The sequence below is a fragment of the Haemaphysalis longicornis genome, unplaced genomic scaffold (genome assembly GCF_048455015.1).
Source record: "Haemaphysalis longicornis isolate Haplotype H1 unplaced genomic scaffold, Haemaphysalis longicornis Haplotype H1 scaffold_3, whole genome shotgun sequence".
In the NCBI taxonomy this organism is placed as follows: Eukaryota; Metazoa; Arthropoda; class Arachnida; order Ixodida; family Ixodidae; genus Haemaphysalis; species Haemaphysalis longicornis.
This window is the reverse complement of record NW_027526335.1, coordinates 178,526,672-178,668,128: the sequence shown is the minus strand read 5'-3', so window position 1 is coordinate 178,668,128 and position 141,457 is coordinate 178,526,672. Positions and strand designations below refer to the sequence as shown.

The 141,457-nt window shown below is 46.5% G+C and overlaps 5 protein-coding genes across 11 annotated transcripts; 4 read left to right on the top strand and 1 right to left on the bottom strand.

The window, feature by feature from the left end:
• The first annotated feature begins 8,425 nt into the window (after positions 1 to 8,425).
• On the top strand, positions 8,426 to 20,104 carry LOC144175833 (hydroxymethylglutaryl-CoA lyase, mitochondrial-like). The gene is made up of 9 exons (XM_077704846.1): positions 8,426 to 8,696; positions 10,107 to 10,178; positions 10,915 to 11,022; positions 11,480 to 11,575; positions 12,935 to 12,993; positions 13,675 to 13,764; positions 14,514 to 14,688; positions 17,464 to 17,667; positions 19,119 to 20,104. The coding sequence occupies exons 1-9, from the start codon at positions 8,658 to 8,660 to the stop codon at positions 19,218 to 19,220; spliced, it is 945 nt and encodes a 314-aa protein (XP_077560972.1). The 5' UTR covers positions 8,426 to 8,657; the 3' UTR covers positions 19,221 to 20,104.
• Positions 20,105 to 23,934: 3,830 nt separating this feature from the next.
• LOC144175831 (GPN-loop GTPase 3-like) lies at positions 23,935 to 25,590 on the top strand. The gene has a single exon (XM_077704845.1). It carries the CDS (start codon positions 24,080 to 24,082, stop codon positions 24,911 to 24,913), a length of 834 nt encoding a protein of 277 aa, XP_077560971.1. The 5' UTR covers positions 23,935 to 24,079; the 3' UTR covers positions 24,914 to 25,590.
• A 10,838-nt stretch (positions 25,591 to 36,428) lies between these two features.
• On the top strand, positions 36,429 to 88,298 carry LOC144175830 (choline/ethanolaminephosphotransferase 1-like). 6 transcript variants are annotated; one of them, XM_077704844.1, is made up of 10 exons: positions 36,430 to 36,936; positions 51,743 to 51,890; positions 56,158 to 56,299; positions 57,396 to 57,480; positions 60,999 to 61,130; positions 65,112 to 65,270; positions 67,441 to 67,566; positions 69,716 to 69,890; positions 77,893 to 77,910; positions 83,915 to 88,298. In XM_077704844.1, exons 1-9 carry the CDS (start codon positions 36,700 to 36,702, stop codon positions 77,898 to 77,900), a joined length of 1,212 nt encoding a protein of 403 aa, XP_077560970.1. In that variant the 5' UTR covers positions 36,430 to 36,699; the 3' UTR covers positions 77,901 to 77,910; positions 83,915 to 88,298. The 6 variants fall into 6 exon arrangements, with proteins under 6 accessions (XP_077560966.1, XP_077560965.1, XP_077560970.1 ...); XM_077704843.1 differs by lacking the exon at positions 83,915 to 88,298 and adding an exon at positions 81,482 to 82,742; XM_077704840.1 differs by lacking the exons at positions 60,999 to 61,130; positions 77,893 to 77,910 and adding an exon at positions 62,083 to 62,214 and having other exon boundaries at positions 36,429 to 36,936.
• Positions 88,299 to 92,105: 3,807 nt separating this feature from the next.
• On the bottom strand, positions 92,106 to 112,959 carry LOC144175828 (uncharacterized). Its single transcript, XM_077704836.1, has 5 exons — positions 112,647 to 112,959; positions 111,516 to 111,762; positions 97,956 to 98,125; positions 95,226 to 95,314; positions 92,106 to 92,610 (listed from the first exon to the last, which is right to left on the bottom strand). Exons 1-5 carry the CDS (start codon positions 112,827 to 112,829, stop codon positions 92,340 to 92,342), a joined length of 960 nt encoding a protein of 319 aa, XP_077560962.1. The 5' UTR covers positions 112,830 to 112,959; the 3' UTR covers positions 92,106 to 92,339.
• Positions 112,960 to 113,112: 153 nt separating this feature from the next.
• On the top strand, positions 113,113 to 130,228 carry LOC144175829 (large ribosomal subunit protein uL15-like). Of its 2 annotated transcripts, none has more exons than XM_077704837.1 (5): positions 113,113 to 113,198; positions 113,468 to 113,531; positions 113,644 to 113,719; positions 124,574 to 124,748; positions 130,063 to 130,228. In XM_077704837.1, exons 1-5 carry the CDS (start codon positions 113,196 to 113,198, stop codon positions 130,189 to 130,191), a joined length of 447 nt encoding a protein of 148 aa, XP_077560963.1. In that variant the 5' UTR covers positions 113,113 to 113,195; the 3' UTR covers positions 130,192 to 130,228. The 2 variants fall into 2 exon arrangements, with proteins under 2 accessions (XP_077560963.1, XP_077560964.1); XM_077704838.1 differs by lacking the exon at positions 113,113 to 113,198 and adding an exon at positions 113,356 to 113,380.
• The last annotated feature ends 11,229 nt before the right edge of the window (positions 130,229 to 141,457 follow it).

Genomic DNA, 141,457 nt, shown 5'->3' with positions numbered 1-141,457 from the left:
CTTCTGCGAGTGTGGGCTACGGGAAGGAAGGGGAGAGGATAGTGGCGGTGGAGGACGCGAGTTTTAGCATAACGGCTACCCGCCACGGTGGCTCAGTGGCTAAGGCGTTGTGCTGCTAAGCACGAGGACGCGGGTTCGATTCCCGGCCGCGGCGGCCGCTTTTCTGGTGGAGGCGAAAAGCAAAAACGCCCGTGTGTAAGAGATTTCGGCGCATGTTAAAGATCCACAGGTGGTCAAAATTAATCCGGAGCCCTCCACTACGGCGCGCCCCATCGCCTGCGTTGCGTCGGCGCGTTAAACCCTACAATAGGGACCGGGCAGCTGGACGGGTGGCGCCACCACTCGGCGCTCCCCTCGTCAGTGGAATGAGCCGGTGCATTGGACTATACAGCCTCCCGTTGTTTTTGTCGTGTTTGCTTCGGTGCTTTGCATGTTTTGGTGGCGTTGTGAGCAGACATGTTAGATGAAACGAAGTCTAGACATATGTGTTGGGTTCTTAGATGCAGTAATGACTACGTAAACTTGTCGGACGCGTCTAAAGTTGGGTATCGGCTGCAATGGCATGAGCGCTTTTTGCAGCGATCTGCGCTTGGCTCCACCCGTTCTGAGTACGAATAAAACTACTATTAGTAGTATTATTTTCTTCTTAAATGCACTAACGGCTACGCAAACTTATTGGATGCTTGCAAGGTTGGGGAAGGGCTACATTGACACGAGCGCTTTTTGCAGCGCTCTGCGCTTGGCTCCGCGCTGACTGAGTAGGAATAAAACTATTAGCAATATTAGAATTCATTTCTACCACTTTAAATTATCTTCACTGGTTTCAATTACTACGGTTTTCATGCCATCCTTAGCGCTGGGATACCTCGATACGTGTGCTTTAAATAGAAAGGCACCCGCATACGAGATGGATTACCGTGTGGCCGTAGAAATGTTGCGGTAGTTTACACTTTCTCTAACCGTGAGCTTTGTACCTTCGGTTTTGGTGAGCGACACTGTGACAGCATGGGAGCCTGAAAGCCGAAGTGGAAATCCCACGTTTGTGGTGGTCATTTCATCAAGAGCCAAAGTTATTCACCAACTCAACAGCCCAAGCTACAAACCACCCCTCCTTCGCTTCCCGTTTTACCACCTGCGTAGAATAAAGGCTGGCACCGATAGTTCAAAATTGTGGCAGTGTTAACATCAGCCGGTGTTTTTTAATGCTTAAGTATTCTTTACAGAGTACCTAAAAAAATCGTGTAATGCCTGGTGAAGACACCAAAAACGCGCGATTAGTTGCCTCAAATATGGGTGCATGAGCCCGAGTCCTCCAGCACAGACACATTTCCGACACGCTGGAAAAAGTTTAGATTTGGAGAGGGGGCATGGAAGTTCAAAATTAAACAGCCAAATCATCTAGCCCTCCGTCTAATGATTATGATGGTTGAACACAAAGCTTTCTTCGTGCGAAATCGAATCGGAAATGGTCAAAGTCAAAGACGCTGCGATCAAAAGACTGCGTGCTGGTCAAATTCGACGCTTAACTAGTCAAAGTTTAAATCCAGAAGGCAACCAAGGAAACCCATACGAAAGAGCTTTGCGATAAACCATCATCGTCGTTAGACGGAGGTGTGCATGATTTTTCAAGCGTAGGTGGCAGCTTGTAAACCGACCGCAGCATTCAGTTGTGAAGCTGAGTAGAGGTTTCGGGCACCCTCCTGTCTTGCGTCCTTCAGCCACGCAGTAATTAGTTTTTGAAAAACCATTTACCAACTAGCCAGCAACCATTGCAATTCTTGTAAAGCAATGCTTCTCCACGACCAGCAAAAACGTTCTACTATCATGCGGTATTTATTGTATCGACGATTCCCGATGACTGTAGCAAGAGCATTTCTGTGAAATTAAACACGTTTCAGCCGTAGGTAACGAAGTTACGGAAGCGTCGTCCGTCACAATATCTGTTTTGAGATAAATCTTAGAAGACACCCCCCAACTTTGTATTTCCCTTGTGCGCGACGTCGACGCCGTTTCGTCATCAACTGCCAAAGGCCAGCGCCGCAGCATTCCTAGATCGGTTGCACACACCGGCTTTGTGGGAGCATTTAGCGGCAATATACTCCTCGATTCGCGAAATCGCATGCAGGCATGAAAAAACTGCATGAAGCAACGAACTTTCACTTCCAGCTTGACTTCCAGCTTGGCGCATTGAGCGTCGTCTGCTATTTGTAAATACTGAGTATGGGCGTAAATAACACACATGGCATGCCTCGTAAACGTCAAATCCACGCTCAAGATTTACCGATCTGAAAAATGCACGTGGGGTTACGTACGCTTTGCAAGCCGCACCGCAGAAAAACGGCAGAAAACCATGCACAACCAACGTTGTGCACAACTACGCTGCGCTGATCGCCACCGGCATTCCACTGACGAGCGGTTCGCCACGGGCGGCGCTGTTCGCTGAAACGACGGTGGTGCCATACAACGGCCGCCCGGTCCCTATACGCTAAAGCTACGGCGCGGGAGCCAGGTCCCGACGGGGCAAGTGCGCATTCGTTCTGCGGGGCCTGGCGTCCATGCCTCGCCGAGCCCGCGCATTCGTTCCGTTGAGGGGCGACCTGGCGCGCATGCGCAGCCTGGTCCCGGAAAACCGCCACCGTATCCTACGCTAGCCGCTATGCTAAAACTCGTTATGATCTAATGTTGCGTGATTTCCCGGTACAACGCCCCGGGAGTTAGGGAGGCCGTGGTTAGGGTCAGACCAAGAGCCATCTCGGATAGTCGCAGCTCGAGCTTCTCGGTTAGCCGCCTCGTTGGCATTCCGAGATGAACATTGTATTCACCCTGCGTTTTTTTAAAGACGATAGTCTTTATGCGGTCGGTCGTTCTGCGATCCGTCGAGCATTCCCAGAACCCTCCTCCGGCGCTTCTATTTTCTGCGCGATTCTGTGCACCTCGCAACGCTTAAAATAGACGGAACACCGCGCTGACCGCTTATTTGGTGCCCTGCGTGCTTCTTGTAGGCTGAGGCGTAGCGAAGTGAATCCCGCACCAACTAGCTCGGACTGGCTAATTCTGCCGAGCAAACGCGGTGGAAACTGCTATGGGGCGGAAAAACCACATCCGCGACGCGTGCACCTTCCCACGTGGCAGTCTGCGCACGTATGGAATGGCAACTCGTCGCTTTTTGTGTGGTTCCAACGTATACAAGACGACTTTTTTCTTGCAATATTCTTCCCGTACTTTCCCTCCTTCTCGAACTATTTAGTAGGCACATTCAGCGAGGGTGGAAACGTCGCGCAAACCTGCAGAAATCGACAAGAAGAAAGCTGTCATTCCACACCATGTTTAGAAGAAAGTCACGTGGGCAAAAGGCGTGGCAAGTGCACACCGCGTGCATGCGGGTTTTTCTGCCTTCGTGCATTTTAGCGGCAGCGAAAATAAAAAAACCGCTGCTGCTAAATTGAAAACACGAGTCGAAGTTTGCCGCTCGCTGCAAGGGAGGGTCCCGCATGCCCTTTATATCCATGTTGTACGCACATTATTGGACAGTCGACTAGATGTTTGAAAATTAGACTTTGCCTCTTTGACTCTTTTGATGATGGGGGCTCAATGAACACGTGTTGGTAGGGAGGTCAGAAAACTCGGCTACACGGCAAAATACGGCGCGCTATTTTCGTGGGAACTGACGTCGTCAACTAACTGAACCGAGAGATAAGTCAGTCACATTGCACATTTAAAAGGACACCTGCAACAACCGTCAGTCCGTGCATCTGTCATAACAGCGAGTCAAGTTTTTGGAACTTCGCCAGGTAGACACCACGCTGTTGTGGTTGAAATAACTCGTATTGTTGTTTCTTTTGCTCTGATATGCCTGACTGGGCCCCTCTATTTCTTTGGTATTCATTGCGCATTTTCTAATGAATGAACGAATAAATTTACTTCACAAGGACGGCGGTATACAGCCGAAGAGGGAAAGAAATGAAGCAAAAGTAGTCCTTTTTTTTTAGTTCGCTCTCACGAGGTGTGCACCTTTGGCGAAGGCCCACATCGTGTGCATCGTGTCGTTCACTTGGTCCTTTGTGTAGAGCCGTTCGTTGAGGCGAACGCTTGTGCTTGTCTCGGATATCTGCCAGTTACGGGCAAGACCCCAGTAGATGGCTAATGGTCCGCGGTCACTCTGTGACATCGATGGCAAACGAGCTTTTTTGTCAGGCGCGATTTGCGCGTTTTTGTGTTGCCTGTAGTACGTCCAACGCGCCACTACTATATTGAAATCTCGTTAATACGTTTTTCACTGGAACCGGAAAATAAACGTATTATGCGAAAATCATATTATCCAAAGAGGTTAAAAACAGGAGGAAAGCATGCATACTGCGTCAGCAACTTATTGAGTAACGTTGAAGTTGCTGGTCCATTTGTGCGGCACTTCCTTCTTTTCAACGTCCAGGACTACATCCTTCTGCAACGTAAAAAAGGAGATAGCGGTATTCTTCGCTTCTCCAGGCGCTGTTTCGTACGACAATTCGTTTCGGGCCTTAAAGGAGCCATGAAGAGAATATACAACTTCTTTTAATTTGAAATAACTAGGATTCAGTATCTCACTCAGATCCATTACAGCCACAAAAAAAAGTTTTTTAACGAAAAAAAAGCACGAAGTATTTAAAAACTTTCAAATTTTGCGCCACAGTGACGTGTTATGAGCAAGTATGACGTCATACGGGCCAAAAATAAAACGTAATTTTCAGTGCGTTAACTGCACCTTAGCATTCAAGTGACGCGGTCAAATGGAACTAGAGGCCCCATTACAGACGTCCAGTCATGTGTCGTCGCGACAGGAAAGTTAGGCGGCCGCCAATCGCACAAACAAGGTTCCGTGACGTCATAGAATAGTTGCGGGAAATTGGCTAGGGGGTCGCGACTGCTTCACACGTTTTCTTTCATATCTCCGTTATTTGTTCGAAGATTGCGATGATATTGGTATCATTGTTATCGGGACTAAACAGTCTTTCTAATAAACCCAACTTGTATTTTGTCTTCATGGCTCCTTTAATGAATCCAGCCTCCGGACGCTTGGAAGTCTTCAGTGTGCAAGAAGAGCGCGGATATGTCAACTTTTTCGCGTAGAACTGACCCTTCGACGTTGACTCCTCCCGCTCTAACGTCCTCGAAGCATCTAAGCAACACGTCATCCGGTGCGATTATGATATGTTTCGCAAGATGGCGCAAAGTATCGCCTGCCGTATCATCATCATTGGACGGAGCGGCCCCGCCTGGCAGCGATGTTTTCGCAGCAAAACCGGCACCGCCGCGGCATCAGAGGCTCCGCAACGTACAGATCGTGCCTTGTTGGAAAGCGGTTTGAGCTAGTATAGCGAAAAGTAAACGTAAGATTTCTAGAAATGTCGGCAAAAATCCACTTACACGACCGTATTATCCAATTTCCGCCAAAGTGTGATCGTATTAAACGCACAAAGATGCATTATTTCTAAGGGACGTTGGTCGGGAATCCAAAAGAAAAACGTATTAAGCCGGAAAACGTATTATGCCGAATCGTAGCAACGAGATTCCACTGTATCTCGTCGGCGATGGCTTAGCCAGTGCGTGCTTTGGTAAAGAACACTTGGGCCGCGCTTGCATTGCTGCGCCGTACTGATCCAACCAATTTGGGAATGGCAGCTTAAATTTGAGCTCCTCCTTGCCGATTTGTTTCACTGTTACTCGTTTTTCTTCCGGCTGTGGATAATAAAAATCTTCCTTGAATACCAAAGCTTGTGCTGTGTAGTACTCCACCATGGTACCCCGTTTCTTGCACTTTATAAGCGTCAATAGCCCTTCATACCCGCACCTGCCGCCGTAGAAGAATGACCTCCTTTCTGACTGCATTAAACGAGGACCCATGCGAGAGCATTGTAACTACCTTACGCGCGACTTACTCAGGCAACATTATGCGTAGTCAGCGCACCGTAGCTGAGTACAGACATCACGTCGATGCGACGCGCACAGAGCGATGCGCCGATAGCGAATCCTTTCGTGAAAGCGGAAGCCGCAGCTATCTGAAGGGTACGAGTTGAGCCAGCTGAGGGTCGGTGTTGCGGGCCACGGCCGCTGGGTGAAAGCAGGTCACCCGCCGGTATCTAGCAAGGCTGCGTCGCCGGCGGCATAGAGTTTCTTAGTAAGTATACTGTAAGAAACTCTATGGCCGACGGCACTCAGCGAACAGCGCACACCACCGACACAAGGCCCAGCCGTATAACCCGGCTAAGCCTGAGTGCGCAGGCATTCCACGAATCATTTGAAAGCGCAGCTTACGACCCGAACAATACTTAATGAAACTAACGGTCTGTTATTTTCCGTCTGTTATTTTCCTAGGTCAGTGTCGAAATCCTCCTGGAAAGGTGTTGGGGGCTGTTGGGGGCGGGAGGGTATAAATCCCTGGTCCTGTGTTCGCGCAAAGCCAGGGCGAGGGCAACTTATATATAGTAAACCGGGAAGGCGGGGGCGGAGAATCTTTCCCTGTCGCCCAGGCTGTTGTTGGAAAACATTAAATATTTTCGAGACTGCTGAGGTGGAAGTTGTCCCTCACTCCAGGAGACCATGGAGGACGACCGTGCTGCTTCAGCCCTATAGCCGGACACCAGGAGTTGTAGGGCATCCAAGCCGGCGCTGGTCGTCCGGTTCTTCCACAGCCCAGGGAGGAGAAGGGAAGTGGACAGAGGTGGGAGGGCTGAGTTATACGCGCGCCCCACAATCATATGGATCACGGTAAATAGGTGAAACCAAAATGTACAGTGCGTTGGGTGAAGTACATGTGATGTAGACAAGTTGGGTCAGCAAAGGTGTTTGTTCGGAGTCTCTGGAGTTTTACTTCTCTTCCTTGCAAGCGAACTAATACTGTAAGTGTAAAAACCTGCAGTCGTAGCTGCACCGACTGTTCTGGCCCTGTTTTAACAGATCTTGTTCTACACCTCCCCGCTCTCCTCCAACCACTTCAGATCCGCCATTGCTGACCTCGACTTTTGGAGGGAAGGACCCGAGACGTCCCGTGTAAAATTTTATGTTGCATTTCTGCAGGTCGGCAGGCATTGTGTTCATCTCAGGATGAGGCGTCTGTCTTGCTCCAACGAAAAATACATGCACGCTTCGCGGGGTCCCATAATGCCTTATTCCACTTTTGCCTAGGGCACACGTAAGGTACGCGTACCGCCCGAGGTTAAAAAAAGCACCGCACACAATGGTCAAGGCGTTGAGCCGCTGCATAATTTCTTACGAATGTCGCCTGTGCGACTACTATGCACATTCTTGGGGAAGGGTGTTTCTTCACGTGTGCATGGCTTAAAAGGAAAACATTTCTTCGTGCGTATTCGCATCGTCATCACCGGGTCCACCTCTGAGAAATTGCGCGCGCTAGTGTGCGTTTATGTGTACGAAGACGTCTGCGCCCGCGTTCTTGTAGGCGTCTTCGGAAGAGTACGTACTTAACCCCTATCTTTGTTGATGCTTTTCTGTCATAATTATGGGTTGAAAGCATTCGATTAGGTTAGCGGAGATTTTTAATTTAAGTTTTGTGTTAGTGGCTCGTAGTTTTACACTCCGAAGCTGCGATTGGGTTATCAGGCCACGGATTATTAATTTAGACCAGTTGGGCGAATTTAACGGTTGTGGAGGTTTTGGCAATTCTTCCTTGAGGCTGTGCTTGCGGTACTGGCGTTACCTGTAGCCCCGGTATAACGCTGTCCGGCTTCGTTTCCACGTGAGAGAAACCTCCGTTTGGCGCGAAATCCTAGGAGTACGTATCTCAGGGTTTCATAATTGTTTGTTCAACACCCGCCGAAGCCGAAGTCATATGCGGCAGTAAGCCGATTCATCAGACGCCTGTGTTGCTCAACCGTACCGTTTTGCTAAGGGCGATGAAAAAGCGAAGGCGGGCCATAAATTACGGAGGAGTCCTCCTGCGTCAAGGGCGCGTTACATGCGGAATTTCCCTTAAGATATAAATGCCTCCTGGCCATAACCTTGATCTCCACACGCACACTATGCACAAGAGTTTCAAATAATCATAGCACACGAAGTTTATTGAGTCATATAGCGCTACATATTGCTTCCCCTGCAGGCAAGGCAGTTGTACCAAATCCAAGCCGTTCGTCCGCCCATGGCGATGAAATGCCTTCCAACCATCGCGTGGTCGACCACGCGCTGATTGCTTGCTCGACCGGCCCAGAAAAACAGCTGGAAAGTAAGGAGAGAAGAGTGGGAAAGTAGCGGCACAAAAACAAAACTCAGGAAGAAAAGTCGCACCCGAGACACCGCGGGTAAGAAGTCACGCGAGGGGACTGCGTCCTTGGGGCACGTGAACCAACAAACTCTCGCTGCCGCGTGATTGGCTGGCAGAACGGGCTTTACGCTGACGTCATTGGAGCGCCAGTCATACGTCAGTGCGGGGCCGCGGAGGAAAGTTGGAGGCTATTTGAACGCAGCGCCGATTCCGTGCGTCTTCAGTTTTGAAACGGTCTCCGCGATCGATTGTGCGCTGCGAGGGTTGTTACGAACCGAAAGCGAAACTGCTTACTTCCCTGTGCCACTGCGTTGGAGAGTGTGGTTGACAGCAGCTGCGACCGTCTGTGCACAAGCAGCACAAGTGTTTTTACCGCCGTCACAACCGAGGACTATTGCCAGGCATGGTTGTCGCCGAGTTCGATCCGTCCACTCATCACAAGGTTGGTGTTTCTATACAAACAACTTTCCTTTACAGTCTCACGGTGTGCGCTTTCCCAGATAAGTTACAGGTTTGAGTTCGATCGAAGTTCATCGAAAAATGAGCACGAATTAATGTGCTTTTAGATTCAGGTATATGACATTACGAAAATTGCATCCATAATTTACGCTATTGAGCTTGGGGTTCACACTGGCTTCCTTTTCCTTCCTTCCGAACTTCGAATAAGTATAGATCACAATGTTCAACACGTTCATTTTTTTTTTTTTTATGGTAATGCGGGCTTGCAAACAAGCGCGAAGGAAGATCGAATGAATTCGTCCACTAACCGAGCATTCGATGAAGTTTCCGCCGGGTACCTTCACAATGCGTGGAGTACGCAATTGCACGGCTGCGCGAACGGTCCTTGCATTGCTGGAAAGCTGCTTTCGTGCTTTCACGGGCTCAGTGACACTTATTCGTTCAGCGCTAGCAAACCGAGCTCGCTGATTCATCTGTGCGCACATGTATAGCTGTAAATTGTAACGCGCCATTCTTCGTTGTTTTTTTTATCTTCAAACTGCACCGCTATTAACGCGCGTAACTCACTCTCGGCTGGGCGCTATGGCCGTGCGCGCAAACTGGCGCCACAGCTGTAGCAGAGAGGACGGATGCCGGATGCGATTCCCCCCCCCCTTCCTCCACCTTTTTTACCTTGGTAAAGCGCACGTGGTTGGAATGTATCCTGCAGGAATGCTGATGTGGATCGAAATGCGTGGAAGTGCTTTAGTGGGTGAACTGGCTGTTTCCTGCTTGCATGATCGATGGAAACCGCTTACTCAACCCACATTTTTGGGGCCAATTCCTCTAGAAATGTAACTATAGGCTGCGAGCTCTAAGAGAGACCTATATATACCTACATTACAGTGGATTTTACCTCTGCATAAATTACATTTGTGTAAAGTACTTACGTTCCTGTCATACGTGCATAACTGATCCGTACGCTTGCTTCACTTTTTGTTGCTTCACCTTAATTGAAGCAACAAAATTCACCTAAGTTCACCTTAATCTGAACTACCCATCAGATTGCATATTGTTTCTGTTATTATTATCATGTAGATCTAAAACAGTAGTATGTTTTTGCTGAGAGCCTGCTAGAACCTTGAGCAAGGTATGTAACCTTGCTCGTACTCTGTACACAAATGTTGTTGCTGCTGCCTGAAATCGGCCGGCAGTCGCCTCATCAAGCCGCCTCAACCAGCAGCTTTTTGTGGCTGCCCCCTCTTTTGTTAAAACGAAAATAAAGACTTTTGATTTTGGTTTTGAAAAGAGTCTAAATAGTTTTTTTGCATTGGCATTTGCTGCTGTTATAAGTGAAAGTTACACTGCGTTTCACGTCCCCGTAAATGAATGTTCTTTTTGTTTGTCTTTGCAGAACGTGAGCAGCTTCCCAGATTACGTCAAGATTGTGGAAGTGGGTGCCCGGGATGGTCTTCAGAATGAAAAGGTTTGTCACGATCCCTTTTTGGTAATGTCTGTTTTTAGCCTCAATGTGTGGGGACCAAATCTTTTTGCCACTGGTTGTAGTTTTGAGGACGAAATGCGGTCACTGACCAAGTCAAGGTGAAAACACGGAGACGTTTCACGTTTAGTTTTGCGATAAATTCACCCAATCTGTGTGTGGCATGATGGCTCTGTTCTAAACCTCATCACTTACTTGCTTATGGATGAGAACAGTTTGACAACCTTAAGTGTGAGGACTTAAAATCGCGAATCGTTCAAGCTAACAATCAGGTACCATTTTTGCCGTTATGTACATTTATCAACAAAAAATTCCTGGTGTGTAAAATGGCCATAACTTTATTAAGTGCTACGCCTCTTTTATGACTTGTAATTCCTTGTGTACTCAAAAACCAGGTTCCTACTCAGTGTAGAACAGCTGTAGACCTACATGAAATTTTTAAATGGATCTGCTAGTGGAGGATTGTGTGTTACCTTTCCATGCACATCATTTCTGACCGTAGACCCAGTGCAAGAAACTCTACCGCAACTTTCTCAGCTGAACCTCTTTCCTCGTTGTACTATTTGACGCACTTTTAGAGCATGGCTCATGTTAGCTTGCCAGCACTGTGTGTTCCGTGGCATTTTTGGGAACGTGCAGCGGAGCAAATATCTCTATACTTGGCTGAGTGGTTTTTGCACTTGCGCCTTGTTCTTATTCTATCTTTGCACTGTGCTTGCAGGAGATAGTGCCCACAAAGACCAAGATCGAGCTCATCAACCGGCTAGCGAATGCGGGCCTTCCTGTTGTGGAGGCGACCAGCTTCGTCTCGCCCAAGTGGGTACCCCAGGTAAGCTACAAACTGGCCTTGGCTTGGCTACTGGCTTGTAACCGCATTTATGTGTGGAACCCCCCCCCCCCCCCCTTTGTTCCACGTGTTTAGTCAAAAATATTTTATGACGTCATCCATTTCCTGTAAGAAGTAACGTATATATGACGTCTGAGGATTGAAGGTGTACTAAAAACGACACACAGGTCGTTTGTCTGAACAGATTGTCGTGTCATTTACGATCTCAAGGTCGATAAGATGGGCGCTGCTGCCCATGGTAATGAGCTGTGACAAGCATCTGCGTGGTGGTGCATTGGCTGCCCACCTGTTCTTAAAGACCAACTGCGTGAATTAACTTCCATTGACTGCATTGAACTGTCCGCTGTAACGGTACTAACCTCCTTTTCTGGTCATTCAGAGAGAAAATGTGTGTTAAAAAATGGTCAAGTGAATAAGAAGACCTTGCTCACGTTCGCAGATGGCTGACCACACAGAGGTGCTGCAAGGAATCGAGCGGCAGAACGGTGTCCAGTACCCAGTGCTTGTCCCAAACATGAGGGGCTTCAACAAAGCGGTAAGTTCACGTATTTCCTTTTCTTTTCTAACTTTGTTACGAGGCAGCTGAGGAATTGGGCTGATTGGCTTTGCATTATTGTAGGCTGAGCTTTGGGTTACAAGGTACATACAGTTAGAGAGGACACACGAACAAACTGGACGGCACGAGGGGAAGTGGTTTTCACTTAAGTGCAGGCTTTAACTGCTCTAAAGTCTCCGAGGACCCACAGTTGTAGTCATGAGTGCAGCCCACAGAAATAAGTTTACAACTTGCGCGAACCTCACTTTTCATTGCGACAACTTCATTACGAGGGTAACTCACGAAACATTTGCGTAGGTGCAATAAATAACAGCAAAAAATTTTGAATGGAAAGCAAAGGTCGGTTGACTAAACTGGGGCAGAAAAATTTTGATGCCAAAAGGGCATCAATACCAGCCAAGCTGGAGTGAGTTTGGCTCATCCTGTTTGTCCCTGATGGACCAACCAGAACGCAAGCTGGAATGCTCGCAAAGCTTAGAAACTTTAGCCTTGAAAGCTCCTAGTAGACACTGTTGAAGTGCTATCGATCGCTAGTGTGGCATTAAGAGAAACAATAAGATGAGAGTTCAGGGGGCTAGTGAGTGCTCAGATTTCTAATGCAACAATACATGATGATGGTTCAAGGAGCTGGATAAAGTTGCTCGCAGTGAGCTCAGAGGTTACCTAATGAGCCAAAGCATTTGAAATTGCCAGTGAAAACTTGCGCGCCTGTGAAATCTTTGGGAGGGTACGAGAGCAGCACCTAAACGACAGCAGTGTCACCACAGGAAATCAACTGGCTCGTTAACAGGTGCGGTTTTAACATGCATAGCAAACTAATTGCTCTGTAACCCAAGGTTACTATGCATATAGCTGCTGCTTCAGCAGCTATACACATAAATGCTGACCCTGCTTCTAGCTGTGGCGGAAAGCGAAAACGCCCATGTGTTCCAAGATTTCAGCGCACGTTAAAAATTAACCTGGAGCCCTCCACTTAACCAATCGCCTGTGTGGCGCCAGCGCATCAGACCTCGTAATTAATCAAATCAAATTAACCAATTTGCTCCTAGCTGTGGCAGCCGTGCTTCCAAAATCTGTGTTGTGTGCTGAAGATTTTGTCGTGCGATAAAGAATCCCAGGTGTTATACACTGTCTCGTAACTCCTTGGTAGAGGACACATTGGAGTTTGAAAAGCTAGTTTTTATGTATAAAGTCTCCCCTTTTCTGTAGTGGCACTGACCTAGACCCTCTTTAAGTTTGTGCCATCCTTTCCTTCATTTCCCTTAATTCCCATGATATTCCCTTCAAGATGGGTGGACACTCTCAGTATTTACCACAGAATTCGTTTTGTTCGTGCAGCTTGCCGCTGGTGCCAAGGAAATTGCGGTGTTCGGAGCTGCATCTGAAACATTCTCACGGTAAGTCCACCTTTTGCACTTTTTGCTGCTGACAATTAAAAGAACAATCACCCTTACAATGTTTTTTTTTTTTTTTTTTTTCTGACCTTAGTTACTGCTTGAACTAGACTACTGCAAGGCCAGTTTAGTTTGTTTGTGTAACCCAGTCACTGCTTTTTTCCTATACAGTGTTCTTGTTATGTAATGTGTTTGTAGGACAGTAGATTTATATTTCATGAGTGGCCCATCATTGGCAAAATCGTGTGGAGGCCTCACACAGTGAACTCTCATTAATTGAGCTTGGTTACCTTTTACTTTGATGGTTTCACTCAGTTAAAACACATGTAATGGTCTCATTGGGGTGTGAAGCCCTGTACTAGTCCAACTCCACTGAGTTCAATTTTCTGCCTCATTTGTCAAAGTTAAGTAGCTTTTCCAGGTTCAAATTAGCAATAGCTGACAAAAATTGGGCCAAATATTTATTCGTTGTCTTTGTTCCCTAAACTTATCAAAATGCACGGCTGCAGCAAAAGGCTGATTAGATTTTATCGTACAATTTTGTGTTCCCCTCCGCCATATGCAAAAACAAAAGTATAGCTAAGTGTTGGAGTCCCTTGCAGCTTGAACAGCAAAAATGTACATTGCAATTTTTTTAGGTTTTTCTTGTCCTCAACTTTTTTCCCCCTTTCTCACTTCTTGCAGGAAGAACATCAACTGCAGCATAGAGGAGAGCCTCGAGAGGTTTCGCGACGTCATCGAGGCTGCCAAGGCCAACGACATCAAAGTCAGAGGGTGCGTGTTTGCTGCCCGTCTTTTGTTTTCCCTTTGAAGGTTAACAATGTTTTCACTTAAGTGCAAGTGTTATTTTCGAAAAATCTCTCAGAGCCTGCAGTCTTGGCCATGATTGGAACTCAAAGAAATGAAATTCAACTTGGGCAAACGCTTCACAGTTTCAAGTGTATTTACTGGCACTACTTAGCTTCAGGCGTGCTCTTTTTGTTGTCGAAACGTATACACACGGTGGTTCAACATATTAGCAGTGGAAAAGAGAGTTACACCTCGAGAACAAAATGCGAAAAAGAGGGACTAAACTGTGCGGAGATGCTTGAAACCTGCTTTTTTCCATGAAAGCAGTAGTCCTTTTATCGCAATCCCTCATAGCTGCTTAACTCTACCTGTGGAATAAATTCCTAACGTCCGCAACCTCTGAAACGGCATCAGTCTGCACGCTCGCATCGATGAGTGACAGGTCATCCCCCATTTGGTAAAGAGATCGATCGTGACAATGATGATGCATTGTGGGGACACGTTTTTCCTTAAACCTAGGCATTCATCGTATGCTGCGACACGATGTCATTAACATCTTCGCCAATCATGAATCCACCAGAAAATTTTGAGCTTATAGTGCTGTATAGTGCTGTAAGACATACTGCTCGCCTAAGCCGCATTGTATGTTTGTAGTGTTGGATGTGATAATGATGCTGATGACGATAGTGATCTCAACTGAAGCCACATGTCTTCCGATTATGTACACCCTGCAGGTATGTGTCGTGTGTGGCGGGCTGTCCCTACGAGGGTGCCGTCTCCCCCGAGCTGGTGGCCCGGGTGGCGGGCGCACTGTACCGGGCGGGCTGCTACGAGATCTCCCTGGGCGACACCATCGGGGTGGGCACGCCGGGAACCATGCGGCCCATGCTGCAGGCGGTCCTCAAGGAGGTACGCTGCTCTCGACCATTTTCATCTCCTGAAGGAGTTGCCTCGAGAGAAATGTGCGACTGTGGCGTTTATTTGCATGCTGGGGGTTGAACCCCGTTGCTTGAGCAAAATCACTTTTATGTTAAAAGACTGCCGTTTCCTCACCAAAAAAAAACTATGAGCGATTAAGCACAACAGTTCCCTTCTCAATAAATGCTTGATTTGGATTGTGTGTTGTTTGACGGAAATTTTTATGAAGGAGACGCAGGATTTCTCATTTATTCGGCAACTATTCAGCATTTATTCGGCATTTATTCGGTTTCATGTGAATAACCTGTACCAAGCTTATGTTGCACAGAGAAAAACTGTACACATTGAAGCACAGAATGGCACAACCAGGTACAGAATCCTTTCGTTTGAGACGTTTACACCTGAATCGGAACACTGGGTCATTAAGACCCAATGTGCTTCTATTTTGAAGGAAGTAGATTTCGGTAATTTACTCAACTCCATTCCAGTGGTGGAAGACAATTTTTTTAACCAAAAAAGAAATACATAGTGTGAAACATTCGAGTTTCACACAGCGTCGTGTCAGCAGTGTAGGGATTACTAAAGCCGAGTTATCAGTTTGTTAACTGCACGTTAGCATTCAAGTGTTAGGATCAAATGGAACTTGAGGATCCACTGAAATCACAGTCATGCTTCTTGGTAGTGCCTACCAATTGCACGGAGAAGTTCCTGTTATGTCTTAAGGTCTCGGTGAGAAAGGAAACATTGTTTTCCTTAGTACTACAGTTGAACCTCGATATAACGAACCTCGATTTAACGAAATTCGCGATATAACGAATTTTTTCAAGTTTTCTAACAAAATTTTGCTAAATGCATGTATTTTTGTCTCGATTTTACGAAGTAATTTTGTGCGGCGCTTTCGATTTAACGAAGTCACGGCAAGAAAGGAAGAATGAAATTCCGGTCGAGGCACGTTTTATTTTGCCTCTCAGGCCCTACATTGAAAAAATTCAGTACTCAAATTGACTCTTGAAGGCTAAAATGAAAGAAAAGCGGTGAAATCTACGGTTAACAACAATTAAAAGCGAAGAACGAAGCTGCACAAACCGCTAGCGGTCATAGACGGTTTAATAGTGCACCCACTATTTTGACGTCTCCATCGTTGCCTACGCCAGCGCTCTCTATGCTTAGGCTACCGAAGCCTACTTTAAGCTTTTTTTTTTCTACGCGTCACTGCTCACGGTGCTGCTGCGCTAGGTTGTGCTCGCTGATAACCAAATTAATATTTTGTTCGTGCATCGTTAGGTGAGTCTTGTAAGCAGCATGAGCACTCCAAGAGAAAGAAAAGTGTTCCGAACAAGAGCCTGAGGAAGCTCGGTGAAACTGACAGCCACCGAAGGACCGAAGTGTGATGGTTGCCATCGATGTTCTGCGGAGGCACGCAGGTGCACACGAATGTTTAAGACCTTGTTAGCGCTGTCAGCATACGACCGTCACGTAAAGCCCGCCCTGGTCAAGAAACGCCAAGCACTGCTTACGGACTTCTTCACTACGGCTTGAACATCGAGTGCTGGTGGCAATAAATTGCTCTCTTTGAACGTGGTCATCTTCGTTTCACCAGCGTTCATTAGACAGCTGCGGTGCGGAGAAATCAGTTTCGTAAGGGCTCAGTGGGCGTAAAAGTAATTGCTTAATCGAATTTGGCCGGAAGATTTTTAATGTAAGCTTTCCGCTTTCCGGATCACGTAAGCGCTGCTCCACACAGTGAAGCGGTCCGCGTGTACTCCGCTCAACTCGCAATCATGGTTTTATCTCGAGTGTTGTGGTTGAATCACGCGCCCATACTGCGGAGCCCTTGTACATGAAAAAAGTATTTCAAAAGTTTCATAGCAGCCTTCCGCTATTGGCCCGCCGCACCTAAGCCTACCACTGAATGGACGAAAAGAGGCGTAACTTCGAACGAGCACCTCGGCGGGGTGAAGTTCACGGGACATGGACGCGGGTTCAATTGACTAACAGCGGCATTTAGTAGTGACCGAAATGAAAAAAGAAAAAGTGGAAACCTAGTCTGCTATCATATTTAATGAGGCGTTGCGGAAAAAGCACCGGTTTTACGATGACACATGAACTACCGTCGGCTATCCGAATTCCATTGCCCAAGTGTTGAAACTCTTAATTCACACAATTTTCGCGGCCAGTTTTAGTACAAATTTCGCTTTAATTGGAGAGGTAACTACATAGCAGTTGTTGCCTGGCGAGGGCCAAAGTGTTAAAACCCCAATAACTGGTTAAATGAACTGTAAAATCGAAACCTCGATTTTACGAAATTCTCGATTTAACGAAATTTGCGGCCCCAAGTACGACTTCGTTATATCGAGGTTTAACTGTCTAAACGAAGTTTGCTATAAAGTTGGTATTATTGTTGCCGAGGCAGTGCAGTCTTTTGAATGAACCAAACTGGCATTTTGTCTTTATGGCCCCACTTGCAACAAACCCCGAATTCCACTTTTTGGAGCCACAAAAAAACCGTTGACCGTGTACTCCTTTGCGAAGGCGGCATTCTCGTTTGAGCCATTCCAGAGAAGAGGAGTTCCCTGTAGTCAAGTGTTCGACAAAACTTTGTCTGGTCATGGGGTCATACTTTGATGCGTGAAATCGCAGCCACTGACCAAGTCAAAAATTAACATTTTTCACGTTTCGAAAGCCAGAGTGCAGTCTTACACTTTCAAGCTTCTCTCTGCCTGCCCCCTTCTTGCCACTCATCCGCACGTACGTTCTAACCCGCAGGTCCCAGCGAGCGCTTTGGCCGTGCATTGCCACGACACGTACGGCCAGGCCCTGGCCAACATCCTGACAGCGCTGTCCATGGGCGTGTCCACGGTGGACAGCTCGGTGGCCGGGCTGGGCGGCTGCCCCTACGCGCCGGGCGCCACGGGCAATGTGGCCACCGAGGACGTGCTCTACATGCTGCACGGCATGGGCATCCCCACGGTAAGCGACCTCTCTCCGCTTCTTTTTAAAGCGAAAGCGTTCTTAGTGGGGCCGATGGTGTCCTATCAGAAAACTCGTGCACTCCTCCATAGACCAGTGGGTCAACTGAAAAGCTGAAAAGCTAACGCGCGCCCTGTGCGTTTTAGAGATCTTAAAACGCACAGTGTGTGCGTTAAACCGGGCTGTTATTGTGTCAGAACGGTTACTTGAAAATTTTGAAAAACGAACAGTTCTCCTCTAGATAAAGCAATGCAGTCCAGCCCACTCATAATCAACACATCGGGAAACGGATATCAGTTCGTTATATCCGTTTTTCGCTGTATCTGGACGTAAAATTTATGTATACGAATGGTAACGGGAAACGAAGATTTGTTTGTTACAGCCGAGATTTCATTAAAATCAGGTTTGCTATAAGTGGGCTATACTGTACATGCATCAATCGTGAAGAAGGAGTCCAATAGTATACCTTTATCTATAAACCACGTATCGGCGTACATTCAGGTGATTCGGAGATGCGTTTACTCAATTTGCGAAGCATTGTCGTGTGGGTTCGTTCTCTCCTGTTTGGAATTCGGGTCTGTGAGGGTCAAGATCGATTGGACGCACTTTCAGCAAGGCTTTTGACGCAGTTTTGATGTGGCAGTGCTTTGGTAAATGGTAAACAAAAGAACATGGCTAAGCTGAAGAAGAAATATTCAGCATATATTTCCATAGAGAGTTCTTCAACATGCTGTAAATACCGGGAGTGTATATTTGGTTGGTCCCTCCAGTCATTGAAAAAGAGGCCAGTATGACCGGTCTCTTACTGCAGGTATTGTCGACCAGTAGTATTTCTTGACTCTTCAATCACCCCAACGTACTGACAGGAAAATTCTTTCAGCTTATAACTTTTACCCAACTAGCGTTCCACTGCAGCCAACATTCACTATACGGTATTTATTCAAATATAAGGTGAGGTTCTTGTCCCAAAATCCATAGCCTCAAAGTCATACCCCGCCATATATTCGAAACTCAGTAAATATATATGGCGATTTTTTTAACTCTCCAAGTTGCGACCTCGCCTTCTAATCGTGACCGCCTTATAATCGAATATATACGGTAGTTAGAATTCACTCGTTTCGTCTAAGGCCTACACGTGTTAGGCTTTTTTACACAGCTTTGGCGCTGTGCAGACAAGCCAACCCATGAGAGGCATGCCATGCATGAAAAGCATGAAAGTTTGCACGCCGCGTGGCAAAGCCAACTTTTACTGCTCTATTTGTAAACTTTAAATACTTTGGACTGTAAAACTGCACTGCAAATTGAATACTTCACAAATCCCATTTGTGAAGTATTTGAAGTTATGAATATTCACACACTTAAAATTTTAACATCCGTAGCCAGAACTACTGTTTCAACTGCTCGGTTTTGCAAGCACAAAAGACTCAATGTTCTCGTGAATTTGTTCGCAGGGCATCGATCTGCAGAAGGTGATGGAAGCGGGTGACTTCATCTGCAAGGCGCTCAACAGGCCGAGCAACTCCAAGGTGTCGCATGCCGTCAGCAGGCTCTGAGTCGTCCGGCTGACGCCCCGTCACTTCCAATCCATCAAGAAGCCAAAGTCAAAGCCACTTTCATCTACTGCCGACCCTGACAGCACCTAGCTGGCTTGTGTTGAAGCAGACCTCTGAAGAAGACAGCCATTGCTTCTTCTCTCAAGCCAAGTGATATTTTTGCGTAGACTGTGACCAGCGGTAGACAAAAAAAATGTTTGCCAATGTCAGAGATACGAGACATGTATTTATTACCATGTTCGTGCAATACATTGTAATTTATATTGTGCGAGTGTGTGGCTTTTGCACGCACTTGTGGTGCCATTTGTCACCTTGCTTTATGTTCTGCACATAACTGCCATGTCATTACCGTAATCTCGTCAAACTCAATTTTAATAATTGGGGCCAAAATTACGGGCATTCATGTGGCCTGGCAGTCCGTTTTATGTTCCTTACCTTCCTGCCTCTTAGATGTCCCCCCCTCCCTAATAAAAAAAATGTGCAGTATTCTAAAATAATTTACAGTAGGATATATGGCACAGCAATTTCTAAGATTAATGGCCTGTTGTAAAAGAAACAGAACTTACACCCCCCCCCCCCCTTTTTTTTTTAGGGCGAGCTAGCCAAGTCAGACTTAGTGCTAAGAAAACTGATCGTAAAATGCAACTTCTGTGTGCATCATTTTGGCCAATTGTGGTTTTATTTTTACTTTTTTTTGTCCGTTGTAGAACATAGTCTAGGTCAGGTAGCGTAGGGATGGCAACCTCATTTTCGTACACTGTTGTGTTCTACTTACACCCGCATCTTTTGTAAATTATCATCGACATTCCAAAGCAAACCATTGTCATGCTTGTTTCTTCTTTGTTTATTTGCTGTGAAACACAGTATTTTATAAATAAACGGTTTCGGAAAAATGATCTTGTGCTTCTCATACTTGCCAATTGGCACGCCTATGAAAAAGTCAATTAGAGGCAGTTGCCCTTTTTTTATTCTCTCCGGTTCTTGCCAATCACAGCATGGTCTCGGAAAGGGCAACGCAAGGTTATCACAACTTTCTGGCCACCTTGCAATTCTATACGGTCACAGTACTGAGAGGCACACTATTAGGGGCGGTGCCAAGTTGCGAGTTTTGTCTTTCTTTTTGCTGCAAGTGTGAGCACCTGTGTCAGTTGTGACCCTATCAGCAGGCTAGATTAAAGGTCTCATTTGGGCTTTCAAGAGACTGCATGCATTTCGCCAGCCCCGTAGCATTTGTACGAGGACTATGCATTTTATCGATTCTAAGCAACCTCTGCCATTTCAAGAAGAAAAAAAAAGCCTAAAACGACAATTTAATGTGTATCTGTTTCGAATCCAAGCACCCCTGTTTACTTTAACCATCACAGGTTCAAAAAAAAAAAAAAAGAGGTGGTCAGAATCGAGAAAATATGGTACGGGTGGAAACGGTAACAACTTTCAACTTGTTGCACCTTGTTGCTGCTGCACCTTTTAATATTGTTACATGAAGAAGATGAGGTTGGAGAGAAGCACATGTCGCCAGCCTTCGAAAAAGACGATGTACACAGTGCCTCATATGTGGCCATGTTCGTGCTAAGATGGCGACCGCAGCTATTAAAGGGGCCATGCAGACAAAACACAAGTTTGATTCATTCGAAGGATCGCCTCATTAGAACCATACTGACACTACTGTTAACGTAAACTTAGCTCAAATAAGCTATATAATTAGGAAAAAAGGAAATGGACATGCGTCCCACTAGCTCATTTCCCACAGCAGAACCTGGCACCAGCTCGGCGATTGGCTGAGGCCAGCAAAAGCAAACGCAAGTTAGCCAGGGCTTATAAGCTTGCCAAACGAGCTATTTGCGCTTATATTTAGGGCGCATTCTTTTTATAGTAGTGAGAACGGTGGGGTAAACAGCGAAAATTACGAAGGTACACGTAAACATAGAAGTACCGATGCGTACTGCTATTGGTACTGCGCACACTATGCTTGCTTTAGCTGCACAGCACTGTGGCGCTTTGGGGTTATCTCAGACGGCACTGGCCAATTGGCGTAAGTGACGGTGTGTTACGTGACCATATTTGTTGAGCAAACACCATGTTTCACGAAACGATTTTTTTCTACCTTAACAAAAATAACCCAGGTACAAATACGGTCAAAAATGCAGCAAAGGATGAAAAAGGCCCGCTGTGGCATGGTGGCGCCATCTAGGTCGACTAATAATAAACAAGGCTCCACAATCGTCTGCAGAGCGGTTCTCCCGATGTCATTTCAGACATCACGAATACACACGACTTATAATAATAATAATAATAGTTCCTTTATTTTCCATCAAAAATTGATGGGGGAGATTGGAAAAAAAAGCTGGAAAAGACTTGGCAGGAGAATAAAAATTTTAACTTGAATTGATTCATAATTCTCAGTGAGCAAAGCATCGTTTGCTTCCGGACAGTCGTCAGGGGCACTGTAAAACACGAAATCTTTCGGACAAAGCGAAGTTGTATTTTGTCAGCATGGCCCCTTCAAAGCCCATCTCGTTCCCCTTCGGTTGGAGCGGTGAATGAGATTCACATCACGGTTCACATCATTTGTCCTGCCGCTGCGTGACGATAATGTAAAGTCCAGCATGGTGTTGGGGAGGCATGGAGTTCATTCATGGCTGTTGTGGAAGCTTCCACACAAGACAAACGTTCACAGGACTTGTAGGGTGGTGCTTATTGTTCCCCACAGAGGGCAGATTTATTCATTTCCATGCTCTTGAATCATTTTGCTCCTCTCTAAAGCCTATTCCAAGCAACGTGGGGTTTTTTTATGAAGTCAAGTTTCACTGTTCTGCCTGAAAGTCTGTTAGAAACATGAAATTGTTGACTACGCTGAAGATACCAGTGTTATGTAACCCCCAGTGATGGATACCCCAACCAGAGCATCATGGTGTGGTCTGGGCACACTTGCTACATAGGTGCGTTCATGAAAAAAAAAATTGTTTACATGTGTATACTTCTGCTGTCTCAGGTGGGCATCTGTGCACTTCTGAAAAATTAATAACTAAGTATGACACAGTACAGTGAGATAGGCAACATGATTTTGTCGTGGTTACGTAACTTTCAGTGGCATTAGATTGCCTTTGTGCGATAACAATATTACTACTACCATAGCCTCCTTTATACTTTTATAAAGGAGACTTTGCTACTACACATCACATCAGATTCACCAAAAACCGCTCAACTGAGAGTGCACTCTTTTTACAAAAAGGATCGAGTTGGATTAATTTCAACGTGAGGATTTCACACTGGGTGCATTAATAGAGTACTTTAAGGCATTCGATAGCATATAGAATTGACCACACTTCACTCATAAAAAAATCAATCACTACAAATTTCGCAGAAACTTTCTTCAAGTTCTTAAAAGCTATTTGCGTCACTCTAACAGGTTCACTGCAAGTATTTCTAAACAGCGGGTGGAGTACCACAAGGTAGTATTCTGGGTCCCTTACTGTTAAGGGGGGACAGTGGTCTTAAAACAACTTCTTTTAATTTTCAAGAAAGTTTGTGAAAGTTGTCAGTCTTGTTATTTTTTTCCCACTGATTTCAAATATGCCATTATTTTTCAGTTGGTAAATTAGCTCCCAAGGTAATTAGAGATAATATAGCCATTTTGAGTCAAAAATAGACAAAACAATGTTGGTCATAAAACTGTAATCTTTATATTTTCCAATACTTTGAACCCTGGTGACTGCAATAATCGAAGAAGTTTTTTATGCAGTTTTTTCATGCATCTCTTGGAACTTATTTTACAGCTCATTAAACCTTGGTGGCACTAGTGGCAAGGAACCATGTTGAGTGCCCATTTCAAACACCGATCGAAGTTTAATGAGCTGTAAAATTAGTTCCAAGCGGTGCATCAAAAAACTGCTTCGATTATTGCATTCACCAGGGTTCATAGCATTGGAGAATATAAAAAAAAGATTACAGTTTTATGACCAACACTGTTTGGTCTATTGTTTGGCCAAAAACGGCTAATTATCTTTAATTGTATTTGGAACTAACTAACCAATTGAAAAAAAAAACTTTGCCGTTGATGTTTAACGCATCACATAACACATTGCTACCATATATAGCGTTGTTACCTTGCATTGTTACTAGCGGTGCGCAAATGTTCGAAACTTACGAATATCGAAGTGAATAACAAAATATTTTATTCGGCTTCAAAACGAATATAGCAATACTCTAAAATCTCGAATATACATTCGAAGTAGTTCGATGTACGGTAACAAGCACTGGCATTGTCCGCTCGGGGCGATGGGCTTTCCCGCACTGCTCCGGTGACGTGCGGTCAAACCGCAAGAGGAAGGAGCTTTTGGGGAACGACCCTTATCTCCTTGGCCATCGTGTCATTGGGATTCAGCCTACTCCACCCTCGTGCTTTCCTCATATAAAAAAATTATGTCCCATATTGAAAAAAATAGGAGCACAACAAACTTTTAAAGAAGTCAGGACATATGGTCGGGGGCCGAAACCGAAACTGATGCGGACATCTTTCTGAAAAAAAAACCCACAAACCCCACATTCCTGAATATGTGCTTTTTGTGCGTATACCTAAAGTTTTTTTAAAAAATAACGCTGAAAAAACTGTTAGTGAGTATGATAAACTTTAAAAATTTGGACATCGTTCAATAACGGGAACCACCTCAGCCGTACGAAAACCACGAAAACTGGCAACGTTGTTTCAAGATGTCAGCGCCCAGCGTTGTCTTGTTCAGTCGTGTCGTCGCGCGAATCACCAATGTGTTTGTGAAAGGTGTGCTGTGGACGGGCGTCTTATTTGTGCGATTCCCAATGCATCTGAACTAAATAGGACAACTGCCGTGCTTGCTTTCAACATGAGGTACGCCCAGCTAGTGATGGGCCCCGCCGGCAGCGGTAAAAGCACGTACTGCAGCACCATCGCCAAGCACTGCGAAGCCATCGGCCGCGCCATCCACGTGGTGAACCTGGATCCCGCAGCCGAGTACTTCGACTACAACGTCTCGTTCGACATCCGAACTCTCATAAACGTGGACGACGTCATGGAGGACGACGAGCTGAAATTCGGTCCCAACGGAGCTCTCGTCTTCTGCTTCGAGTATCTCGCCCAAAACGTCGAATGGCTTCAGGAGCAGCTCGGTGAAGACAGCGACGACTATTTCCTGTTCGACTGCCCGGGACAGATCGAACTTTACACCCACCTCGACGTGATGAAAGGGCTCATTCAGACGTTGGAATCGTGGGAGTTCCGCGTCTGCGGAGTGTATTTGATCGACTCGCAGTTCTTGGTTGACACGCCCAAGTTCTTCTCGGGCGTCCTGTCCGCCTTGGCGGCTATGGTGAACTTTGAGATCCCTCACATAAACGTCATTACCAAGATGGACCTCTTGAACAAGGCAGGCCGCAGGAAGATAGGCCGCTTTCTCGAACCCGACGCAAGCTTGCTGCTCGAGGACGACAAGCTCGATGAAAAGCACGCCCGACTGTCCGAAGCCATCGCCAAGGTTGTCGAAGAGTTCAGCCTGGTTAAATTTCTGCCCTTGAACATTAAGGTGGAGGAAAGCATTGGTGACCTGCTTCTGCTCATTGACAACGCTATTCAGTACGGGGAAGACTTGGATGTGAAAACGCGAGACTTCGAGGCGGACCGCGAGGGGGATGGAGACTTGCCTTACGGTTTTGACGACTAGTTGCCGAGTGACTGTTTTCTCTCGAAGACTCTGTAGTGAGCGCGCAAGTGCGTGAAACCTTTTTTTTTTGTGGAAGACATTTTCACTCAGCGGGCATGAGTTTTGTAAAAGGTTCGCCCCATATTTGTGATGCATTGTACCCTAAAATGCGCATTGTAAATGGAACCACTTAGTTTAATTTCGTTAATTTTACAGAATGCTACGACGATGAATGAACGTCTTTTAAAAAAATTTCCTGAGCAAATCGTTTTTTTGTTTACTCTCAAACATCGCAGGCAGGTGGCATTTTCGCTAAATCGACGAGATGACACCTCATCATCACCAGGAAGCACCGTCTCACTGTTAGGTGCAGTTTACTGTTAAGCCTGTCCCAACATTATGTTGGAGTAGTATGGGCCCTTGTGAGTCCGAACATGCAGGAACTAATGCATACACGGCCACAGGAAAAACCAAAAATTTCTGAGTTCAAGCAAATGCTTCTAAAATTTTGAAACAGGTGCACTTAAACACAAGCAATGTACAATGAAAAATGTTCACGTCCTTTGGCGTTGCTCATAAAAAAAAAATTTGCCAATCTACCCTGTGAAGGTGGTTGAAAAGCAAAGCTGTAAACACAATGATTACCCATGCGATGTCACTTGAATTCACACACGTGGCTCTACAACGAGTGAAACCAGAGGCAAGTGAAATGCACCTAACCACACTCATTATTACTTCATAGAGATATTATTTGCTAAGGTTAAGTCAATGCAGGATTCATGAACGGTGGTTGGTTGAATTGTATTGGTGAGGCACATGAGTAGAAACTCTTTTTTTATAAAATTAAAGGAAGCTCAAACCCGGTGTTCGGCGGTCTCATTTCTCCTCCGTGCCTGCCGCTGCCGACAGAGGCGACGAGATCGGCGGCAGAGACGGAGGAGAAGTCTGATGCGTTGGAGTTATCTTCCTTTAATTTCACTAACTACTAGTGCATGCGCAAGGCGCACACACGGCTGCAGCTTGTGCCGTGGGCGGAGCACATAGTGTCACGAGAGGTCCCGTGACGCTATCACGTGGCATTCAGCGAGAACGCAGGAGGTAAACCTGCAGATGTGCTCGGTGAGTGCACTGTCTGTCTCCCCCATCTCCGCGTTGGCTCGTAGCTCAAGTGGTAGGACAACGGGCTCTCGCTCCGTTTCTCTATTCGTTCCAGGTTCGATTCTTGGCGGTGCCAGTTACTTCTATTATTGGTTCGCAGGAGTTTTTTGTTGGCACCAACGGTCGCAACAGAACCCTTGGGGGGTAGAGGGGAAAAGCTTCGGTTTAAAAAGAGAGGCGGAGGAATAATTTCTGGCTAACAAAAATAAAGGATGGAATAAATTTCAGAATAAGAAGGAATAAAGGGAGCAGGCATAAATTTTGGGACCACAAGAACACCTGCACCCTTGTCTTGGACATGTTAAAAGGAGAAAAAAAATTACTATTCCATCGTAAAGAAAGTTGAGAGAAGTGCGAAAGCTAAAAATGTGTCCATCCTTTGGTGAAAGTGCATCCACTCGACCGTCGAACCAAATTGTAAATGAGGAACGAACCCACGGGCCATTTTTTGCGCACTAGGTAAACGCATCTATGAACAATCTAAATGTATACCGATACGTGGTTTATAAGATCACGTTATACTATTGTACTCCCCCTTCATGATCAATGCATGTATTGTCTTACCTGAAACTTTTCTTTTTTCACGATTTTAAAAGTAACCGTTTTGATACAGTGGAAGCCGGTTTCACGCAAACGCTGGGTGTCCAGAGATCTTATCAGAGCTTTTCGGTCAACCAACTGGTCTATAAGGGAAATGCATCAGTTTTTTTAGCAGATTGCCATTGATCCCACTAAGAAAGCTTTTGCTTTGAAAGTCATTCAGGGTTACTTTTCTGTTCTGAAGGAAGCGGTATGGACAGAAAATGCGAGAAGCAGAAAACTCTATTGCTCAAAATTGCTCTTTTGCTCGGCTGTCTACCCGAATCCGTCATCACAAGAAGTGATGCTAGATCTTTCCTTTGTTATGTTACAAAAGGATGGCTGCATCACATGAGCACCATCTTGATCATGCCGATTATTTTTCACCTTCGTGACAGTGAAAAGTGAGCAGTCTCTTGGTTGGAATGGCAAATTTGATGACGTCTATGAGGATATGTCGTGTCATGCTTATACAGTCTAGTCCACTTATAACGATATCCAAGGGCCAAGAAAATCCCATCTTTATAACCGATAATCGTTATAAGCGGGTCGAGAAAAAAAAAGCCACAAGAGAGATCAAAACATTTTATTAGCATGCAAATGAGGTAGTGCAACTACTCGTTTGCAGAAAAGCCATAGTCAGTCAGCTTTGACTGCTTCACGCGAAGCTGACGCACATCTTTTTCGAGAGCATCTAATTGCTCCAGGCAATTAGATGCTCGCCGCAGCGCCGCAGGCAAATCGACCATGGCGTCCGAACGTTCAGTCCGACTCCGCAGTGAAGCTGGTGAAACGTTGAACGGAGGCAGATGCGGAGAAAAAAAAGCACTCAGTTCGGCGCGCGGAAATGGCGAGGGATACTTCCGAGCTGCGAGCAGTGCGAGCCGAACTGGCCGACCAGCCGAACCAATGGCCGGACGCGCGGACGAGGCCAAAGCAGCGGCTCCGGGAGGGGAGTCGGGAAGAAAAGCTGCTCCTCCTCTCGCTTGGCGCAGTCGACTCGTTTTCTGAGGGGTGGACGGGATGCAAGGCGCGTCGCGTGCTGTCGGCGCCGAGTGCCGGCGCCAGCGTCGGCGGCAGCTCGCATTTTCGGCGCACGCGGTAAGCGGATTCAATCGCTATATCCGATATCGCGGCTCGGGAGCATCGTAATAAGCGGGTTATTTTACCATAGAACGCATACAAAATTGGACGGTGCAATCGTTGTCCATCGTTATATCCGATATATCGTTATAAGCGGTATCGTTATAAGTGGATTCGACTGTATGTGCGGAATGAGGAATTTATTCTTGGCACCAGGCGTGCTTCGTATTCTAATACAAAGTGCTCCTTCCCAAGAAAGTGTCTACTATCGTCACCATCATCAGCCTGTCTATGCCCACTGCAAGGCAAAGGCCTCTCCCATTAATCTCCAATTACCCCAGCCCTGTGCTAACTGCGGCCAACGTATCCCCACAAACTTTTTCACCTTGTCTGCCCATCTAACTTTCTGCCACCCCCTGCCATGCTTGCCTTCTATAGGGATCCTTGCCTTCGCATTACATGGCCTGCCCATGTCCATTTCTTCTTCTTAATTTCTACTAATATGTCCTTAACACGCATTTGTTCCCTGACCCACTCTGCTCTTTTCTTGTCCCTTTTTTACCTATTACCTTCTGTTCCATTGCTCACTGAGTCGTTCTCAATTTAAGTTGAACCCTCTTAGTGAGCCTCCAAGTTCCTGCCCCGTAGGTGAGTACCGGTAAGATGCAGCTGTCATACAATTTCTTCTTCAGGGACAAGGGTAGGCTGCCATTCATTATCTGAGAATGTCTGCTGTATGCACTCCACCCCATTCTTACCCTCCTAGTTATCTCTGCCTCATGGTTGGGATCAGGGGTTCGCTTACCACTTTCACTGCCTCGCTGCCCATCTCAAACCGGTGTGCTCTCCTGAGGTTATTGAGCATTACTTTAGTTTTGCCCATATTACTTTTCAGGCCCACGGTTCTACTCTGCTTGTACAGTGCGGTAATCATGCTTCGCAATCTGTCCCCCCTGAGTCACTTGGCAAGGTGTCATCAGGAAATCTGGTAGTATAGTGTCTACTATACTATGCTTCATTTCGCAAATTGCGTGCAGTACAGCCGAAACTACAACGTGTAGCACAGCAATTCCATTAGCACAGTAGTAGGGGGTAAGGGAATTTTCTTACAGGGCACTAACGCCTACTGTCGCTCTTTTCCAGCGGACAAATGCACGAGAGGAAAGAAGACACAAACACGATGCCGTGTTTGTGCCTTCCTTCCGCTAGTGTATTCGTCTGTGCTGTTTACCAGTTACGGAATACCAACTTACCTAAGCTTCCATTTTTACAAACAAGCTCTTCAGTCGGCTTCCTTAGTATGTCCCGGTGAGGCAGGCACACTCATCCGATGGTTGAATAGAGAATTCTGTAGCATCCACAGAGCAGCACACAGCTTCTGAATTTAGGTGAGATTCTAACGAAACTTGTGTGGCAGCATAATGTCTGAACAGTATTCTGCTTTCTGGCCTCAGCCACTACACGTGGGATAAAGCTGGAATGGAAGAACTTCACGGGGCACAAACAAATATTTTTAGGGGCGAAGCCCCTCAGGGGCTCGGGCCATTGGCATCTCATGCCATCGTCGTTACCACAATCTCATGTAGTCACGGTACTAAAACACAGGGACACTCTTTTACGCCTTGTACTAGAATGTAATGCACACTAAAAGAACACCGGGACTCATTTAGCATCGTGCTAGAACGCTTCGTGCTTCAAAGCAGGGCCATACCCAGAGGGGGGGTTTGGGGGTTCGAACCCCTCCCGAAATCTTTTCCAGGCAGCACGTAAACAATACTTACTGTTGCTTTCAGCCAAATTACCCCCTTCCCAAAATTCATAACACCCCCCGAAAAAAATTTCTGGGTACGGCCCTGCTTCAAAGGCCAGCCTTTTACAGCAAAGCTGTATACCTATACCCCCTACCGGTTTCATCTCCATTGGCAAAAACACCAAGTCACCAAGAATACACTTACGCACTGCATGCGTCACCCCTCCCCAGGATTCACGTTAGTAGATATGGCCCGGGATTTTTACACGTTTTTTTTTGGTAGAAGCAATGTCACATTCGGTTGCAAAAATGAAGAAACAAGCAATATAAATTAATCTAGTGTTCTTGACTAGGGCACACCTCATGGCGTTAGTGATAGCGTCATACTCCCAGGCATTTTTGAAATGCTAGCCTAGGAGCTCTGTCAAGAGAACAGAGCTCCACTCGGCATTTTGTTGGAGGGTATGCAGAACAGAACAACCAGGACGAGGAAATTGATTGACACGTTCTCTCCGTCATTTCTAAGCCAAAGTCTGCCACCAAGAAACTTTGTAAGAAGTTAGGTTTTGACCACCTTGTTAGTTCAATTGAGTCTAGCACAAAACCCTCTGCCTCGACATTTTATTCACTGCAAAACTCATAAAGTTGACTGCTCCTTCCGGGTAATAATCTCGGAGAACGGTACCTATCAGAAGACGATTGCTATTTTCCTGCAAGAAAAACTAAACCTGCTGACCGTTGACGATCCGTTCTTGGTGAGGTTTTCAGATGAAGTGACACAGTTTTTACATGACAATTCCAATTCGGACTTTGTGGGTGCCTCCATTAATGCAAACGATTTGTACTATTCTGTACCTCAAAATGAGCTGTTGAAGTGTGTTGAAGACTGCATTGACACCTTTGGAGCAGTCACGTTCCAGAACGCCTGCGGTGTGTCAGTCCGGGGCTCCCTCAAGCTGTTGTCCCTATACTTGAGGTCCATGTATGATGTACGAAGGGATCATTTACCTTCAAAAAAAGGGGCATTTGTATAGGATCGTGCCTGGCACCAGTCCCAAGTGACCTGTTTATAGCGGAAAAGGACATAGTTCTTGTGTGCTCTCTGGGAGGTACGTCTGTTCAGAAAGTGTTTCAGTTCATGGATAATTTCCTAATTCTTCGTGAGGCCAAACAATGTCGTCCACATGATGTCGTTTCTGATGTTCTCGACCGAACTTCCGGCGTTACCTTGAACCACTCGAGCTCGCCCACGAGTTTCCAGAGAGCAGCTCAAACAAGTTCTTGGACCTGAGGCGCACATTTTCTAGTGACCACATCTGCTGGAAGTATGAGCTTAGAGTGAACAAACCACTGCTGCTGCACAGGTCGGCACACTCTAAACTCTTTAAAAGGGCTGTCACTAACCTGTGTTTGGGTAATGCCGTGAAAAAAGCGTGCTATCATTCTATGCGTTCCAGCCTTAATCAGCCTGTTGGCAGCGGGTTATCCTTCCCACCGGGTTGTGTCTGTTGCAGAGAGCTTGAACAAGCATATGAGCAAGGCGCAAGTTGAAAGGAAAAGGTAGTCGTCATACCATACATTCATAACGTGTCCCACTGCCTCAAAAAGATTGGACGCGGGGAAACATAAACGTCATGTTCTCTGAAACCAACAAATTGGATGCCCTGGGCAAATGTGTCAATGGAGGCATGAGGGAGCCCTGCACCTGCTCGATAAATTACGAGAATTGACCGGTCGATTCTTACACCGGTCATTCGACCAGTGTAGTCTGTAGCCCTCCTTTTTTTTTTTTTTTGTACACTCGACTGCAAGTGTGCATTATAATATACTGTGACCGCACGCTGCCTGCCACCGGAGCAGGGGCCCTAGTCAGGCTCCAAGCCTTTTGCCTCTGCTCCCCTTTCTGTACGGAAAGAAGCAATAAAGAAAGAAAGAATGTAATTAGGGCGTAGTTTATTCGATAGTCCTGGACTGCGATAGGGTATGTGGGACAGACAGTCCGATGCACGAATGACAGGCTTCACGAGCATGACTACAATGTGAACCGAACTGTGGGTGGCCACCTTGGCACACATTGCCGTGACCGCAACTGTACTCTAGAATTTGTGCGCACTCGTATCTCGGCAAGGCACCACAGGAAGGACGTACGAAAGGTTATTGAAGCCGCTGAAATAACCAGGTCTTTTTCATGGCTGCACTGTTGCCACACATCCAAAAACGTCTCCTTCACCATCACCCTCGCCTAAGAACAAACTGGGGCGCCTGCCGCCACTCTAGGCAAGAATCACTAATGAAGCGATTCGGGAAACTTTGTTTCATAAGTTCACCATTGACTCAGCGGTGGCAAAGCATGAACATATGTTGCATGCCACCAAGTCGCAATTCGTCTCCACAATTAGCAGACTGCTTAAGTGTAGCTTGTAAAAAAGTGCTCGTTTCTCCTTTCACATCTAAAGACAACCTTTTTTTGGGGGGCTATGCTAAGGCTCCTATAACTGCTAGGTCTTGGAAAAATTTGTCCTGTCTGGTGAGGACAATGGGCAGTTACAATACCTGACACGGTGCGCTCATTACGGGTAGACTTTTTTGAATCTTTTGAAACGAGGAAGGAATTCCCAGCAGCATTCCATCTTTTTCGAATTGCAGTTATGTAGTACTAGGTGATTGCAGCATAGTGGGCTTTCAGGATACTACCCAGTTGATGGGAATTGTTTTTTTAAAACTTCTATTCGCACGTCCCGTCAACTTTCTCCACTTGGGAAGACAGCATGTGTTTACTCAGGAGGGATGAGTGTCGTGCCTTTTGTGACTTTATCCTGGCTATCAGGGCTAGTGAAAGAAATTTCTTATACAAGAAATGACAACTTCGATCGACACATGCATATTACGTGTTCTTATCCGATTTATACGAACATCAACTCAGCCAATTTTTCTGCAACTCACGAAAAGCCCTGTAATGATCCCATCACCTTTTTTTACTTACACGCTTCATTTTACGGGCTTCATTTTCTCAGATGAGGATACATTTGTCCAATCAGGAGGTAACTCGAGTAGTAGACTGCCTTGCCCACTGCCTCTCCTTGCGCGCCATAATTAAGCAGTAACGGTCTCCCTAATTGTTTAGAAAGGTCCTACTTACAGTTGCACTAGTTAAGCCTAGGTGTCGCTGACGTCTCCGCAAACAAAAACTTTAAAAGTGATATGTGTAGTTGTCTTAGGGGCTTTGTTCTATCATTGTTGTGACATACTTGACAATATGCACCTGATTGTCACAATTCTACTGTTAACATTGAGACATGATCTCAGGTGCTAGCGTGTACATTGGGTGCATAATGCATCTTCCAACGTCAATGCTTATTGCAATCATATCTGCTGTTACGTTAACACTTCCAGCCAAACGTTATCTGTGCTTATTCCTAGGAGAATATAAATGTAGTGAATACAGATAAAAATGTCTGAATGAAGTAGGAAGAAAATTAATCGATGGAGCACAGGTAAAATACATATATGCGTACTACTCTCACAATTCATACTTTTGAGATAAATGCAAATTTCAGGAATTAAGCTAGCTTACATGCACAGCATGCCTACAATGAAGATGGTGCCCATGCTCTGCACACACGTTATTAACTGAATTGTGAGCTCACGCCTTTGCAAAGCAGAATACACTGATGAGGACGTTCACCCACTGCCCACCTCGGTGTTTGAGTACGTGGCGTCAAACGTAAGCCAGGGTAGATCTAGAGCATGAGACCTTACAATCTTAACTTCATGAATTTTCCACGAATTCGCCATCTTATTAATTATATGCAAGCGGTTTTTTTTATATGCTCTCAGCAGGGTCACGTACGATGCTTCTTGGTGATGAAATGACCGTGAATTTGTATTTTTGATGCTCCATAATATTAGAGAGTTTTAGCATAGCGGGCACCGTCCGCTAACGCTGCGGCGGCGGATAGCGGGGCCCGACTGGGCAGGCGCAAATTCGTTCCGGCAGGAGTCGTGATAGTTCCGCGTAGAGTCTAGTTCCGCGGGCCGGCCTTCGCCATGCTTGCTCATTCCTCTTCAAACTCCTCACCCTCCCCGCGTGCGCCTGCGCAGTTGCGTCTCGCTAACCCGCCGCCGTAGCGTAGGCCTCCGCTAGCCGCTATGCTAAACCTCTCCATTAACGCGGGTAACGGCAAGAGCTTTAACGTCTGTTTTTTACTGCTAGTTGTATCGTATGCGATGACAAATTAGGCGAAAAGTACTGCACTCTTCAATATATTGCTCTTCCACGAAAATAGCTAGCGCTTGCAGAGGCATCATGTACTCTTTTTGTGGTTGGCTGCAAACATCGGGGTGTACATTAAACCTAATCTGTCTTTTTCGCTGCGGTGTGGCGCCCTCTTGAGGTAGCGACGGAAAGCAGATCGGAGGTCAAGGTTAGCGCGGTTCATCGTGGTGGTTGCCTTCGGCGTGAGCGCGTTGTTTTTCGACGCTCGAAGAGAAAGTAGCTTTCCGTCTCACCTAGTCGCTTTTTTTAATCTTACACTTCTCCTGACGACTGCAGCTGCATCAGCATGCAATGGCCAGGGGAACAATTCATTCCGAGAGGCTTTCTTGCCGTTACCAACGGCTGGACGGACTTGGCCCGGTCGACCCTAGTTACACGGGCGCAGTTAACCACGGTTACACGAACCGCGGTTAGACAAAACCGCAGTTTGCTGCGTTACACGGCAGACGAAACTGCGGTTACCCCGCTAACCTTGGTTAACGCAAACTGAGCTTGGCCACCTCAGTACAGTCACGCTAACCGCAGTTTCCACAGCTCAAAATCACGCAAGTCAGTTCGGACGCATCAGCGGAGGCAAAAAAAAAAAATCACCTGGCGTTTGGATGAGACGAAGGTTCTCAAACGCCAGCCCCCAAGAGGTGCTGGCATTCATTGCGTTGCTCTCGCAAGCAGTGCGACTGCCCGTCAGCAGCGGCTCGTTTCCCGATCCACCCGATCAACTACGACAAAAGCTGTGCTAAATTGGTGAATTCCGCACGTCGTCCGCCAAAAAAATGGATAAACCGGGCAATCATGAAGCGTTTTCAGCACTCGGAAACGATCGGCGCGCACGTCGGCCGTGCCTGTGAACACGCCGGCGCGCCTGCCTGCACGGAACTGCAAGCGGCTCGAACCGGCCCAGACCACGGCAGCAACAGCTTATCGCAGCTCTTCGAAATCAATATGATCACGGAAAAGAACTTTCACATGCGAGAAAGTTGATGTTAGTGCGGTGAAAAATTGTGCTACGGATTGTAATTCGCAGTTATAGAGATAGCGGTGGTCAAATATCCACCGCGATGCTAAGCCTAAAGTTCCCGACACCGAGCTGACCTGAGCAAACCAAGCCGGTTGCGGGCAGTTGGGGAAGCCTCTCTCCTCGCCGCGTGCGAGTGCGTTGCGTTTGGGTCTGAAGCGAGTGCTTTAACGATATTTCGTGTTTTCTACACTGCTTCTCTTTCGTTTTTACTCGTTAAGTTAAAAGTGTGGTAATTTATTTTTGTGCGCTCACAACCAAGTGACCGCGGTCACCACAATCGGAATTTAAAAACCACAGTTTGTGATAACCGCGGTTAAAGTTTTGTAACCACGGTTAAACTTAACTGCGGTTACTTCCGCTTCCCATTTTCAGACTGGCGTCGCACAGCCCTAATCCAGGCTTCTCGGCGTTGCCTGTCGCGTGTAGCTGATGGGAAGCGAAAAAAAAAATAACGCTCCTTCTTGTGACCCTTGGCCCGCACAGCCCTAATCCAGGCTTCTCGGCGTTGCCTGTCGCGTGTAGCTGATGGGAAGCGAAAAAAAAAAAAAAAAAAAACGATCCTTCTTGTGACCCTGGGCCCGCACTTGTACGCAGCACACGAAAGCGGCATTGCATTCAAACGACACAAAAGTGGCTAGATATTTGCAGTTCACGTTGCCGACGATGCATGGGCCTCAGCCAAGTATCGGTGGACACTGCAGGCGGATGGTGCAGTGGCCCTCCAAACAGTTTCTCGCGTTCACCGCTAGGGCTTCGCGCATGCGCAGTGGCGTCTTGAAAAAAAGCTTTTTTTTTTTTGCCTGGGGCTTTTTCGGCAACTGTAAACGACAACTTTCTGTCAGCTTCGATCTTTTTTCTTTTTTTTCTTGCGAGAGATTGCCCTACGGCGTGATAATTAATAAGTTTTCACAGGTGACACGCAATGTTAGCTTCGATCCGAAAAGACGTTATCTGGCCCAGCCTGACGGGCCGCCGCTGATATCGACGCACAATCGTGTACCCTTTTGCATAATAAACAATTCAAAACAAGTTGGTGCGCGTGACGTAAACAATTCAAGCATGACAATCGATCGTTCCTTAACTTGATGATAACGGGAAAGAACTGATGGTATGCTTAATCGTTCATGTAAATGGGGGAACACGATCGTACGTGGGCCACTTAATAATATCCGAAATTTATCTTTCCACGGCAGTTGCATAGCGTTTTTAAATGCAGGGACAATCGATGACCGCTGGCAACGATCTCTATCGCTAGGTTCCGGTGTTCAGTGAGGATGCGGCAGATAAAAATGATAAATGCAACGGGGAATAACAGCCGCGAATACACCAAAGCGCCCGCGATGATTTGCAGTGCACGCGCGGGAACACGATGCATGCGCAGGAACATGAGGAATGAGAAAAAAAAAAAGGCGGGGGGGGGGCAAAGAAATCAAAACCGAAACCAACATAGATCACACTGTGCGACATTTATTTTCAGACTATTAAAGCTTTTTATATTGTGATATTGCTTAAACAATAACTGATAATGAACAAAAATGTAATAAAACGCCAAAGTTTTTGCTATGGCAGAGAGAAAAATATTGTTGTATCGTGTCACGCAGCGCTCATTTTGCCTCGCCTAAAGCCCTCCATGGCTTTAGGAGCTTTAGGGCTGTCAGGTGACTCACTATGCTCACTATCACCATCAGCACGTTCAGCTAATAACAGATCGGGCGTTTTCCTTGCATTTGCGGTCGTCGAGTGTCGCGTTGTATGGACGTTGGTGCAGGCCGCGCGGCCGAGCGTCGTCCACTGCGACCGATAATTATCTCGGAATGGCGGCTTCGGTGACGACGAGGGACTTTCGAGGCGGCGTGCAGTGAGCGGTGGTGTGTGCGCGTGTGTGCGAGTGCGCGAAGGCCTACAGTGCACCCGACAGCTGCGCGGCTCCTCCGAGAAGCACCATGATCTTCAGCTCGAGCGACATCCTCAGCCCGCAGCAGCTGAAGAGGCTGTCCGAGCACAAGTACAGCTGCTCGGGAGCCTCGTTCATGGACCCGTTCATGCAGCCCTTTTGGAACTGGGTGACCAGCAAGTGTCCGCTCTGGCTCGCGCCGAACCTCATGACGCTGTCGGGACTGTTCGTCAACATCGTCACGTCGCTCATACTCGTCTACTACAGCCCCACCGCCACGCAAGAGGTGAGTGCGGCCGTACCTGCTACCTACGTGCGCGTGTGTGCTTTCATTCCGCGTTGAATGGCTCCCCCCTTGGCACACGCACGCGCGCCGCACGTCAAACACGTCACCCGCTCGGCTGACCGCGAGGGACACCCTCGATATCACGCGACCGAGGGGGGAGAGATTTCGCTCGTACGGTTTTTGCGCGTGCGTGCTTGTTGCGCTCGCGAGCGAACCCATCGTCGTTGGCGGCGGCGGCGGCCCAGTTCGGTGCTGGTGGTACCACCACCACCACCACCTTGAAAGGCGTGCGGCGAGGGCAATTGTCCTCGAAGGTTGACCTGCTCTCGGCGGCCGCTCCGCTCCGTTTGCGCCGGGACGTTTTCTTCCCGGCAAAACTGCGCTGCGTTCTCTATCTGGGCGACGGCTCGCCGACGGTGAATTGGGCAAACGCGAGCGGGGAACGCAGCGAGCGTTGTGCAACCGTAGCCTTCCCCCCCACCCTTCCCACTCGGCGCTCCCTTGCACGAGTCGAGGCCCGTCTTCGTAGGCCCGTACCGAACGACGAAAGTCGCTACTTGGTTAGCACGGCAGCCGCAGGTGACTGCTTGTGAAAGCCGCGCCACTACCGCCACCGGCGCGTCGGTGTCCGCGCGTGTCCCGCCGCGAGGACCGACCTCTTTCCAGCCAAGGCCGCGTTAAATATGGAAGTAAAGCAGTGCGAATAGCTTAGCGGCTCCATTCATTCCAGGCGCAGCGCAGGAAGCGACGTCGGATGGGAAGTTTTTTCGCGGGTTCAGTCCTTGAAGTGTCGTAAAGCGGGTGACAGTTCGTCGTCGTTTCCGGTAAAGGTGTCTCCGTCGCTTGAAGGGCAGACCTGCCCGATACGACCTCGTTCGCGCTTTCTGCTTTCTTGCCCACTTCGCCGTCCCTGGGGCCGCTTTCGCAAGGGCGACCACGTGTCCGGGGCAACGCCGGCGTTCCGCGACGATGCAGTCTGATTTATCGCCCAAGTTCGAAGCGGGCTGTCAAGGAAGACATTTGACACTACGCGGCAGTTGGGAATACGGTGCCGCTACGCCGGAAGGTCGTCAGAACGCGGTCAATGTTAAAAAAGCTTTTTCCCCGCCTCACATGTGGGGAAAAGGACCTTAGAAATATTATCGCCTGACATTTGGTCTCCTCAATTAAGGCAGTCCAAGGACTGCCCTTGCCAATAAGGAATACGACTCTGCTCTTGGTTAGATCGTGGGCAGTTTAAAATGGATGGTAGGTTGGTGTGGATTATGGATAGCGGCGGATCCAGGTTTTTCCTGAGAGGGGGGGTCAGCTTTTATCAGTGATGATGATGATGATGAGAGAGAGGAGGAGGAGCAGCCTTGTTTATTCACCGATATTTCGGAAAAACAAAAATTCAAGACGGAAAAAAAAAAAGCATCCACTAGACTTTTTCTACGACCTGAGGGGTCTTCTTGGGAGTAGATATTCAAAAATTGAGAAGGGGTCGTGACATCCGGACCCCTCCCCCCTATGGATCCCACCAATGGGTGTGGAAGCCATTGAGAGAGAGAGAGAATTAACCTTTATTTGCACCCGTCTAAAATGACGAGGGAGAGGGCATTAGCCTAGACCCCCGTTCAACCCCTAACCGTTGGCCGGAATCCCTTGGGATTCGGCCATTCGGCAGCAGTCAGGGCCAGACCGATGACTTTGCGTTGCTCTTCTGCTTTATGGTTGAGTAATAAGATCTCCCAGGATTCCACATTTCTAAAAGAATACCTTAGTCGACATCAGCTAGTGTTACATTTTTATTGAAGTTCGAAGGCTGGGATTGTGTGGTGAGAAGGCAAGTGGCGATATGTGACTGATCTAGTGAGGGGGAGGGGGTTAGATTTTTGTCGCAACAATGTGCTTCTTTGTTACTGTTTATGAGGCTCTAAGAAAGGCAGCCTGCTTTTTCACAAAAGGTAGCCAGGTGCTGCTTTGAACATAAAAGGTAATTACGAACCCTCTGCCACACCATTTTTGTGTTTAGAGGCAGACATAAAAGCCAGATTGCTTTTGTATGTGCAGATGGCTCGCCAAATAAAAAAAGGCAATATAGTACTTAGCAGGCAGGTCATTCTGATTTTGAAAATGTAGTAACGTCTGGTTGCTGTTACCAACAACAAAATTTCAACTGCTTCGTAGTGCTGGTGTCAAATCTGAAATGGTTCACATTTATTCCAACAGACTTATTCCTCTTCACGGGTTTGGCGCAGGATCCCTTTTGTAAGCAAAGAGTGCACAATCAAAATAACTGCAAGTCCTTGCCAATATAAAGAATAGAAATGCTTGAAATGATTCGTCCCACTTTGGAACTTTTAGGTTGTCCAGCAGCTCTCAGTGCGCAAAGGTTTTCCAATTGATTTCTAGCTGTTTCGGCTCAGTTAATGTTGTTCCTTTTTTCTTAAACTAAGGAAGTCTCCCTTTTGATTCAGTTTTGCAGTGCTGGAAGCAGTACAAATTTATATTGTGTGACCTTATCGTCCAACAGCATTTTGATGCAACTAAAAAAGACCTCCGTTTTCGTCCCCTGTGTTCAAGTTTCACACATCTGAGATTACGCGTCAAATCCGAGGTGTGAGGTTTGAACGTGGCACATGGTGTTTTGTGTATCGACGGGAAATTCCAAGCCAGAAGGGACCACAGAGATGCCCAGCTTAGCTGTCGACCTAACCTTTATTCTTTCTCAACGGCTCAAACTTGGCCGAGGCTGATGGCCTCGCATGACATTTGGGCTCGTTTCCTTACAGCTTTCTGCCCCCACGTGTAACAGAATTCCGAGACGAGTGGCAGATCGTCAAAGACGCATCCCCCGTCCCTTGTGTGTGCAGAGCCGTTCCCTCCTCCACTCGTTCTGCCATGCTTATCATCTAGTGGAGGTGTGTGCGTGTATGTGCTGTCCTTCCCCAGTGGTGTGCTTCAGCCACTTGGCTGGCCTTCGCTTCCGGTATCTCGACGGTCCTTATCTTTGTGCAGATGCAGCACTGTTTCTGCGACTGGAGAAGCACGGTGCAATGAGTTGTCGCTGTGGCTTAAACCGGGGTCCATGGGGCTGTGAGCAGCAACCCAGTTTTGTATTTCAAATTGACCTTGTTCGTTGCGACTGAAATGCGAAGTACCCGCCGCGGTGGCTCAGTGGCTAGGGCGTTCTGCTGCTGAGCACGAGGTCGCGGGTTCGATTCCCGGCTTCGGCGGCCGCTTTTCTGATGGAGGCGAAAAACAAAAACGCTCGTGTGTACGACATTTCGGCGCACGTTAAAGATCCCCAGGTGGTCAAAATTAAGCCGTAGCCCTCCACTACGGCGCGCCTCATCGCCTGTGTTGTGTTGGTGCATTAAACCCTACAATCAATCACTTAATCAAAATGCAAAGTGTTGGTTTTTATGGATTAGAGACATTGAGGACAGAGGAACATGCAGGCAGTGGGCTAGGTAAACGCATAATTGAAAGTGGAATTCCGAAAGAAAAAGAAAAGAAGGGGGTCCCATAACCACCCTGTTGCATCTGCACTTTGAGGTGCCACGCTTTCACGATAAAAGCACGCAGTGTGCTGGCCTGGTTGGCGGACACGTTCCTTTGAAGCTCTGACAGACGAAGCACCGCTCCTGACCAGCGGCATTGTTACAGGAATCTTTCAGCAACAACTGCATAACATTATGGTTACTTCTGCTTTGAATTTATACTTAAATTGCAGGTTATTTATGTGTTGATTTATAATAATTGTCCTCATTGTGAACCTATTTGTGCACTGCAGTTGAAGACCTCATCTTTAAAGGAGCCGTGAAGACAAAATACAAGTTGGGTTTATTAGAAAGACCGCTTAGTCCCGATAACAATGATACCAATATCATCACAATCTTCGAACAATTAACGGAGATATTGAAGAAAACGCATGAAGCAGTTGCGACCCCCTAGCCAATTTTCTGTAACTTTTCTATGACGTCACAGAACCTTTTTTGCGCGATTGGCGGCCGCGTAACTGACCTGTCACGACGACACATGACTGGACGTCTGTTATGGAGGGCTTCTAGTTCCATTTGACCGCATCACTTGAATGCTAACGTGCAGTTAACGCACTGAAAATTGTTTTATTGTTGGCCCGTATGACATCATTCTTGCTCATAACACGCCGCTGTGGCGCAAAATTTGAAAGCTTTTAAATACTTCTTTGTTTTTTTTTTTTTTCGTAAAAAAAACATCTTTTGTGGCTGTAATGAAGCTGAGTGAGATACCGAATCCTAGTTCTTTCAAATTAAACGAAGTTGTATTTTCTCTTCATGGCTCCTTTAACCTGTCCTGTGCTGCCCGGGGCCATTCTTTGACCTTGCAAATTTTGTTAATTGCTCCTTCCATCAAGTTATCCACTCGGTATCCACTAAGTTACCCTTGAGATCTACCGGTTGTTGTTTCGTCTCACTTCATGGCCAGCCTAAGTCCATTTCTTTTCCTTTACTTGAACTATGATATCGCCTACTCGAGTTTGTTCCGTGATCCAGGCGGCTTGTTTCCTGTCCCTATGTGTTGCGCCTATCATTCTTCATTGATGGCTCATTAGTCTCCGCATGCTCAGTAAGTCGCCAAGTTTGTACCCTTCGTGTCATTCCCGGCAATACGGATTGGCTATATATACCGCTCCTTTATTTAAGTGATAAAGGTAGCCTAATATTCATTATTTGAGAGTGCTTGCCGAATGCACCGCAGGCCACTGTTATAAGAGGATATTCATTCATGCCTTGCAAAACGCAACAGTTCGTTCACACCAAGGCAGCGTCATATTGTTATGAAGGGGCCTTGTACGAGTTTTGGTTCATGAAAAGACTGCCTTGCCTCCATAACTGATACCAATTTTGTCGCAAATTTTGAAATAAATAATATATAAATAAATTAAAGAATAAAACAAAACAGAAGAAGCATTGGCGACTACCCAGCCACTTTGGGGCGAGGTCTCTTAGGCCATGGAATTGTGCAGTTGGCGGCCGCAGGTGAAAGGCACCACCAAGACACAAGACCGGACAGTTGTATTGGTGCCTGTAGTTCCGTTTGGTCGCATCACTCGAATGCCAACGTGCAGCTAACACATCGATGGCTATGCTTTTAGCATTTCTCGCGGTGGCATCAGTAGTGTCGCTATTGTGTCACTGTAAAATGAGGGTTGAAGGGTTTTCTGGCATTTCCTTCTTGGCTAAGAAGAGTCGTTCGTGACTGCAACAGACCTGAGTGAGTTACCAATTCTTTCAAATTGAATGAGGTTGTGTTTCGTCTCCATGGTCCCTTTAAGCGAACACAGCAGCACTTATCACGGATTATTCGGAACGCTGAAGTCCCAGCAATCTCCTACTGCTAGAGTTATGAAACTCTGTCTACCATCACCAGAGCTACGTGAGATGAAAAATCTCGCGAAATCGTTCTCTCGCAACTCGACCATGCACCACACAACTACGGCCCCTTACACACGACGATGGCTGCGCGCCCTCTCCTGGTGAGGGGGAGTGGCTCATGGCTTTCTCTTTGGCAGCCTTTCTCTATATCACAGGCCGGGTAGTTTTATCCTTTTCTCCGCAATGTGGAGGGTCTATTTCGGGTATGATGCAACAAAAAAGCAGGCACGGCTGCCTGCTTGCAAGCGTGCGCTCAGGCTGGTAGGGCGGTTTTGAAGCAATAAACGCTGGTTGTCAAGTGGTCCGATTGAAAGTGAAGTATTGAGTTCGTCAGTCCAACTCCCCAAGCGCGTGAAAACAAAAAAATGCTAAAACTGCGTGCAGGTTCAGGCATAGCAGAGGTTGGTGCACAGCGCCGACGTTGGTGGATCGTCAGCAGAAATGCGAAATAAACCGTGACGTTGACCAGTAACAGCCAGTAGGACAGCCACCGCCGTAATGGTGTAATTAAAGCACAGCATAATGAGGGAAATTGGAGGGAGCGGCGTTGGGTCAGGTATTCCTGGCAGTGTAATCTCAACCTCGTAAAGGTTTATTCGCACTGCTCGAAGTGTGCTGCGGGGTCACGTCTCAAATGGTTGCGTATTAAAGCGGAATATCACGTTTTAAGCGGTGTCTTTCGAATTTGCCTCTTATTTTGGTGCTTTCTTCTTTTGACCCTGCTCACACCACTCGGGTTCTATTGTTGTGACCAACACCGGGCCACAATTCGTGTGAACGGTCTGCACTGTCATGAAGACGCGCCTGGTGAAGCTGACAGTCCAAAGAATGCCCATTGTTGCGTGCAGTGTATTGTATTCAGTTGTATTGTGGTACATGGGTTTTTCTCAGAATTGTTTCGCTTGCTGCTCAATGTAGGCAGCAAGTTTTGCAGAGGTTTGAGTGTGTGCTATGCATTTATTTTTATTTCCAATACTATTAGTCCTTGCTGCCTGTTACAGGGGTGGGGAAAAATAGTTTTCAACGAGCATTTAAGGCCTATTCTGCATTAAAAGGCCATGCAGACAAAATAAAAGTTTAATTTATTCGAAAGACACCCTGTTTTATAGTGCCCGCAGCAATTGTTGTCCGGCAGCAAACGATGCCGTATTCACTGAGAAATTAATCAATGTAGGTTAAAATTTTCATTCTCCCGCCAAATTGTGCGTTTTCTACACATCTGCCATGAAGTCAGAGGGGCGGGTATTTAAAAAAACTTCCAGCGCGTCATTAGGCTCTGCAGCCTTGCTTACCGTTAGTCCTCCCAGATGGCACTACCATAGTCAGCCGTGGACTGTTGTCTGCTGTTGCTTTGTTTCTGACCGTGTTTGCACCTGGCTTGTTTTTGTCAAGGTAGAAAACAATCGTTTCGGGAAACATGGTGTTCACTCAACAAATACTGTCGCGTAAGACGGTCGTGACAAATACGGTCATGCTTATGCCAGTCGCCCAGTGTCGTGTAAGACAACTCCAAGCGGCAGACTGCTGTGTAGCTAAAACAAGCATAGTGTGTCCGGTACCAACAGCAGCACGCATGGGTACTTCTATGTGCATTTTCGTTGCTTTTGTTGTTTACTTCACTGTTCTTACTGCTGGTAAAATGAATATGCATTGCGTTTAAGCGCAAATAGCTCGTTCGGCAAGCCTATAAGCCCTGCCTAATTTGCGTTTGCTATTGCCGGCCTCAGCCAATCGCACAGCTGGGCATATGACATCACAGTTCTGTTGCTGGAAATGAGCTAGTGGGTCGCATGGCCATTCCCTTTTTTCCCAATTATATAGCTTATCTGAGCGAAGAGGGCATTAAAGGTGGTGTCAGTATGATTCTAATGAGGCAATCTTTTGAATGAACCAAACTTGTGTTTTGTGTGCATGGCCCCTGTATTCAGGGGCCAACAAACACTGCATTCAGAAAACGCGTAATGACAGTTTCCGCCCAAATGATTCCGTTGTGCATGTGTCAGTGAATACATCTTCACCAAGGCTGTTGGACTGTGGTTTTCACCAGAAAATTTGAAGGCATTGACCCGTGGTTCATAGGGCATCACAACACAAGGGTGATCTGTTCGAAAGGACACTCGTCCTTGGGGATGCATCTTCAGTCTGAAGTCCAAATTAAATTCATTGTTATACAGTCGGTACAAGAATTTCAACCTGGCCATTTTTCTGCGCATTGCCAGTTCGGGCAAACTGGCATGAGAACGAGATAACAACGCAGTTGCCGACTGCGTTCTTTAATAAGCATGAAGGATAAACCGCATGACTTAAACTGTACGGCTTGTCTTGGAATCCGTTCCAATTTATTATTTATCAAAAGCTTGCAAGGTGATTCACATTTTGCGTATTGTCATTGAGAGGAATGGTTGCACCTGTTCTTGCACAGCTGCTTTTATCTTTCTTGGTGCGGTAAAAAAAAAGGGAAGCCCAGCTTTGGGGAGTCTCGGCAAAAAAAAAAAAAAAAAAAAATTGAACGCGTATCTCGACTAACTCAAAGAAGGATTTTAGGCAAAAGGTGGATATGAGGCAATTCGCATTTTCCGTGCGTCATTTACATGCTGCGTGACTAAGGCATTGCGCTTGTGAGCACGGGGACGCGGGTTTAATTCTGGATGTAGCGGCTGTTTTTCTTCTTTATGTGGGCGAAAAACAAGAAATACTTGGAAGTTCTACAGATCCCGAGGTGGTCTGTCTAAATTACACCTGGTAGCTTCGATGTGTGGTCTCCCTGTACACCGAAAATTTTTGGATTTTACATTTTGCCTGAAATTTTTCACTGCCTCACCGCAGCCCACTTTCTGGTTTCTTGGCTGGCTTCTTCTTAAACTTTTCAGGGTCAAAAAGGAAGTGCCTCGATTCCGCCTGTATTCACTCCCCTGGTTTAGTTAAGTTTCGCAAGCGTGATATGTATTGGAAGAAATACTACCGTTGACTTTTGAAAAGCTCACTTGCCCATGTGCACTGCTGGACCACCACTAATGCTTGTAGAAATGCCATGTGGTATGAAAAAAAAAATCTTGTGAAATTTTTGAAATTGAAAAAAATTCTCTGTATACAGCTTCAGTGCTGTATACAGTGGACTTGTGATAATTTAAACCCGGATAATTCAAACTTTTGCTAAATTCAAATTTCAAAATTTTCGTTGGCCCACTGTGTTGTCAACGTATTTTAAAGCCTCGTAATTCAAACTGCATCATTGAGTAAATTCGGTTATTTCGGGCTTTTCTCTTGTCCTTGCTGGAAAATATCTGCTGGATTTGCCGCATCTAGCCTCACATTTGCGTCCTTGTATCAATACCAATCACAAATAAAGCTGATTACCCGCATACTAGTGCAGGAAGTCCTCGCAATAAACTGGCTGCCGTTGCTGGCATCAAAAACTTTTTGAGCTCTCATGCAAAGGCAAAGCTGTCACCTGTATGTGCTTTCTGGTTTTTGTTTTTGCAAAGTGTAAATAGCACTCCAGTATTGTGTGTGAAAGTTGTATTATTAAATATATGCCAATGTTTTATTACAACACGAGTTGGTACGCTGCCCTGAGTCATATTTATGAGAACTTCTGGTAATTCAAACTTCTGATAATTCAAACAAAATCTACTGCATATATAAAACATGCGTAGGACAGGAAGCATGGTTGTTGCTTTATGAGAACAGCGCTAAAAACAGGACGTGGACTGAGCTGACACACACACACGCACAGTAGTGTCACCTCAGTGCACGTCCTGTTTTTAGCACTGTTTGCCTTGTTCTAAAACATACGTGTTCGCTTGATAAGGTTGTTTACACTTCTGGTCGAAGTACTAGGCCACAAAGTTCCTGCCCTCCTTTTGTTCATTAGATATTTGGTCTAGCATAGCCCTAAAAAAAAAAAAAAACAACCAGCAAGCCAAGCAGGAGAGTTGGGGGAGCCTGCTGTGATTTGCTGTTCAGCCTTTTTAGTGTGTAAACATTCTTTGCTGAGTTCAACGACATGAACGGTGTAATGCCTTGGATCTGCACCAACCTTTGTAAGCTTTGAGGTTAACACGTTTAATTGTTATAATAGTGTAATTGTAGATTGTTGTTACAAAAAAAAAAAAAATGAAGAGAATCTGTAATAACCAAACAGGGCTAAAAGTAAATCAGAAAAGAGAAAAGGGTAGCCAGATCTGGCAACCATTGTTCATAGGAAAACTAAGAGAAGTGAAAAACCAAAAGACTGGAAATTGCGGAACGAAATCACAGGTCTGTTGAATCTAGCATGCTCATGTAATGAAGTATAACGTACGATGCACGTGTGGACACACACACACACAAATTAAGAAACACTTGAAAAGAACTAATGAAATTATGAAGGTGTTGTATCTAATCAAACATCCTCACATGATTAGCTAAAACAATAGCAATATTAAAGATAAGTGAAAATGAGCTCACGAAGTAACAAAGGCCTAACTAATCCAGCGCCCTCAAGCGATCAACTCTTATAAAAGGGGGAAAAAAAAGTGCTGCCTGGGTTTATGCCTACTTTTAATGCCACCAAGGGCTTGTAAGGTTGGCAAAACAAAAAATCAAAGAACACGTTTACACTGGTAGGCGATTCTCGGCATGTCTGCAGCTTTTTTGAGTGACCTTATGTTGTCACGGACGTTGTGAGCTTGATAGAGTGAAGAGGCATTCCCTGGGTGTCACGCAGGATTTTAAATTGGTCTGTCTGCCCTTTTCAGGGCTTGCATTTTCTTTTTTTTTTTTTTTCCTCTCGAAACCCGACGTGGAGGACGCTGTAGAAGTGCTCTGTTTTTCATGCAGGCATAGAAAAGCAACCAACTGAAGTTTAGAGGCCTCCAAATCCCGTTTTTAGTGAGTGACGTCTGTGTCTTGTTGAAGCAAGAACATATTGCGATGTCAGGCTATACGATAATGAGGCGGCACACGGCATGCATTTCAGGGTCTCTCAAGGTTCCTGTATTTTTATTTCTGTAAACCTGGGCAAATTCAATTTCTGGCGTATACAAGTAGAGCTACTAAGAGAAAAAAAAATGAAAAGTCAATCTAAATCCAGTTATGCCGATTTGACCATCACCTACTCTGCCAAGATCCAGCGTGCAGACGGTAACTGTGCCTTCAGAGGCATTGCAGGGCAGCGGGTGGTTGTTCTGTGTGCATTGTTAGGGTCAGTGGGTGGAACACTGCCTCCAAGGGCAGTGGAGTTTAAGAGTGTAGACAAATTTTTTTAACTCCACGAACTTACTTTGAAAGTTTTCCTGGTCTTAAAGTAGTGGGCCTTTTTTTTTTTGTTTACACCTTCTGCCAGAGGGGTGTGCAGTTAACCGTGCTCATTTTTATACTCTGTTCAAGCTGGGCAAATGAACAAATTATGCAAAAAAAAAAAAAAAAAAAAACTACAAGATTTTTTCTTGGCCTAGTGCTCTTGTGAGTTGTCAATTCTTGTCCTTTGCTTGTTTCTTCTGGAAATTGGTGGCGAAGGTCAGAGCATCGCAGCACCGCACGAAAGCCAACTTCATGCGTAAGTTGCAAAATTGCCGCAAGGTTTTCTTAGATACAGTGATTTTTCTACTTTTATGTGCGAATATGAAATGTAGGACCTAACTCGTATTCTACTGGTATGATTTGCTAGATTTTTCGTTACTTGAGTGGCTATGCTGTACTCCTGACCTAAAGCTTCCCTTTTTGCTAAGTTTGCGTGCTCATAGACCACGTAGCGACTGTATAGGCTACCACACCTAGGTACATGTTCATTACCCTCAGCCGTGAGTAAAACAAAAAAAAAAATCTCGTACAAACTTTTAAGTAGCAATTGTCAGCTGGTGAGCAACTGCTTTCTTGAGTGGCTCAGCTTTGGGCATGCACTCCACACCACGAGTGACACACATACCTACGCCATATGCCCAAAACCTTGTTCGGGACTTGTGCTGGGTTCCAGGTCATGCTGGCATCGCTGGCAATCAGGCTGCTGATTAGAGGGTCGCTGCTGCTGCACTTTTGTGACACAATAACACTACGACACGCTGACTTCAAGCGTCACATCGGACAACATCTTCATAAAACATCGCAATCAGACTGAGATGAGCAGACAACCAACAAGCTACACTTAATAAAACACGTACACTTGGGACTGTGCACAACTGACACAACACATACACACGGAAGTTGCCTTGTTACGGATAGGCCACACACATGCAACACACTCGCACCTGCTCACAGGATCACCAAGAACCCTGTGCAGCAGGTGATTATCCGTTTATCACTTAAGGTGATTATCACTTATCTGTGATTCGCCTTCTAGTACCATGTAAGGCACCGAACTCGACACAAGCTATTCACCGAACTCTACCGACAACACATTCCACCACACCCATCATACTTTTTAGCCGACAATCTCATGTTGCCCATTAAGCATGTTTTTAAGTATTTATCAGAGGTTAAATTTTCACAGTTCACTTCATATCATGGAGGATCACCACCCGGCCTTTTACACCATCATTATCATCCAGCTTATCATGATCTGAGCGATTTTACGTCGTACACCCCCTGTATTTATTTTTTGCTAATTTTTGGCGCTCTTGGCCCTCTCTTGGCCTTGCGCCATTGATTGACGATCACCATCATCATCAGCCTTCCTAAGAGGCGTCACACAACCGGGCTGCTGCACGCACACGCGTCCCAGGAACTGAGCCAGCCTTGCTGTCACGTGATGAAACGTGAGGTGGCATGATGGTGACTCGTGTAGCCCGTGTGTCACACACCGTGCTGTGTTCGTCATGTCACACATTACAGTTAGACAGATTTTGTAGGCAAGAAATCTAAAAACGCTTATGCGTTAATGTTAATAAAGGGCCCCTGGGCCCTTTTATTTTGTTGATTGTCACCACGTGTTGCAAGTTTACCGCGTCAGTCATATGGGACAGACAGGCTGATTGCTGAGGGGACTCGGCTTAGAATGCTTATGCATTAAATTGTTGAGTGGACAACCACAAAAAGGGGACGAAATGCATCGTCGCAAATCGTTTCAGACTTCCTTTACATCAGCAAGCAGGAGTTGTTCGAAATGATTAAACATGTTGACAGTGTTTTTTGCTTGTTCTGTTTGTTGGTTTGGTAGTAACAAGAGTTTAGCAGGAAGGGGAAACGTACCCTTAAATATTTTTCGTGCTACTTGTGAACAGGTGCGTGACAGTTATTTTTTGTTGTCAATGTTGAGACAAGCTAAGAAAAAAGGGTTAGGACTTAGAAACTCCGGGCCACATGGCGGGAAATGGGAAATTTTTTGCTTTCTTTTCGCCCTCTCTTTTTCTTTTTAAGTGCGTGCAGTCATCTGCATATCACGTGCTGCTTCCCCTCCGTTCAAGCATGCAATGGACGCGGACGTCGGAGATGCTTCTCGGAGATTAGAGGCCGTTGCGACGAGTTGCAGCACCGTGTCGCAGCATTTCCCTCTGGCTGGCCCGCTTTCTGACGTGGCCATCGATAAGAGATAGCTCGGACGGTGTGAAAGTGCAGCCCTGTTCCCGAGCGGAGCTAATCCGACGTACTTCCAGTACCGTGTGTTGTGCGTGTGTGTGGGAGTGTCACACCTGCGAAACACGTGATAGCTTGTCGGCGCCTCGCGTGACGTCCCTCGAGTGGGAGCACGTCACTTCAGCGGTGCTCTTTATCTCGCCGGTTTGCCTCCTATTCTCCGATAACTTCCTTCCCTTTCGCCTGAGGCCATGGTCTCAGTGAGGTGTTCGGGAGGACGAGGGGCCATTGGCTTGTCTTGGCTTGTGGCCGGTCTTTAGGTTGTCCTAGATTTTGTTAGTGATGTGAGAGGTGTGTTTGCCCTGTGTTTGAAGCAGCCTGTCATTGTTGCATGTGTTTGTTGATCTGGAGACGAACTAAACAACTTTTGGGTGTGCGACAAACTTTGTTACTTCAGTACGTTACGCAAGAAACGTGCGTGCTTTCTTTTGTAAAAATCCACACGCGACATTGCTGCACACCTGCCCCTCCCCTTAATTTTTTCCATCTGTGACAACCGCATGCTTTGTACCATGGTTGTGCATGGGCTTTTGAATGGCCAAAGCCATTAGAAACTTCTTTTTTTTTTAACCTATAGGAAGACCTAACTTTCCTCAAACTGCATGCTGATCTTGTTTTTAATTCAAGCTTACATTAACGGCTCTAAAGAAGCTCAGCAAAATGAAATTCTGAACTGTAGCCTCGGCTGACTTTTACTGTTTGCTCTTTTGAAAGTGCGGCGTCTACCTTCAACTTTCAAAACGAAGGTGCATGCTTTGAACTCTGCCTTGCTCTTGGAGTTGGCTTGAGTGTGTGCACCGATGGAGAAATCTCTTCAAAGTACTTCCTTATAGGAACTTGGTGTTTGGCAAGTGCTTTGCTTTCCAGGGCTTCCTGTGATGGCAGAAAGGGTCATTGTGTTGACGAGGTAATCTCCTAGGAAATCTCAACTCTTCTCCCTGAAAGCTACAAGAACTTCGTAAAGCACAGTAACCGAAGTGCTGGGCACAAGTTAACTCACTTTAGAAAGCCGCTTTGTTGACTGCTGGGAAAGGTTGGCTGGGTGGATTTCCTGAAGTTGCATTGAAAGATTTGCGAGCTAAGCACCGCCGCAAGTGGACGTAAGACTTCACGCTGCCGTGTCTACTACTGCAAGCCCGGAACTCGCGCTAGACAGCGTCTTTGATAAGTACCATCTGGAAGTGTTGCACAAGATAGGGGGGCTGTGGACATCGCAAAGCTCTTGGACCAGTGTTCCTGCGTCTCCCGTCTGCTGCTCTGATAACAAAGGAAATTATTCTTTTTTCTTGTTGGCAATCGGATCTTGATGGCTCAGAAAAGAATTTTGTCGGGGCTTTCCCGGTTGTGTTCTGAGCTTGTGTTGCTTGTGCACCTTATCTTAGCCCCGTTCCTCCTCCTGCGCCGTTAGCTTTGACCTCCTCGCTTAAAACTTTAAGATTAAAATTTGTGTGGCTGTATTCGCTGTGCAACTGCGTTGCGGCATCGTGTGTTCAACCTGGCTTCCTTTATGGCGAGATGGGGATGCCAGCGGGCTGCAAGATGTTATCGACTTATCTCTGGTGTTGACTCTTGTGCAATGTGCATTTGGGAATGTGTAGACACTGGAAGTGCTAGCACTGCTACTGAGCGCTTACTTGACAATTAAACTCAAAAACAAAAAAGGCAACTTTGGATGCAAGATGTGTAATATGTGGGCCCTCGTTTCAAGACTGCTCTACATGAAAAGAAGCGGGGAAAGTAAGAGTCCTTGTATTATTATGTGTCTCATGCGAGTGTTTCAGCTGCCTGGGACGTAGTGGCCAATCCCCTTACGCTGTTCTTCCTCCCCTTCTCTGTGGTGGTGGCCCACCCAGGTCCCCCGCTGGGCGTTCCTGCTGTGCGCCCTGGGCCTGTTCGTGTACCAGACGCTGGACGCCTGCGACGGGAAGCAGGCCCGCCGCACGGGCACCAGCTCCCCGCTGGGCGAGCTCTTCGACCACGGCTGCGACTCCATCTCCACGGGTCAGTCCGTCCTCCTCCTCCATTTTGCTGCTTCACACTTCTCCACGCTGTACTTCAGAGAAGGAAGCAGTGTGGAACGTTTGGGGGGCATTGCTCTGCTGAATAAATGTTGCCACCCAGTGAAGAACAAAGCAAGGTTTTTGTAAAACCGAAAGTTGGGCTTGGTGTTGATACATTGTTAAGTTGCGCTTGAGACAGGAGGAAGAGACAGCGACGTCGTGTGTGTCTCTTTTTCATCATGTCGCAAGTGCTGCTTAACGATGTGTCAAGGTTCTCGTATTGTTGAATTCACACTCTGAACAGCAAACAAACAAGGGCGAGAGGGAGAGTAAGACACATTCTTCCTTGTTTGTTTGTACAGTTAATTCAAGCGCACAGAACACCAGCGTGCCCAAGCATCAACAGGGAAGGTTCTTGTAGAAATTGGCGTTTACTGGGATAAACTTGTGCCCCGCGAAAAACTCGAAGGTGAATGAAGAAGCAGTCAACGAAGCGACACGATTGGTTAGCATGAGCAAAACCGATGCTGTGGCATTTGCTCTGTGTGCATTTGGGAACACCGGGAACACTGTTCCTTCCAGAAGCGTCGAACTTCATCAAAAACATGGACAGGACAAGAGGACACTCTTTCCCTATCAAACCACATTGCCAGCGTAGCATATGACATCACCCAATTGGCACTATGCGCAAAACACAGGATTAATAAGTGGGCGCGGCTACGTGTTGGAAACGAAACAAGCAAAACTAATTCCAAAGCCTGGTTTGGGGCAATATGATCACACTTGCGAACACTCCCTCTCCCCTCCTCAATCTGTTGAGTGCGGAGGGAGTGAAGAGTTGCAGGAGAAAAGAGCAAATCTTTCCCAGATGTTTTCGTTGCTCCATTGAAGGCACTCCTTCTACAACTGACGTCGCTTAAGTGCCAATATGTTTGGACATTGTGAACGATACACTAGTATTGGGCAATAAATAGGTGGTTGCTGCCAGAAGTGTGGCAATGCTTGCGGGACGCATGCATAACTTGGTGTTCTAGTGCAGTAATGTCTTTTAATTGAACCAAACTGGGGAGAGGTGCCTGCTTCCATCTGCACCACATCTGTAATCCCTTTGAATTGTGCACAGCACTGCATGCAAGGTAATAGTTACTTTGAAACGCCATGAGGATTGCGCGGAACGACGACACAAAGAGGAGACAACAGGACGAGTGCAAGTCACGTGCTCATCCTGTTGTCTCCTCTTTGTGTCCTCGTTCCGCGCAATCCTCATGGCGTTTCAAGTATCAGACCAACTAGCCCATCAACAAATCTTGCTGAATAGTTACTTTGCCTAAAGTTCTGTGTACCCAGGGTGTCGGAACGAAACGAAAACCGAAAACGAAAAACGAAAAAAAAAAACGATATTTTTGGCCGGAACAAAAACGGAAACAAAACGTTATTTGTAATTTCGTTCCAGAGCGAAACCGGGGGAAAAAAAACAAAAAACGTTTCGGTTTTCGGTTTGAGTACAAAGTGCGTTCGAGTACATGCGCTCGTGTGCAGATGCCTTGAGGTTGATTGAATGGACCTTTTGCCAGTAGCGATCTGCGCATGCTTGGGCTGCCGGCCGCCATTCTTGGGAGTAGCCCCTGGCGAAACAAACAAAAGGGTTCCCCCTGACCTGGCTGCTTGGGGAGCGGCTGTGCTTCCGAGAGCTGCACGTTTTTATTTCCTCTTTTCGCACGGTTCTCTGAGTTCAGTTGTGCACACAAAAAAAAGGCTTTCAAAGGAAAGGGGCAAAAATGTTTGAGGCTGACCATGCCGCAAGCACTTATTGGGCTATCAGTGAGGGAGCAACGAAAACAAAAAAAAAAAGAAAAAAAAGAAAAAGGGGCGATTCGCCCACTGCAGATTAGTCACGCGAGCGTGCGCCTGATACCGTGACATTCATGTGAAAGCCGGGGGTGACGGGGGTAGGGTGCGTGTGGTACTGCAGGACCAGGATATTTCGTGAACGGGTTCCCCGAAAGTCACAAATTTCTGGGGACATGCCTTAGGTTCGCCGTGGCGACTGCTAGGAGGACCGGTACTGAAAGAAAGGTCCATGGAACACACGCACTTGCGCTTCAGTGCAACAGCTTGATTTCCAGCGCAACAGTAGTCGCACCTCATTACGATGGGGCGCGACAGAACAAATCGCGCACGAAGATTTTTCGTTTATGACAGCATCTCGAACAAATGTGCGAGCCAGATTAACGACGGCCAACATGTAGTTTCTGGAGGTCACGGTGGAAACTTGGAGTGGCATTTGCAGCGGCGCCATCCAGAGGTCTATGACACGTTGTGTGCCGGGGAAGCCGTGTCCAAAAAGCGTGTTGCATCCGGTGGGTATGAAGACTGTTCTGCTGAAAAGCTCACGCAACTGGACATATCAAGCATGCTTCAGCCGACTTCGTCAAGCAGCGTTTCACTTGAAAGGACAGCGGACGGACTAATGAAAAGCTGCATTGAGCTTGTCACAAACAATGGACAGCCGTTTCGAGCGCAGGTAGCCCTTGGGGTTCCAGCCACCCAAGTCAGCGTGGAGCGGGCATTCTCGTTGCCAAAGTTTATTTTATCTGACCAGACGTCTCGCCTTTCCCCTAGCACACTTGAGGACGTGCTTCTTATGAGGTCATATTCAGCGCCCTAAGGTGTGTCTGAAGAAGTGCTTGAATTTTGGTGTGCACTTGTGACACTTGAGGACGTTCAGTTTCTGAGGTAATGTTCAGTGCCACAAGATGTGTCTGAAGAAGTGCTTCAGTTATTGTGTGCATTTGTAAGTGCTCTTTATCCACTTAAATATTTAGCAAAAATCAATAAACATCGCTTCTTGTTTTTCTTTTTAATTTTTGTTCTCATTTTTTTTTTTTTTTTTTTGCAAACGCGAATCGTTATGAAGCCGTTACGAACCGTTATATTTTTCGTTCCGGAACGAAAATGAAATGGGACCTTTCTCTATGGAACGAAACAAAAACATTTTGTTCCGACACCCTGTGTGTACCATTTGAGGGCACCAGCAATGAAAACACAGATCACATAGACTGAGCGACGTGACGTGCAAATTTGCTCTCACTTGGGGAAACTGTGTTGTAACCGCAAGCATACGTCTAGTGACATGATGTGCTTTTGATAGGTTTCAGGGGTGCAGAGCTTGCAAAGCAGGGGTTGCTGAGGGAACGGAAAATTACAAAAACTCTAAAAACAGCGACAGCAATGTGTAGACTGGGAAGAGTGCAGTAGTCATGTGGTCCGTAATGTGTGGTCTGTTTTTTTCACTGTGTTCGTAATACGTGACTTTGGTACGGACAAACGGGTGGATTCCAGGATTTTTCTGAGTGGGGGGTCAGCTTCTATCACTATGATGATGATGATTATGATGATGATGATGATGAGGAGGAGGAGGAGGAGGAGGAGGAGGAGGAGGAGGAGGAGGATGATGATGATAGTGGTCTTTTTATTCGCCAATATATTCGAAAACTAAAAATACAAGAAATAGAAAAATCTACTCGATTTTTCTACTACCTCAGTGGTCATCTTCTTGGAGGTATACATTCAAAAACTAAGGGAGGAGTTAGGACATCTGGACAGACAACGCGTTTTCATTTTTCGACACACATTTCACACCATACAGATTTTACACATTTGACAAACTTGCAAGCTCTGGCTTTGTTGATGGGTGCATCCTTGCGATGGTCGTGTCAAACTGTGCTCGAGGGAAGCGCAGAACCACGGAACTTTAACCCAACGTATGCGAATCATATTTTGAGCCTCTGCTAAATGGCAAGTGGGTGGGAGCTGGCACTTCTCAGTCTCACAGGTTCATCCGTTTTACAGAACATGCACTGCTCAAATTAGTCACCTGTCCCTTTTAAAGGCATAATAAATTAATCAAATGTGAGTTTGCGCGTGAGGGTATGATGAGCATGGTGTTTAGTTTTTCTTTTATCGTTTACGCCATTCCTACTTCATCTTACTACTTAAAAACTCCGAGCGCTACAGTTAGCAGTGCTGTCTTCCTCTATATTCAGCAAAAGTGCGGTAGACCGTCGAGTGGAGTGGTTTACAGGACAGTCTGGTTAAAAACAAAGAAAAAAATACATAGGGTGGAGGTTTGGTTTCACAGCCTGGCGCGTGTGCCAGATAATGTGCAGAGGCTAGACAATGAAGGGAAGGAGAAGGAAACCGTGTGCGGAGTTTCTTGCTTCTCTGAGGTGATAACACCTTTCCCCCCTTATGTTGCATCCTTGCAGTGTTTGTGGCCCTGGCGGTGTGCATTGCGGTGAAGCTGGGCTCGTACCCGGCCTGGATGTTCTTCCAGTGCTTTGTGGCCATCACGCTCTTCTACTGCGCCCACTGGCAGACTTACGTCTCGGGCACGCTGCGCTTCGGGAAGTGAGTGGTGCACGCTTCTAGGGGACCTCTGGGGAACCTCTAGGGGACTTCTGGAGCACATTTAGGGGACTTCTAGGGGAATTCTAGGGGACCAACGAAGGTTCACACCTGACGCGGGGTCAAGAGTGCATCTAGTACTGTCTGAGGTGTTGTTGCATCGATTGGTGGGAAAGTAGCTTTTTTCAGAGCTGTCAGTCAAGCTCTGAAGGCTGGCATTGTGGTCTTAATGGTTGTTGGAGAATCTATTGCCGTTGTCGGCTGGTGCCACCATGTCCACGCTCCCCATTTTCTGGTGCCCATCATAACTTTCCTAGGCTTGTGAGATGTCATTAGCGACGTATCTTTTCAGGGCTAGCCAGGTCAAGACCACATGCCTAACACTTGGCCTGAGTTATAAGGTCAGGCCGGCTTGTAATGCTGCGTTCTGCCACCCAAATTGAACGGTGTGTAGTGTATGAGCCTACAGGCTGAAAAAGTGAGCTGTCGAACGAAGAATTGTCAAAGCTGAATGGTGGGGGAGGGGCCGTGAGCGCTGAGGCATTTAAAACAAACGTGGAGGTGTTTGCTCCTGGTACACTTCATGTAGGGGCCCGCGTGTAGATTACGCACAGTGCACAGAGTAGTGCAGGCTGACCTTCGGTAGCAAGATCTCCGAAACATTTAACACACAACCCGTGAAGGCTTGATTCTAGACTTTCGGTGCTGTATTTCTGGCGGCGGCAAAGTGCAAAAAACAAAATAATAAAAAATGAGAAGCCAGTGTGTACGAAATTCCAACGTAGGTTAGAGAATCCACAGTAGGCGTTTTAGTTCGAAGCCATCCACTCGGGTGCACATTGTAGCGAGTGTAGCTCAGTCACGTCGAGCCACAATTCCAATGTCTTAATTAATTGTGAGACGCAGTTAGTGTTTGTCCGCTTGTTTGAGAATGTTCGGAGTGCTTTGTGAGATATTTGTCTCGGAGTTACGAACGAAATAACTACGTTGGTGGCTGAATCTCGAAAATTTCAACAGTGAAAGTCCCGTACTGCATATTCTTTGCTGTCTTTCTCCTCATTTTTTTTTTCTTTCCCCTTTTTCTGATGTGAATTTCCAGATTTGACGTGACAGAGGCGCAGTTCTCGGTGATAATGATCCACCTCATCTCTGCAATTTTCGGGCCCGACATCTGGGCCACGAAGGTGAGTTTGAGAATTGGAAGAGGCTCCTTGGTGATGTCGTCTCGTGGTTCTTTTCACGGGATGTTGTATCCGTCCTGCCGTCATTGAGCATCTAACTTACAGCGTTGCACATCAACACATTGGTATTATTACTACAGTAAAACCTCATTACAAAAGACACTGCTACAAGAGACACTTGGTTATAAGGGACGTTTAAATGAAGCCGGTTTGGTTGGTTTTCCTGTAGTTGCCATGTTAGCAACGTTGCATACAAGAGACCCTGGTTATGAGAGACGTGTTTCCCTGGTTCCTTGAGTGTCTCTTGTAACGAAGTTTTACTGTATATCAGCAGCTAGACTGTTTGGTTGTCCATCTTGCCAGTGTATGTTTCATTTTGTGCCACGTTCTTCTATCTTCAGAAGTAGCTTTGTCAACTGCTTGAGCTGTAGTAAACGTGTCGCACAGTAATTGGTGTAGTCAGGGCCCACCCCTGAGAGCCAAGTCTGCATCGGTAGGATGTTAAAACAGACAGATAACTGCATTTGTTTTGTTTGCAGCTAAATTGTGGTGGGAAACAATCTTTGGATGGAATAAATGTTGAAAATAAACACCTCCTCAGTGAAGCAGTGTGTTCAGCCAGTTTGATCTGACATTTCTTTTGCATTTTTTTCTTCTTTAACACCGTGATGTTTCATTCTTACTGTAGCCTCTTACATTTTGTGGGGCTTCAAAAATGTTCTTTTTTTTTGTTGTTCAAGTAAGCTCGCTTTAACATGCGAGTTTCGTATTTGGGCTTGTTCTATGGAAAAAGATCCTTCGCTGCAGCTTGTTTTTTGGGAAACATGCAACTTGTTATGGGATCTTCTTTTCTTGTTTGGTTTTTTTCTCATAATTTCACCCAGCTGGGAATAAAGTGAGGACAGGAGTTTCCCTTTCAGCCAACCGGTGGTCATTGGGTGGTCGGTTCTCCTTGAATTTTGTGCACCATGAATTGAATATCGTCGATTAACAAAGATAGTGCTCAGGGGTGAGACAGCTGCGCATATTGCGCCTTTTTGATACAATTTCATTTCCCTGCGCCAAGCTGCTCCAAAAGCATGAAAATTGCGAAAATTGCGCCAAACTGCTCCAGAAGAGCCTGAAAGGCACGGATTTTGATGCTCATGTCAGTTCCGGCGGGGACGAAAGCCTCCCTCATCCCGGTCACCACTTTTATTGTCGGTGTATTGCAAACACAGAAATGGCAAAAATAGAAAGACTGAAATGAAGCAAACGATAGCTTCTAAAACACGATTGGCTTTCTGTCCGGGTTCGCTGAAACGGCCTTCCCGATTAGGCATCTCTGTGGCTACAAACATGGCCGCCGCCTGATCTGCCTGCTACTGCCGATTTCACGCACTCACTGCGCATCGCCGATATTTTCCCTGGTTTATTTTACGCTATCAGCTGGGTTCCAGTCTATTCATTCTATCAATTGTGGCTCTGAACAGTGACGTTAACGCGGGGATATGGTTTGAGATAGGCGCGAGATTATGAGAAGTTGCGTGGCTCGTAAAAAAGTTTTGAAATGTGGGGCCAACGACTTTGGCGTGGTTTGTCCTTAAGTGCGAAACGCGGTGCGTGTGTCTATAATCGGGTTCGTGAATTGAACTTTTTGGCTAGTTGTGGTGTTGCTGTGCTGAGGTGTTGCTGTGCTTCGAAGCACGATCGCGAGCCTCGGCCCGGGAGGGAACGGTCAGCACGAAAGTTGCGGGCTGCGCTGCGGCGCCGCAACCTGTCCAGGCAGGACTGCATGGTTGCCATAGCACGCGACTAATAACATTTGATGTATGCGAAGTGAAATTTAATGCCCAAATCTAGGTGGCTAAACAGTAACGCTACTCAAATGATCACCAGGTGGACGTGCGCCCCACGGACTGCAACGGGTAGGCTGGTTGGGCTATGCGACCGTTATCTCGCTCAACTGTTGTCGTGACAGCACTCGTTCATACAACGCAGCCTGGGATTACAAAAATAATTATTTTAGCATTAAAACGGCAGGAAAACACGCCACAATTGCAGAGCCCTTAAATTTGATAATGTTAATGGCAGTTTTGTTGTCAGTGTTACGTACATCCGCAACACAATATCACTAGTTAGGAAAAAGGCAGTGCAGTTAGAACTTTGTGATACTCTTAAAAAATTATTTCGCGTAAGGCTGTTCCAGTGTTCTGGGTATTTAAAACTGATTGGAATGTGTACTTGACCCTTCAAATTGCTGAAATTATGATTTTTTAAGCTCACAAGACGATGTATTAAATGTCCTTACCTGCTCCAAATCAAGATCGTTCTGCTCCAAAATCGAAATTTTGCTGCTCCGAAAACTGCTCCCAAATCTCTTTGGGCTGTCTCACCCCTGAGTGTTGTAATAACTGGACTTGAGCTGATGCTGTAAGGAAGTGATGGTTCAGTTCCCTCTGAGATTTCGGCGCTGGCGCCGGGGCTTTCCTTTAGTGTATGCATCCGCACTGTTGCATCATAAACGAGGCTCGTTTTGGGTGACGAGTGTGTGATTAAAACTAAGATCCGCAAGTTTGTTCTTAGCCTCTACATTTCGTCATAGCGGAATGAAAAACTGGTCCAAAAATTGACGATTTTTTGTTGAGATTCCTCATGGAGAAGGTCGCTGGGTCGTATTCCCTACTGTTCACTTTGGATGGGATTGGATTGGATTGGGCTTGCATTTTGCCCAGTGCTTTTTATCTTTGCCGTAAGAAGTGAGTGAAAATGTGACTTTTATACACCCTAGTTATCAAGGACTGGCTTCGATATGATCAGGCTGCAGTAGCTCAAGTGCTATTGTTCGGGAAAGGTTGTGTTCTTGGTCACATCGTGTTGAGATCATTTCAACTCGCCAGCGTACTACAGTGGATTAGGTCATCTCAAATCCTGATGCGTGGGCTTCTGGAACTTGCTGTGGCATTGTCAGTGTCCAGTAAGCTGTTTTTGGTTTTTGTTGTCAGTATTTTTAGTGAATATGAATGCTTTCTAAGGATTCTTGTGGCAGGAGGTTTCTGGGCTAACTAACACTCTTTTGAACTCGAGGCATTCCGAAGCATCGCCAACATGTTCTGATCTCGCTTCAGTCAGCCTGGCTGGAAATGAACCTGTAGATTTACCACAAAACTCAGCGACAAAAGACAGGCTTTGTTGCCTGTCATGTCATTCAGTGCTTCAAAGCACTCTCATTTATCACGAGTGATCAGAATTGCAAAACGCTGTGGTCTGCTGCCGAGAATCCTGAACCAGGGTGCCACCAGCACTTTTCTTCGAATGACAACGTGCTGGAAGTGGTAAGACAACACAACCTTCAACAAAACCCTTTTTCATCACAAAGGGTGAACGTGTTAATAAGGAACGAGTCATGAGCTCGTGATCGTAGTAATGTGCTGCAACTCGAGGCAACCACCTTCTCCATGTTCGGCGGGGTGCAAAAGCAAAGCCCAGTTTTTGGTGGTGGTGTTGTTGTTGGGCGTGTAGCAGGCGGCGGGATATCGCAGGTGGTCTTTGTTGAGCTGCCCCTCAAGTTTCTGCCTCTGTGCATCGGCGTCACGGCCGCTAGCTTCGCTCTCGTCAGCTACGCGGGAACCATCTTCACCGGCGGCGTCGGCAAGAACGGCTCCACGGTGGCTGTAAGTTGTCGCCGCCGGAGAATCGTCGTCGATGGCGCCCCCTTTGGGCGGATTGCGTCCCCTGCGTGCTCTGTTCGCCTGCGGCTGCATCTCTCGGAAGACACTCTTTTGTACTAACCAACTCTTGTTTGCGTCTTCATTCCTTTTTTTTTTTTTTTCTTTGCGGACTGTGCAAGCAGGGGTGCTGCGCATGGGTGGTTGGCAATGTGCCCCCCGGCACTACCTCGACGACTTTCTGATTTCGAAACCTTTTTTTTCCCGGTGGCAATTCTTCGTGCCCACTGAATGCGGACGAAGAAAAAAAAAGAAACGCTGGCAGTTCTCCAAGCTCTTCTCGCTTGTTGTCCGAAGCTATAATAGTGAGCCCTCTAAATGTCATCTCGGGCCGTCTGCGATGGAGGTGTTTTTTCACACTTTCGTCCCTACCGCGCACTGTATTGTACACCGTTGGCTGCGGAAAGTTTGGAAGCATTGCCAGCGTTTCTTCACCGAGCTGGAGTTCCCAAGAAAGCCTCTGTACGGGACCGTGGCATTCAGTTTGCGACGCAACTGCTCACAAGCAACTAAGCATTATCAATTACTAAACAGTTGTACGACGGTAAATTTAGTAACGCGTAAGAGTAATGTTAACATTCCGTTTATTCATTTTTAACCTCCGTGTTGCCGAAAATTATTCGCAAGCTGGAAAATTGGCTTTCGTGTGGAGGCTTTCTTTTTTTCGTTTTACCAATTGGCCATTTTTCGCTGTTGCTAATCACTTGTCTCCTTTCTTCTTCTTTTTCCTCTTCTCTCTCTTCTCTCTGTCCCCCTCGATCCCTCCACCTCCTCCTCCTCCTTCGTGGTATGCCTTCTGCCTGACTGACTGCACCTTCCTAACGGATGGATGACCACCCCTGCCTGCCTTCTCTCTGCTGCGGCTTCGGCTGCGGCTGTGGCTTTGGCCTAACGGCAGCTGCCCCTGTTCAATATGGAGCTGCGGCTCCTGCCCGTGTCAGCGGCGCTCTCCGTCTCTCTCATCATGTGCTACACAGACGTTGCCGTTATTCTCTCGGGTGGAGTGGGGAAAAACGGCTCCACCGTCGCCGTAAGTCGCAATTAACGCATGCCGGCTGTCGGTCTCATTAGCGGAGCCTGCTTAAAGGGGGAACACTGGTCTTGAGGACATTTTTGATATTTGTTTTTACCTATGTGACTGAGAGTCACATACTAAGTGTATTTTAACGTCCTCAGCACAAACATGCAGTCAGTTTTTATCTGTGTGGTGTAAAGGCAGAGTTGTGCAACATGTTATGTCATTCTTTTTCGGGCAATTTTTTCATTACCTACCTGTGAAACACTCGAATACTTTTTATCCCTTTGTGCTCTAGAAAGACCAGGAAGTGCAACTATACCACTGCAGTAATTTTAGCATTGTTTCCGCAATTGCTGTAAACTTATTAAATGCCAGGTCATCAATTACCAGGTTTTCATCAAATTGCATAAAAAATTGTGCTAGCAAAAATATACTCTGTGGTTTCATTGCACTGTTGAGGTCATAAGCTTTCGAGTGCAGCAAAAATGATACTAATCTGACCAGTACATCCCAAGATACTCTACCCAACAGTTGACCTCGCGGGGAAAAAGTTGGTCCTGAGAAAACAAGCCACGAAGTTTGGGAACTGGTGAAAATGGTCATTTTGCTGACTTCAAAGGGCAGCAGCAGTTTTGTAAATACTTGTGGTGCAGCTATAATAATTAGCTGGTGCTTTCTCTGGGACCTGTAGACTGCAAATAAAATTAATACAGAAAATTAGTTTTTTGGCTAATTTTCGGTCCTCAAGACCAGTGTCCCCCCCTTAAATACAAGGATGAAAGATTGTGACGTGGAATGTCTTTCAAATGTGATAGCAATCGTGTTTAAGACATTCCTATTTTTTTGTAGTTTATTTCCCAAACTTTATGCAATGTTGGGGAAAGTTACTGTATTCATCAGCCATCAGTGAATAATCCATTTGCAGCAAGAGACAAATTGAAGGTAATCTTTCTGTCATTAGTTTCCCATTCTTAAAGTAGTGGGTCAAAAAAATGAGAGAGTTAAATAACAATGTGAGGGAAAGATGCAGATACAAGAGGGGGTGTAAAGCTGGCTAGACAAGGTGTTCTGTGTTCTTTCTTTATTATTTAATTTTACCATCTCACTTCTCAATGGGGTCATGAAAACAAAATGAAGTTCGGTTCATTTGAAAGACTGCTTCATTCGAATAACACTGACACCACTTTTAACGCAAACTTCACTCAAATAAGCCTTATAACTAGGAGAAAAAAAAACAGAATGGCCATGCCGCTCAATAGCTCATTTTCTGCACAAGAGCCTATGACATATCGTAGGCTGTTATTTGTGATTGGCCGAGGCCAACAACATCGAACACAAATTAAACAGAGATTACAAGCTTGCAGAACGAGCTATTTGCGCCTAAATTGAGTGCATATTCTATTTATAGCAGTAAGAATGCTGGGGTAAACAGTAAAAATTACGAACACGTAAACGTGGAAGCAGTTAGGGTGGCACTTTGCTGGCTAACACTGCCTAGCACAGCCGTTGGGTGCGTTGGGCTCGTCTGACATGATACTGGCTAACTGGTGCAGGCGGCACGGTCACTAACGTGACCCTGTTTGTCATTTCATACTTGATGTTTTATGAAACAATTATTATCAACCGTAATAAAAATACAGCAGGCATACAAATCCGGTCAGAAGCAGAGTGCGAATAGCAGTCGTTGAGCGGTATCGCCGTGCCATCTAGACAGGCGGATGGTAACCATAGGTGCGGTTTCCTGACAGCGGCAGCCTCAGTCAACATACTAACATTCGTTTTAGGTACTTGCCTGGATGATGTCGCGGAATATAATATGCAACAGGAAAGTTGAAATTTTGGCTTACATACTTTCGTTTCTCAGTGAACAAAGCATCGTTTGCTGCCGGACTAACACTGGGCACTATAAAACGCCAAATCTTTTGGAGAAAACAAGCTTCTATTTTGTCTTCATGGTCCCCTTGAAGGGAGGGAATATGTGAGGGTTTATTTTTCTGCTTATTGGTTTTCGCGGTTTATCATTGTGAGCTTGCTGGCTTTGGGGTCGTGTTGGCTTAATTCTCATTTAGTTTTTGCTTTTCTAAATCAACCGCCTGCATCACAGCACCATGTGTACTATTAGTTTTACTGGTTTATTTCTGGGCCCTTGCGAGGCTAGCTTGGCTCACTGCCTAATGTCACCAGCTTCAAGCTGCGCGTTTCAACACATGTCCTAAAGGACACGAGCTGGATATGCAAAAGAGAAAAAGAGACTGTGCGTTAAACATTTCCATTCTGGTCTGCTGACCTTAACTGTCCCATAGGGGCTGTCGATGCCTGTAGGAGCCATATGTTTTTGAGTATGATAAAAATCTTTCAGAGCGTGTCGCCTGACCAGCTACTTAAAAACTGAGTCAACTAGTTGCACTAGAAATGTATTGGCCGTGCCTTGCTTTTTGCTAATGGAGCACAAGTTCACTGCATGCAATGCCAAGGGGTGGTGGTGAAGCATGTTAGTTAATTTCTTTGGATTGCTTTTTTTATGTGTTTGTTTTGTTTTCAGTTTCTGGTTTGCTAATTCAATGTTATGCTTACATTACAATGTCTCCTCTGGGCCTGGTGCTCATTTAATGTCATAGGTGGCTTCCCTTGAAAGATGTCTCTGATAATTTTACTGAAAGGGCTGTTGCCAGATTGCGAAGGTCAAGTTTAAAGAAGTTTCACACCCTCTAGCGTTGCCAAGGACTTGTACGCCGCTGTAGCCAACGTGCTCATTAGTGCGGGGCGAATTGAGGGCAGTGCAGAGGGGGCAGTGCAGCCTACCGAGTGAACATCAGCCTTTTGCTGTTTGGTTGTAGAGGTGTCATGAAGGAAGGAGGAGGCCCCCCCCTCCTCCCTCCTGATCTCTCTCCTCCCCTGACTGGGTGCAGGGCACGAGCGTGCTGTCGCCCAGCATCCCCATAGCGCTGGTGGTGGTGCCGGCATTCATCATCTACCAGAAGTCCACGGGGGGCATCTACGAGCACCACCCGTGCCTCTACATCATCGCCTTCGGCATGGTCGCGGCCAAGGTCACCAACAGGCTTGTGGTGGGTCTCTCGCTCTCTCTCCTCTTTCTCCCCCTCTCGTCTCTCTCTCCTCTTCTCGCTCTGTTTCTCCCTACTCTCTTCTCTCTTTCCCTCCTCTTCTCTCTCTCCCTCCTCTCTTCTCCCTACTCTCTTTCTCCCTACTCTCTTTATCTATATTTCTCCATCTTTCTCTCTTTCTCTCTCCTTTCTCTTTGTCTCTCTCTCTTCTCTCTCTCTTTCTACCACCTTTCTTCTTTCTTTCTCCCTACTCTCCTCTCTCCTTGTCTTTCTCTCCCCCCCCCCCCTTTCTCCCGTTTTCGTAGTCCACAGCGAACGTGCGAAAAGGGGACAGTCGGAAATGTGAAATGAAGGGGACAATCATTTCAAAAGGGAGTAGCTTCAAGTCCTACTGCAAAAAAAGACACCACGTGTGGCATGCCTTCGTTGTTTTGTGATTTGGTTGCCAAAACATAGTGGCGTGTGTCTGTGTTCGGTTGTTAATTCTTTTTTTCTTCCCTCTGTTGGAAATTGAAGACAGTTGATTCTGGCTTGTCTATATTTTGTGAAGTGGTTTACACATGTTCGCTGCTCGTGGTGATAAGGTGTGCAAGCTCAAGCAGCTGAAATTTGCTACAGTCAGAAGGTTGACTGAACGAGGACAACAAACAAGCCAAGTTCAGCACAAACTTCATGAGCTGCTCTTAATTAGATTGGATAAGTAGCAAAAAACAGAGATTGGGAGCCAATGCCTGGAGGCATTTTGCACCGTCGCTGAATGATGTCGACCCACCGGCCTGCAAGAATTGGCTGATGCTGGCAAAAACAGTTGCAAGGTTGGCAAGGGCAAGTGCCATCCCTGTGTGGCTGTCACCAGTAAGAATAGAAAAAAATATGAGCAACTAGCTTTGCCTGTTTTATCATCATGGTGCAGTTGGGCGCTACGTTGTCTGATTATGGTCAGATGTAAACCTCAGTTCTAGGTTTATTGCCTCAAACAAGCATGCTACCCGCTGCCACCCTGTTATAGACTTGAGGCGCCTCTCAGCTGACAGGCTCCACCCCTTGATAAGTAATCAACATGCTTTCCTTTTTGGTGACAACCTAATAGAACTTTGGTACAAATTACGGTTTAGTGAGTAACATGTGAGGCACTGAGTGGGGCAGTGGAAGTGGTGAGTGAATATATCTACTTAGGCCAAGTAGTGACCCCGGATCCCAACTATGAGGCAGAGAGAATTAGGATAAAAATGGAGTAAGGTGCATTCCGCAGGCATTCTCACATAATGAATGGCAGCCTACCATTGTCCCTGAAGGAGAAAGTGTACGACAGCTGCATCTCACCGGTACTCACCTACGGGGCAGAAACTTGGAGGCTCACTAAGAGGGTTCAACTTAAATTGAGAACGACTCAGCGCGCAATGGAGCGGAAAATGATAGGTGTAACATTAAGGGACAAGAAGAGAGCGGAGTGGGTCAGGGAGCAAAATGGTGTTAAAGACATATTAGTAAAAATTAAGAAGAAGAAGAAATGGGCATGGGCACGGCATGTAATGCGAAGGCAAGATAACCGTTGGTCATTAAGGGTAACAGAGTGGATCCCTAGAGAAGGCAAGCGTGGAAGGAGGTGGCAGGACGTTAGATGGGCAGATGAAATCAAGAAGTTTGCGGGGATAAATTGGTCGCAGTTAGCACAGGACCGGGATAATTCGAGATCCATGAGAGAGGCCTTTGGCCTGCAGTGGGCGTAGATAGGCTGCTGCTGCTGCTGCTCCTGCTGCTACTGCTTCTGATGGTGATGATCGTTGATGATGATGATGATGATGATGATGATGATTGATGAGTAACATGCTGGTAAGCGAGTTAATTTGAAATGTGCCATTTTTAAATGACAAATTTATCCCTGTCTGAACGACCCAATCTTTTGATCAAAGCAAAGCTGCATGTTGGTCTTGTGGTCTTTTTTAAGGCTCGCACGCAGATTTTAATTGATTCCTCGATGTAGAGTCAGCAGTTGTGGGTTGTTTCCTTCGCTTTTTTTTTTATGGTCATGTCGAGTGTTTGTGATGCTGCTTTAGAAGAACCAGTTTGGTGTATTTATATTCTTTTCTCTCTTTACTTTAGGATGGTGTTTGAGTGTCAGGCAACTGTGCCCTCTTCCCGCCTTAAATGGCTAAAAAAAAAAACCCCGCAGGTTGCGCATATGTGCCGGAGTGAGATGGACTACATGGACTCTGCGCTGCTGGGTCCCGGCATGCTCTTCCTGAACCAGTACTTCAACACCTTCATCAACGAGTACGCCATCCTGCTCGTTTGCCTGGTGAGAATGACTTCTGGCTCCTGTCGGCTTCTGTCGGCTTGGAAAAAGGGGGACGCAATTGGGCTTGTCAATCCACCTTTTGAGCTGCTATTGGGAAAATTAGTTGATGTTTCTACATGTTTTACCGCGCTTATGTTGAATGTTTTGCCTGCCTCTTGTGCAGATTGATTGTGTTTTTAAAGATAAAGTTTATTTGCCCGTTTGTACATTGATTACACGGGAAGGGCTGAGGAAAAAAAAACTGCCAAAGGAGCTTTGCACGCAACTTTCAGTTCAGAAAATTTAGGTGAATTTTCATGACGAGAGGCTGCTTTTGAGTTGTAACCTAGAACTGAGCAAGGCAGCGAGGGTTGTCTTCTGCTTCTAGTTCAGCCAGTTTGAAAAGTCCATGCATTCAAAAGTAAGTGCTGAAAGGGTGAGAAAAATGATTGATTGCACTTTTAAGTATAAGAGCAATGTTTAATCGCGTTGAAGGTTCTTGTTCTTCAACTGTGAACCTTGGGAAATGAACTTTGGGAAATCTCCATGTGTTTTCTTGATTTTCGGGCACGCTGTATTGATAAATTTTAGGTAACCCGCTGAGCTTTGCAAGTGTTAGTTGTTTGGAAAAGCTTTGCGCCAGGCAGGCTTAATTAATGGAGACAAACTGTGCCATGCTTCTCAACTTAAAAGAAAGAATGTTTTCTTTAGGTTTTGAATGCGTGCGGTAATATTAATTTCATTTCATTTCATTTCATTCAAAATACCCCTAAAGACCCTCACTGGGAGGGTATTACATAGGGGGTGAAGAACATTGGAAAAGAACAATGCAAATAAAGCTAAAGAACAGGTTATAGGAAAAAGAAGCAGGTACAAGTTGGTGCATGGTAAAAAATACATGTACAGCAAAAATACCAAAAACTTAGAAAACACATACACACACCCAAGAAAATATTTAGGGAAGTTAGGCACAGGTAACATGGCATTTTAGTTTGGAACCTGTGTTAGCCTTGGCTGCTGTTGCAATTTTTGCACTTCTGGTCCTCCGCATGATTGGTGGGGTCAGTTGTGCCAGGGAAATGGACAAATCCCAGGCACGTGAATCAGATATCATCTGCGCATTGTGCACGAATATTCAAAACTTGCACTCAAAGTGACTTGTTATATCAATCATATTGTGCTTTTGATGTTTTAAGGATCTGTTTTGTGTGGGCATCACAATATTCTCGTGATGACAAATTGTGTGAAAAAGCTTAACGGTGCAAACAGTAGTGAAACTTGTCTAGAAGAAAAGTGTACACATGAGAAAATTAATTTACGAAAGGAAAGCTTGGGTGCCCTCTTTTTTTTTTTTCTTAATTTTTTCGCGCCCATTACTTTAGCATGCCGTAACTGTCACAACTGGTATCAGTGGAAGGAAAGCGTGTTTTCTGGCCCAACCACCACGTTTGTCTGCGTGTCTTAGAAATGGTTACTGCGATTTATTCAAGTACTATTTGCAGTTGGGAAAACAGTGAAACACTGTTGTTTGAAGGGGTGCAGGAGTTTTTGAGGCACAGAGCAGTGCTGACTCCAAGGTAGGCATGGTATTAGCAGTTAAAGTTGCAATTTTGACAGTTTCACAAGCCAAGAGTTTCAGTAGTGTGCCCTGTTACGGCAGCGTCCTGAAATTTCAGGAGGCAAGCTGAAGCAGGCACAGCCGTCTGCTGCTATTTTATTGCAAATAAAGTTTCATTAAATCGATCCATTTGTTCGTTCATCGATTCTTTGATATTCATTGATTGACTGATAGATTCATTAATTTATTCATTCATCAATTGACTGTTTTGTTTATTTGCAATCAGATAAGTTAGTGAATGAAGGACTGAATAAATGAACGAAGTTTCAATAATCCGTTGATGTTCTTTTATTGATTGATTGATTGATTGATTGACTATTTCATTTATTTACAATAAAAAAAGTGAGTGGGTGAGTGAATGAAGGACTGGATAAATGAAGACAGTTTGATTGATTCATTGGTCTGTTTGTTCTTTTATTGTTTGATCAATTAATTATTTTTTCAATTCATTGGTTCATTCATTAATTAATTTGTTCAGTCAGTCGTTTGTTCACTCACTCATTGATTGATTCATTGGTTGATTCATTCGCTCCCTGTGTGTGCGCCTCGCAGGTGTACTCGGTGGCGGACCTGCTGCACTACTCAGTGATCGTGTGCAACCAGATCTGCGCCCACCTGCAGATCCCGCTGCTGCGGATCGCACCCAGGTTCCCGGCCCCCCTGGTTCCCTCCTCTGCTGCCTCCACGGACAGGGCGGCAGCAGCACCCACCGCCCAGTCACAGGCCGGTGAGTGGGATATCCCCCCTTCTCTCCCCCTCTCTCCTTCCCCCCCTCTCTGCCTCCTCGGAAAAAGAAGGGAGGGTGAAAAGAAACTACAACCTTTTGCTCTGCCGCCCTCGCTGTGGCCTGTCTCCGACGAAACCTGCACTCCGTTTGAAGAACCAGTTCACGACGGTTCTAAACCGCACATTTTTGCTTCAGCATTGTCCCGCTCCCTCTCTCTAGCCGCGCGGGGATGTCGGAAACTTGCAGCGAGTTTTTCTGGTCTATGTGGAGTGGATTTCCGTGATCTGTAGCGGCCCATTCGAGCTTGTTTTGGTCCGGTAAGGCAAACGTCAGGCGTGGCCGAAACCGGTTAGCGGGTTGATCTGGATTCATTTTGGCTCCACGTAGTACAGTCGAACCCCGCTCCAACGAATGCCGCCTAAACGAAATTTCCGCTTCAACGAAATATTTCCAATTCCCCGTCAGGTAGCCATAGAAGTCAATGCAACAAAGTCCTCGCCACAACGAACCATTTGTCTGGCTTGCTTTCGCTTCAACGAAATTTTCGATGATTTGGGCTGGGTTTGAACAATTATTTTATAATAAAATAAGCATAGCGCCAGCTATCTGTAACTTTTTATACATTCTGGGCGCTTAGTTTCACTGAAAACATGCGCAGTGCGCTGACACTGCCACCCAAAACAAAAACAAGCTCACAGGTGGACGCCATTGTTTGCTGGTGATAACGATGTTGCTGGCTATCTCTGCGCGAGGCACAGCACAGCACCGGTTCGCCAAGCCAGAGCTATAGCCAATCTGTATCCAGTTGAAATTGCGCGATGTGATCCGCAGCTGGCGCAGCGCCGTCATGTATGTGTTCTGAGCAGCTGTACTTGCAGTTTTCCTTCTACAATTCTTCAAATTCAAAAGCAAAAATAATGTTTTCTTCTTTAGTCTTGATCCCGCGTCATCGTATCTTAGTAGCGAGCGCGCGGTCACTTTAAATGCTAGCGCGTGCGGCTTGCCCGCCCGCCGAGGTCAGTTGCTGTGCCTACTCAGACGATAAGATAACGGTGCCGTTCCTGCCACAAGCGAGAGGGGGGTTTCCAACCGCCTAGCAGCTATCTGCAAGTCATCAGCTCAGTGGAAACGCCTTGTTGTACAGCAATACGCTTTGCGCCAGCATTTCTTCATTTCCCCTCTCCCCTCCTCCTCAGTATTGCGCTCTTTGCGTGCTGGTAAAAAAACAATCATTGGCATGTTTATTTTCTGAATAAACAACACGTCACTGCGCATGACTCCTTTTTCTAAACGTCGCATTATGCTGCCAATGATGCGGAAATATCCGGGGCTGTTTTTCTTGTCCTTCCGTGCTGTGTTGGGGCAAATTTCGCCTCAACGAATTTTCGCTTCAACGAAATTTTTTGCACATCCCGTCAGTTTCGTTGTAGCGGGATTCAACTGTATTCAGTTGGACCTTGGCCCTTCTGGGCCGACGAGTGGAATTCAGCGTCGGTCTTCCCCGCTTAGAGCCAGTGAACCGAGTTGTAAGCGGCTGCCAGAGTGAAGGAGGGGAAAGGTTGCCGTGCTGGTGAGGCAAGTTTTCTGGGCCTGCGCTTTGTGTTGTCGGCGGTCGCAGTTGTACCATTTGTGGAGCGCACGGCTGCGAGAACGCGTTCTGTCGCTGTTTTCCCCCTCGTGTTGGAGTGAAAGGAAGGTCCGTTCAAAGCAGGGACTTCTACAGGCGCACTGACAGACGGAGGAGTGGCTGCTGCAGTTGTAATTCTGTGTTGGAAGTTACAACTTTGCCTGTTCGTGATTTTTTTTTATTTCTTGTCCGGGGGCAGGGTCCCGGAGGTGCTTTTTCAAGAGTCAGTTGGTTCTCCAACCTTTGTCACCAGTACACATTGAGATATACAGTAGAATCTCGATGATACGAATCTCGCGGGACCGCGAAAAATATTCGTATCATCCGAAATTCGTATGAACCAACACAGACCAAAAAATTGAGCACTGAAAAAAAGTTTTCGTTTATTTCTTTTCTTACTTTCGCGTGAACAAATCCATGATTTTTTCTGCTTTTTTTAAACCCCCACGTCACAAAGCAGTCCTTTCTGGAGCGCGTAACGCTTCGCCTAGCTTCGCGCTTGTCTCCTCACTCCCGGTGTCCAAGCTCGCTACACGCCGCAAAAGTCAAGCGTGAACCGCATGGTGCGTTTTTGCACGCGATTCGCACGCCTCGGCTTTACGCGCGCTGTATTTTCACGGCCGCATTGACGATTTCGCGCCCGCGGTATCTCCTACCTCGGTCAGAAAAAGACGCTGACGACTTGCGAAACGCTCGAGACAGCCCGCTGGCTCCGCCCGAGATGTTCAGGCTTAGCACTCCGGCAGATATTTTATGGGCGCTTTCACTAGCGGCGCGGATGGTGTTTTATAATACCGTTTTCGCCAACGTTATCAGCTCCTTTACTGCACAAGAAACTTCGTGTCTGCCTTGAGCGGCATTTTAAAGAGCGGCTAGAAGCAGTCGCTCAAACGGCCGTGCCACTTCGCGGCCGAAGCCGCCGCCATGTTGCCGCCGCCGGCCGCGGTGCGCGCAGCGTGCGAGAGGTTTCGCGGCGCGCATGGGGCCTGCGGGGCGCGTTTTCGCGAGCATGAAACAACAGCCCGGCCGTTTCTGGAGAAAAAAGAGTGACAAATGGGGAGAGAGAGCCGTCACTTGCTTGTTCGGCAGTCGGGCGCCTCGCCGGCTCGTTCGTATCATCCGCCGGGCCGCGCAGGTCCGTTCGTAACAGCCGAAATTTTTCCCATTGCAAACAATGCAATTTTGCCGGGACATTTCAGAAATTCGTATCATCCCGAAATTCGTATCACCCAGAATCGTATCATCGAGATTCTACTGTATATATATATATATATATTTATATATGATCTCAAAAAGTAGTCCGACGCACGTCTCAAAAAACAAAAACAAAAAGGTTTGCCAACGTTTCGACTGGAGGACCAGTCTTCATCGGAGTAACAAGTAGAGTACACTACAGCACGCTTTTGAAGGTGCGTGTGGAGAGAGGAAGGCGTGCTACAGTGCGCCCTATTTAAAAGAAATTACGCGTCATCAATCATAAAAACAAGAAAAAATGGACGATGTACACATGAGAGGGCATGCACTGCCCTCCCTCTTTTTTGGGAGAAAAGGTGCACTACAATGTGCCCTGCTTAGCAGTAATTATTGACACGTGGTACAACAAAAAGAGAAAAAAAAAGTGAAAAGGGACACCTAGGAAGGAGGTACATTGCCACCCCTCTTTGAGAAATAACAAAAGAAGGGGGGGAGTAGCAAGAGACGAGAAGGAAATAAGGAACTGAGGAACGCACGTCAGTACGCCTACGCTTCTCCTCTTAGGAATGTGCCACACTGTGGCCGGTAAAAAGGACCGCCCCTTCACTGGCCACCACTCGTGGGTTGCGCCCGCGGGCGACAGCGCCAGTCTCGCATTCCCCGAAACCCTGACAGACAGAAGGGGAGCCGAACAAGGGAAGAGCAGAGGAGGCCGATTTGCGATTAGGCACATAAGTGGTTATTATACTGTTTAAAAAGTAAATGAAAGATGTCTTCGCTGGTTAACATGTGAACACCAGTGTTCTTCCCTGGCCCGGAGGACGGAGTTTCGAAATTAGATGCGAAGTACAATTCGCGAAAAGAGGGAGGGCAGTGCATTCCCGCTCATGTTTATATCTTCCATTTTTTTCTTGTTTTTGCGATTGACGACGTGTAATTTCTTTTAAACGGGGCGCACTGTAGTGCACCTTCCGCTCTCCACACGCACCTTTAAAAGCGTGCTGCAGTGTACTCTACTTGTTACTTGGATGAAGATTGGTCCTCCAGTCGAAAAAGTTGGTAAACCTTTTTGTTTTTGTTTTTTGAGACATGCGTCGGGCTCTACTTTTTGATACATAAGCAATGCGTGAACAACATCACCACTATCCTTCTCTGTCTCTACTTTTCCTTCTTCTTCTTTTTTCTTTTTTTTTTTTTACTGCGTCCCCCCTCCCCACTTTGCTGGTCAGGAAGGTGTCATTATTAAAAGAAGTGTGGGTGGCTGGAAAATGATCTTTTTCGAGAGCCTGTCAAGGAACGGGAAACGTACGCGGGAAGACAGTTCTGAGAGCCGGTGGGCAACTTTTCAGATACAGTGAACACTGGTCGGGAGGCAAAAACGTGGCTTCTCGGGGCAGGCTTCTCGAAATGTGGGTAGACCATTGGGTGGATGAAATGCAAAATCTTTGAAGGCCACAAAATCCTAGAAGAAGGCCGCTGTCAATTGGGCAGTGCCTGCCCAATTGACCTTCTCTTGATGCTTTGCTGCGTGCGTAGTGGATCCCCGTCCCACGTGCTGTTTTTGCCTCCCCCAAACTCGGGCTACCTTGAAGGTGCTCCGAAACTTCAGTGTAGAAGGATAACTTCTGCGTATTTTCTACCGCAAGAAAAAGACAAGAATGCAGGAGGAGGCTACGGACGGGAGTAACGTCTGTTCTGTCTTCATTTCTCTCCTGCATCTTTTCTTTCTTTTTTTTTTTTTTTGTGTGTGTGTGTGTGCTAGAAGTACCAACTGCCCCAACTGTCTCTTTAATGAGAGTGTACAGGCTAGCTAGCAGTCAAGCATGGGATATGAAGTTAAAAAAAGAAATGCAGTTGCAGTACCGGTTGTTTCGGTAACGGTTGTTGGTGTTTGGCTTGAGCGTGCCGTCCGTTTTATGTTCCCTACGTTCAGGGTTTTACCATGTGTACTTATGAGTATACACTGGAACCCCGATGATACGACTTTCAAGGGACCACGAGAAAATGTCGTATGACCGGGGTGTCGTACGACCGGGGTGCGGGTAAATGCCGGCCTAGTAGACTGTCTTACACGACAGGTGGGCTAAGAACTTAACTAAGCTGCAATATTTATCGAGCTTTGCGAACCTTTAGCTGAAATCTCAAGTTTTAACCCTTTGCAGTGCCGAACAATTATCCACTTTCCGGCCGATCCGGTCCGCAACCATTCTGGCAGTTTCTGCCACCGTGAATAAAAACACGAACTGTGCAGTGAAAACTGGGAGGATATTTATTTTTTCTCTCGCCTTCTGCGTGCAAGTCCTTTACCAATATTTGAGCCGTGTGTGAAACCGCTTGAAGCGTTATTACTGCAGGTTTTGCAGAAAATCAGTTTCCCTCCTGCCTCCTTTTTTTTTTGTATCTCTACAAGCAGTACAGTTCTTGCTGCTTTGGCGTGGGAGCTTGTAGATGAAGTGGCGAGCCCTAAATAGCCGCTCCTCACACTCCATATGTGCAGACAGGCCCCGCTTTCTGGCTCGAATCCTCAGACCATTCACCAGCTGTTGGATGGGGTTGCGATGGTACTGCAGGTTTCGCCACTCTTTCTTCGCACGATTCTGCAGGCGTGTGTGCACCTCCAAATAAAACTATCGACAATGGAAACCTCAGGATGCCAGGAAAAAATCTTTCGCCAGGTATGCGTTGTCTTTCGACAAAATGCGTCGCGCGCAGAGTTACGATTCGCCCGGTGCTGTCTCTCCACTGCCGTCGTGGTCTTCGTATTCGCTTCTTTTGAATCACTGTCATCGCTACTTGATAGAGGCACGTAATTTTCTTCCTCACTGAAGTTGTCATCGCTTTCGATGAATGCGCCACCGTAAAACTACACTTGCGATGAGAAACCGGCCGAGCTTCTCAGCGAACAGGGCGCACGTGAAAAATGCTCTGGAATTGAGAAGGCATGTGCTGAATATCGTGCTGCATACACCCTAGTGCAAAATGAAGAAAACTTCAACAATCAAGGTTCATTCATCCCTCACGAGATGGCGCATCATGTTTGCAAAGAATGAGCGCACAACGCACTGAAAAAAATAAAAAAAACACGAAATTTAACCTTGAATACTCATGTCGGGCATATCCCGATAATGGGCCACTGCGGCCATTTTGCAAAAGGTTAACAGAGGCAACGCCTATGTTATGCCCCCCCCCCCCTCCCTCCCTTTCATGGCATGCAGCTAGCCCACCAACTAAGCGCCGCTATTTACAGCCTGGCAGCCCCGCGACTTGCCCGTGTGAGATTGAGAGGGAAAAAGGCGAGAGCAAAACTTCCACGGCCAAGCGAAACGAGCGATAGTTAGTACAAGGCGGAAGTGAACAAAAACAGCACTGCCGTACATAGTGGAGACACCCTTTATTAAACGGTCACAGGCAGTCGAGGTGGTCACTACTTATTGGCTTTCATTTCCCACAAGACTCAGCAGCACGAAATAGATACGATGATTGGAACTTCGTGAGTAAACCGTGTTGCGGCGAAAATTATAGCGCGGTTTTGCTACAGTGACTTGCTGCGGCAGCCAGCGAGTGACCCAAACTGGCGGTGCCAGCGTGTCTCCATCCTTGTGGTGAACGCGCGTGAACTGAGCCACATACCAAAGAAAGGAGCGGAGTGACAACACAGCTTTCAAAGACACTGATAGACAGGAAGCAGAGATATAGGGAGAGACAGCGTCGTTAAAGGAAGAAACTTGGACCAACCCGGCGGAGGAAGCGGCTGTTCAGTCATCGCTGTGGGGTTGCGCCGTATGTGTTTTTGCGTTCGTCGGCAGCTCGACGGGAGCTTCGAATTCACGGTCCGCCTGCCACTTGAACTTCGTCTTCTCGCAGTTGGCACGTTGGCGTACTGCTGCTGCTGCGCGGAGCCGTCGCTGGTTAAAGGAGCCATGAAGACAAAATACGAGTTGGGTTTATTAGAAAGACTGCTCAGTCCCGATAACAATGATACCAAGTTCATCGCAATCTTCAAACAAATAACGGAGACATGAAAGAAAACGTGTGAAGCAGTCGCGACCCCCTAGCCAATTTCCCGCAACTTTTCTGTGACGACACGGAACCTTGTTTGAGCGATTGGTGGCTGCTTAACTCACCTGTCGCGACGACACATGACTGGACGTCTCTAATGGGGCCTCTAGTTCCATTTGACCGCATCACTCAAATGCTAACGTGCAGTTAACGCACTGAAAATTGTGTTTTATTGTTGGCCCGAATGATGTCATTCTTGCTCACAACACGTCGCTGTGGCGCAAAATTTGAAAGTTTTTAAATACTTCTTGCTTTCTTTTCGTTAAAAAAACATCTTTTGGGGCTGTAATGGAGCTGAGTGAGATACTGAATCTTAGTTCTTTCAAATTAAATGAAGTTGTATTTTCTCTTCGTGGCTTCTTTAAGGAGCGTCAAATAGCGGTTAATCATTAAGAAGGTCTGGACGAGGCGGCGAAGCGGTGTAAATTAATGGGAAAAACGCCGGTCTGCGCCAGGGTCCGTCGTATGAAGCGGACCGCGCGCACCCGAGCGTCATATCATCGGCGTTTCTAATGCATTGTTGCTATAGGAAATTTGCCCGCACCACGGTCATCAGTCATAAGAAGCGGGTCGTCGTAAGTTCGGGGGACATACCAGCGGGGTTCCACTGTACCTGCATGCCTTCGTGCGTTTCTATAAAATAAACTGTCAGTTGATTTGTGATCTATCTCTTAGTTTTATACAGTAATGAAAAAGTAACAACACCACTACTTTTTCACTCTAACTGTAGCTGTAACAAGTTGCTCTTTCAAACTCGGTAACTGTAGCATTAACAGAGTTACTTTTTTGGCTAAGCTAACTGTAGCACCGTTACTTACTTCTTACTGGTAACATGCCCATGACTGTTTCTGACCCAATGACACTTTGTGTGGTTGTTCTCACCCCCCCAAGAAAAGAAAGCATTGTACTGTTTTTCCGTTGCTTCTTGAGGAGCGCATGATGAATAGTGTTTACTTTTCTCTTGCTTGCTCTGCTTGTCTTGTGCATTTATTTTCACCTGCACTGCTAGAGGAATGCACATTTGTAGCGCTGCTGCGATTTGCATGCCTGCAAGGGGAGGGGGGGGGGGGTGGGGTGCTTTTTCTTTCCTAATGCTTCGCTTTTGTTTTCCTGCATTTTTAGGTCAGTGACGCACTTGCGGTGAGTTGATGCTCTCCCCTCCCTCTCTCTCTCTCTGGAGTGTGTCCATCACTTAGCCTGCATGGCTTTGACTGGGGCAATAGAACCTTTGCGCTGCCCACTGCAGTGCTTGTGGTGAATTGCTATCATTTAATTAAGGAGACCGTGAACACAAAGTGGAAGTTTGGCTCGTTGAAAAGACCGCTTTGTCCCGATAACAATGGCACCAATTTCGTCGCAAACTTCTAGCAAATGAATAAAACGGATGAATGAAAACAAGGTAATGAAAACAGATGAGGCAGTGGCAACTTCCTGGGTGCTTTCCGGAAATTTCTCAATGACGTCGCAGAATTTCGTTCAAGTGCTCACTGCCTCGCACTATTTTGCACTATGCTGGGGCCCCTGCTTGACGATGCTATTCACTCGATGGGCTGCACTGTGTGCAATCCAAGTGTGTTCTTCGGCGAGCGTCATTTGCACCTTTTGCTCAATTCTGCCTAATAAGCACTTCAACACTGCTCTTAAAAGAGCTTCCATTAATTGTGAGGTAAACTCTGTGAAACTTGGCGGTCTTGCTGCTTTTTTTCCACTGATTTCAAATATGCCATTATTTTTAGATGCGACTGCATCTCATTCACTCACCTTGTCCCTCCATACGGCGTTGTCCATCCACACCCCTCCCCCTACACTATAAAAAAAAAATAATAGTTAGCGGCGCTCGGTTTCGATCACATGACCCTGTGAGCGGAACGCGAGGTACATGGTGCTCTTCCCACTGCGCCACAAAACCGAGACAGAATCAGATGCTACAAACGCGCCTTATATCCTTGACTCATTCAAACTACGTCAAGATGCTACTGATACAACGCATGATGGGGCAATGATTAACACTTGCAATAAAAGCAAAGAAGCTCCCACGTACAGCAACAATGATGGAGTACAGGTCGTTGCGACAGCGAAGCCCCAAGCATACCACTTAGAGAGATTGACCAAGATTGGCCAGTAAAAAATAATAATAATCATAAAAGATAATAATCATACGCGTTCCCGACACGTTTCACGCAATTTCTGAATCAATCCAACGGAAACACCAAGTGAACCCCACGATGCGTCGCATCTACACAGGGTTCCCCTCGCGGGGAGGTGGGCGCAATTTTTTTGAGTCAGTCATTTAGTTACCATGATAATTAGAGATAATTAGCCATTTTTGGAGAAACAATAGACAAAGCAGTGTTGGTCATAAAACCGCAATCTTCGTATTTTCCATTACTATGAACCCTCGGGAGTGCAATAAGAGAATTTGTTTTTTGATGCACCGTGTGGAACTGATTTTACAGCTCGTTAAACCTTGGTGGCAGCAGTGGCAAGGAACCATTTCGAGTGCCCATTTCACACTCCAAAGTTTAACGAGCTGTGAAATTAGTTCCAAGCGGTGCATTAAAAAACTGATTCTCTCATTGCGGTCACCAGGGTACATATTGGAAAATATGAAGATTGCAGTTGTATGACTAAAAGTGTTTTGTGTATTCCCCCCAAAAAATGGCTAATTATCTCTAATTATCTTGTTAACTAATTGACCAACTGAAGAAATAATGGCATATCTGAAATCAGTGAAAAAAAAAGCAGCAAGGCTGACAAATTTCACAGAGTTTACTTAAACGGTAAGATTGTTTTAAGAGCCATGTCCCCCCTTAAGCAAGTGTACTCGGCGTAAGTGCACCTAAATTGGCCTGCTTGAGAGGGCTAGTACTTTGTGTCGTGTGCATAATTCATAAGCCTGCCTGTCGTCCGTCCAACTCTAATCTAACCTAATCTAATCTAACCTTAGCCTGATGGCTAAGGCTAGTGGCGACAGTGCAACAACAGGCATGAGCAAGCAGCTAGTATTTAATTAATTAATTCATTCATCCATTCATTCATTCATTAATTCATTCATTCATTCACTTTATTCACTTTTGTTGTACATGGGCTTTTTTTCTGGTCTGCCTAAGCACTGAAGGCTTGCTGGCCTTCCAGGCAGTCGGTGAAAACACACGAAATGGAATAAGCACACCCACAAATTTTAACATGACGAATATTTCCCGCTTAGAAATCGCATAGCAGAATTGTGCTATGCAACGGAACATAAAAAAGCAAGAATATTTCCTGTAGACAGCACAAATATATGCAATTCTTCACCAATATATGTGTCACCTGAGACACGACATCCTCCAGTTTTCTTCAACATTTTCCTTTGTTTTTTTTATATAATATAAATCATTTTGGCGAGCATTAATTTAATGTGTGCAAACTATGGGAATGTTAGCCTGGGCGTGCAGTGGGGCAGCTTGTGGCTTTGGTGGTCTTTTTTTTTTTTTTTTTTTTTAGCAATCTTGTTGGACATGCCCACTGTGTTGTGGGTCCATCCACCTCAACACATGCACTGCTATTGTGTGTATATAACGTTGTCCCCTCGTCACAGCCCATGTGATTGTTCTGGGATGCTGCTGATGACGATGATTTCCTTTTATTTGGTGCTGCCAATGGCATCAAGCTATTACACCTCTCGGCACAATGTTGCATTATTACCAATGTCACATTGAAGTGTACCTTCGCTTTCTAAAGTGGTAGAACATGGCGTTTCACGTAAAGTTTTAACGAGCTGAGTGGGGTGTTGGGCTGGGCGGGCTGAACGGCTCGCCAAGACTGAGCCGTTCTGTCTTGTCGAGGGCGACACAGACTTAAAGGGACCCTGCAGCACTTACCATCGACTACTCGGAATGCCTTTTGGGGAAAAGTCTATTGTCCCGGTAATCTCCTCCCACAAGAATTATGAAAATCCGTTCACTATCGCCGAAACTACGCGCGATTAGAAAGCGCACATAATTGTTCCCTCTCAACTTGACCGTGGACAACGCGACGAAAGCTGCGCGCTTTCTCCCGGAGAGGGGTGGGGCGGCTTGCGGTGTTCCCTTCGGTGGCCTTCGATATGTCACAGGCCGGGGAGTTTTTTCCTTTTCTCCGCAACTAGGAGGGGTGTAATTCCGGTCTGGTGACACAAAAAAGCAGGCATGGCTACCTGCTCGAAAGCGCACGCTCAGGCTGGTAGGGTATTTTTGAAGCAATAAACAGTTGTTGTCGAGTGGTCTCATTGAAAGGGTAGTTTTGAGTTCATCACTCAATCGTCGCGCACACTCAAAGCACAAAAGAAACGCCAAAACTGTGCATACAGGTTCAGGCATGGAACAGGTTGGTACACAGCGCCGACGACGGTGGATTGTCGCAGGAAATGCGAGAAATAAGCCGCGAATTTGACCAGTGACAGCCATTAGGACAGCCATGGCCTCAATGACGTCGCTTAGGCCATGCCAGGGGTGCATAATGAGGGAAATTGAAGAGAGCGTGGTTGGTTTTTCCGCGTCTTTCGCAGCGATTTGCGCGTTCACCGCTTCACGTGCACATGTAATATTTGGCCGAGGTATTCCTGGCAGCGTAATCTAAACGTCGCGCGGGTTTACTTGCACTCTCAAAGGGTGTTGCAGGGTCCCTTTAACCCCTCTTTTCAGATTTCACATGCACACAGCCCGTGTCTGCTTCTTTCTTCTTCCCGTAGATTTGCGGCGGCAAGCGATGCTCCCACAGTCGCACCGTCTGCGCTCATGACGAGGACGGAGGACACCGCCACCTGCCGCGACGCGCGTTGCACGCACCGCACGAACCCGCACCTAAGAGCGGCCCCGTCGCTTGGCGTGATCCCACTAACGTCCTCGGTTCGTCAGAGGAGAGGGTGAGGGTGCTGCGATGTGTTGACCGTGCGAGGACCTCAGCAGCGACAAAGACCGGAGAGAGGAGGACGGATCTGTCGACGGGCCACAAACTTTTGCCAAAGAGGTTGTCGCCTTCCGAGGCGAGGCGACGCCCAGAGGAGTGTGCCGCGGATGTTGGCGTCGCGTTTTCGCCGTTCCTTTCCCCTCCCCTCGGCTCGTGGGTGTCCTCTCTGAAGTGATTTTATCGCCGTCGGAGTGGTGGCCAGCTGTGTCAAAAAAATTTGTGACAATGCGGAAGTGGTGTGTGTGTGTGCGCGTGTAGAAGATAGAACTCTAGTTTAAATCGCAGTGTGTTGAGTGTAGGGGGGTGATCGCAACGCGGGACTTTTTCGCGTGCGTTCTACGCTCCTCTACTTTTTCCTCCTGCTTTAGAGCAGCAGCTGTGAATCCCCTTTTCTTGTCTCTAATTTCTCATTGTCGTGACGTGCTTCGAACGAAGAGAAATGCTTGCAGTGCAGTAATTTTGTCGCTGTCCGAGGCCGGGACTGCCGCGTTGCGATGATTCTGTGCTCGGATGTGCGTCTGTGGTAGGATTTTGTTTCCCTCACCGTGCTTTCTAAAGCAATGCTTGGTCAGATTTGTGTACAAAGACTTCTTCATGTGACATGTTCATAGCGCAGATTACATTCGAATTGGTCCATCGTTTTTAAGTTCTTCTGTTTCCCTGTTTAAAACTAACAGGTTTTTTTTTGCCGTGTTCTTGTTGGGTTTGAGGGTTCGTGTCGGAACCCTAATGCGGGTTAGTCGTCACTGAGTGGAGACCAGGCTGTCCGTTCTCTATCCCTCCTCCCCTGCTTGGGCAGTTCGCGCCCGTAGTCGCAAGTTAGTTTGCGCAGTCAATAAACTCCCCCAAAGACACCCGTCGCCAGGCGTTTCGCGACCTTTGCAATGCTGTTGAGAGAGTATACTGATGGCATTTCGACTGTTGTGCTGTGACCCACCAAGGTTTGTGTGTTTTTGTTTTTGTGTCCCCCCTCTGACTGAGAACCCAGTCAGGGCAGAAGAGATTTTTGTAGATGAATAAAGATGCCTACGGTTGTTGCCAGAGCCTGTTTTCACTGTGTCGTAATCACCGCAATGCTTGCGGCCTTGCCATTGAAGGCGGGTGGCAGGGTATGACGGTAGCAAGTGTAATGCCTTAACGTTTTAACCTTAAAACACTGTTTTTTGTTTTTCTGCTACCATTATGCACTAAAATATTGTCTTTTGCGCAAAATCTCACCGTAGCTTAGTCAGAGCACCTTATCGATTCCTTGCTGGAGCCTAGGAAAGTTGTGGGAGAGAATTGGTAGTCTTCAACGAGATCGCCCGATTTTTTTTTATGGGGAAATGCAATGAAGAAGAAATAGGGAACGGCGTTTTTTTTTTTTTTAAAGGATGTGCTGGTATTGTTGAATATTGTAGCCAGCTCTAAAGTGTGTTGGGTCCTTTTTCCCCGAGCAAGTTCTATTGCTGCGCTTGTCGGAATTGCGTTCAAATTACTGCCTCACTGAAAATTGGTTCCTCCCAGCCACGAATTGCTTTGCTTCTTTACCGAGCTGTTGGGCAATTCCAACTGCAATTTCACACTGCACTTTTCATTTTGTGTACTGTCCGTTTGTTTCACTTGTTACATTGATCTGACTGTGTTGGCTTTCTCCTTTTTAGAGCTTCAAAGGGACATGCAACGACATGATCATCATCATCATCATCATTAAGCGTCCTTTGTTATGACTATTAGGGTGCAACACCATTACCGTTATTGCCCTTCTCTTTTCTTGCAGGTTTCGCCGTGTTCCAAAGTGCAGTCTCGTCTAGTGTCAATTGTACCGCCGTACAGTATCAAATCTCTGTCAACCTCAAAAAACATTTTCTGTATTCGGAATCCATAGCTGGCGTTAATGCATGCAATCGCTTGTAAAAGCCGTACCTGTGTTGTTCAAATGTTTAGCCTCGATGAATGAATGTTGTACTGGTCTGATCACTCTGTAGGGCCGCCTCATTAAGACGACCGAGATTGCAGTTTTGTTCTAAGCAGTGTTGAAACGCGACTCGAGAGAGCGGACACTACTGTAGAAAAGCCACAGACAGTTTTCTCCCTCGAGAAAGAAAATGTCGTTGTGTGTGGTCGTTCCCGCGTGCGCACGCATTAGTGGTGGTGTGTGTGTGTGTGATGTTTGTGCACGCGTGTGTGTGTGTGTACGACCGCTAACATGCGGAGCCGTCTCTTGTCATTTCAGATGCCGAGGAGGCTTGTACACCGCTGCTGACCACCGAGGAACCTCCACCGTACCACGAGTCGCTCGTGGATTTGGACAGTGCCGCCGCCCACGCCTGAACCAAGCTAGCTCCGCCCACTTTGGGGCCACGCCCATTTCGTGGCCACGCCCACTTTGAACTGCCGTCGACTGACTGACCGATCGAAAGAAAGACGCAAGAATCGACCGTTTCTGCTCTCCCTGCTCCAAGTGCACGGCGAATCAAGAGTTCCGTCTCTGTTTGCGTTTGTGGCTGTTGTGTGTGCTGGACTGTGTCACGGATACAACAACGGGGCAGTCTCAAATAGAGTGTGTGTAATTGTGATGAGCTTGAAGTGATTGGTAGCTTCTTCTTTGTGGTTGTGTATCTTTGCCTTGTACAACTTGCCGAGGCCTGGTGAAGCTGCAGGCGTTGTTGAATCTCCTTGCATTTTGTGAGATGCTGAGGAAATGTTGTGTTCTGCCATTCTCGTTTTGAGGTAAACTCGTGCATTTTTCCGGGGACACTCTGTAGGGTATCTGCATATCCCCCCCCCCCCCCCTCGCACGGTCGTGTTTTGCGAGCCAAGGTGGTAAAAAAATGCATTGTACTGCGCAAGTCATACCAAATACTAAAAGCTGCCGTTTGAAGGGAAGAAGCAGAAAGATCGAAATTTGGTTGAACACCTAAGGAAGCGGTTGAAACTCATCTCAGTTACTTCACGGCATTTCCACAAAAGTTGCATTTTACTAGTGCTGTCTTGCCAGTGGATGAGGTAGTGATCCTCACCTAGAAAAGACACCATTGCGTGTGCCTTTTGTTTACGTAAACAGAGTTGGAGCAGAGAAAAATAAAACTGATGCTATTCGAAAACTAGTTTCAGTAGAAAGGTTTGTACCCCATTCTTCGGACATGGCATTCAGAAAAGCTGCTTTTTCAGTGGTACCCTCACTCTTCCCAACCTTGCTGGTGCAACAATTTTTTTCTTTTTTTCTTTTTTTTTTTCTAAGGCACCAGAGCTGGCATTAGTTCTAACCAACAGACACTGACCTACCTCCCTGATTTTTCTACGCTATGCTATTTTGAGAACCGACTAGTGGCAACAAATTCTGTGCACTTTAAATTGATCGTCAGGTGAAACAACAACAAAGCAGCCGGGGCAAATTAGAGCATTAAGAAATAACAGGTTGTGAGTAAAATTTACACTGGGCTCTTCACTGGCCGATTGCATGTGTGGGCATTTTTCAAGATGCTGTATTTGTCAGATTTCATTTTCCAGTGGATTGGGGGGGGCCAAATCCCTGACATTTACCACTGCGCACGCTACCTACCAGCAGCGTACACAAAACAAGGGATCACACACAGAGGTCAACTCACAACAGACACTGCTTCAACAAACGTCGATTCTCTAGCAGCATTCCTTCATTTCGCAAGCGCACAAAACTGGGCCAAAGAGAACAAACGGTAGCGTTCTGAGGTGTGTGTGCGTGTGTGTGTGTGTGTGTCTGCTTGGCTGTTTTTGTTTAACACCGTTGTCTTCTAAGACTTGCAAGCGTGGCGTTAAATGCATGGCTTTGCACAATACCAGAACATGGTGTTTCCCGAGGTCACAAATTGCGATTGCCGTCGGTGAATTCTGTGTGGTGGGTTGTTCGTCTCGAGTGACAATGCCGAGCAACACGTTCCTTTCTATTAACTCAACAATGAACCGAGAAAAAACGTTTCCTGGTTATATGCCGCTGTAATTACTCTGGTGACTTTGTCGTTCGGTGAACTGCCGGTGTTGGTAAAGCGACAAGTGTGGGTTTTACAGGAATAGGGACGCAAACACCTCTGAACGAGTTCGTAGGCATCTGAGTTTGCGCCACTGTGCCGCAAAGCTTCCTAGAGGTCTCAAAATCAGCCGATTTAGCCGTAAGTTTTCAATGACGTTGGCAACACTGTTCTGACGATACCTAGGTGCAAGCGACGCACATTCTGTTAAGCCTAATACTAGTTTCTGTTCAGTTGTCGCACTGACAGGTTGGAGGAAGCCACCGGTGTTTAGTTGTGTAGGCGGGTCCATTTTGCTTATCGTGTGTGCTAAGTTGACTATGCGGGCTACATAGGGCACACCTCAGCATTTTAGGGGAATGTAGGGACAGCCACCACTGCCTCGCGCCTGATTTCTGGGGCCCCGAAACGAAACAGCGCTCGGGACATATTCGATGCGAGCTGTTTTTTCTTTGCGGGAATGAACTTCCACGAGCAGTGTTTCTTCTTAGATGTGTCAGTCTACACCTTCTGGAATCATTGCGTCCGCATTAAACCCTAGCTGTTTGATTGCGAAAGAATCTGCAGAATTTGCAGCAAATTCTTCCAGTTTTCTCATTTGTGGGGACCAACTAACTAATTCCGCAGATTTTTCGCGGCAATGGTAGTCGGTCTCACGTGGCATGGCTCATGTCACATTGAAAGCCACTCCAAGAGGCAGTGTTGCTTCTAGGGTAAAGTGGTGCCACCGATTCACTTTGAGGGCTGTCGCACTAAGTGGTACCCCATTTTGAGACAGAACACACCTGTCACTCGCATTTTTGCCACACTGACTGTTTTGTAAGTTGTTTTCGAACAAGGTGCGTAAGAAAAGAGCACATTGTTCCACCACGAAAATTGGAGTAATATATTTGCAGCAGGGTACTTCAGCTTAAATACTTGTTGCAGTGGAAACTTTGTCATTCTACAACTCTTTTTTTTTTCTCCTCAAAGCTGTAGTAACAGTTGTCTGCGACATCTGGGGTTTACCCCCCGTTTGTACGGGGAGGATCTTGTGAAAAGCGGCTTTCACTGCGTTGTGAACATAGTAGTTGCGTTGACATCTCAGAGTAGGAGCCAACGGAGACAAAGTTTCGAGCCAAACTGTCGTGTTCTGGGCTTGCGGGTGGGCCAGACACTTCTTCTCTTTACTAGCCTAGTTCTTAAGAGCGACGCAGGGCACCGTGTGCTGGATTTCAGGGTATTGCGAGATTGTACGTCTACACTGGTGCCAAGAAGGCTGGAAAAACAAATTTATGAATCAAATGGTATACTCTAACGTCTGGTGTGTGGACCAAGTGTGTGCCAAATGACGTAAACAGGTGAACAGCTTTGACAGCGTAGCTTCAGTCAAGTGTATTTGTGCGAGATTATTCAGGATAGAGAGTTTAACAAGTTTTTAGGCCTTGAGGCATGTACAGCCTTTGTCAAAATTTCCTAGGCCATGCCAGAAGCGTGTGGGGCACAAAAAATTCCAAGTACAAGCTTACCTTTTAAACGATGCTGAAACATTTTGTTCCAGAAAGTGGGACAAAGCAGCTCTTTTAGTGCCAAAAACAATGTTGGTCACAGTTATAAACGTTAAGGTTTTACATTAAATTCTTTGTGGTGTAGAAACCTTTCGCGTGGCCTATAAAATTTTGGCAAAGACTGTACCTTTCGAGTCCAGTGACACGCGATTAAAGGTTGATTTTGCTGTGAATATTGAGGGCTACTTTTTCTCGCAAATTTGTCACTGCCTAAAGAGACCGCTGCAATGTAACTTGCTGAGGACTGCGCTCACTGTAATGCAGACAGACTTCCGCACTGCTGTAAGTTATGTTCTGTGCTGAAGTGTCAGTCACACTGGGCTGCTGTTATACGTTGCGGGTCTGCGACTTCGTAAACTCATTGCGCGAGGCAGATATGTCAGCACGCAAAACTGAAGTCGTTCGACAAGCTTTCTTCCAAACGTTGCTGTTGTTTCTCTGGAATCGCCAAGCAAAGTTTCCAGACTGAATTTTTTTTGTACTTTGCGCTAACCTGCTCTAGAGAGGTTGTACCCAACTTGGGAGGCGACATACTGAGTAAACAAACTGAGTTTTCTAGAATAGCTTCAAGAGCAGTTCTCTGCAAACTTGGAAGCCGTGCTGTTCACTTCAAGCTGGGGATAGCATTGGGCGGTGCTTTTTTCTGCACTTTCATTTCGTTTTTGTTGCTACCGTCATGCTTTGTCACATTTTTTTCTGTTGCTAGGTCAACCGAAGAGTCGGAACCCTCCCTAGACCGACGGTGGGGAACACGTGCGCTTCAGTCGCATGTCTTCAAGGATTCCTGCCTGAAAAGCACCTGCCTTCCATCTGTCTTTTTTTTTTTATTTCTTTCCTTGGGCATGCTCAGAATGCTGGAGGCGCGTGCAGCCTGACGGTTGTGTGCAGTTTCTTTCTCGTGTCTTGTTATTTATTAATCTTGCCGTCACGTTTCTGGGGCGGGTGACGTAATTCACGTACTATTCCATCCACGATACCAGTGCTACCACTAATGGCACGTGCGGGCCCCTGTACAGTTGGTGGTCAGTTGCATTTGGAACACGGAATAAAGTGTGTTGACTTTCGAGCTTCAGTGTGTCATTCAACTGACATGTGGAAGTCCACACCAAATTGTCTGTACGCTGCTCGAACTATTGGAAATACTTAATTGTGGTAAGTCGTGCTGGGAATTGTAATGTTTACTGTTTGTATTGCCATTTTTTACAGCTTAGTTGCTTACCACTCGTTTTCAAGTGGCTGATGGCACATTTTGGTCAGTCTGTAAGCACAGAACAATTGTCATTGTCATCATCAGTGCAAGACCGTGGCCAACAAGTTGTCAGTCATTCTGTTTGCGGCCATGGGCATCTCCGACGCGCGGACAGTCAGAAGCCAGGATAGCCACTATCATTGCCATCATCATTGAAGGACATTAGTGCAGAAGGCATCCTATTCAATGGTGTTTGCCAGCTGAACTATTTATTCGCGACACCCACCTACCAATACAGGCCAACTTGCTCCACATTCTGGTGTCCCTTTAAATTGCGAATTAAACGCGAATGCCAGCTGCTTTGCTGAGCACTGCCTAAACTACAAGCTCAAGCTCCTCTATTAGTGGCGGAAGCCCTGTGCATTTCAGTTTCCGCATGAAAGCAACTTCCTGAGCAGTCAAACAACTACCGAGTGTGGCTATTCGCGTCTCTAACTGGAAATGCACGTTCAGCCAACTTACAAACGTTTATTTCATGGCATGAGGGCTCCGAGAACTGCTGACATGGACTGCGAAGACAGGTGTGCAAGTCTGCAGCAGAACTTCACCAATACACGAGCTTGTCTGCAGTAACGCAATCACTGCACCAAAAGCTAAATGTGGCTACTTCCTGCTACATTTGAATAGGTTAGGCCAGTATAGCAGAACACTATTCTGCAAAAGATCTTTGTGTTTCAGGGAATGTGTGTTGAGGAGGCAGTTGGGTCTTTGGGGCCAAAAAACGGCCAACAAAAGCGTTTTCTGAAAAATAGCATTTTCGGCCTCCACGGCCATTTTCCAAAACTATGAACCCTGGTGAATTCAATAAGAGAATCGGTTTTTTGATGCACTGTTTGGAACTGATTCTACAGCTCAATAAACTTAGGTGTTTGAAATTGGCGCTCAAAATGGTTCCTTGCCACTGGTGCCACCTAAGTTTATTGAGCTGTAAATTGGTTCCAAACAGTGCGTCAAAAAATCGATTCTCTTATTGAATGCACCAGGGATCATAGTTTTGGAAAATATAAAGATTACAGTTCCATGACTAACACTGTTTTGTCTATTGTTCCTCCAAGAATGACTAATTATCTCCTATTATCTTGGGAACTAGCTGGCTGACTCAAAAAATGATGGCATATTTGAGATCAGTGTGGAAAAAGCAGCAAGGCTGGCAAGCTTCACAGAGTTTACTTGAAAATCAAAGGAAGCTGTTTTAAGAGCACGTGTCCCCCCTTAAGTAGTGAAACAAAAGATTACACGAGTTAAACCATCATTAACTTCCGTGCACCTTGCAAACAACAGGTGCCTTAGCACTGCAGGAAAGTGTTACACCTTAGAAGCATGCCTACTTCATGCCAACCCCACTCCGGAAGCGACAGTTTTCATGAATATCAAGTCGTTTTGAACTCCTTGCAGCTGAAAAATCTCTCTCCTTAGGGTGGCTGGATGCTCCTACGATTCTTGTAATTCCAGCACATTAAGTATTATTGGTTCTTGAAACTGCTCTCTGAAGCAAGACAAGAACAGAAACCACAGGCAGGAGAATGCACATGCATTGTACTCCCGCAGTTTTCGTGTCCTATTTTCACGCTGAATAAAACGTGACATGTGCTGTTTGGAACATACAGAGAACAAGATTGCAAGAAACATTATTTTTAGATCTTCATGAAAGGCTTCAAAAAGCAGGAAAAAGAAACTAAATATATATATATAAAAAAAAACATTTCTGCAGCTTTCTTTGCGCAAATATGGAGGAAATGTTTCTCCGAGCCACTAGTGAAAAACGCGGCTGCAAACGATTGCACCTGCTCCATTTGTCGTGTATTGGCATAATGTAAAATAAATATAAAATACCCTCGGCATGCTTCTCAGCTACCTCTGTGCATACCCAACAAAGGATTACAACAATGTGTGCAGACATCCAGTGAAAGTGTTGTACCACTCCCATATTTCTTACTGCTAGGCATACAAAATATTGCAACCCCAAATAGCAGCCAAATTAGTGCAGCACCCAGTAATGCAGGGCGTTTTATGCCACACTCCCCGAGTGAGGGGGCTGCACTGAGAGTACAGAATTATCATTACCATCATCATCATCCTATATACGCCCACTGCAGGGCAAAGGCCTCTCCCATCAATCTCCAATTATCCCAGTCCGGTGCTAACTGCGACCAATTTATCCCCGCAAACTTCTTGATCTCATCTGCCCATCTCACTTTCTGCCGCCCCCTGCCACGCTTGCCTTCTCTAGGGATCCACTCTGTTACTCCCTCAATAACCAACGGTTATCTTGCCTTTGCATTACATGCCCTGCCCGTGTCCATTTCTTCTTCTTAATTTCTACCAATATGTCCTCAACACGCGTTTGTTCACTGACCCACTCCGTTCACTTCTTGTCCGTTAACGTTACACCTATCATCTTCCGCTCCATTGCTCGCTGAGTCGTCCTCAGTTAAAGTTGAACCCTCTTGGTGAGCCTCCAAGTTTCTGCCCCGTAGGTGAGTACTGGTAAGATGCAGCCGTCGTACACTTTCCTTTTCAGGGACAATGGTAGGCTGCCACTCATTACTTGAGAATGCCTGCCGAAGCAGAGAGAGTTCAGAATAGCAGCACCCTTTCTGTTGTTTATTTTTCATTTTTGGAAGCTGGAAATAGTATAGTGGTGAGCAGAGGGTGGTGATAACCCCGGGTGGTACTTTCAAGGATGAAACGGTAATGTCGTACGAGTACAAGGAGTGAATGAATTGGGCAATGATGTTTCGAACCGGCTGAAAGTCGTTTATGAGATGTGTTCGCAAAGTTACCCAGTGTACACCAGTGGCGAAACTCCCCATAGGCCCCTCATGTATCAAAAAGCGATTTACTTGCGGCCCTGTTGCACTGGGGCAGATCAGGGCAAGCAAGACAGCCTTCCATCTGCTGACAGAAAGCTGAAATAGTACTCAAGTGCTTGCCGCTGGCTGCTGTCGTAAGTCAGGAAAGAAAAGCTGTGGGAACATAAGCAAACCTTACCTATCTAGTCTTTCCTGATGTGGAAAGCAAGCCCTATTTCATTAGGTTGTGTTACAGTAGCCGACCGTTTTTTCAGACTCCAAAAATTCGGACTCGCTGGCTATTCCGGACTTTCCCGAGGAACCAACAGTGGTCCCATAGGAGTAATGACTCACGGATTTTTTGGACTGCTCTTTCATTCGGGCTATTTTTCGTTCCCCTCCAGGTCCAAAAAATCGGTCGGCTACTGTATTCAGTAAATCGAACACGTAAACTGAGGTGGCTAGTTGGTGCATGATGCTACTTAGAAAAACAGCGCCAAGAACGGTACGACGGGAAGAAAAGACAAACACGTTCAGCACAGTGTTTGTTGTTTATTCCTGTCGTATCATTTTTAAGCACTGTTTTTCTAAGTAGGTTCAGTAAATGTTTAGGGAAGTTCAGTTGTTGTCCCCCAGGTGCCGTGCATATACATTTGCCACTCAGCCTCAAGAAAGAATAAGTGCTTGCATGGCTTGAATTCTAGAGTGGAGTTCTGCAACTGGTGTACTACATTGGAGAACTATGAAATGCTTGGGACGGGTTCCATACAGCGGCAGCGTATTCAAATTTGGTTCTGGTGAGGGACTGATATACGAGCAACCGTGATGTTCATTTTGGTTCTTGCATTTCTGCTGCTTCACAAAAGGCAGGCAGCCACGCTGCTTTTATCTGGAAATACAGTGAAGGGGTCCAAAAGTTTGAGAACACGGGATATCTCAGTTCTGCCATTGTAATGGGGCAACAATCCTGGGCTCCAAATGCTCCTGCCACAGCTGACTTCTGTTCACTCCATCGCACGCACTGGAAACCATTCCAAGGGCTGTGAAGTCCGACTGCCTGTGCACATCAGCCCGCATCGAAAGAGTCACTCGCTGAAGGAGTCCTCCTGTTCCGAGCCGTGAAGCTTGTCTCGCGCGAGATGCTGATCCAGAGTGGAAGAGGAGGAGATCCGTCGTCCGCTCCGGCATTGACCGCGTGAAGCCTCTCGTCGAGGAAGTCCGTCTGCAGGGCCAGCTGTTGCAGCCGGCGCCTCGCACGGTCCAGCGGAAGGCTCGACAGGCTGCTCACGTTGGAGCCACCCTGTCGTCCACCGCTACTTCGCTGCTGCCTCGAACTGCTGTAAGGGCACAACAAGATGGGGTTGGCTCGCATAAAAGGTCTAAAACACAATATTACCGCATTTATTCGAATATAACACAAGGTTTTCCCCCCGAAATTCATAGTCTGTACGTCAAAACCTGGGTTATACTGGAAGCACAGTATATATATGTGGTGATTTTTTGACTCCCCAAACTGCACCCTCGTCTTATAATCGTGACCGCCTTATAATCAAATAAATATGGTAGTACCTGAGCTAAGCCGTTGATTCGGGCTCCCTATTTGAGCGTTACAGTCAGTCCAGTGGGCCTTTTCACACACACGCATTCTACGAGGACGCGTCAACACAAGGTGAGTGCAAAAACGAGCCAATCTTTAGTGAAGTATGCAGGTCTCCCCATTAAACAATGAGAATATCAGGATAAACAACAACATAAGACTTATGACCCGCCACGGTGGTTCAGTGGCTAAGGCGTTGCGCTGCTGAGCACGAGATCGCGGGTTCGATCCCTGGCTGCGGCGGCCGCTTTTCTGATGGAGGCGAAAAGCAAAAACGCCCGTGTGTACGAGATTTCGGCGCACGTTAAAGATCCCCAGGTGGTCAAAATTAATCCGGAGCCCTCCACTACGGCGTGCCTCATCGCCTGCGTTGCGTTGGCGCGTTAAACCCTACAATCAATCAATCAAATCAACATAAGACTTATGCATTCTCACTTCTGAACATTAAGTCATTAAGTCGTAAAAAACTTGTCTTCCCTCAAAATGGGGCCTGGAGGGAAGTGGAATGTTGAGTCGTTCCATGCTGCTTTCTTAAAAGTGGAGACACGTTTGTAGAGAGCTGGAGTGGCTGCACAAGACATGCAGGCAGGCTCAAAAAGAAAAAAAACAGAAACACAATTCTCCCGCATGAAAAATAAACAAATAAAAAAAAAAGCAGCTCAACAGTTACAGTTGATCCTTGTTACACATGCCCCTTTATTTGCCCACTGTGGTCATAGCTTAATTCTGCTCAAAAGCAACAGCAACTTGTATGCAACGAGACAAAACTAAGACCTTCGTGCCTCCCAAGCCTATGTTGCCAACGGCTCACCCAACTGCTGGTTCAGTGGTAATGGCATGCAGCGGACAAAAGCCTATGAGGGGTACAGCTATGAAATTGTACTTCTGGGCTATTCCGGCACAAAATATGGGGTTTGTGAATTTGTAAGTAATGCACCGCACCTCTGAGTATTCAAGAAACTAACATTTACCATTAAAACTGCATCCTTACAAACTGTTGTCCTCTCATTCCTCCGATTCCTTCTCACTTTCAACATGTGTGCAAAACGCACTAATTGCCCCGTGAATATGGGTTTGATTTATTGCTGCAAAAGTTGCATATTCACAAACAGCTCAATTAAGGGCTATTACTACGCAGGACTCTCACTTTTTTTTTCGTCAAAGCAAAAAAGCTAGAGGTTGCACTGTGACCCCGAAAAACCTTTTGTTCTTTACCACAGTAGGAAAAAAAAAATCGAGCTGCAACTTGAAACAGCTTCAGTGAGTAAAGACAATCACAGCCATTCTGCTGTATTTTTTTTTTGACATCACAGGGGAAATAATGGTAATCCCAAGCCACTCTAATGACCTCAGCGAAAGGAGTGAAGTTAGCCAAGAAGTCCATGCGGCTATTTATACGCAGCCATTTATACTTCATTTATATGCAGAGTGTTACATGTCTGCCCTCCGAGTTAACGAAAAAACGCCTTGTTTAGATTGGCCTGCTGGTCTGCGCGTGAGCTTCATGCATTTTTTTTCCCGCAAGTTTTGCGACAGCATTTCAGTTGTTCCTTTGAAATGGGGCACCTTAAAACTCACTCACTAGAAATTTATTTCACACTGTGATAAAGACTGGAAGAAAAGGAGTCGTACAGATGCAACTTTCGGGCCAAGCTACTCGGCCAGTTCGGTTCACTCGCTTATATTCAACTTGGGCTAAAATTGCTCACTTGCCCATGCCTAGTCTACTTTTTTGTTAGATGAAGTGGTAATCAATCGAGGCAGATGTTCCAGCCAAATCTACTGTAACAAGAAGTAAAAGAAAGCACAAACTGCTATCTATGCATGAAGTTAATAAAACAACCAATTTGGGCAAAATATTTTAAACAGACCCACCACCACAAGTCTACACATTTGAGACAATTCACCAACTCAGTTTTGGCTAAAAACAGCCACGGAAAGGCTTGAGCTTGACAAAGCTACACATGTGAAGATGAGTTGTTTTTCCCATTCCAGTTTTCAGTGTCCTGGACAGTATACAGAAGACAAGAGTTTTTCAAACGATAGCCTCCTAAGAAGTCCTCAGACGCCTGCCTAGTTTCAGACTCAGTCAAATGCTTCGCGCTCGATACGAACAACTGTTTTGCAATGTGTGGAGAAATTAATCTCATTTACGTTAATCTTACACACCGTAAATGTGCAGTTAGGCAAGAGAGGTTTTGTGCAGACATCATTACACCTGGTGACAACCAGCGTGACGAGGAAAGACAAAATAAACGCTAAAAAACAGAAAAACCTCTGAGTTGAAGTTGTGCCTACCAATTGGTCACGTGACAACGAAAACTGCGAACTGAACGGAAATAGCGCGAGCCTTACCTGGACGTTGACACGCTGCTCCCTTCCAGGCGTGACGTGACAGGGTCACTGCTGCTCAGCTGCGTCAGCATGGACACGTGATGCACGGCCTACGAGGAAACAGGTGACAAACAAGTTAGTTGATTTGCATACCGTATTTTCGCGCGTATAACCCGCACCAAAAACGCGAAAATTTCAGTGGCAAAGTAGGGGTGCAGATAATATGCGGTATTTTTTTTTAGTGCCGCTTCATGGCAATGCACGTTGTGCCATGAAGCTCCTCCGCAGTAACACTGACAAAGCTTTCCATGGCAGCGATTGCGCAGAACATACAACGACAAGGAAGAAAAAACAAGGACGAGCGCCCTCTAACTTAAACTGAATTTTATTAGTGAATTGTGACTTTCTCCTTGCAGTCAGTGCACTCTACTTGCTAAATACACGCTTTTCTGTCTACATAGTATGTGATGTGTCGCTTGAACAGTAGCCTTGGTGCAGCTTTTCCTGTATCAAATGTGCGGGCAATACGCGATGATGTTTTTTATCTTTCCCGGCGAGTTGAAAGTGGGGGTGTGGATTATATGCAGGGGTGGGTTACGCGCGCGAAAATACGGTATTTGCACGTGAAGATTGAATATGTCACGTATCACGTCACACTAGAGGCCTTCTTCACATTAATTTAGACAGCACTGGGTCCATTTGTTCTCTCGTTCTCGTGTTTAGTCATTTTCACGCTGTTTTTTTCTTTTAAATATTTATCAACGCGCCCAATTTTCCGTTTGAGTAAATTTAGACCACCGAAGTTCTCATCGTGCAAAACGGGTAGTTGGAAAGCTGCTATGACAACGTGGCAAAAATCACGTGAACATGAGCGAATAAAGAGGTTACTAAATACCGATACGAACATTTTCTCTTTTTCTTCTAAGTGAAATGATACCGGAATACGAATTACAAAAGTGGTGCACAAGCATGTAGTTTCTCGTAAGATGTCAATGGCTCTGTGTGGCCTGAGGATCACAACTTCGTTTATTCTTGCAGAACTAGTGTTTATCAACTTACTCGATTCCAGCCCTGAATGACCGTTTTATTAAATGCACAAAGATGCGAAATATTGAAGAACTTTCCAATTTTGGGCTATGCAGTGACGTAGCAGAGGGCAATGCTAAAAACAAAGTTATCAACACTGGCATTCAAGTGGCGTAAAATCCAATGCAACTACAAGCAGTGCTACAATCGCAAAGTTGCGAATTGTTAGCGCCAGCACCCACCAATTGCAAACAAGTCCCTGCGACGTCGTAGAGACCCACCAAAAAAATGAGGCTGGCAAGTTTCACTTTCTTTAGAATATCAGAATATTTGTTTGAAGTTTGCATTACTCTTTGTATCATTATTACTGGGTCAATGCCGTCTCTTTGACGATCTAAACTTGCATTTTGTTTTCACGACCACTTAATTAAGACTGAAGCGATCAGAGCTCAATTAGTACGGCTTCTCAGCAATTTTTAGTCACAGTGTGAAAAGGATTTTTCACCAGACAACACCCTGCGCTTGTACGCTCACACAGAAGATGTTACGCCACGTAGTAGCATCCTTGTTCGGAAACTTGAAATAAATTATTCATTTGACAGGCCCTTAACCTAGCCTCTTTTATTTCATCTGCTTATTGCAAATTCTTACAGAAGCCATGGAGACAAAACGCAACCTCGTTCGACTTGAAAGAACTACCCTTTGATAACTCGCTCGCCCTAATTCCAGGCATAGTATTTTAACAACAACAAAAACAAAACAAAATCGTGCTATAGTGACATAAAATTGGCAGGAGTGACAAACAGAAGCCACCACAAAAAATCCAGTCGTCAGTGCATTAACCCTTCGATGCCCAGTGTTGATCAGGAGCAACAACTCGAACAATATTATTTTTTGCGACATTTAACACGATCTATTGACATACAAAGGATTCCCGACCTTCAAAAAATTAAATAAGAGAGGGTAGCATGCACTTCCATGTGCTAAAAAAAATATTATTTAAAGCGTGTCAGCTTGCACCGAGCCCGGGTGGCTCAATGGGCCAGTGACAGGTAACCGAAACTGTGCAATTTCGCTGTTATTACAAACTGTACGTTATTGTCTTCACTTGAACCATAAATCGTGATGATCAAGACAGCTGCCTTGTTCAAGTGATATATGGTCAGCCAGCGCCCAGTGCGTCCGTCCTAATGAACCAAACTTCCTTCAGAATTCATATTGTGATATCGGACGTCCTTTTAGATCATAAAAACTTCTCACAGGCTTAAGCAAAATAATAAAGTTTTGGGCATCAAAGGGTTAATTTAACCGCAAGTTAGCCTTCAAGTGACACGATAAAATGCAAGTAGAGGCCCCACTAGCGTCACCCAATCACGTTCCTCGGTGATGGCTTGGGTCAGCCCCTGCCAATTGCACAAACAAAATTCTAACACGTCATAGAAGACTGCGCTGTGTGGCGTCTTCTTTTTGCTTGTCCCGTCCCATTTCGCATATTGTATCCCATCAAGTCACAGCAAAATATCTGAGAGGTGGCCAGGGGAGTCAGCACTGCTGCACATGTTTTCCTCTCCATCTCTATTATTTGTTCGTCGTTTGCAATAAAATTGGCATCTCTGTTGTCGGGACAAAGCAGTCTTACTAATTTATTGTCTTCGTTTTGTCTTCATGGCCCCTTGCACAAAGTTCTCGTGGGAGAGGATTTTGTGGGAGGAAATCGCCTCGAACCTGGTGAGTTGGTTGTTGCCTGCGGGCCGCTCGAAGAGGTGTGGAAGTCTTCTCGGCGAGGGGCGCACTCCTCGCCAGCTGCTCTTGGAGCTCGTGCAGCCTCTGCTGGGCTTCGGCCACCGAGCACCTCAGCTGCTCCAACTCAGCCTGCACTTGGCCTTCAGAGCGAGCTGCGAACAGGAACGCAAACCAATTAACGCCCTCCGTGAGGACTGTGCACAAGCAAGCAGTTTTTATTGCGCAGCAGAATGGCGAGCTGGGCTAGTTGGTATACATTGAGTCAGTCGGAATATAGGTCAAGATTCTTCACTAGTAAAAAGTTTGCCGAAAAGTAATTCCTCGACCTATATACCGGTCATCGGCGTAAATTTTTTCCTATTTCTCAGTCCAAACGTAAGGGGGTCGACCTATATTCCCAGTTACACGGTACGCATGACAAAACCTTCAAAAAGCGAGAAAGTAAAAAAATGTAAGACAGACAGAACGACAGTATGAGTGCTACTCTCAACAGGAATTTAATCAAGAAAAATGAACCATATAAGCTCCCAGTGACAAGACCACGCATGCATCGTGAAAAAGAGATAGGGCCAACCCAAGTAAAGACAATCGCAACTAATTACAAAGTGTGTGACTCACTAGCTGCCCTATGTGACCTCTTCCATGTGCAAGGAAATAGAAGCCTGACTAACACAACTGTCACCTCTCCGGCTTATCTGAAACACTTTGGCTATCCCCCTGGTCATTTGGTGTGCATGCTTTAATTAAACCTGTTCTGTTGTAATTGTACCTGTTCTATCTCACACCTTTTCAGTGTTGCGCTTGTTGAAGGTTCTGTCGTGTTGCTTTTATCGTAGAACGTGGTGCATGTCTCTACTTCCAAGCAATCACTTGTCCAACAAGCATCCCCATCATCATAATCATAGTTAAAAGGGAATATACCTTATATCGAAGGGCTAGGAGGGGAGGGGTGGTTCTGCTCTAGGCCTCCCCCACACATCAGTGTTGCTTTGCAGCTTCTAAAGAAGCTTTGTGCAAACTCGGGGGTGGGCAGGACGCATGAATTATTCTCTCCCTCAGTAGTTCGGCAGAGGTTAGAGGGGGGTGAAAAAAGAGGGCAGGAAAATCCCAAGGGTGCATGCTCCTAGCATAGAAGTACAAAAGATGTTTCAAAGCTGTGTACGCAGACTGGAATGCATGTGCCTGTGCGTGTATGCATGCGTGCACATTCGCTTGCTCTCATCATTTCCCATTGTACGCTACGTCGTCACAATTCCTTTCAAAATAGGCAGGAAGCGGGAGTTTTTCTCTTTTTTTTCACCTTAGCTTTCTAACAACAAAAAAAGGGATGCTTCGGGGTCTCAGACTAGGAAGAAAACTTAGGTGCAGGTCAGCCTAGATCAAATCAAGAGGAAGTGGCCTGGTATTCAAGTGTAAGAACTAACGACCGGTGAACCGTAAAGCTTCCAAGAGACAGGAGGAAGAAAACTTAGGTGCAGGTCAGCCTAGATCAAATCAAGAGGAAGTGGCCTGGTATTCAAGTGTAAGAACTAACCACCGGTGAACCGTAAAGCTTCCAAGAGACAGGAGGAAGAAAACTTAGGTGCAGGTCAGCCTAGATCAAATCAAGAGGAAGTGGCCTGGTATTCAAGTGTAAGAACTAACGACCGGTGAACCGTAAAGCTTCCAAGAGACAGGAGGAAGAAAACTTAGGTGCAGGTCAGCCTAGATCAAATCAAGAGGAAGTGGCCTGGTATTCAAGTGTAAGAACTAACGACCGGTGAACCGTAAAGCTTCCAAGAGACAGGAGGAAGAAAACTTAGGTGCAGGTCAGCCTAGATCAAATCAAGAGGAAGTGGCCTGGTATTCAAGTGTAAGAACTAACGACCGGTGAACCGTAAAGCTTCCAAGAGACAGGAGGAAGAAAACTTAGGTGCAGGTCAGCCTAGATCAAATCAAGAGGAAGGGGCCTGGTATTCAAGTGTAAGAACTAACGACCGGTGAACCGTAAAGCTTCCAAGAGACAGGAGGAAGAAAACTTAGGTGCAGGTCAGCCTAGATCAAATCAAGAGGAAGGGGCCTGGTATTCAAGTGTAAGAACTAACGACCGGTGAACCGTAAAGCTTCCAAGAGACAGGAGGAAGAAAACTTAGGTGCAGGTCAGCCTAGATCAAATCAAGAGGAAGTGGCCTGGTATTCAAGTGTAAGAACTAACGACCGGTGAACCGTAAAGCTTCCAAGAGACAGGAGGAAGAAAACTTAGGTGCAGGTCAGCCTAGATCAAATCAAGAGGAAGTGGCCTGGTATTCAAGTGTAAGAACTAACGACCGGTGAACCGTAAAGCTTCCAAGAGACAGGAGGAAGAAAACTTAGGTGCAGGTCAGCCTAGATCAAATCAAGAGGAAGTGGCCTGGTATTCAAGTGTAAGAACTAACGACCGGTGAACCGTAAAGCTTCCAAGAGACAGGAGGAAGAAAACTTAGGTGCAGGTCAGCCTAGATCAAATCAAGAGGAAGTGGCCTGGTATTCAAGTGTAAGAACTAACGACCGGTGAACCGTAAAGCTTCCAAGAGACAGGAGGAAGAAAACTTAGGTGCAGGTCAGCCTAGATCAAATCAAGAGGAAGTGGCCTGGTATTCAAGTGTAAGAACTAACGACCGGTGAACCGTAAAGCTTCCAAGAGACAGGAGGAAGAAAACTTAGGTGCAGGTCAGCCTAGATCAAATCAAGAGGAAGTGGCCTGGTATTCAAGTGTAAGAACTAACGACCGGTGAACCGTAAAGCTTCCAAGAGACAGGAGGAAGAAAACTTAGGTGCAGGTCAGCCTAGATCAAATCAAGAGGAAGTGGCCTGGTATTCAAGTGTAAGAACTAACGACCGGTGAACCGTAAAGCTTCCAAGAGACAGGAGGAAGAAAACTTAGGTGCAGGTCAGCCTAGATCAAATCAAGAGGAAGTGGCCTGGTATTCAAGTGTAAGAACTAACGACCGGTGAACCGTAAAGCTTCCAAGAGACAGGAGGAAGAAAACTTAGGTGCAGGTCAGCCTAGATCAAATCAAGAGGAAGTGGCCTGGTATTCAAGTGTAAGAACTAACGACCGGTGAACCGTAAAGCTTCCAAGAGACAGGAGGAAGAAAACTTAGGTGCAGGTCAGCCTAGATCAAATCAAGAGGAAGTGGCCTGGTATTCAAGTGTAAGAACTAACGACCGGTGAACCGTAAAGCTTCCAAGAGACAGGAGGAAGAAAACTTAGGTGCAGGTCAGCCTAGATCAAATCAAGAGGAAGTGGCCTGGTATTCAAGTGTAAGAACTAACGACCGGTGAACCGTAAAGCTTCCAAGAGACAGGAGGAAGAAAACTTAGGTGCAGGTCAGCCTAGATCAAATCAAGAGGAAGTGGCCTGGTATTCAAGTGTAAGAACTAACGACCGGTGAACCGTAAAGCTTCCAAGAGACAGGAGGAAGAAAACTTAGGTGCAGGTCAGCCTAGATCAAATCAAGAGGAAGTGGCCTGGTATTCAAGTGTAAGAACTAACGACCGGTGAACCGTAAAGCTTCCAAGAGACAGGAGGAAGAAAACTTAGGTGCAGGTCAGCCTAGATCAAATCAAGAGGAAGTGGCCTGGTATTCAAGTGTAAGAACTAACGACCGGTGAACCGTAAAGCTTCCAAGAGACAGGAGGAAGAAAACTTAGGTGCAGGTCAGCCTAGATCAAATCAAGAGGAAGTGGCCTGGTATTCAAGTGTAAGAACTAACGACCGGTGAACCGTAAAGCTTCCAAGAGACAGGAGGAAGAAAACTTAGGTGCAGGTCAGCCTAGATCAAATCAAGAGGAAGTGGCCTGGTATTCAAGTGTAAGAACTAACGACCGGTGAACCGTAAAGCTTCCAAGAGACAGGAGGAAGAAAACTTAGGTGCAGGTCAGCCTAGATCAAATCAAGAGGAAGTGGCCTGGTATTCAAGTGTAAGAACTAACGACCGGTGAACCGTAAAGCTTCCAAGAGACAGGAGGAAGAAAACTTAGGTGCAGGTCAGCCTAGATCAAATCAAGAGGAAGTGGCCTGGTATTCAAGTGTAAGAACTAACGACCGGTGAACCGTAAAGCTTCCAAGAGACAGGAGGAAGAAAACTTAGGTGCAGGTCAGCCTAGATCAAATCAAGAGGAAGTGGCCTGGTATTCAAGTGTAAGAACTAACGACCGGTGAACCGTAAAGCTTCCAAGAGACAGGAGGAAGAAAACTTAGGTGCAGGTCAGCCTAGATCAAATCAAGAGGAAGTGGCCTGGTATTCAAGTGTAAGAACTAACGACCGGTGAACCGTAAAGCTTCCAAGAGACAGGAGGAAGAAAACTTAGGTGCAGGTCAGCCTAGATCAAATCAAGAGGAAGTGGCCTGGTATTCAAGTGTAAGAACTAACGACCGGTGAACCGTAAAGCTTCCAAGAGACAGGAGGAAGAAAACTTAGGTGCAGGTCAGCCTAGATCAAATCAAGAGGAAGTGGCCTGGTATTCAAGTGTAAGAACTAACGACCGGTGAACCGTAAAGCTTCCAAGAGACAGGAGGAAGAAAACTTAGGTGCAGGTCAGCCTAGATCAAATCAAGAGGAAGTGGCCTGGTATTCAAGTGTAAGAACTAACGACCGGTGAACCGTAAAGCTTCCAAGAGACAGGAGGAAGAAAACTTAGGTGCAGGTCAGCCTAGATCAAATCAAGAGGAAGTGGCCTGGTATTCAAGTGTAAGAACTAACGACCGGTGAACCGTAAAGCTTCCAAGAGACAGGAGGAAGAAAACTTAGGTGCAGGTCAGCCTAGATCAAATCAAGAGGAAGTGGCCTGGTATTCAAGTGTAAGAACTAACGACCGGTGAACCGTAAAGCTTCCAAGAGACAGGAGGAAGAAAACTTAGGTGCAGGTCAGCCTAGATCAAATCAAGAGGAAGTGGCCTGGTATTCAAGTGTAAGAACTAACGACCGGTGAACCGTAAAGCTTCCAAGAGACAGGAGGAAGAAAACTTAGGTGCAGGTCAGCCTAGATCAAATCAAGAGGAAGTGGCCTGGTATTCAAGTGTAAGAACTAACGACCGGTGAACCGTAAAGCTTCCAAGAGACAGGAGGAAGAAAACTTAGGTGCAGGTCAGCCTAGATCAAATCAAGAGGAAGTGGCCTGGTATTCAAGTGTAAGAACTAACGACCGGTGAACCGTAAAGCTTCCAAGAGACAGGAGGAAGAAAACTTAGGTGCAGGTCAGCCTAGATCAAATCAAGAGGAAGGGGCCTGGTATTCAAGTGTAAGAACTAACGACCGGTGAACCGTAAAGCTTCCAAGAGACAGGAGGAAGAAAACTTAGGTGCAGGTCAGCCTAGATCAAATCAAGAGGAAGGGGCCTGGTATTCAAGTGTAAGAACTAACGACCGGTGAACCGTAAAGCTTCCAAGAGACAGGAGGAAGAAAACTTAGGTGCAGGTCAGCCTAGATCAAATCAAGAGGAAGGGGCCTGGTATTCAAGTGTAAGAACTAACGACCGGTGAACCGTAAAGCTTCCAAGAGACAGGAGGAAGAAAACTTAGGTGCAGGTCAGCCTAGATCAAATCAAGAGGAAGTGGCCTGGTATTCAAGTGTAAGAACTAACGACCGGTGAACCGTAAAGCTTCCAAGAGACAGGAGGAAGAAAACTTAGGTGCAGGTCAGCCTAGATCAAATCAAGAGGAAGTGGCCTGGTATTCAAGTGTAAGAACTAACGACCGGTGAACCGTAAAGCTTCCAAGAGACAGGAGGAAGAAAACTTAGGTGCAGGTCAGCCTAGATCAAATCAAGAGGAAGTGGCCTGGTATTCAAGTGTAAGAACTAACGACCGGTGAACCGTAAAGCTTCCAAGAGACAGGAGGAAGAAAACTTAGGTGCAGGTCAGCCTAGATCAAATCAAGAGGAAGTGGCCTGGTATTCAAGTGTAAGAACTAACGACCGGTGAACCGTAAAGCTTCCAAGAGACAGGAGGAAGAAAACTTAGGTGCAGGTCAGCCTAGATCAAATCAAGAGGAAGTGGCCTGGTATTCAAGTGTAAGAACTAACGACCGGTGAACCGTAAAGCTTCCAAGAGACAGGAGGAAGAAAACTTAGGTGCAGGTCAGCCTAGATCAAATCAAGAGGAAGTGGCCTGGTATTCAAGTGTAAGAACTAACGACCGGTGAACCGTAAAGCTTCCAAGAGACAGGAGGAAGAAAACTTAGGTGCAGGTCAGCCTAGATCAAATCAAGAGGAAGTGGCCTGGTATTCAAGTGTAAGAACTAACGACCGGTGAACCGTAAAGCTTCCAAGAGACAGGAGGAAGAAAACTTAGGTGCAGGTCAGCCTAGATCAAATCAAGAGGAAGTGGCCTGGTATTCAAGTGTAAGAACTAACGACCGGTGAACCGTAAAGCTTCCAAGAGACAGGAGGAAGAAAACTTAGGTGCAGGTCAGCCTAGATCAAATCAAGAGGAAGTGGCCTGGTATTCAAGTGTAAGAACTAACGACCGGTGAACCGTAAAGCTTCCAAGAGACAGGAGGAAGAAAACTTAGGTGCAGGTCAGCCTAGATCAAATCAAGAGGAAGTGGCCTGGTATTCAAGTGTAAGAACTAACGACCGGTGAACCGTAAAGCTTCCAAGAGACAGGAGGAAGAAAACTTAGGTGCAGGTCAGCCTAGATCAAATCAAGAGGAAGTGGCCTGGTATTCAAGTGTAAGAACTAACGACCGGTGAACCGTAAAGCTTCCAAGAGACAGGAGGAAGAAAACTTAGGTGCAGGTCAGCCTAGATCAAATCAAGAGGAAGTGGCCTGGTATTCAAGTGTAAGAACTAACGACCGGTGAACCGTAAAGCTTCCAAGAGACAGGAGGAAGAAAACTTAGGTGCAGGTCAGCCTAGATCAAATCAAGAGGAAGTGGCCTGGTATTCAAGTGTAAGAACTAACGACCGGTGAACCGTAAAGCTTCCAAGAGACAGGAGGAAGAAAACTTAGGTGCAGGTCAGCCTAGATCAAATCAAGAGGAAGTGGCCTGGTATTCAAGTGTAAGAACTAACGACCGGTGAACCGTAAAGCTTCCAAGAGACAGGAGGAAGAAAACTTAGGTGCAGGTCAGCCTAGATCAAATCAAGAGGAAGTGGCCTGGTATTCAAGTGTAAGAACTAACGACCGGTGAACCGTAAAGCTTCCAAGAGACAGGAGGAAGAAAACTTAGGTGCAGGTCAGCCTAGATCAAATCAAGAGGAAGTGGCCTGGTATTCAAGTGTAAGAACTAACGACCGGTGAACCGTAAAGCTTCCAAGAGACAGGAGGAAGAAAACTTAGGTGCAGGTCAGCCTAGATCAAATCAAGAGGAAGTGGCCTGGTATTCAAGTGTAAGAACTAACGACCGGTGAACCGTAAAGCTTCCAAGAGACAGGAGGAAGAAAACTTAGGTGCAGGTCAGCCTAGATCAAATCAAGAGGAAGTGGCCTGGTATTCAAGTGTAAGAACTAACGACCGGTGAACCGTAAAGCTTCCAAGAGACAGGAGGAAGAAAACTTAGGTGCAGGTCAGCCTAGATCAAATCAAGAGGAAGTGGCCTGGTATTCAAGTGTAAGAACTAACGACCGGTGAACCGTAAAGCTTCCAAGAGACAGGAGGAAGAAAACTTAGGTGCAGGTCAGCCTAGATCAAATCAAGAGGAAGTGGCCTGGTATTCAAGTGTAAGAACTAACGACCGGTGAACCGTAAAGCTTCCAAGAGACAGGAGGAAGAAAACTTAGGTGCAGGTCAGCCTAGATCAAATCAAGAGGAAGTGGCCTGGTATTCAAGTGTAAGAACTAACGACCGGTGAACCGTAAAGCTTCCAAGAGACAGGAGGAAGAAAACTTAGGTGCAGGTCAGCCTAGATCAAATCAAGAGGAAGTGGCCTGGTATTCAAGTGTAAGAACTAACGACCGGTGAACCGTAAAGCTTCCAAGAGACAGGAGGAAGAAAACTTAGGTGCAGGTCAGCCTAGATCAAATCAAGAGGAAGTGGCCTGGTATTCAAGTGTAAGAACTAACGACCGGTGAACCGTAAAGCTTCCAAGAGACAGGAGGAAGAAAACTTAGGTGCAGGTCAGCCTAGATCAAATCAAGAGGAAGTGGCCTGGTATTCAAGTGTAAGAACTAACGACCGGTGAACCGTAAAGCTTCCAAGAGACAGGAGGAAGAAAACTTAGGTGCAGGTCAGCCTAGATCAAATCAAGAGGAAGTGGCCTGGTATTCAAGTGTAAGAACTAACGACCGGTGAACCGTAAAGCTTCCAAGAGACAGGAGGAAGAAAACTTAGGTGCAGGTCAGCCTAGATCAAATCAAGAGGAAGTGGCCTGGTATTCAAGTGTAAGAACTAACGACCGGTGAACCGTAAAGCTTCCAAGAGACAGGAGGAAGAAAACTTAGGTGCAGGTCAGCCTAGATCAAATCAAGAGGAAGTGGCCTGGTATTCAAGTGTAAGAACTAACGACCGGTGAACCGTAAAGCTTCCAAGAGACAGGAGGAAGAAAACTTAGGTGCAGGTCAGCCTAGATCAAATCAAGAGGAAGTGGCCTGGTATTCAAGTGTAAGAACTAACGACCGGTGAACCGTAAAGCTTCCAAGAGACAGGAGGAAGAAAACTTAGGTGCAGGTCAGCCTAGATCAAATCAAGAGGAAGTGGCCTGGTATTCAAGTGTAAGAACTAACGACCGGTGAACCGTAAAGCTTCCAAGAGACAGGAGGAAGAAAACTTAGGTGCAGGTCAGCCTAGATCAAATCAAGAGGAAGTGGCCTGGTATTCAAGTGTAAGAACTAACGACCGGTGAACCGTAAAGCTTCCAAGAGACAGGAGGAAGAAAACTTAGGTGCAGGTCAGCCTAGATCAAATCAAGAGGAAGTGGCCTGGTATTCAAGTGTAAGAACTAACGACCGGTGAACCGTAAAGCTTCCAAGAGACAGGAGGAAGAAAACTTAGGTGCAGGTCAGCCTAGATCAAATCAAGAGGAAGTGGCCTGGTATTCAAGTGTAAGAACTAACGACCGGTGAACCGTAAAGCTTCCAAGAGACAGGAGGAAGAAAACTTAGGTGCAGGTCAGCCTAGATCAAATCAAGAGGAAGTGGCCTGGTATTCAAGTGTAAGAACTAACGACCGGTGAACCGTAAAGCTTCCAAGAGACAGGAGGAAGAAAACTTAGGTGCAGGTCAGCCTAGATCAAATCAAGAGGAAGTGGCCTGGTATTCAAGTGTAAGAACTAACGACCGGTGAACCGTAAAGCTTCCAAGAGACAGGAGGAAGAAAACTTAGGTGCAGGTCAGCCTAGATCAAATCAAGAGGAAGTGGCCTGGTATTCAAGTGTAAGAACTAACGACCGGTGAACCGTAAAGCTTCCAAGAGACAGGAGGAAGAAAACTTAGGTGCAGGTCAGCCTAGATCAAATCAAGAGGAAGTGGCCTGGTATTCAAGTGTAAGAACTAACGACCGGTGAACCGTAAAGCTTCCAAGAGACAGGAGGAAGAAAACTTAGGTGCAGGTCAGCCTAGATCAAATCAAGAGGAAGTGGCCTGGTATTCAAGTGTAAGAACTAACGACCGGTGAACCGTAAAGCTTCCAAGAGACAGGAGGAAGAAAACTTAGGTGCAGGTCAGCCTAGATCAAATCAAGAGGAAGTGGCCTGGTATTCAAGTGTAAGAACTAACGACCGGTGAACCGTAAAGCTTCCAAGAGACAGGAGGAAGAAAACTTAGGTGCAGGTCAGCCTAGATCAAATCAAGAGGAAGTGGCCTGGTATTCAAGTGTAAGAACTAACGACCGGTGAACCGTAAAGCTTCCAAGAGACAGGAGGAAGAAAACTTAGGTGCAGGTCAGCCTAGATCAAATCAAGAGGAAGTGGCCTGGTATTCAAGTGTAAGAACTAACGACCGGTGAACCGTAAAGCTTCCAAGAGACAGGAGGAAGAAAACTTAGGTGCAGGTCAGCCTAGATCAAATCAAGAGGAAGTGGCCTGGTATTCAAGTGTAAGAACTAACGACCGGTGAACCGTAAAGCTTCCAAGAGACAGGAGGAAGAAAACTTAGGTGCAGGTCAGCCTAGATCAAATCAAGAGGAAGTGGCCTGGTATTCAAGTGTAAGAACTAACGACCGGTGAACCGTAAAGCTTCCAAGAGACAGGAGGAAGAAAACTTAGGTGCAGGTCAGCCTAGATCAAATCAAGAGGAAGTGGCCTGGTATTCAAGTGTAAGAACTAACGACCGGTGAACCGTAAAGCTTCCAAGAGACAGGAGGAAGAAAACTTAGGTGCAGGTCAGCCTAGATCAAATCAAGAGGAAGTGGCCTGGTATTCAAGTGTAAGAACTAACGACCGGTGAACCGTAAAGCTTCCAAGAGACAGGAGGAAGAAAACTTAGGTGCAGGTCAGCCTAGATCAAATCAAGAGGAAGTGGCCTGGTATTCAAGTGTAAGAACTAACGACCGGTGAACCGTAAAGCTTCCAAGAGACAGGAGGAAGAAAACTTAGGTGCAGGTCAGCCTAGATCAAATCAAGAGGAAGTGGCCTGGTATTCAAGTGTAAGAACTAACGACCGGTGAACCGTAAAGCTTCCAAGAGACAGGAGGAAGAAAACTTAGGTGCAGGTCAGCCTAGATCAAATCAAGAGGAAGTGGCCTGGTATTCAAGTGTAAGAACTAACGACCGGTGAACCGTAAAGCTTCCAAGAGACAGGAGGAAGAAAACTTAGGTGCAGGTCAGCCTAGATCAAATCAAGAGGAAGTGGCCTGGTATTCAAGTGTAAGAACTAACGACCGGTGAACCGTAAAGCTTCCAAGAGACAGGAGGAAGAAAACTTAGGTGCAGGTCAGCCTAGATCAAATCAAGAGGAAGTGGCCTGGTATTCAAGTGTAAGAACTAACGACCGGTGAACCGTAAAGCTTCCAAGAGACAGGAGGAAGAAAACTTAGGTGCAGGTCAGCCTAGATCAAATCAAGAGGAAGGGGCCTGGTATTCAAGCATAAGAAGTAACGGCAGGTGAACCGTAAAGCTTCCAAGAGACAGGAGGAGACAATTAACTCAACGGGGGATACTATTCCTTGGCTCGACCATCTCGCCAGCAACCTGTTAGACCCATGCATGCATCTCCTTCAGAGTTCTTGTTCTTTTCTCAACAACCTCACTCACAACCTCAACTTCAATAAGACTGGCATCACTTTCCCATGCCTTTTTTTTCTAGCCTCGGTGACTGCTGGCATTTCTCTTCAGCCTCAGGCATACAACTTCGCAGCAAACATAAAAAACTGCCCGCCACGGTGGCTCAGTGCCTAAGGCGTTGTGCTGCTGAGCACGAGGTCGCTGGTTCCATTCCCGGCCACCGCTTACCTGAGGGAGGCGACAAACGAAAGCGCCCGGGTGTACGACATTTCGGCGCACATTACAGATCCCCAGGCGGTCAAAATTAATCCGGAGCCCTCCACTACGGTGCACCTCAGTGCGTAAGTGCATTAAACCCTACAATCAATCAATCAATCAATCAATCAATCAATCCACATGAAAGATTTCACGAAGCACGGGTGGAACTAGAACATTGCAAAAAGAAATAAATGAAGGCACGCAGCATGACAGGGAAACTCTACGAGCTCTTGTCTAGTCACGTGCTCGTGGAAAGTACAATTAAGAAGAAATGCAAGCAGTGTGCCATGTTGCCTATTACGATACCCTGTCATATCACGAAAGATAGTAATACTCATGCACCCCTTACCAAGGAAGCAAGAGACTGAGAAGCAAGTGAGTGAGCGGGTAATGTAATCGGCACGACTTGCAGGACCTGAGGATGGAACGCAACATACAATCCAATTACCGAGCCCTGGGACTAGGTTTTGCTGAAGGCATGTAGCCCTTCAATGGGCCGCAAAGACAAAATACAAGTTTGATTACTTAAAAAGACTGCTTCATCCTGATATCAACGACACTGCAGTTATTGCAAACCGAAACAAATAATTGAGATATTAAGGGAAATGGATGAAACAGTGGAAACTCCCCAGCTATTTTCTGGAGAGGTATTTGCAGTGTCACAGAATCTTGTTTGTGCAATTGGTGGCCCCCCATGAAACCCACAGCCAAGAAACAGCTTGCGTGGCTGTAGTGGAGCCTCTAGTTCTATTTGACCACATCCTTTGAATGCTGACACGCAATTACTACGCTGATAACTGTGCTCTTAGTGTTCCTTCCGTAGCGTCACTGCTGACGTCACGTAGCGCAAAATTTGAACGTTTTTCACAATGCCTTGCATTCCTTTTTGCTTAAAGCGACGCTGCAACACTTTTTAAACTTTTTTTTTCCTAAATCTTAAATGCTTTCAGGACGTAGTCAATCGACAAATCCCGCAGTTAGAATAGGTGGTCTCAAAAGTACCACAACCGAAAATTGCTGCTCTATGCCCACCAGACGATTTAAAAACTCGATCAAAAGATTTTTCGCTCTTTCCCGGTCTTGGCGGTCTTCGAGCGCTGGAATTACGTATCAGTAGCAGCAATAAACACATTTGATAGCCACCTAAAAAAAAAAAAACCACAAAAGCAAAGCAGAAATGGAAGGTGAATCAGCTGCAATGAGCAAATCATTCAGTGCTGGGAACGACTAGCTTTTGCAGCGCTTCTGTAGGTGAAGGAAATAGTGAACGTGTTTATAGGAAGTGTTGCAAAGTTTTTTTATTAAAAAATATCTTTCGTGGCTGGAATAAAGCTGAGTTACCCAAAGTTAGTTCTTTTAAATTAAGGGGGCACACTGGTCTTAGAAACTTTTTTGGCTTTCCAACCAATCTTCATGAACCTTTATGGGCTTGTTCAGTTTTTTTAGCTGATTTCAAATATCTAATTAGTTTTGATGTGAGGCATTTAGTTTCAGAGATAATTAAAAATCTTCCTTTATTGGTTTTGATAACAATGAAAAAAAAAAAACTATTAATGAGAAATCACCAGCAAGGCATAAATAGATACCAGAAGTTGTGGAGAATGAAATGTGGGAAGCAGTTTTTTTTTTTTGTTTTCCTATCACATACGAGTTTTGAGTTTATGTCAATTCTAACATATAAATGTTTGAGGTACTCCTACAGACCAATTAAAAGTAATGCTAATTAAACAACTACTGAAATGCAAAATGTGAAATCTACTTTACTGAAATGCAAAATGTGAAATCTACTTCTCTTATTGGATGGTTTAAACATTCAGCTTTACACTGCAAAATAAAATGATCTTTCTAGCTGCTCTACACGCTGAGATGTACCTCTCGAGAATTTCCTATTGCTGCAATACTGCTCGTGGCGAAAAAGGAGAAAATTATGGAAAAATTGTTATTTTTGTTCATCGAAAACATGCCCATATGGCTTTTATAAGTACCTGGTACTGTTGACGTACCAACTTCTTCAGATATCAATCGAGAACTGTGCAAGCTAGTGATACCTAGAAAAATGCTTTTTCTGGCAATTTCTTGGTCCCAAAGACCTTTGTGCCCCCTTATTAAGTGAGGTTGTATTTTGTTTTCGTGGCACTTTATAGAGACGTAAGTGGAATTCCCACCGGTGTCAACAGCCACTGAGGTCTGGGCAGAAGTGGTCTGAGGGGTGCGCATCATGCGGGCCACGATGCGCTGAAGCAGGCCGCCGCTCGGCTGCCTCGGTTCCGGCTGGGGCGGCAGCCGCAAGAGCTGCTCCACGTCTTGCGTCGAGAACGGCTCCTGGCTCACGCCGGACTCGCAGGCCAGCGTGCTGAGCGTGTAGTCGTAGCCCTGGCTCGACAGGTAGTCCTGCACCAACCACAGGATAACCTGGCCCCCCAAGGTGAGAAGGCAGCGTTACAGGCCGACACATCCCGCAATGTCTTCTCAACTGTCGACAAGGGCAAGGGGTGGAAAAAAAAATTTGGGTTGAGGTGACAAATAAATCCAAATCGTGATTTTCAATTTATAATCAAATAGCTTTTCATCCCGTCAATTATAAATGCGTCGTGATGCAACTACAAAAAAGCCTCTTTAAAAAGTTCTGTTTTTGAATAATGGGTGCCCAGATTTGTGTTCAAACTTTGCATGAAGGTCACATCGTGCGATCCATTAAAAAAAAAATAATTCACACAACAGCAATGGCCTGATATTTTATGAAATCGGTGAAAAAGTCGTTTTTAGCGTATGGGTGCAACATCAGCCTTTTTTGGGTTGTTGAAGTGCACCCCCAAGAAAAAAAGAACCAGACCGGCGCTAGTTTTCCCAGTAGGCAAAAAGTGGTTTCTAGTCGATTGTTGAAAAAAGCCAGGGCACGGCTGCCGGCCGAGTTATTTGCAAACAAAAAGAGACTATCAATTATGTCCTTCGCGTCAAAGTTAGATGCCAATTAGCGAGAGGTTTCGAAGCGAACACTGTTTAAAACGTTGGTTTATTGTTGCAGCACCCTGAATTTATGTCTCAACTTCAGCCCCATCAGGTGAGATGGGGTGAGCTTCAGCAGCTTTCCCTTTAGCCAAGAGGTTCAAACATTCGCCGTAGGAAAGCGAATGCGCGTGATTCGACGACATCAAAAGGACACTGACAATAAGAACCGCAAATGCACGCAGCAATACGCGTTTAAATGTGTACGGTCGTGCTGCTTGCCCGTCTACAAAGTGTAATGACAAGGCAACGTGACCATAACACAAAAGCAAACGGAAACGACAACAGACCTGGTGTAGAAGAGTCTGGGAAGAGCGCCTGGTGTTCTGTGTGCTGATTTTGAGCGCTTCGACAAACTTGTAGCGGAGCCGTGCGCGAAGTTCATTGATGATCCCTTGTTCTTCGAGAAAACGGCACATTTTAAACCTCATCTCTTTGAAACTTAGTCCATCTAACTCTTTTCTTTCTGCCATTTCCGTCTTCGCATCAAATACTCGAAATCACAAACGAACGATGCAGAACGCGGAGAAAAAACTGTTCGAAAACAAAGCGCCTACTGCCGTGCAGAAGTGCAACCGGGCTTGAAATGGGCGCCGCCATGCCAGCCATGCCAATCAGAAATGAAAACACCGAGCGTAAAAAAAATATCAGAAATCAATGCTTGCATTATTATTTACAGCAACAAAAACAAATATTTACAGTAAAAAAACTAACTTGAGCTGAATTACACTTGTGTTGATTATTTGTATTATTTAGCTTGGTCAACTTTGGCCGCCGCCGCTCGCGATATCCGGCGCTGATATCGACAGCATTTCCTCTTTTCGCACCGCATAGGCAAAATGGTAGGTGTTGCGCCTTGTCCCTTGTTTCACGAAATCCGAATAATCAGCTAATATTTTAGAAATAACTTAGATGAAGTGTAATTATTTGTTCGCCGGAATGTCCACAGAACCCCAATTACCTACTGTCTACCCATATTTTCTCAAAATTGTTGCTCGAAACGACCGGCGAAAGTTCGCTACGGGTCCGTGCTTGCTGTCGCGTTTGTGCGAAAAATTTTGAGCCGATACCTTGAGTGTGACGTGCTGATATGTTCTTTCTTTTTTTGTAGTCTACCAACAAAAAGAAGACCAGGAAGTTAAGGGGACACGTGAGCCACGGCCATGGCCGTGTCGGTAAGTTCCCCGATGCACACTTAGCATTGGCATGGCAGCACATTCGTTTGACGAGCATGTGGACTGGTTTTCGAAAGGGTACTCAATGTTCTATTCGTGTTCATGCAAACAGGAAAGCACCGCAAGCATCCTGGAGGCCGTGGTAACGCCGGTGGCCAGCATCACCACAGGATAAACTTCGACAAATAGTGAGTGGCCTGGTTCTTCGTTAAATTTGAAGCGTCACATACCTCGCAGCAGTGTTCGGTGTTGCCCGGTGACGCCTTTGAAACCCCCATCACAAATAAGCCGGCCGTGTCTGCATCTATCCGTTTGCGACTGCGGTGGCAGTTGGTGGGGACATTAACGACGCTGTATTCAGGTGTCGGCCGATCTCAACGTGTTGGCTGCCATTTCTCAAGCAGCTACATGCTACTCTTGAACTCGGTCAAGTAGTGTCGACTTGACTGCGAACATGTGGATGGCTTAGATCGCCCGATCGGGGCAATGCGAACCAGGCGCTACAGGGTTCGCGCCGAAGCACACGGCGTTGGTTATTGTGGGTCCACGCTGTTTCTTGCTCTGGTTCGTTGCATTTCAGCGGTGGTAGTAATTAAACCAGCTAGCTTTCTAATAGCCGTGAACTCACGCCTGGCACTTGCATTCGAAGAACAGCGAAAACGCCTGTGTGCACAAACGAGGTTTCGGTGCACAATAAATATCCCCAGGTGGCCAAGATTCATCCGAAGAGTTCTCCACTATTGCGCGCCCCAAATAGCTCGGGTGTAGCTTCAAAGCGTACCCCGGCTACACTAGGGTCCGAATGTCATTGAAACTCATTTGACTCAAATGGGGTGCTTCGAATGCCATTCTTCAGAATCCGCCGTGCCCCACTACATTTTCGATGGCATTTGAAAGCTTTCACAATTGCTAACAATCAAATTTAACGAGTCTTTGGCATTAATCATCAAATTATCCATAACGTAAGCTTTGACACTGTTTTTGCTTAATTCTGAATCGCAATTGAGGTTTTTTGTGCTGCCTGGCCACACACATATGTCGCTTGCTTGCACTGGTGCTGAGAGTATGGTATTGCATCTTGATATCCCGATTTAAATGAACCAGAAGTAAACAGTCACGCAATTAAGAATATTTTGTTTTAAGTACGCCAGCAATGTATTTGTTTATGCTGACTTGGAACGCTGTGTGCGAGTGCTAGAAATGGCATTTGAGAGCCCAAATGTCTCTGGGTGCTCATTTGACTGGAATGTCATTTGAGAGGAATGGCATTTCAAAACCCAGTGGAGCAGCACAACTTCGAATTTGAGTCATTTGTCATTTGGTTCAAATGACATTGGGACGCTAGGGTAGCAGGGGTATTAAATTCGATAGTCGGTGAACCCAGTAGATGAAATAGCTTTGACTGTCACGAGCTGCATTGTGAAATGGATGGTGGAATGCAGTTTTTCTGAAACAGGTTCACGCTGTACAGGCGATCCAAAAGTTCAACAGAGCATGTGACCGGTGGCCAAACTGGACCAATCTGCATGCCAGCATTGTCTATGAGGAGTTTCGCCGCAGATAGTGAGGGGTTCAGTTTCTGTGCTCCATTTCAGTCCTAAGGCTTGTCACTGCCTCAAATTAAATTTGCTCTTTTCTTTTTGGCAGTGGTTGGACTGCCCCAGAAGGGTCCATCCTGCTCCATGTTTGCTCAAAGAGTGTACTTATCTTCATGTCTGCACCAAAGCAGTCACAGGGTAATAGCGGTTTCTACCGGAAACGGAAGCAAAACAATGTCATATTGCCATTTTTCATGAGATGTCGCCTGAGCGTTTCCGGAAGTTTTTCTATTTCCTGTTTGGCCATGACGTGTGCTTGTTATACATTTGACCACGGAATTGACTTACCGACCGTAACTGGCCGTGTAGGGCGGCTGACGCCTTTGGCCATGCCTGCGTAGGGGAGATTACGAAATTACGATACGCGTGCTGGGAGGCTGCACGTTTTGCCACCCTCGGTTGTGGCCGCGGTGGCGGCATTTTTGTGCAGCGTGGCTCCCGTTCAAGACTCTTCGAAAGGATGCACCTAATTATGGCAAAAACTCGCCATTATTCCGGAGTTGCATGCTTCGGGCTTAGCAAGGTTACACTTGCAGTGCATAAGCCTGGGTGGTGACTTTTGTGGGTGACCTGGTGCCTAATGGTCGCCCTGACCGTGAGAGACTTGTCTCTCTTACATGTACGTGTTCTCACTACGTTTGGGAAGAGGAGGAAAATGATCGAAATTCGGTGGGGCGGCGTTTGTCTCCATGATTGGGTGCTTCAAGAGGTCTAACAGACAGTTCGAATTTGCTGCATGGCGCACAGTGGCCGTGAGGGACTGCATTCCTGCGCAAGATAGCCAGCAGCAGGCTTGGTTAGAATTTTTCAAGAAGCAAGCCAAACTTTGCGTCTAGGGCGTAACTAAGGGTCGATCACTAAGATTTAGCCGCAATGCAGCAGCATTGCCCCCGAGTGGAGAGCTCGTCAGAGCTGTGAAGGGCTCTCGGAAACGTCGGATGCAGAGACTTGGAAGGCCAAGCATTGGAAGAACCATGTGACAAGAAATGAAAGCCAGGTTATTCAGCTAAACTGTTGAGCAGTGCTGATCTCATCTCAAGAGGCATGATCACTAAATGGTTTGCTGATGTGCAAAGTGGCCAGAGGAAGCTTTGTCAAACCTGCATTCTTTGCAGAAAAAAAAAAACATTCTTCACATCAGTATATAGTATGGCTCGGTGGGCGCAGTCCGGGGATTCCTTTGAAACCCCCATCACAAATAAGCCGGCCGTGTCTGCATCTACCTGTTTGCGACTGCGGTGGCAGTTGGTGGGGACATTGACGCTGTATTCAGGTGTTGGCCGATCTCAACGTGTTGGCTGACATTTCTCAAGCAGCTACATGCGAGTCTTGAACTCGGTCAGCTAGTCTCAGTTTGACTGGGAAAATGGGGATGACTTAGCTCGCCCGATCAGCGCAGTGCGAACCACGCGCTACTGGGTTTGCGCCGAAGCACTTGGCGATGGTTATTGTGGATCGACGCTGTTTCATGTTGTGGTTCATGGCATTTCAGTGGAGGTACTGTCATTAAACCAACTAGCTCTGTACGTTAAACCTCTAATAGCCGTGAGTGCATGCCTGGCACTGCCAGTGGAAGAACAGCGAAAACGCCTGCGTCGAGGTTTCAGTGCACTGAAGATTCCCAGGTGGTCAAAATTACCCGGAAGAGCCCTCCACCATGGGGCACATCAAATGGCCCAGGTGTAGCTTCGGTGCGGGGTTAAACCCTGTAGTCTGTCAATCCAGTGGACGAAATAAGTGCGACTATCACGAGCTGCATTTACGAAATGAATGGCGGATTGAAACGTGTTCACATAACAGGGCACGTGACCGGTGGCCAAGCTGGACAAGGCTGCATGCCAGCATGGTCTATGCGCAGGTACACCGCAGATGGCGAAAGTTTCAGTTTCTGTGCTCCTTTCAATCCGAAGGCTTGTCACCGCTTCAAATTGAATTTGCTTTTTTGGTGGCTATAACTGTCCACGAGCTGCTTTGGCTGTTGTAAAATGTAACTTTTCTATGATGAATCAGTTTGTGCTTCTTATCATGCTAATTTTCTCTTCGGTTCCTATTGTCTTGCACTTTGGGGTGTGCGGCACCGTTGCAAGGAACGCATTGTATGGATAGGTTCCATTGTAGACCCTATGGGCTCCTCCAATGTTTGGCAGATGCTTGTTCCCAGTGGATTTCATGCAGTTGACTCAGAGAGTGAGCAGCAAAGCTGTTGTATCAGACAAGGGGAAAGTGCGAGGCTGTGTTTTCTTCTTCAGTGTAGCTAGGCTTATTTTTACATTGCTGTTAGGCAGCCCGGGGGTCTCTGCACACACAGGACAAAGTTGCGTGGTTTCGTATTCGCCCCGACACCAAACATTCTTTCCCTGAGAGTGAAGTGAGTGAACCATTGCTAGTGTGGATGCCGCTGTCATGTTGGGTGATCATTCATATTGCGCATAGCGCGACAGACGTGCGGTGACCCCAATAAAATGGGTAGGGCTGCTTGTCTGGCAGTGAACAATGGCCTGGTTACCTGTGTGTGCGGATTTTTGTTGAGGAACACGGTAATTTTTAGACGTTACACGACGACGTGCTCCTTCAATTTTGTGAAGCATTTCGTGGAGGTCTTTGCTTGCTGCGTGAAACGTGCTTTGTCGAGGCACTTGGGGGTTTTCTCAGCAATGGATGCAATATCTGCCGTTGTGGGAACGGCATGTGAGGCTTATTGAAGGAAGCACGGTTGTACTTGGAGGACAAAAGTTGACTGCATGAAAACTGGCAAGTGAGACATTTGGACCTGTGAATACCGATACATTTGCTATGCCACTCAAAAATCTTGTGCATACCTGTACCGGGGGTGCAACAGCTGTACAACTTCATAACTTTGAGCCAGGCTGCGCCAAAGCTATAAAATTTAAATTGCACCACGCCGCGCCAAAATGCCCGACTAGGTGCAAAATTTGTGTTTTGCGAACTGTATCGGGGAATAAATGACGCGTTCGCAACATGCCCGAGTTTCTACAACGGTGGTCATTTTTGCGGGACCTTGACCACTGAAGCGGAAGCGTGTACGCACTGACGTAAAATTTCAGTTTTGTAGTAAACTGCTCCAAATTGGGGATTCAGTGCTCCATAAAGGAAAGTACCTTTCTGCCGTAACCATGCTCCAAATTTGTAATTTCCTTTTCTAAGCTGAAGATTTTGCTGCTCCTAAAATTGCTCCAAATCCTCTTTGGGCTGTTGCAAGCAAAAATGACTGCACGGCAGCCATGGCGCTACCGCATGTAATTTATGCAGCAAAAAAGCATGCGTCGTTGAAGTCTCTGTGTTTTTAAAAGTTTTTGGGCATTTGATACTGGTCGACTTTTTTTGTACGAGATGTCTGAGGCTATTAAGAAACTCTTTTGGGAGTGTGCGCTGCTCCTTTTGCCTTGTCCCTTTTTATGTAGCCCATTTGTAAATTTAGATGTGCAGGGGTGAGACAGCTGTGCATTGCGCATTTTGATACAGATCAGTTTTCCTGCACCTAGCTGCTCCGAAAACATGCATGCAAATTGCAAAAATTGTGCCGCATGGCTCCAAACAGCCTGATAAGCGAGGATTTTGACCCTCACGTCAGTTTAAGTGGGGTAAAATGCCGACACTATTTTTGGATGAAAGGAACATTTTTTCTGTGTGCTTCCAAAAATGCACTGTCGAAAATCATTGAAAATTGCTGTACAAAAATAGTAAAGTCAGCTGAGCTGCCAAAGTATTTGCACGAGTTAACGAGAAAAAAAACTGCAATTTTCTGAGTGCTGTATCTCCGGAACTGCATTACTAGGCGCCGCTTTTTGGTATGGGTACATCAGCGTAGCCCTCGCCTACCTCTTTTCATTTGCCCTTTTTATGTTTGCTCACTTTTAAACACACAAACAGTAGAAAAAGAAGTACAGTGAAACGGGAAAAACAATGATAGCTTGTAAAGTGTAATTGGCTGTATAGCCATTTGTGCTGCCCTGTCGCCACGAGGTGGCTGTGGCGTTGTTCAGGCTCTCAGGGCTTCGCCGATCTTTTGCTTGGTTTAGTTCACGCAAGCAGCTGGGTTCCTGTTTAGTCGTTTTACTGTTGTAGGGCTGAACAGTGGTGTTGGTGCGGCAGTAGCGCTTGAAAACGTGCGTCAGACTATGGCAAGTTGCGTGCCTCGAAAGACTGCAGTTATTGAAAACACTGCGGCGCCTGAATCTTCGCAGTGGTTCATCCTTGAGTGGGACATGCGAGGCGTGCGTGTTAAATTGGGGTTCGTGAAGCGAAATTTTGTACTCGTAGCGATCCTAAAAATGCTGAGTTATTGGCGTGTTTGACAGTCAAGCGAGCCGTGGGAATGGGGTGGACGGCTAGCCGGAAGTTGTGGCGCAGGCTGCATAGGCGCCATAAGTAGCGGGAGTAATTACTATTACATGCAAGCAATAATGTTTATGAAGGAAACTTTAATGTCCGAGGCGAGGTGTCCTAAGCATAACAGCGTTACTGAAATTGCTATGCTTAGCAATTTCATGACGTCTTGAGATTGACACTTTATTGATTGTCATGTGCTTCGGGTTTGGGGATTGTAGGAGGGGAGGCAGGCTGGTGGGATGCGACAAGCCTCCACATCCCTTGCAACGTTTCCAGTGCCTGTACACTTGTTCAGGGGTGAGACAGCTGCGCACATTGCGCAGTTTTGATACAAATTCGTTTTCCTGCGCCAGGCTGCTCCAAAAGCTTGAAAATTGCAAAAATTGCGCCAAACTGCTCCGAAAGAGTATAAGAGCCAAGGATTTTAACGCTCCCGTCAATTTCAGTGGAGGAAAATGTTTACTGACGGCATAATTTTCCAGCACCTTGAAGGTGATGCTGTTTGTAAAGGTTTATTTGAAGTCACAATGTCGGGTTGCACATGTTATATTGTGGGAATTTTTAGTTTTCCCATATAAAGTTTTCACAAACTACTTGTGCAAGTTGATTTTAAAATCAATTTTGGGTGCGCCGCATCTCCAGAACGACATTACTGGGCGCCCCATATTGGTGCGGTGAAGATTGGAAAACATGGCCGCCGGGCAAAGCAGTTTCTCGTGGTTCAGGCAGAGTGCTCTTCGCCGATTTCTACCTTGGTTTTGGTTATGGGGGTGGCCGGGTTTACATTTAGTCATTTGACCTACTGCGGGAAGTTACGCGACTCGAAAGCTGGGGGTTCTTTAAAAACAACAGGGTACCCGCAATGTCGCTGTGTTTCGGCCTTGAGTGTGAGGTACGGTGCGTGCTTGAAGTGATTTGGGACTCATTGCGGCGTTATAAAACGCCGAGTTATTGCTATTGACAGTGAGCTTGCGAGCGGCGGCAGTGGGACGATGGACACTGAAGAAGTGTCGGCGCAGGCTGCATCACCGCCAAATGTTCAAGCAGTGTCCGATAGCGGGACCGGATATTATCGCACACTAGTAATAATGGTTCATCTATCTGAATTGAAATTTAATGCCAAAAGGGAGTTAACTAAACATGCCAATATTCTAATTACGATCGTAGTGAACGCCCACCTTGGGTCTCGAAATGGGAGGGCTGGTGGGGTGCGACGACTGTCACCTCGCTTTGCGAAACTTTTGCCATGGCTCTCAGTTGTGCGTAACACCGAGTCGGATTACAAAAATAACAACTTCGGCATTCACGGGATAATAAAAATTCTTAAAATTGCTGTTTTTCAATTGGATATTCTCAATGGAACTCCGCGTTATCTATGCATAGAGCCCAAGAATGTAAAAATGGTTTGAAAAAGGTAGTGTAGTTCGTTCCTTGTGATACTCAGGTAGAAAAAACTTTATTGAAAGGCTGTTTCAGTGTTATGTACGTTCAAAACTGATTAAAAAGCGCCCCCCCCCCCTCCCCCCCTCGAGTGGCCAAAAATTTGATTTTTTAGGCTCCTAAGGTGACATAATAAATGTTGTTGTTCTGCTCCAAATCAAGGTTCGTCTGCTCCAAAATCGAAATTTCGCTGCTCCGAAAGCTGCTCCCAAATCTGGTTCAGCTGTCTCACCCCTGCTTGTTTGTACAATGCAGTCTTGGAGTGTACAGAAATAGTTTCAGTGTCTGATAAAAAGACTACAATTGCAGCGTTTTTCAATTTGATATTTTTGAACGCCTATCTATGTTGCCCTGCAAACAGCACCAATAAATTTTTAAGGAGTTTGTAAGATGCTGGTACAAAAATTCTCCAAAAGATCGGCATGTTTGAGTTAGTCTGTTCTTAACACTAAAGTGGTCTTGAAGACTTCAGAAGAAATGTGAAACTGGACATTACATATCCAGCCAGGCCAAGCACGAATATTCCTCTGCAATGTGCTTGTGGTTAAATGCATGAGAGCAGGGTGTGGCCCGCTACTTGGTGGAAGTTTTCTTTTTACTAAATCTCCCACACTGCCGTCCTCAAATACTATTTTGCAATAGAGAGGTGGTTTTTATTATGGCAGGAGAACTCCTGGTCAAGTGGGAGTAGAAGGTAGGGGCGTATGGGGCCTCTGACATCGTGTATATCATTTGGAGTACTCGTAGTGAGATTGGTAGCTCTTTCAGAGGCGGGATAGGCCTATGCTCGCTGCTTTCTATGGAGTAGTTGGCACTGAGAGGTCCAATGTGTAAGGGTTGATGTGGGAACAGGAGGCATTTAGAGGAAGGTTCTGTATCACGTGGACTTGAGACAGTGGGTGCTGGAGATTGGCGGTTGTGGGGGTGGGATGCGCAGCAGACACATCGAGGCGGCAGGGATGGGGTGCACTACTTGCGCAAGTTCTCTGTGGCTAGGCCAGCATTGGCAGAATATTTGTCTATGAAAATTTCAGCTGATCTCGGGAGTGAGGTGCGCCATGATTCCTGAACGACCTCGTATCAAAAGGGGCTGATTAGTTTTCAAAATGTTACTACATCTGCCTCGCTTTTCTGACTTGCTCTTTTCGCCGTTACACGACTCCGCTGGGGGTGCCTCCAGTGGCAGATAGTAATACTGGTTGGCAACTTTTGGCTCTTAGCATTGCTTGTGTTGTCTTTGAGCTGTGGCTGGAACAGAAACAAAAAGCCCACACAATTTTTATCCTTGCTCTTTCCAGCCATTTGCAATATGGAATGGCAAAACTAAAAAATGTGCGAGGTTCAATTGACAACACAGTGGAGTTGGGCAGGTGCAGGATTAGCACTGTTTGGTCATTCGTGTGGAAAGATATGCGATGAGCGGGCATGATAACAGATGTACCGTACTGTGAATGAAAGTATTTGTGAGACTAAACTAGTCTGGTGACTGTGTTGCAACTCTACTTAGGTAAGATGGGCTTTGGGTCTTTGTTAGAATAGCATGGGAGTGATGCTAGTCAGAATATGTAAATCAGCTGCCCTATTGATCCCAACGTTATGGACAGGTCAAAATGGTGTGGGTTCTAAATGCTTCAAGGGCATTCAAGTTTCGGATGAGCTAATTAATGTTAAATTCTCTAAAAGTTTTACAGAATCGGGAGCTAATCATGCATTTTGTCTGCGGAAATTGAGAACTGTATATGCTTCGTTTGAACTGTTGGGAAAATTGACTGTTTTGCCATCCCTGTAGCTGGGCTTGTAGAATTGCTGCTATTTTCATGGTTTTGTGACAATATTCATGCATTGCATGCTATATTCTGTAGGGTTCTAAATGGGTGCAGTTGTTTTGGGTGCCTGTAAGATTTGAAAGGGAGTTCAATCAATAAATTGGTAGCGCATCTGTAACAGAGTGCTGGTCGTGTCAGTTGATGCCACCACATACAAGTCCCTCTAGCTCATGATGCATGAAACCAAAACAGCTGGTTTTGGGGTGAACTGTCCTTCAGGGGATCCTATTGCAATAGACATCGTCATAGGTCGCGGGTTCGATTCCCGGCCGCGGCGGCCGCTTTTCTGATGGAGGCGAAAAGCAAAAACGCCCGTGTGTGCGAGATTTCGGCGCACGTTAAAGATCCCCAGGTGGTCAAAATTAATCCGGAGCCCTCCACTACGGCGCGCCTCATCGCCTTCGTTGCGTTGGCGCGTTAAACCCTACAATCAATCAATAGACATCGTCATTGTTACGGTTTAGTGAAACTGGATGCAACAAAGAAGAAAAGGCTTGAGGGAATAAAAAATTACGACGTTAAGGATAAAAAAAAACAAGAGGTCGTATAGTTCTTGATTTAGGGATTCAAAACCAGCTAAGAAGAAGGCTGGTTTTTAATCCCTAAATCATGAACCAACAGGCCCAGCTTCGTACAGTTCATTCCAGAAGCTGTGTGCAGCACTGTGGAGGCTACAATGTCAACAGTTGGCCAACTGAGGGTGCCCTCTGTTTTTCTTCATTGTTGAAAGCCATCCTGAAGAAAGTGGTTGCCACGAACTGTGGCGTAGTAGAGGGTCTGCATCGTCCATTGAGCGATTCTCAGCAGGTTGCAGATTTTTCAACGTGTAGTAGTTGCAGGGTTATTGCTGCATCCATGCTGTGCATTGAATGCTCGGAAATCTTGCCGATCGCGCACCCTCTAGCCTACGCATTTCGTGCACACTTCACGCGCATAGTAGACACATGCACGCCCAGCGCAGCATTCACATGCTGCCGTTCACACTAGCAGTGTGATGCTGTTGCCAACAGTGGGCCGGTCTTGTGAGAATAGGCTGGTAGCATGGAGCAGTTTGGAATGTGAACTGAAAGCAGTGCATGGAATGTATTGGCTTAGTGTGGTTTTCATTTTTTTGACTGGTCCACTGCAAAACAACAGCAAATGTCAGTTTACCATTCAGCTTCTGTCTTAGGAAAACACTGTTCCTTGCATAGCATTCAAGTTCTTTTAAAGGCCGACTGCGCTTAAATTTCACCTCGAGCAAATCTATTTTTAATGTGTAGTAAGTACCGCCAAATCAGCTGGGACACGAGTGGTATCTGCATGAAACGCCTCATTAATAAGTCAGAAGCGTTTAAAAACACTCCGCCGCAGACATTGCTGCACCTGCCGGCGGTTTCGCGTAAACGGCCATGGTGCGTCTGTGATGCTCCAGCCGACGGAGGCTTCTTCCTCTAGTCAGCCATGCAGCTGCAGAACAGGTCAAGCTCTGCTGCAAATGCTTCACCCATTTGCTGCCCCGTGCACGCGTAGAGCTTGCGTGCAGGCTTGCTCCTGAGCTGCTGACCGTCCGGCTGCCCGCTTGATGGCTGCAACGTCACTTCAATGGCTGACGAAATTGCCATTTTTGCTGACCACTTGTGGTGTCGACTTGCTTATTTCAGCTGCTGTATTTAGCATCTTGCTTTCTTTTTCAGCAGGCTGTACAAAAAGTGTTTTTCAAAAAGTCGAAATGTTGAGTGCAGTCGGCCTTTTATTGGCAGTGCTGTTTAGGCTGGTTATTCCTTCCAAAAGAAGGGGCCCGACTGAAGGGAATTTTTCCCACTCTTTTATCTTTTGCTCTGTGCAGCCACCCGGGCTACTTCGGAAAGGTGGGCATGCGCAACTACCACGTGCGCAAGAACCACTACTGGAAGCCCTGCCTGAATGTGGACAAGCTGTGGTCCCTGGTCTCGGAGGAGACGCGGCAGCGGCTCAAGAAGGACGCCAATGGCAAGGCCCCCGTCATCGACCTCGTCAAGCACGTGAGTGGCAGTTCTCCCGATACGCCTCCTGCTGCCATAGAGCTTAACCACCAAACGGGGCTAGTTCAGGGCGCGCAGAGGACCTTGGGGAAAAACGTTGAAATCGAAAAGTGTCTTGAAGGCCCTTGAAAGGCCTGGAATTTTTTTGTTCCCTTGAATTTCTTGAGCTGTACAAGAGAGGATTCATAGCGGTGCAGCTTCTTTGACGGTTCACCTTGTATCTGGCATACACCTCATCGTTGCAATGATGGTATAAAAATTTAAAGCCGGCGTGATATGTGGACTTTCGCCAGAGCTGCTGGCGCTTACCATGCGTGCTCGCTGGTTCCCATCACGCATTATTCTTTCTGACTCGTATTGTTCGTTCTACTGGGCGAATGAAAGCGCCTGGGAGGCGCGATATTCCAAGGTGTTTCACTTTTTCTCCTGCGGCCCTCGACTCCGCAGTGGCATTCTCCCCCTTCCTATCCCGGCCAGTGCTGGCTCTGTGTGGGGACTTAGCCTTGGCCTACGCCTGCACCTGTTTCTTTTATTTTTCTCTCGCTCTTTTTCCTTTTCTGCAACTTGGACCAGGGATAAGCCGCGCTACCAGTGACGCATAAAACGTCAAGTTTTGATGTGAGCGAGTGGCGAGGGGAGTAAACTGCTTCACGATGTCTTGAAAGCAATATTTACCTTTAGAGTTTGAAAAAAATTATACCAGCAGCACGTTCTTCGCATACTGGCAGCACGTTTTTCACCCCCGTGTTGGTCAGGGTGTCTAGCGACCGGGAAAACCGGGAAAAGTCAGGGAATTTCGCGCCACCGGGAAAAGTCAGGGAATTGTCAGGGAATTTTTCAATCAAGTAGTACCAGTCAGGGAAAACCACTTCGGGGCCTTCCCACAGTTTCAGAATAGGGGAAACCAGTGTTGGGGGCCCCCAAGAAGTTACCGAACGCAACACGTTCGCGCGCGACGAAAGCGTAAACCGCATGAAACGTTTTCTGGTTTTTCTGCAAGCAAAAACGCGCCGCGCACGCCTGAGGCGCGCTGACGCCGCCGCGAAAACCACCTGAGCGGTGCGCGCCGAGCGGCAGGCGCCGGCAACATGGCGGTTGCACCCTCTATGGCTGCACCCTGCACCGGCCGCAGAGTAGTGCGGTAGCTCCAACGACCGCTTCTAACCGCTCTTTAAAATGCTACTCAAGGCACAAACGCACTTGCTTGTGCAGGAAAGAAGCCACGCACGAAATCGTCGTCGAAAATACCCCGGACGAATCGCGCACAGAAACTCGCCGTGTGGTTCACGCAGCTCACAGCTGGCTTAGGTTGCTGGTTGCACTTGCGCAGAGGGGCGATGTAGGTGGTGCCCAAATCACGCACAACGCGCTTTTTTTTTCCAGCGAATTTCAAAAGTCGGCGCTTTTTTGAAGAGCTAATCTTGAAAGAACTTCATTCTTATGACATCAGAAGCCAGAATTACGTAATCGAAAAGGGACATGACGTGGTTTAGCGTGAACCGCGTGGGGCGTTTTCTGCTCGCGAAAATGCGCCGCGCACGTCACAGACGCTCTGACGCTGCCGCGGAACCGCCTGCACGCTGCGCGCGGTGCTGCCGGCAGCGGAAACATGGCGGCGGCTTCGACCGCGGACTGGTGACGGGAGATCGAGCGACCGCTTCTAAGCGCGCTCTAAAATTGGCACAAGGCACGCACGAAGTTGCTTGTGAAGTAAAGGAGCTTATAATGTGGGCGAAAACGGTACTATAATACATCATCCGCGCCGTTAGTGTTAGCGCCCATGCAATACCTGCCGGGGTGGTAAGCCTAAACATCTCTTGCGGGGCCATCCGGCTGTTTCGAGAGCTTCAAAACTGCCGCCATGAGGCGTGCGGCTCTCCATTGGCGCAAGTCGGCAGGCTCCTCCCACTTCCTCGCGCGACGAGCGTCATTTTCTGAGCGAGGCAGAAGCTGCCGCGCGCGCGAATCGTCGACGCGGGCGTGAAAAAATCGCACGCGCAACGCCTACGCGCCCGAATCGCAAAAACGCACCATGCGGTTCACGTTGCATGTCGAGCCAGGACAATAAAAAAAAAAAGCGAAAGGTGCTCGCTGAAGCGCAACTTGAAGCTTCTATCTCTATCTCGCAAGATGAAATAAACTCTCTGAAGCCATAACAGAAGGCAAGCAAACCTGAAACTGAAGTTAATGTGTTTTTCCTTATGATAGAATGTGTTTTGTATATGCTTCATAGACCATTTCCACAGAATGGCGCCTGTTGTATAAGTCAGGGAATTTTGTTTAAAATGGTCATGGAAAACATGGAAAAGTCAGGGAAATTGAATTAGGCAATTTGCTAGACACCCTGGTTGGTATTTTTATTCACTTTTTTTTTTTTTAGAAAAAGGATCTGGTAGTAAAAAGACAGCGGGTATTCACTGAGCTGCTAACCACATTGGCACGAGTACAATCAATATTCTCTGTTGAATCCCTTCGGCTTTGTTGGCGTGGTTGCCCAGTACACGCACGCGTGACCAAAGATTGCTTGCTTCAAGTTGAATGTTTTCCACGGTTGAAATTGGCATGGTCTCAAAGGTGCTGAAATAAGGCCTGGTAAAAATGAATTCCAAAGTTCGTGGCTTAGTAACGACAGCTACAAAGACTAGGTTCCACCGGATACCACGGAACTCCCAGAGTCAAATGTTAGCCCTGCAAAAAGACATTCAACGTTACAGCTACGGGCAAGTGCACTGACGAGAGTTGTATGAAAAGTGCAATGGACTGCGTCATGGTGAAGGAAGCGGGAGCCAGATTGGTGCTACACTATCTCGCCCCAAGGACAAGCAAACCAGGCGCTGGGTCCAGCGGAGAGTCCGCAGGCACGGTTTTGTCGCAGGCAGCGGATTTAGACGGTGCTGGTAAAGCACATGAGATGGTGACGGATGCAGGGATCTTGTGGACTATGAAAATAGTTACCTGCCATTATTCGTGCAGATTGTCATTGCAAGCGGGCGACCGCTTCAAACGCATGGTTCCGGGTAGTAAGGTGGTGAAATCGTTCTTGTGTGAAGGGGTGTCTACGTGATGTGCTACAGACTTCGTCCATTTTTTCAGTCATTCCTGCTGCGAGAGATTGAAAACTATGTAGTCCTTTTCAGTGAATTCATGAACAAGTTTCTGTAACAGAAACAAATGGATGTGCTTGTAAGGTGCTGGAATTCCTGTCACAAGGTCTGAACAAGTTACCTTACGTCCATGTGCATGGGGCACGCAACTGTTGTAAACATTGAGGAAAAGCTGCTGAGGGCTCCGGAGCCTTTACCGCTTCAGATAATTGTTCATTTCCATGGATTGGCCTAATACAGACCTAGAATTATTTAGGTCACTGCAAGCAGACTTGCTTGAAAACCTGCCAAGTGCAGGATGTTGATCTTGGCACATGCAGTCTCCACACAGTTCACAATGCCATAAGGCAGGAGCTGTTTCCAGCTAGTGGTGCCTGGATGTCCTGCTCTCAAGTATGCGCGCACTGTTTGACAGCTCTCCAGCACGAAGGGAAGATTATCGAACAGTAACTGGGCAGAGCGCATTTCCATTGAAGTTTGTTGCGCATCTCTGGTTTGTAGAACGTCAGCGCGATTGGAAGGGCTCTACTTTGGGGTGACTTCAAGAAGTACATAAAGTCGGCAAAGAACAAGGACGGCACTCTTCAAAGGTGCACATCCTTTGAGAACTTGCGCAGATTTTTCCGGGGACCCTTTGGTGGTGGCAAAGTTGAACTTTGCCCTTGCTGTTGCCTTGGCCCTCCGACCATTCTTGACTGAGTACCAAACACAAGCCTATGGTTTTCTTTTCGGCGAGGGACTTGGCGATGGTAGTCAGAAAGCTGTTGACAAAGTTCGAAAAGTGCTCTATTTTGTCTACAGCCGGCATAAATGGCCTCCTGAAGCTCAACATGGAAGGTGTGAACGACCAGGTTTCATTTGGAAAGGTAGATGTAGGCCGTGCATGTGAGCAGATAATGAAAGACAGCGAAGCTAGCCCAAAGGATATTTTCCGGTTCAAAATGGAGCGTAAGCAGTTTTTGATAGCGGTAGGAAACAAGCTCAAAGCGCCCCCTGAAGTTGCTGGTCCAAAGCCTGTCCTGCCTGGATCCACGGTTCATGTGCAGCAAACCGATGAGTGTCTTGCGGGCCTGAGGAAAGTGGTGGATGCCCTCATTACAGCGGGCACAGTTAATGACCACCAAAGAGACGGTGCTTTGGCAGAGTCTACTCAACTATTCCAAGAGCAAGGGCATCAGCTTTGACTCATCGAAAAGGGCTTGACCAGGCTGGATGAGCTTTTTTTTTTTTACGAGCTTTATAGGTGTGAGCCCTTCGTACCGTGAGCTTTCGAATGTGGTGAAGCTGCTGCTTGTCCTCGGCCACGGACCGGCCGCTGTGGAATGGGGGTTTAGCGTTAATCGTCAGGTTGCAGTTGGAAGACCTCTAGGGGTTCTCCTACATCTCGCAAAACATGGTATGCGATGCAGCGGAAAAAGCTGGGGAAATCCTAAACATCCCGATCACGTAAGATCTCTTGACATCTGTGCAAGCCGCAAGGAACTGCTACGGTGCACTCGTGGAAGCGCAAAGAAAGGAGAAACTCGGGAGTGTCGACCATCCAAAAGGCGTCTTGTCGAGGAAGAAATTGACAGCATGAAGAAAAAGAAAAAACTGGAAGCAGTCATTGCAGACTTGACTGCTTCAGCGCATCACTATTGGGAAAAAGCGGAAGTGTCAACCGACTTCACATTCGTAGTGATGTCGACCGGCCTACGGAAGGCTGCAAAAAGTAGTGGGAGAACTCACTGACATCACCCAGCAACTGCATTTAGGGTTCCGACTTTTTGCAACAGTTTTGTATTTCTAGTACCATAAAATGATATCTGGCGTTTTGGAAATTTTGTCACAAAAAAAAACGGTACATTTGGTGCCACTCTGTGCCCTTAAAAAACTCTTAACAGGGCCTTGAAAGTCCTTGAAAACCCTTGAATTTTTGTCTCTGAAGCCTGTACGAACCCTGTAGACTGACCTTTCTCCAAAAATTCGTGTTATGAAGCGTAAATGGTGGAGTCTAGTCGGGCAGGGAAGCTGGTTCTGTGTTCCGACTTGTGCAGGACAGTAGGACATGCAGTAGAATCTAATGGGCTGCAGAGATGTGGGGTGGGTCCAAAGCATCGTACTGAATGAGGCAACGCGTAGCATTTGTTGACTGGTCACTCGTTCCTTGCCTGTCCAGCAGACGTCTCGGTCAGGGGCTCATGGTGCCACTCACTGTTCCTCTTGCGCAGGGCTACTACAAGCTGCTGGGCAAGGGTGTGCTTCCCAAGCAGCCCGTCATCGTCAAGGCGAAGTGGTTCAGCCGGCAGGCCGAGGAGAAGGTCAAGAGCGTCGGTGGTGCCTGCATCCTCACGGCCTGAGGGTGCCAATGAATAAATGACCGTGTACATTGCCACACTCACAGGTTCCCTCTGCTTTTCCTTGAGGCTGTGGGAAGCATTGCATTTGCTCGGTGGCAGCTGAGTGCTTAGTTTGTCTCCACGTGATTTTTTTTTTCCAGAGGAAATGAGCGTTTCAATCGAGCGTGCTGTTTGGCACAGCTCTGCTGGACAAGGCCACTAGTTGTTTAGCCTTTTTGCTTGGAGTGGTGCATTTGCACGCCACCATGTGTTAATCTTGGGTGAAGTGTGCTGTTTGGCACAGTTTTGCTTTCCAGCCTATGGATTTTTGGCCATCCCACTTGGAAGGGTGCATCTGCGAACACCACAGTGTTTTTAACTTGGATGAAGTTGCCGTTTGGCACAGCTTTGCCAGAAAAGGCTTCGTTCGGCTTTTTGGCCAATTTTTTGCGGGGCTACTAACGCTGCGTTTTCATCTTGGATGTGTGCTGTTTGGCACAGTTTTGCTTTCCGGCAAAGCCACGTGTGGCTTTTTGCCGCCCTGCTTCGAGGAATGCATCTACAAACAGTACCGTGTTTTAATTATTTTTTCATTTATTTTATTCATATCTGCAGCGCTGATAAGACATTACAGCAGGGGGGTGTACGCAAATACATGAATACAATTCATCAATCACATGGGGAAAAAAAGACGAGGGTGAGGGACACAAATCGGCACAAGAACACGTCAAATGCACAAGCAATGTCACTGTTGGATGAAGAGTGCCGTTTGGCAGGCTTGCCTTAAAACGCTACATTTGGCTTTTTGGCCAATCTGCTGCTGTGATGCTTAACAAACGCCACGTTTCCATCTTAGATGTGTGCTGTTTGGCAGTTTTGCTTTTCAACAAAGCCACATTTGGCTTTTTGGCCAATGTGCTGCTTGGATACCTGCTTGGAGGGGGACTTTATAAATGCATTTCTACGTGCGGGAGTACTGCTGCATGTGCCCATAAAGCAAATTTTACTTTCCCTGACTAGAATTAACATTTTTGCAGACTAATAAAGGTGGTTTTCATTGTTGTGGGGGCACGTTTAGCTCCCTTCCCACCTGTGGTTAGAGGCTATGGAGTGCTTAGTTTACAAACTACGCTGCTGGCTTTTCCTCTCCAGTGCACCTCAAACGACAAGTACATTTGAAGGGGTGTGTTGCTGTTTGAGAGCTTACGGTGATTTTGTATTCCAGCCGGCGACGGTGTTGCTACAGCAGCTAATACACTCGTAGTGATCCCCTAAGACAGCCTGTGAAGAGGAGCTCCTTGCAGGTTGGCCCTTTGCCAGATAATGTTTGTGCACTTTGCAAGGTAAAACGTGGCAAAGGTTGCTTCTGCTGAACATTGAAAAGTGAAGCAACATCTTGGATGCTTGAGGACAAGGTGTGCTCTATTTCGTATTGTGGTCTGGTATTGGATATGTGCATTAGTGTTTTATTCTGCTGAGACTGCAGTGTGTGGTTCTGGCATCTGTTTCAAGGCAGAACTTGCAAGGAGCCTGTCGCATGCAAACTGCTGATTTCTGGCACGGTTTTTGTGGCTAGCTCATCCGTTGTGTTCCAAGAATGTGATTGTGCTTCCTTTTTTCCCAGTCGTGCTCGCACCTCTGAGCTGGCAAAGCAGCGTGGAACGTTTTTCTATATGCCAAGAACTGCACAAGGGGCATTTGTAAGTCTTCCAAATGGCAGCATAGCAAAGGTCACCTTGAGTTTTAAAAAGTCGTGTGGCATCTGAGCAGTAATCTCAAGCTCGCGAAACTTGACTTTAGCTGCCACCGCCCTTTCATGGCATCAAAAAAGGTATTAATTTTTGTGATTCCTGCACTGTACAGTTCACTTGACTAGTTTGAGAACAACTGAATTCAATTTTGCTTTGCCCCCTCCCCCCTTGTCTACCTTAGGCTTTGCTTGAAGCTGGTGTTGTCCACATGATTGCTGCCCTCTTGTCTACCTTAGGCTTTGCTTGAAGCTGGTTGTCCACATGATTGCTGTTAACGCAGGAAGGTTTCAATGCTTGCTTGTACTAACAAGTGGAATTTTCTTCCAGTGTACTGCGGCACATTGCTCTAGAAGGGCTATATGCGTGGTGCATTTTTGCATGTGGCTTGGGAACGCAGTAAGTAGTGGGTTTGGTCCTGCTCTTGCAAGACAATTTTGCAGCTAGTTAGTTTTTTAGTTTTTTTTTTTTTTGCTGCCATAGTGTTAATAACAATGCCTGCTGGTGACCTGAAATTCACCGGTGGTGAATGTTGGTATGACCGAAACAAACCTTCTGAAAATGCAACTGGGTTTGGCTGAATACTCGTAGTCGGCCAGATTGTGCCAGACCTTCCTGGCAATTTAATTGAATCCCACAGAGTGACTTTGTGATGGTGTAGCCCAGTGGAGTAAAAAGCGTAGTAGGCAATGCGCAGAAGTTTCCTGTCCACACTTGGTTGCCTGAGCATGAGTTTTCTTGTTTTAAGCTCTTCCATAATTGCGTCCTAGGCCATTGCATTGATTTAGGAACCTTAGACATATCTTCAATACTGCAGAGGGTGGGTGTATGTGATGCCACACCAAGGCAAGCACTGCGCATTTTGTGCGGGATCAGAACAGACCACCACACGTGTTGCAATGAAGCAGCACGCCAGCGACCTTTAGTGCCAAGAGTCATTGCAATTTTTCAGTACGAAAGATGACGAATGCCTTTTCATAAATTTCATGCTGCTGCGCATTTCACTGAGTGCCTCTGAACACAAGACCGTTGTTGCGTAAAATGTTCCCAAAGCCGGGCATTGTAAACCGTGTATTTTGAATGTAACCATAGTTAAAGGTGCCCATGTGAGTAGGCTATGACAAGTTAGCTGTTACTGATGGTGCACCGGCCTAAAAGCACCAGGAGTGCCCTTTAAGAAATGCAGGCAGGGGTGGAACAGCTGCGCCATTGTGTGCCAAATGTGTTTACCTGCACCTAACTGCCCCTGTTGTGCCGAACTCGTTTGTCAGCACCGTCCTGCACTGGAGTGCCTGAATTGAGCTGAGAGATATGACTGCCATGCTGCCCTGTGCCATAAAACTTGGCCGAAACATCGGTGTCATCAAGGCAGTTATGGTTTTTGTTTAAAGAAGTCTATGAAAGTTGGCTTTGGCTTAGCCCTAAGGTCACAAGCTCTAAGCACCTTGTCCTGTTTGCATTTCTTTGTTTCGCATTTGCACAATTTTGCTGGTTGATTTGCTGGTGTCAACCGCTACAGTTGATGAAAAATGACCAAATTAAAATATTTTTGTGGCCTAGCTCAGGTAAAACTATCGCTAAAAGGTTGTGCTTATTAGCGGTAAATCTATCCACCCATTTTTGACAATCTTGGCCTTGCTGCCCAGTAGCTTTCCGTAGTGGCATGTATTTAACAAATTCTTGGACACTTTTTGCTAGCTTGTTCACTAGCTTGCTGCTGTTGTGAGGTAATTACTCATTTTCGCCTGTAAGCTTTGGGTTCGCGTTGCTTAGTGGGGGATGGCTGGGGATGATCCAACATTCATCATGCCTTCTAACACACTCTAGTTGTGGTCTAGCATTCATCATGCCTTCTAACACACTCTAGTTGTATAGTCTACGCCATAAGTTCGACTTTTGCAACCCTGTTACGGATGCATTGCTTGCACTAAAACCACAGCTGCATAGAAAAATGCAAGCAAATACCTTGTTTTATGGAATGTCGCCGTGATTTTGCCTACACACTGCCGTTTACTGGACGCAAAGCAAAGCCTGTTATCTGATCCCCTTTGGCTCTGCGCGCGAGGTTTGACCTTTGAGCAATGATAATGAGGTGTGCTCGCTGGGGCCGAAAATAGATAACTTCGCATGTTGTAAACCTCCAGATATAGTGCAAGAACTGTGTTCCTGGTTCAGAGTAGGTTCTAGTGCATGGTAGAATGCCTGATATATTAGATAAAACAATTGCCAGGGGACTTGCACAGCAGCCTGTCGGGAGATTAGAGGCACCCTAATGGTGTCAAATGGTGTTGTATCTGCTCCAAATAGCATTTCTGGCTCCTCGAAGCCTGCTACTGAAGGCACTTTTGTCTGCCTTCATGAGAGATGGAGAAAAACATTTATTGCCAGAGCATTTACGGTGTTCTTGTGGAAGTGGGAGTTCCCTCTTCATGGGAATCCATGAGCTCTCTTAGCACTGGCTGCCCTCTCGGTGAGCAGGAGCTGGTCTGAGAGGCAGGGGTTGGACAGCAGTCTCCCCATCTTCTCTTGAGGATGCGGGAAAGGGGTCGTGGCCGCTTGTTTTTTTCTACACTTTAGGATATGTTTTAGTGTACCAGGCTCTGGCAGTATTTGCATTCTGCTGGATATCCGGTATAGCCTAATTTGATGCGGGAAGGTGCTGCTCCCAAACCCATGTACCATGTTCCACCCCTGGACGGGATTTGTAGTTGCCATAGGTGACAGTAACGATAGGGAGCGCAGCCCATTTCGTTTTGTTAAAGTGGCTTGATCAAGGGCAAACTGCTTGTTCTGAGCATGTTGGGCTGCCATTCTACTGGGGACAACAGTGCCACATTTATTATAGTGTTACGGTCAAAAGCGATGAGTTAAGTTTACAGTGATGACGGACTGGTCTGAGAGTAGAGGGGAACCACGCAGGCTGGTCGTCGGTGTCTTAACATCGAGCATCCTGTACCTCGTCTTTTTGAATTCTCTGCTGACTGCCCACCTCAGCAGCGCGCTTCTTTCTCCACAAGTATCCACACCATGATCGTAGTGCTCAGTGGCGGCGAACGGACTATTCAAAATCCTCCAACGCATTTCAGCAGTGTCCCAATAGATCCCCACCCACTGTGGTGGCCAAGGTGGTTTGCTACTGAGGCCAAGGGCATGGGTTAAATTCCGGCTATAATGGCCGTTGTGACGGAGGCGATAAACAAGAATGCCTGTGCGTGAATATTGCGGTGCTTTTAGCTTCCCTTGTGCCCAAAAGTAATCCGAAGCCTTCCAAAATGGTACTCTTCACAGCCTGGATGTAACTGCAGTGCATTGAACACTCAAAGGAGTATAAATACCCTTATTTACTCCACATACCATTGTCTAATATTTTTGGTTCTGACAACACCCAACGCGGTTGGTAAAAAAATGGCTGGCGCCCATCAGTATAGTTATAATTGGTTCATTCTATTTGAAAAGCACTGCACCCAAGATAGTCTTGCCTCTCGTAGAATGTTGACGATGTCATCGTGCGTATTTCTCGGGGTAGCAGCCTTGTTACGCCAGGTACAAAAGAAACGGCTTGTTCCTTGAAGTGAGTCTTAATTGCTGGTTCATCAAAATGGTGGTGCAGTAGGGGTAAAGAGTAGGGGTGTGTGCCAAGGTGGTCTCCAAACGCATGGCATTTCGAAATGTGGAGCGCACACAGCGAAAACCCAGTTGTTACTTAAACCATGGCACTTATTTGTTGGGGGGTGGGGTGGGGGGGCGGTTTCAAGCCTTGTTGCCAGTAAAGCAGAAAGTCAAGCAGGAGCTCGATGTTCACGCCCAGGTAGCACAAAAGAGCTTAAAGACTTCTACTACCGCGATTTTTCAGGACGAAAGAAACGGCTTGCAAACATCCCAGACAATCCGATCACGCATTCGCGACGTGTTCGAAAGGTCTTAAATCACGTCTAATGTCCAGCGGGTATTACTATTTCTAGACGATTTATTTACTCTCTTTAAACATCCTCGAAAATCGGTTTAGAAGTGGCATTTTACAAAAGCTGTATAAGTCTGTCGATGTGACTTTTCAATCCGCATTTTAGATGATTAGAAGACGTTCTGATAATTCTGGTCTAGAAAAGGGCTTTAGAAAGACGCTAAGAATCCCTTTCTTGGGATATTTAGAGCCGCTTTTTAGACGTATGAAATACGGCTTTATGAACCTTCCTCCCATACATCCCTCCCTCGGAGGTGATGCTGGGGGCGAATGCAGCGGTTTTGCTGCATGCATTCGCAATTAAAAGCCATTTGGCTCAAGCAAACATTTTATTGCGACCAAGCAATGGGGGTAATGTACTGAGGAGAAAAATACCGTTACAATTCAAAACACAATTCGGTGAAAGCATCCTTTCCACCTGCCAGAAGCATCGTTATATAAAAACATTCCAGTGGTCATACGAAAGAAAGAATTCTGTGCAAAGAAAACATAGAACAAAAAAAGAGCAGTGCAAGAAACTTGTAGCAACAAGTCCAGAACTCTACACTTTCTTATTTTTAAGGAAAGAATGGAGGGCAAACATAACTCTGAAAATAAAAACAAAAGAAATCAATACAAGAAACTTGTAAAATCAGGTCCATAACTCTGTGAACTTGCTTATGGATATTGTAAGGTACGAATGCAGCACAAATAAAACACTACAAAAAAGGCATATGCAAGAAACACCCACCATCACGTCTACAACTTGTACATTTGTGTATGATTATTTGAAAGCAAGTATGCAGCACAAATAAAACTTTCACGAAAAAATATAAATAGAAGAAAATTGTACCATCAAGTCCACAACTTTGTACATTTGTTTTTAAACTTAAACAATAAGATGCAAGGGCAACTTGTTCTACAAAAAATGATAGTCACTTAGGAAAGTGAAACAATTGAACTGCGTTTATCTGAAAGATCACATTGTAAAAATGTACCACAAAATGACCAGGCACAATACTAGTGGTCACCTGGAGCCAGCAGTGTTAAATACGTCCTTCCCAATAAAAAGCCACGTGCAGAATGACTAACAAAGCATCACCAGCGGCAGAGAACATCTTTGAATGCAAAAAGCTTTTCTTCAATACATGGTTCATGCATGGTTGAAAAAAAAAACCAATGCACAATTTTTCTAAACAAATAAAAAAGCCATGTGTAGAATGACAATCAAATATAACCAGTAGTAGTGAACCTATCTTAAATGCCAAAACTTTTCATTAATAAGTATGGTTCACACATGCTTGGAAAAAAAATACCCTCAACAACCACAACAGATAATGGGGTCCTCTTCTCTGCACTGATGAGGGGCAAATCCTCCGTGACCTTTCTGTCGACGACGCCTTTCCCATTTCTTGCACTTTCCTTAGCTGTGCTGTACTGGTCGTACCTCCAGCTCTTCAGGTTGTCTGGATTAACTGCAGAAAAAAAGCCAATAAAAACCCCTAGATGTGTAATCCGTTTAAAATACCCGGTCAATGTGGGTCTTACGTTCGCGCCTTTGCATTCTTGAGCTGGATCATGATGACTGTCTTCATTTCTGCGTCCATGGCTCCTCTTGTTTGCATATTTGCTCTCACAGCCTCTTAAAAGGAATTACACACGCACGCATAGTTCAGAGAACATCCATTTTTTACGGCCTATTGTACATTACCACATAAATTTAACTAAACTTAGCGGTTGCAATAAGATAATAAAAAGTTGAACCAGGGCAAGCTGAAGCAGCAAGCATGGTGCTATCTCATTTAACACGGCAGGCTTGACAGCCCAAAAAGGAGTTTACTATACTATATATATACCTATTATATTAACTAACCTCTGACGAGGCGGCACAAGCTTTGTTTTTCTGGCCCGAGTAGCTGAAGTTCGCCGTCAATTCGTCTACAAATAGCAACCACAACTGAGTCCCCACAGCATGGCCGTCGGATATGCCACCTAAGACTGCAAGTCGCTTGATCTGAAAATAAACAGCAAGTGAGGCGGGAACTTCAAACACATTTAGAATGGCCTACCATGCAGGCTGCATTCGAGGTCCTTGTTTTCCTGAAGGCTGTCCTCCAGTCTTCCTAAATCTTCAGCACACTTGAGGGGAAAGCTCCACTCGTCCATGTTCAGTTGAGGCCTCGCACCATCGGTTCAGAAGATCTAAAGTTTGCTCATTTTGCTGCCGTACGTAAGCAAGCGCCTTCATGATGAGCTTCCTGTCACCTGCATTGCTAAATCAATAAAATAATATACAATGCAGACAAGTTGCAGAGGTACCGAGAAGGTCAGCTATTTTGTTTTATGGCCTAGGTCTCGCTCCAGTGAAACAGTCAAAACATATCAGTATAAATGACACCCCAACTCCGCTCACGGCTACCCTAAACGGCTACCCCAGCGCGACCTAAACAAGGACACAGTGGGGCATATTCAGTGCCACTGTAGACGCAGAGAGAGAGATGAAACGTTTATTAGGAAAACAAGGAGGTGGCGCGATTGTCTTAGGGGTAGTGCCCTCCTTCCAGGGCCCCAGACTTCTGCTCCTCTCCGGGCTCGAAGAATTAAGTCCTTCTGAATCCTGAAGTCGGAACTGGCCAGAGCTGCCTCCCATAGCGCGACCGTATTTGTGGGGTTGTTTCCTGGAGGCCAGATGATAGGGCAGGCCCATGTTGCGCGAAATAAGTTGGAAGGGTTTCCGCATTTATTGTATGCGTCCGTGTGTGTTTGAGGGAACATTTTGGATAACCGGGATTTGTTAGGATAAGTGTTCGTCTGGATTTGCCTCAGTGTTTGAGCTTCTGCGCCAGAGAGGTTCTTGTCCGGGTTGGGGAAAAGGGCTCGTTCACCTCTTTGGACAAGTGGCTTTGGCGAATGCCTCACTGTAGACGCAGGGAGTTAAACTTTTAGCCATGGAGGAAATGCGCAGCAGTGAAACAAAACTGGCCTTTGACGAGCAGTAATCCTCACCACTGGCGGAAACGCATTAAAGTTTATCATTTACTCAAGAACATGTATCCCACACTTCACTGAGATCAATGTCTCGCTCGTAGCCAAGCCCACCAACGGGCATATGGCAAACACCATCACATCGCGTACACGGATGCAAGTCCGTACCCCACCCAGTCTCGGCACCTGGCAGTGGCGACTACACAACATAAGCTCATTACTTGCGCCTCCCTTGACACCCCCTCCTCTTGGGTTGCCGAGAACTCGCTATTGCTCTGGCAATCACCCAAACTACGTCACCGATCATACTCACGGATTCCCAGGCTGCGTGTTGTAGCTTCTTGTTGGGTAAAGTGGTCCCAAAAACCCCTCAGCTACTGAGCCATCATCACTCCACTCGAGCATTGGTTTTCTTTAGGACTCTAGCTCATTCCTCACTGGTGGGCAGCAACTATGCCCACCAGCAGGCCCACGGCCGTTTTTGCAAAGCTACAGAGGGCGATTGGACATTCCACCCCTGGTCACCTTCCAAGACATCAGACAGCATTACCGCGCCCTTAGGCAATCCCTCCCCTCTTCATTCTATTGCGATCACCATGAACTGGCCCATGAATTGCAGGTTCCAAGAACTGGCCCAGTTATTGAGTCTACTGAGAACGACCAGCATTTATTTGTTATATCTCTTACCCTCCCTCCCCATTCCTTTCCCCCATCGTGACCAGTGGTCATCCTTTTCTATTAAAGGTTGTCTCTCTCTCTCTCTCATTCAAACCTGCTCAAACACGAATAAACTACTCTCAGTAGCATTCACACAAACACTTTCCCTCACCCGACCTGGCTGCATCCCCTTTATCCAAGTAAATACCCCTTAGAAAGAAAATTTGTTCTCAACCAGGCACCCTATTACCCTCATCATCGTCATCGGATGGGCTCAGAAGCTGACCCTCCCACCCCCTTCCTTCTCTCCCCACGTTGACGGCACAGCCTCCACTTCATTACTCCCACGAATCGTAGTACCATCTTAAAGGCTGCAAACAGGCACAATGCATTAAGTGTGCTTGTGTGAGGCCGCGTGTTAAGCAGGCGGGTGTGAGGCTCGCGGAGGAGGATCAACGACAAGTGATGCCGTGGGCTCAGCACAAGTAAGAAACATATATTCCGGGAAGGACACACAAACACCCGAAGAAACAACACTAGGGATCTAACGGCAACAACAGAGAACAACACGCGGGCGACGCGACGGAATGGCTAACACCAGTCCAAACCAAAGTTCGTGCGAAACGGAAAACGAGGGGACACGCTCACGTTCCCGTCTGCTCGACGCTGGGCGGGATTATGTCGATGGCATGTGTGGAACGTCGGGGGACCGTCGCCTGTTGAATCGCAGTGGTCGTCGGTCGGAACGCCGATGCTTGCGCTCGTGCCTGGCCTCTCTAGGCCTCGCCCCGAACCTCGGCCCGGATCACGCTTCGGGACCTCGCCAGCGGGAACAGGCAGCTCTCGTCGCGGCAGAGTAGTCCCGGAACAGCTCCCGAGACGGTTCTCCGAGCCCGGTGCACGAACGCTCCTGGCCTGCCTCGAACCGCCTCCCGAGAAGTACTGGCGCTGTCTCGTCCCTGGTTACCGCCGGCACACTCCCCTCTCGTGCTCTTCCCTCCGCGTGGACCCGCTAGTCGTCGTCTTCTTTTCGACGGCCCCCGTCGTTTCCTGGCGCACTCTCGTGGCCCGGGGATGGCAATCATCACACTCACCCCCCTTCCCGAGAGGTTTGTTTAGGAGAACAAAACTCGGCACAGAATGTCACAGAATGTCACTCGGCACAGAAAGTCTGAAACAGTCGCTAACACCAGAAAATGGAATCCAACGCGAGAAAGGAAAAAAAAAAAAACTCACTCCGCTCAGATACGGCTCAAGTAGTCTGCACCTACATTTTCACTGCCTTTCACGTACTCTACTATAAAGTCGTACTCCATCATTGTGAGGCTCCAGCGAAGTACGCGGCTGTTAATGTGCCTGGCGGAGTGTATGTAAGCTAAAGGCTGGTGGTCACTCTGTAGGATGAACTGCTTCCCATATAGGTATATGTGGAACTTCTTAATCGCCCAGACTAACGCCAATGCCTCTCTCTCCACAGTGGAGTAGGATGCTTCTCGAGGTAAGAGACGACGGCTCGCGTAGGCCACTGGATGAAGAACCTCTGCATGCTGTTGCATGAGGACTGCGCCAATGCTTGTGGACGACGCATCCGTGCGGAGTACGAAAAGCTTGGAGAAGTCCGGCGCTTTCAGAATAGGTTCGGTTGACAACAGTTCCTTAAGAGTTTCAAACGCTGTTTGTTCCTTGTCACCCCAAATGAGCCTGTTGGGTGCCCGCTTGCGAGTCAGCTCCGTCAAGGGGTGACATACTTGAGCGTAGTTTGGCACGAACTGCCGGTAATAGCCCGTGAGGCCGAGGAAAGACCGCACCTGTCGCTTTGTCGTCGGTCGTGTGGCGTCGTGAACCTTTTGGAGCGTTTCTGCTTGCGGCCGTAGGAGGCCATGGCCAACGATGTGTCCCAGGAATTTTACTGAGGAGAAGCCGACTTCGCTTTTCTTAGGTCGAATCGTAAGTCCCG

What these genes read in the sequence shown, in the direction of transcription:
- LOC144175833 (XM_077704846.1), top strand. Translation starts at nt 8,658, where the DNA reads ATGGTTGTCGCCGAGTTCGATCCGTCCACTCATCACAAG. An exon ending in ATCCGTCCACTCATCACAAG is followed by an intron (nt 8,697 to 10,106) that starts GTTGGTGTTTCT and finishes TTGTCTTTGCAG; the next exon opens with AACGTGAGCAGCTTCCCAGA. An exon ending in AACGACATCAAAGTCAGAGG is followed by an intron (nt 13,765 to 14,513) that starts GTGCGTGTTTGC and finishes TACACCCTGCAG; the next exon opens with GTATGTGTCGTGTGTGGCGG.
- LOC144175831 (XM_077704845.1), top strand. Translation starts at nt 24,080, where the DNA reads ATGAGGTACGCCCAGCTAGTGATGGGCCCCGCCGGCAGCGGTAAAAGC.
- LOC144175830 (XM_077704840.1), top strand. Translation starts at nt 36,700, where the DNA reads ATGATCTTCAGCTCGAGCGACATCCTCAGCCCGCAGCAGCTGAAGAGG. An exon ending in CTGCGACTCCATCTCCACGG is followed by an intron (nt 51,891 to 56,157) that starts GTCAGTCCGTCC and finishes GCATCCTTGCAG; the next exon opens with TGTTTGTGGCCCTGGCGGTG. An exon ending in GGCACGCTGCGCTTCGGGAA is followed by an intron (nt 56,300 to 57,395) that starts GTGAGTGGTGCA and finishes GTGAATTTCCAG; the next exon opens with ATTTGACGTGACAGAGGCGC.
- LOC144175828 (XM_077704836.1), bottom strand. Translation starts at nt 112,829, where the DNA reads ATGGCAGAAAGAAAAGAGTTAGATGGACTAAGTTTCAAAGAGATGAGG. An exon ending in CCCAGACTCTTCTACACCAG is followed by an intron (nt 111,763 to 112,646) that starts GTCTGTTGTCGT and finishes TTGGGGGGCCAG; the next exon opens with GTTATCCTGTGGTTGGTGCA. An exon ending in GGCAACAACCAACTCACCAG is followed by an intron (nt 95,315 to 97,955) that starts GTTCGAGGCGAT and finishes GTTTCCTCGTAG; the next exon opens with GCCGTGCATCACGTGTCCAT.
- LOC144175829 (XM_077704837.1), top strand. An exon ending in CCACGGCCATGGCCGTGTCG is followed by an intron (nt 113,532 to 113,643) that starts GTAAGTTCCCCG and finishes TCATGCAAACAG; the next exon opens with GAAAGCACCGCAAGCATCCT. An exon ending in AGGATAAACTTCGACAAATA is followed by an intron (nt 113,720 to 124,573) that starts GTGAGTGGCCTG and finishes TGCTCTGTGCAG; the next exon opens with CCACCCGGGCTACTTCGGAA.